Genomic DNA, 144,179 nt, shown 5'->3' with positions numbered 1-144,179 from the left:
TTTAGATGATAGCATTCAAAAAATTATCTCTTAAGAAAGGACTAGGCCGCCTGCCGATGCAGGGGACACGGGTTCGTGCCCCAGTCCGGGAAGATCCCACATGCCGGGGAGTGGCTGGGCCCGTGAGCCATGGCCGCTGAGCCTGCGCGTCCAGAGCCTGTGCTCCGCAGCAGAAGAGACCACAACAGTGAGAGGCCCGCGTACCGCAAAAGAAAAAAAAAGGACTAGGGGCTTCCCTGGTGGCGAATCCACCTGCCAATGGATTAAGAATCCGCCTGCCAATGCAGGAGACACAGGTTCGAGCCCTGGCCTGGGAAGATCCCACATGCCGCAGAGCAACTAAGCCCGTGGCCACAACTACTGAGCCTGCGCTCTAGAGCCCGTGCACCACAACTACTGAGCCTGCGCTCTAGAGCCCGCGAGTCACAACTACTGAGCCCACATGCCACAACTATTGAGCCTATGTGCCTCAACTACTGAAGCCTGCCCACCTAGAGCCCATGCTCCACGACAAAAGAAGCCACAGCAATAAGCCCGTGCACCACAACGAAGAGTAGCCCCTGCTTGCCACAACTAGAGAAGAGCCTGCGTGCAGCAGTGAAGACCCAGTGCAGCCAAATATAAATAAAATAAATTTTTTTAAAAAAATGGTGATTTAGTACTAATGAACATGTAAATTCAGGAAAAATATTCCAACATATAAATTATAAATATTTCCTTTGGTAAATACCAGTTTTGGATAATAAGAGGGCTTCATGTGATTGAAGGTCAGGGTTTTGGGGGCTGATCAAATTTGGAGACATTAATTTGATAGATCTATACATTACAGGAAAAAAAAATTTTTTATTTCAGCTTTCATCAGGTTTTTAGAATTTTAGAAACCTATTTTTAAAGACAAAAGCACCAGAAAATTCATATTTGCATATTTATTTTTGTTTTAATTCAAGCCATTTTTTTTCTTTTAAGGTACTTTGTTTGCAAGAAGTGCAAGAAGATCATTATGGAACAGAGATCAGGCCAAGTTTGGAATCATTGGGTACAGTGTAACTTTTACTTTAGCCAGATTTACTTAATGGGTTGTTAAAGTATAACTTGCTAATAACAAAGATGTGTGGTGTATTTGGACCTAAAATCTTAATTTTGAAAAAACTTAATATGCATTTCAAAAGGTCAGGAAAAGATTGAGGTATATCAAATGGGACCTTTTGTGTTAATACATAATTTTAATTCGGATGGAAAGGTATGCAAGAGTCCCTTAATAGCTTCCTCTCCAGGAGTTGCTTTGCCTACTCCCAGAGCCCTAAGATTCTGAGTTCCATGAGATCAGGGACCATCGTGTCTAGTTCATCATCATATAATACCAGTGTCCACCGTGTGTAATGGATAGAAGCTGAAAATCTGGTGAGTGAATACCTCTAGAAACAGGTTGTCTGTTTGAGAAATGCTGCCTACTTCGCATTCATCCATGCAGCAAATATTGATATTTTTTGAGTGCCTACTGTACACCATGCACTGTTCTAGGCAGTGGGAATACAGCAGTGAGCAAAACAGGCAACAATCTCTGCCCTTGGGGAGCATACATTCTAGTGGAGAAAGGCCAAGAATAAACTGAACAAACAAGTAAATAGTGCCTTAGGTAATGGTAGTTTTCTGGAGAAAAGCAAATGGGTCAGGTTTCAGTTTTAAACAAAATGATCAGAGAAGGTAACATTTGAGTAAAGACACAGGAGGTGAAGGAACAAGCCATGGCTAGAGTTTTCCAGGTAGTGGAGATAGCAAAGGAAAGGCGCTGAAGTTGGAGTGCCTTAAGGCAGGTGAAGCTGCTGTGTGTGGAGTGGAGCAAGCGGGGAAGAATTAGAGGCAAAAAGGTGAGAGATATGGGGTTGGGGGCGGTGAGGGGGCAGATTACTATAAGGCCTCACTGTCTTTGTCATGACTCTGACTTTTGTTAGGATGGAAATGAGAATGGTGATAATGTACACGTATGTAACCCTGAAGTCTGCCAGTAAAAAAATCTATTTGACCCAGTCTCAGACTTTTTTGATTCTAACACTTATTAACATCCTACATTACTAATGTTTTGCAGAATATACTTTGGTAAACATTGTTCAAAAAATTAGGAGAACTGTGTTTTGCCATATATATAATTTTGTGTGTGTGTGGCAAAACAGTTCTTCTAATACTTACATATATAAAAAACCAGCCATCTTCGTTTAAAATTTTTTTCTTTCCTCTAGGTTATCACTGTGAATACAAGATGCGGACAGGAAGGAAACCTGATGGCTGTGCCATTTGCTTCAAACATTCCAAATTTTCCCTCTTATCAGTGAACCCAGTGGAATTCTACCGCCGTGATGTTCCTCTATTGGACAGAGACAATGTTGGATTAGTGTTACTCTTGCAGCCCAAAATCCCAAGTGCTGCCTCCCCTGCAATCTGTGTGGCTAACACACATCTGTTGTATAACCCAAGGCGAGGTGATATTAAACTGACCCAACTGGCAATGCTTCTGGCAGAGATTTCCAGTGTTGCCCATCAGAAAGATGGCAGCTTCTGCCCCATTGTTATGTGTGGTGACTTTAATTCTGTTCCTGGTTCTCCACTGTATAGTTTTATAAAGGAAGGGAAATTGAATTATGAAGGACTTGCCATAGGAAAGGTACGTGCTTGCTTCCTCATTATTAGGAGGTGGACTTAGTCTCTCTCTTCATTGTAAAGTGAGGGTAGTCATCACAGGGCTATTTGAAAACCTTGATGAGTCAGTACCCTCACTTTACCAACCTGTGATGATGAGCTACAGCTACTGATAAGTAATTATATTTACTTGAGTGAATTTCACCTATTGAATTTCCATCTATTTGTGGCAACATTTTGCTTGGAGGAATTGACAGGCAGTAAAAAATTCAGAATGGGGGAGGAGAAGAAAAATGAAAGCGTTGACAGACATGAGTACTGCTTAAGTAAGGAACTACTTACAAGGTGGCAGAATAGAATTTTGAATGCTGGATGTGGCCAATATAGTTGGCAAAACAGTAATTTAGTATTTATTTATTATATAAGCTTCCCTTTATACAGTGATAAATATTTTAATTCTTTAGCTGAGTGTAATTTATCCCATGTTTTTATTTTAATTGTACTTTCTTTTGCTTACTTGAGATTATTTCATCTTCGGTATATTTAACCAAAATAAACTCTCCACCACTGAGTTTTGAATGATAGTTTAAAATTTTATAAGAGTTGATCTCTCTTAGTATTTTATGTAGCAGGAAATATATTGCAGGTAGTAAAAAAGGAGGAGCAGTATTAGTCCAAAACTATAGATCGTTTAGATTTCCAAATTAGACAAAAACATGCATAGGAAAAGATTTCCATTTACATGTAAATAATAAGTGCTTTCTGAACTCTATTTGAACAAGATTTTATAAGCACAAATAATTAATGTAATGAATAAAGGGTAATATTTACCATTCTTGGATTCCCTTTTATCTAAGAAATAAACTTTTCAGTACACAAACTATTTAAAATCTATTCACCTAAGATACCTGTTGAAATTTTGTTTAGGTATCTGGCCAGGAACAGTCTTCACGGGGACAAAGAATTTTATCTATTCCAATTTGGCCCCCAAACCTAGGTATCTCACAGAACTGTGTGTATGAGGTACAGCAGGTACCAAAAGTAGAAAAGACAGGTAAGTGTTTGCAATACATTTTGGCAGTCTTCTTGATAATAGTGTTCCATTTGAAGACATAAAACTAAATTTTTTAAAGGGATAACATCTCAGTGATGAATATTCATATATAAAAGCATATAGTTGTTTGCTTATTCCTTTTTTTTAAGAGCTCTAAATTTACCTTTTTAAAATTCAGCTTCCAAAATTATCTTTGCGTGAATTACTTGCATGTTGCTTTGGAAATGTTTGTGTTTTATTTTTGCTAATTCTGGAGATCATCAAAACATAGATACCAGAATGAACCATTTTACTAGGCATCTATCTAAACTAGATATGTCTTAAATATTGTTCCTAGAGTAAAAGGACTATACTAAGGCAAGCTAGAACAAAACAATACATTGATAGTATAAATATATTTCTCTTTGTTCTTCCAGACAGTGATCTGACACAAACACAGCTGGACAAAACAGAGGTCCTAGTAACAGCTGAAAAGTGAGTTTTGGAAAGCAACAATAGACATTTGCTGACTTTAGTTGAGTAAAGAAATCACTTGGATGAAAAATGAAGTTGATGATATTTTATGCTGGTGAAGAATGCTGGCTCTTAAGTCAAATAGACCTGAGTTCCAACCTTGACTTTGCTACTTTTCAGCTGTGTGATTTTTGAGCAAGAAATTTAACATCTCTAAGGTTCAGTTTCTTTATCTATAATTTGGGTTGTTGTGAAGATTAGATGAGACAAAGCATGTAAAGCTCAGTGTTTGACATACAATAGTAAGTGCTTAAACCCTGCTGTTTATAGAAGCAGCTTGTCCATGAACCTGAACAGGCTAGTAAATTTATTATCTTTGAAATTTATTGCTATTACATATTTAAACAAAGGTCAAGATCACAGAAAAATATCTTTCAGATTTCAAGAGGACCTTTAGCCTCCTTTGACTTACTGGATCTTGAAACAAATCTAAAGAGAATTGACCCAAAAAAGAATATGTCTGTAGAAAAGACAATTACTTATACGTATCTCTTAAACTACAGGAAAAGGTCATCAGAGGTAGCTGGGTGAAGATGCCTGGATTTCTTTTTATTAAAGAATCATGAATGTTTAGGGCTGTGGTTGAGAAACAGATGTATATTAATACAACAGGATGGAGACTTAAATCTTGTCCCTTGGGAGATTCTTGAAATGTCTTGATTGTTTCATATTGTGCTCTTTTATAGCTTTGACTTTCGTTTAACATTTAAATTTTCTCATTCTTTTTATCTGCTTTCTCCTCAGTCTTATTTTATTTTGTATATCTTGTTTTGGGAAAATATCTCATCTATAAGAATTAGTAAGAAAGCAATTTTTTTGAATTTTTGAAAAAGAATATATAAAAATCTGTGATTAAAACTTTCAAAGTAAAAACTTCCCTGAGTAAGATTAATAAAAAGGTTACTCTTACTAACAACTACTTAGTTTTGAGTAATTCTAAAATCTTTTTATAACAAAATGGGGTATAAGAAAAGATACTTTTAAGTATCTATATAAATACAGTGTGTGTATACGCATAGCTTTTATCTGTAAACTGAAATGTTGGTAGTAAGATAACAGTTTGCAGGAGACCTATTTTACATTTAAAAATATTGTAAATATAAGTCCTTAGACATAAAAAGTTGCTAAAACTTGGAAGTAGAGCATCTTGAAGCAATTACCTTTGCTTATTGACATATGAGCTCTTTAAAAGCAGAGCAACATCTTTATTTGTGTATTCTCAGCGCATAAGATGAGATAGTGCCTGGGACTTAGTACGTGCTTGGTAAATGTTTGTTGGGTGAATTAAAAAAAAAGTTTTTTTAAATTTTGTTTTCTTTTGTGACATAAAAGATCCTTAAAATTCATGATGTGTTAGTAGGAAATGATTTTTAAACCTTTTACCCATAACATTATGTGTATTTGTAGTGTGGGGTAAATGTAAACCATTATAGAAGCTGTTTTAAGATACAGTATGAGGGAATTCCCTGGCGGTCCAGTGGTTAGGACTTCATGCTCTCAGAGGGCCCAGGTTCAATCCCTGGTCAGGGAACTAAGATCCCACAAGCCATGCAGTGCAGCCAAGAAAAAAAAAAAAGATGCAGTACAAAATTATCTCATATACCATACCAAGAACAGTAATGGTAAAATATAAGCCCTCTGACATCAGAAGTCTGTTAGTTCTAAATAGCATTCCTAAAGGCCACTTTAATTTTCCTTCTTAAAAACAACAAAAAACTTATAAATTGTTTAAGAATATGTGTTCATTCGCAAGTGAATCTCTCAAATATGTTATAATTAATTTTAAAAGTCACATTATTCAGTTAAGTATTGAGCTCCCCACTCACACCCCACCCCATGTATCACAGCTCTGTTAATGGGTTTTGGATATCACTGCATGAATAAAGGAATGCAAAATTGTGATATGGTCTATTTAAATAAAGATTGTCCTAATGTCTGATTTTGTCTGGAAATTAAGTGAAAAAGTGGTTTAAATAGGAGGAATTATAAAAATCATGAAGAACTTGATGCTAAATAATTTTTCTTTTCAATTTAGATTATCTTCAAAGTTACAGCACCATTTCAGCTTGTCATCTGTTTATTCACATTATTTTCCTGACACTGGAATTCCAGAAGTGACCACCTGTCATTCCCGAAGTGCCATAACTGTGGATTATATTTTCTATTCTGCTGAAAAGGAAGGTGTTGCTGGGCAGCCAGGTAAAGAATGCGTGTAATCTTAAATTCTGCTTGAGAACACAGTAACTAAAACTTCAGGGCTAAAGTTGAGAAAGCTAGCTAAACATCTAGATGTTTAGATTTAGAAATTAAAAATATTTTTAAATTGGTAATATATTTGGCAGATTGGTTATATATTTGAGTAAATCAGTTTATCACCTGCAAAAGTTGGAGGCAGTGGAACACCTCAAAGCAAATTATTACCCAAGAATTATATCCACAGCTCTACCCTCCAGTCCCAGTCGGCTTCTGAGGTAGAGTACAGATCTTTCATATTGCCCTTTGGTTTCACTCTCCATACATTTATGTTTTTCTTGTGACAGCAACATCATACAGTTTTGTACTTAAATTTTACTGAAGTATGCTGCCTTCATTGTAGGGCCTTGCTTGTACTGCCAACAATTGACAGTTTTGTCATGTTGAGCCTGGAATATTGGTTCTTCCTGGAAAGAGAAGTCTATAATATATGTGTTTTCAAAAAGCAAAGGTGATAACACACTCTTCCTTGTATGATTCAATGAAAACAAGATTTTTTTTTTTTTTGCGGTACACGGGCCTCACTGTTGCGGCGTCTCCCATTGCAGAGCACAGGCTCCGGGGCGCGGGCTCAGCGGCCATGGCTCATGGGCCTAGCCGCTCCGCGGCATGTGGGATCTTCCCGGACCGGGGCACAAACCCGTGTCCCCTGCATCGGCAGGCGGACTCTCAACCACTGCGCCACCAGGGAAGCCCAAGATTTTAAATACTAATCAGAGGACTTAACATGGAGAATAAAGTGCCATTAAAAGTAACTGGAAGTCAAAAATATATTCAGAAAACTGAAAATCCTAAATGTGGACAGCTATTTTGTTTTTCCTGATTTTCCCCTTTTTTCTTTTCCTTTTTCTTTTTTCAGTGCTACTTTTCTTTTCCCATCTGTTTGTTTGTTTTCTCCTTCACAAGGATAACCTTACTAGTAACATTCAGGAGGGGGTTTACTCCTCTCTGCTAGATCAACTCTGCAAAATAAACTTGCTTTGAATTTGTAATAAGGTTCTGGTAGTTGTCATACTGAAGAACACTCACTAGGTGGCGGAAGTGTGCCATGGACCAGCATCGCTACTGTTAACATTGAGAGCACATCCTCTTTTACTCTATTTCCATGGGTACTGAGTGTCTGGGACCAAACTATACTAATTTATTCTGCAGTCACCTCATAAACGTCCTACTCAGATGTGGCTTGGTCTGTCTGATTTTATACAACTACAGAAAGGTTGATGGGTGAATTTCTTAGGTAGTTGTCAATCTCAAATTATTCTTAACATCTTATGTGTTGCATTGATATTTTCTTCTAAAGATTATTTGCAGAAGTTGAAATGGAAAAAAAATCTGAAATAGAAAAAAACAAGCATCTGAAACGTCTGTTTGTTAGAGAATTATAATTAGGTTATATCGCAATAAAAATTTAACCATATTCTAAAAACTGTTTCATATTAGACTTCCAGAAGGGTGTCAAGCTATATATCGTTGTTTTAAAAGAAAAAAAAGATTTATATGATTTACAGTAACCTGTTGTTTCACTAAATATGTATATGTTTCTTTAATATAGGAGCCGAAGTTGCTTTGGTTGGTGGCTTGAAACTTCTAGCTAGACTGTCACTTCTTACAGAACAAGACTTATGGACTGTTAATGGACTTCCAAACGAAAATAACTCTTCGGATCATCTGCCTTTATTGGCTAAATTCAGACTTGAGCTCTGACTCCTTTGTTTTTTTTTTTTCGGTACGCGGGCCTCTCACTGTTGTGGCATCTCTCGTTGCAGAGCACAGGCTCCAGACGTGCAGGCCAGCAGCCATGGCTCACGGGCCTAGCCGCTCCACGGCATGTGGGCTCTTCCCGGGGCACGAACCCGTGTCCCCTGCATCGGCAGGTGGACTCTCAACCACTGCGCCACCTGGGAAGCCCCTTACTCTTCTTTGATTGCATATATACTGTGCTTTCCCATTTATGTTCTTTTTCAAAGAATGTAAAGTTGTTCTTAAGAGTTTGCATGTTACTTATTTTTATGCTATGGAATTTCTGAAGAGGTTATGTTAAATGCTTGAAACAGGTAGCAGAAGAAACAAGTTTACAACAATTTTCTTTTTTTGATAATGAAAAAATATTTTCCTGACAAGTGAGATCTAAACGCTCTTTATTGTAAAAGAGTTGTAAATATTTATTATAAAGTCCAGTAAAATTGACAGTGATTTTTAAATATAGTGCAGTTTCTTTAGTCCTCTTAGTAAAGAATTTCATGTTTTTGGCAAGCTTTACAGTGGATCCAAAATATCTGAGTTCTTACAAACCACAACTCATTTCCCTTGCAGAGGCCCGATTTCATCATGAGGATCATGTTTGTTGAGTCCTAAGTAGTTCATCTCAGAAATCATCGGGTTCACAAGTGTCCAGCCAACCATTGTAGTTTGTTTTTGAGGGGGCTCAGTAATGCTTTTCAAAATTGTACAGATTGCTTAATCCATCTTCTTACTATCCTGAGCCATGTAATATGCCTGCATTTTATTGGGGAAATATAGGTCACCATAACTAGTAGGATGAAGTGCTTTACACAAGCCCACTTTCCATCCTGTCATAGACCATTGCAGGATACCTAGGAGAGGCAGAGATTGGGGTTATGCCTTGTGTTTCCCTAGTAATTTTTTTTTTTTTAATATTCGGTTTCAAGAAAAGATCCCTGAATTGGGAAAGATATTTTATTTTACTTAACTAATCCTGTAGAAATTTATTTTATTAGGAAACATATTTGGAACAAAGTGGCAGCTATAAGGTTATTTTTATTTTGCCTTAGAAATAAGAGGAAGCCAGCAAAACTCTAGAGAGATATCAGCTTGGAGACCTAATACTCGTAAGTAGTAACTTTAACTGTTTTGTTTTGTTGTGGTTTAACTGTTGTGGTTTTGTTTCTAAAATGTTTTATCATGATGCAGCAGTGTGAGATGATGCTGATTTTTTTTATAAAGTGGTGAAGATCAGGCCTAAAAAATCCTGTAGTTGGCTCTGTATAAGTGTTTGAATCAAAAATTTTTAAACATAATTGAAAATTTCCTTTTTTAGACATTGGGATCAAAGAATTATGTACATTTTTACTAAGTAGTAATTTTATACTGAATTATACAATGGGTTTTACAGTGGGTTTTTTTTACAGTGGGTTTTCTTAATAGAATACTTCATCTTAAATTAGAAAGCAGCAGCTACTTTATAGTCTTGGACTTTAAAAGTTTTTCTACTAAAGTATTTACTACAATGTTTAAAAAATAAACCAGATAAATACCCCCAAAAGGCATGTGGGTTACAAGGATTTGCCTAGTAAAAATTATAGCGATAAGCAAGTACTTTTAACTGTTTAATGTCTTTCTCTCACAGTATTAACTATAGTTCTAGGATTTTTCATTTCGTAGTAAGTTTTCAGAAAATTGTATGTTCTAATTAGCAGATATTGTCATCATCAAATAATAACAGCACATAGTATATTTATCCCCTTTTAGTATTGGGGAAAGAAAAATGAAGATTCATTGATTACTACTTTGTGTTGTGTGAATTTATTAACTAACTTTATATATAGGTATTGTTGATAAACATCCCTGAAAACCTCTATGAAAACTTAATTTTTTGTATCCTGATTAATATATTGTGATTTTAGGCCCTTTTCATGTGTTTCACTTCAATAGAGTTAATCCATAAAATTGCTTTCTACTTTAGCTTATAGAATGAAGTATTATTTTGTGTACTGGAGGCCAAAGGGTCCATGTAACATCATAGCTTTTTAAAGCTCCACTAGGGACTTCTCTGGTGGTACAGTGGTTAAGAATCCACCTGCCAATGCAGGCGACATGGGTTCAGTCCCTGGTCCGGGAAGAACACGCATGCCGCGGAGCACCTAAGCCTGTGTTCCACAACTACTGAGCGTGCAAGCCACAACTACTGAAGCCTGTGCGCCTAGAGCCCGTGCTCTGCAACGAGAAGCCACTGCAGTGAGAAGCCTGCGCACTGCAACGAAGAGTAGCCCCCACTTGCTGCAACTAGAGAAAGCCTGTGCACAGCAATGAAGACCCAGTGCAGCCAAAAATAAATTTATATATAAAAAAAAAGCTCCACTAAAATTAACGTCCATTTTCTTTACTTTTTTTGGTCCAAAGAGTTAATAACTCTGTTGGATCCTTGTATTTATCTGCCAAAATTAAATTAATTTAAATTTGGTTAATTGCTGAAACCAAATCTCCCAGTCCCAAGGGCTATGCTATCCAAGTGTGTGGGGGGCGGGGGTTTTTTTTTTTTCTTTGGCTGCACCCTGCGACTTGTGGGATCTTAGTTCCCTGACCAGGGATTGAACCTGGGCCATGGCAGTGAAAGCAGAGTCCTAACCCCTGGACCTCCAGGGAATTCCCTATGCTATTTAAGTTTTAAATGGAAAGGGATATATTATGGAGTAGTGAAATGCTTTACTGTATGTAGCCTTTGCTATCAGTATGCGTGTTTGAAATCATCTTTTTTGGAATTTAGCAGCGGTCTGCTTTTAACCCTTTGCTTTCATAAAAAAACTAAGATCCAGAGAATTCAAGGGGTTGGAGAAACATTCACGTCAAGTCATTTGCACTTTTTCCCTGTAAGTTACCTAATATATTATTGTACTAGTACATCTGTGCCTGAAGATTTTGTGGTAGATGTACTAAGCTGTGTAACTGACTTGTTGCCTCTTCTGAATTGTTTCATTACCCTTTTCAGCCTTTATTACTTAGGGTGATACCAAAATATAAGTGAATTAAGATACACCAAAATAGAGTGATGTTTAACACAGAGTCTGAAAATTGTGGATGACAACAAGGGTGAGAGAGTGATAAATTAGTTTACCAACAAGGGTGACAGAGTGATAAATTAGTTTACTAGGACAAGTATGTAATAAGAGGAATAAGAAAAAAAATCACACCATTTATATTTTTAGAAGGAAAACAATCCTTGAGTTTCCAGGATGGTTTTATTAAAGTCCCATGCTGTGTATAAACATACAAGTGATGAGAAAAACATTAACTTGAAACATGCACTTATCTGGCATTCTCTAAAATACCATTATACAAGTTTTCATTTACTTAGAAAAATACCCACTAAAACAATCACAGTTTTTCTTAAAAGATTTTAAAAAAATGTGTTGGCCAGAACAAAGTCCAGAGAATAAACAAGATTCTGAATTGCATGTCAAAAAAACTGTACAAGGTTGTACATAAAACTATAGCTTACAAAAGCCTCGGGTATAGTAAGAATACTGAATTAAGATTTCCAAAGTTCTATTTACCAATATCTATTAATAAAATCCTTATGAAATAATTGACTTAGAAAAAGTGAAATGCTCATGATTTCAGAGTGTATAGAAAACACTAAATACCACTTTCTGAAATAAAGTGTACTCAAAACAGCACAACATGTAGTCTAGAATCAAAATTTGTCATTCATTTAAACTTTGCATGTATTACCATAATGGCTTAAGCATAAAATTTCTCTTGCATTAATAACTTTAAAAACTAGATTTCAGATCACTTCATAGTTTTGTTTTTTATCTTTTGAATTATAGCCAGTTTTAAAATCAGTTCTAGGGGGTAAATCATGTCTTTTTTTTTTTCTTGCCTTATCAATTAAATTACTTCACTAGAATGTAGGAGTTTGTTGCCTTTCTCGTATCTTTTAGAAATTAACATACTCCATAGGCAATAAAAATAGAATAACAACCAAGAACATTTTAAATTAATTTTCACATTTCTGTGACTAACTCTTGCTTTGGGGAAATGAATCTTAAAATCAAGAAATGAGTGTGGAATAAATCAGGTTACTAATTGAATCATCAAGCCAGTTGGCAGTTTTAAGGCTTATACATCAGCATATTAGAAACAGGCTGTATTCCTATTCTTTTCCCCTTTTCTGTGGGAAACAAGAGGCTATGCATTCAAGAGGCATTGACATTCCATATTTTAGATTGGACAGTACTTAATACTTGGAAAATCCTATTCCAAGCTCTTAGAATGATTGCAATGTTTTAAGTAGTCTACTTATTGGATATAGTATTTTCAGATTGATAAACAGATGATGGTATTTCATCTAGAGAGAGAGCTAGGTCAGTATTGTTTTAGAATGAGAATGAAATGATTCACTGGCGACTGCAAACATCTAAATACAAGTGGCCATGAGGCTGCAAATGGGTTCATCTTGTGAAGATTAAGGATAACTCATTTTAAATTCTGCTAACTGATAGTACTATTCTTGAGGAAAGTGGTTTAAGTTCCGAATTTTTAACTTATGCTGTATTTTAATCTAACTGAGATGTACACTTCAGTCAAAGAAAACCAGAGGGGGAAGTACTGAGACTGAAATAACACTTTTGTTGACTAGCAGACTTCACTTAAATATGCCTTTTGGTCTCATGAGTTGGCATGGTTGCTAAGATCAAACAAATGAAACGGAAGCTGTACTCTTGATAACATACAGACTTGGTATGCTGTTAGAGTTATTCTGTGTGGTCTGCAGCCAGAAGTTACACTGTAACTACCATATGCAGGCCGGATATTCATACTGTGCTCCGTGGACTAAATCACACTATAAGGTGTAACACTGCACCTGAAGACTTTTCCATTAAAACTAAGGTTCTGCTTCTCTAATTCATTGTATTTTCCAATACCAGTTCCTAAGCATCCTGAAGTGGTACCTAAAAGCAATGTACTGGAAAATAATCACATCGTGTTGTATTTGGTCTTAATATAAGACATCAGAACACATCTCTAACAGCAGTGAGTCCTTCAGAATCGAGGCCTGACTTAGAGTTTCGAAATCAGGTGAAATGGGATCAGCAAGGTTAGCTGGTTCTCAAGACCTACTGATTCACTCCTGGCCTGTGCCTTTGAGTGTGTTACTGTCAGAGGTAATTGCAATACTGCTAAATGTGTGTAACAGTTCATGACCCTGTGTGCTTTTTGCTGGACTCTGCAAAGTTTAAATGTTAGTGACAGAACATAGACTAGCTTCTGAATGTGCTTTTCTTTTGTTTTGAAAGAACAAAAACTGCTGTCAGTGAATGCTTTAAGAAAGGTTTAAGAAAGAAGTAACTCCAAGGTCCTGAAAATGGTTTCCCGTATTGCCAGAAGAATTTCAGTGCTTTTCTAGTAAAACACTTGCATATATAATACCTTAAATTTCATCGCATGTGTGCACCAGGAAAAAAATTCCAGACCTTGTGGAGATCCCCATGGAAAATATTGGGGAAACAATACAAATAGAATATAAAAAAACAAAACACCATTAAATTTGCATATCTGATGTCAAGATGCTGAGGTAATATTGACTGCTTACAAAAAGACCCCACCAATCTTTGCCGCTGTTATTGCTGAAAAAGACATTAATACTGATTGAGTTTACCTTACTATATCAAAAGTGGGAGGGAGGGTTTCATGAACATTTACTACTGCTGTTTAAAACAAGTAAAAGAATGTAGGTAAATGGGAAAATATAAAACTACAGTTATGGTCTTATCCTTTCTATCTGGAGTGAGGGAGACAGTCTGACTGCAGTGGGATTTATTACTTAGCCTTTTCATGGTTGTCCCTTCGTGAATTTTTTTAAAGTTCATTGTTACCACCCACTCAGAGTCTATTCCAAGTGAACCCTTACAAATAAAATTCACAAGTTCTTAATAAATAGTTGCAGTTCCTCCTGAAGATGCTGGGTAAAGTGCAGACAGAAGCACCATAGAAGCCCTGTTGCTGGCTGTATTGCTGGCCTAAATTCGGATTTGATAGCCCACTTCATTCAGAGTGCTGAGATCAGCCACCTTCTTTTCAGGCAATGCAGGCCTAAGGGTAAAAGAAAGATGGTAGGCGAGAGGGGAAGGGACAGAAAGATCATTCAGTATTGTCAGGGACCTCCACCCTTTTGGTATTTGCCCCCCCTACACACACACACACACACACACACCAGCCTTAGCTCCCAACTCCACCTCTTGTTTCTCAAATCCACCTTTATAGGTTTTAAGGAACCTTTTAATAGGCTTTCATTGTAGAGTTCAAAAAAAATTTACAGGTTGCTGAATGAGTTTCTTCAACTTTAAGCCTGAACTTGGTCACACTAACTTCTGAAACCTAGTTTCTGTAAACCTTGCAAGGGTCTAAAAATGTTTGACTACAGTAGAACTGAACATCTGAACCAGATTCTCCTAGAAACCTTGGCCTCCTCGTGTCGCTGCCCTGGGGAAGCCCAGCACCTACAAGATGTCTCAGGTGACTGAGGTTCTTGTGAAGATTCTCAGTCACTATTCATTCCAGGCTTGAGGGTATAAAATCAGGATGAATCTTTTAGAATTCATCTGTAAAAGCAGGTCAGTGTGGAAAATCATTCAGTGGCAAATCACCTCTCTTCCCTAAATACATTTTCTCAAGCACTTTCCAATATGACAGTACACCCAAGCATTTATAGGAAGTCATAAGAAAGTACTTCAAGGTGGGGCAAGAAATCATTCAGTAGCACATCATCTGTCTTCATTGAAGATACTTCCTAGGTGACTTCCCAATATAAAATCATACCTAAGTGTTCTCATGATTTATCTCACAATTTTTTCCATTTCTAAAATGAGCCTCGGGGCTTCCCTGGTGGCGCAGTGGTTGAGAATCTGCCTGCCAATGCAGGGGACACGGGTTCGTGCCCTGGTCTGGGAAGATCCCACATGCCATGGAGCAACTAGGCCCGTGTGCCACAACTACTGAGCCTGCGCGTCTGGAGCCTGTGCTCTGCAACAAGAGAGGCTGCGACAGTGAGAGGCCCGCGCACCACAATGAGGAGTGGCCCCCGCTCGCCACAACTAGAGAAAGCCCTCGCACAGAAACGGAGACCCAACACAGCAAAAATAAATTAATTAAATTTTTTAAAAGGCAAAATTCCTTAAAAAAAAAAAAAAGCCTCCTCCTCACCTTCTTTGGTAAGACATAACCCAGATTGTAAATCAGTATGTCTGGGTTCTAATTGAAAAGTTTCACGTTTTTACAAGAAGATCGAAGACATTTTTAGGTTACACTTGAACCTTGTCTTAAGTGTTAAAAAAAGAGACCAAAATGAAAATATAATTGTTTAAAAGTTTCTTGGTTTATACCTTTGAAAGATTTCCTAGCAATAAATTTGTTTTTCCCTTGGCATGAATGTGGTCCAAGTCATTCAGCGTTGCTAGAACGAGAAATCAACAGCTAGCTTCTACTTAGGGTGCTGCTCGATAAAGGACACCAGGCTTAATTTCGGCAACAAATTCTACCACCCGTCACGTTCTCATTCTCATTCTCTCTCTCCTTGGCCCTCCCTCTCCCCTCTTCCTCCCTCTCTCCCTCCCTTTCTTGTTTTCAGAGATGTCCCATTTCTGAACAGTCATTAGCAGTCTATGATCATCCCCTCTGAAACTAGATTATCCAAAGTGGTACAAAAACCTTCCCTGACCTGCTACTTGGCACTACTAAAATAACTTGTAACCTTTCTTGTCTCCGTTGCACGGGGCTTACTTCTCAGCTGGACCATGCACGGGGCTTATTTCTCAGCTGGACCACATGCCCTGCTTGATTGGTCAGGAATCATGCCTCTCATTCCTTTGTGTATCTTCTCCTGGTGCCCAGGATACACAGATGATGCTGATAAATATGGTCGGCTGTGGGTAGAAATCCCAATGCTTCCTTGCCTACACCCTTCATTGTATCAAAGAGCCTAAGGCTTCTGACCTTCAGGGCAATGGTGTCCTCCAGCGCATACATGCCCTAGAGATTAGCCATTCCCTATAAACAGAGCCACTGCCTCAGGCCTGGTGGAGTGGCTCCCGGGGACAACTGCGAGAGCCATTCTTGAGTTGACGGCTAAAGGGAGCACGCTTTTGCTTGAGGATTCAAACTTAAACTTGTATTTCTGCCCTAGTCCTTGGCCAACTAATGTGGGGAGAACTAGGGATTTTGCAGACAAGCCAGGTTCACAGTCCATATGTATCAATATCTTGTTCATTTTGTCATAAAGCCTGAAAGAAGTCTGTTTTGTCTCCTTGCCTGGCGTGGTGCTGTCTTCACAAATAGCTAATATGAACTTTCTCCCTCAAGTGGACTCCCCTTAAGTTAGCATCAGCCTAAGGCAAATGTGGTTAGAAAGGTAAATTACTCCCCCCCCTCCGCAGTGTGCCCCACTTTTAGAAAATTCAGTAGTCAAAAATCCACTGGCCGGGCTTCCCTGGTGGCGCAGTGGTTAAGAATCCGCCTGCGAATGCGGGGGACACGGGTTCGAGCCCTGGTCCGGGAAGATCCCATATGCTGTGGAGCAGCTAAGCCCATGCACCAGAACTGCCAAGCCTGTGCTCTAGAGACCGCGAGCCACAACTACTGAACCCACGTGCTGCAACTACTGAAGCCCGCGCGCCTAGAGCCCGTGCTCCGCAACAAGAGAAGCCAGTGCAGTGAGAAGCCCACGCACTGCAACGAAGAGTAGCCCCCGCTCGCCGCAACTAGAGAAAAGCCCACACGCAGTAACGAAGACCCAATGCAGCCAAAAATAAATAAAATAAATTTATTTTAAAAAAATCCACTGGCCAAAGGATAAGCTTGAAGTACCCATGTGCATTCCTTGCTTTAGAAAAGTATTCAATAGGGATCATTCCCTATAGCAACTGGAATAATTTTCCACCATGGCAGCTCTTTAGATCTCCCGTTGCCTCTGAAAGTTTAGCAATCCCTTGTGCTTAACAAGAGAATCCCTTGCTCCACAGTCCTCACAGCACCTACCAATTAGCTCACCCCCGTTTCCGAACCTTTCTTGCACATGCTTTCTTCCTGGCCTGGCATCTTCCTCAACACCAAGTCACACCTCTCCTCCTCCTGAGACTCTAAAGGTGCTGCCCTTCCTATATGAGAATAATGCTAGTAAGACCCTAGCTTCATATCATTTCTCAGGTGTTGGGAGAAATCTGCACTGACCTATTTTCTCTCCCTCGGTCCTCTCACCAACAGCACCTGCTGGAAAGGCAGTGGCAGGACAGGCGACAGGGTAGGTCAAGGAGAGAACAAACCCTACCCACTCAGCCCTGTAACGAGGGCTTCCCTGGGGTCACTGCAGCGACAGGCCACAGGCACAAACCACACGCTTGCCACCTCCTCAGAAGCCACTTTTGGGCCACTCTCCTGGCTTCCTCCTTTTGGATCCCCTCAGCCCTGATGAACAGAATTTTCATATTTTTCGAACTTTCTGTGCCCTGAAAATTTCTCCCTTTACCTTTCCCATGTTCTGCTCTCAGCACCCTTGAAAACAGATGCACTTTAATGAGGGGCTCTTATGTGGGAATTCCCTGGCATCCCAGGGGTTAGGACTCAGCGCTCTCACTGCCAGGGGCCCGGGTTTGATCCCTGGTCAGGGAACTAAGATCCCATGAGCCGTGCGGTGTGACCAAAAATAAATAAATAATTGGGGGCTCTTTGGCCTCCTTTTTCTAAACCTTTCCTTATCACTTCCACCAGTTCCCCACACCTTCCAGGTGCTGAGAAATCACCGTTATAAATAGCTTTTATTTATTAGGCACTTACTCTGGGCCAGGCATTGTTCTAAGCAGTTTACATGGGTGAATTCATTCTCACCATAACGTTATGGCGCTGACAGTGTTACTACCCATTTTACAGAGGAAGAAAGGGAGGCACTAAAAGTTAGGAAACTTGCTCAAAGCAAAGTCGTGTGGTTATTAGCAAGTGGTGGAAACCAGAGTTCTTCCCCAGAATCTAGAGCCCATGCGCTTGACCAAGATGCAAACTGACCCCCATCCCCACGCAAAGTATCCTCCCAAGCATCTGAAGATGACATCAGGCCACTCCTGCCTCTGCACCTTGGCTTTTGGAATGCCTCCTGCTTGTCTTCTTGTCATCCTTTCAAGAACCAACCCAGATGCCACTTCTCCCCTGCAGTATTTTCTAACTTCCTCTCCCCACAGCACACTGCTCCTTGCTCTGTACGCACTGGTGTTTCCTTTTGTACATCTGCTAAAGAATCTCGAAGGCTCATAATCCTTGTGCCTGCCTCAGAGACTGCAAACAACTTCAGAGCAGGGATCAAGTGAATTCATCTGTGAATCCCCACTGTTGCACCTGTACCTCTGGATACATTTTTTGTCTAGTTCTGACTAACGTGTAAACGGCTGATAGGACTTCATTCTGTTACGTTTGTCATGGGATATTTTTATTTTAACAAAGTCCTAAGCCAGGAATTCAAGCCACCATGACACCATTCGAAGAATTAACAAGTAGGAAGAATTTTTTTTTTTTCTGCGTAAGAGAGGCTTTACCTTATCTCCGAAAGCTATTTGGGGAACCTGCCTACTTGTACAGCTGAATGTGGTTCTGCGATGACAGACAGCTTGGGGGCTTCCAATGGAAAGGGACTAAGCTGTCTCCTTCCTCTGTATCTCCACCCCTCCCACCTCCCCGCAAGAGCCCAGAACCCAGAAGAGGGAAAAAAAAAAAGGTTAACACTGGCAGAAAATGAGTTAAACTGAGATTCCTAGTGACCCATCCGTAAGGTGAAACCCTTTTCTTTCTCAGCAACACTGGTTACAATTTCCTGGCCTGGCGAAGGGCAGAAGTGGGTTATCACAGCATGCCACCTGCCCGTGGACCTAGCCAGAAATACTGTTCAGTCCTTGCCAGCTCATGTCAGGGCCAGAGCTGGGGGAGCTATTGAGTGTGGAGAGGCCTCTTCCAAGTACTCCCCTGGCTATAATTAGAATATTGCAAGGGGGGTTATTTTTAAGAAACACAAGCACCAGGATAATGATTCAGCCGGGTCTGCGCTTGCCCAGAACCTCGCATCAGATCCAGGGTTATTATTTTAGAACAATATATTTCTCCAAACCCCTCCCCAGTCCAAACAAGGAAAAGAAATCAAAGGATTCTCCTCTGGAAAGCTCTCGGGCACCTTCTACTTTAGGGGAAGCGGGGTAGGGACGTCAGGTTTCCTTTGATGCACTTTGTGGATGGAAAAGGGGGCGCTCCTCTCCGAGCACAAATGGAAAATCCCAGCCCCAACTGTATCCAGGGTGAACCAGGGTGACGGCTCGATGGCCTGGTCCCAGGTCCACCCTCAGCCCCACCCTCAGGCCTGCATCCCAGGAGTCAGCCGCAGCGGAGCTGTGCAGAGGGGGAGGTGGGCTGGGGAGGACAGGGCAACTGTTCCACGGAGAAGGTATTCTGTGAGACATGCCACTGCTATTCACCACACACCCTAGTGTTCGATAACTACACCTTGACAGTTCGGGCAGAGTGAACTGTCTCCAGGTGGCACATCGTGTCTTCCTCAGGGCCGAGGAAGAGCTCGGCTAGATTGGATGTTGGTGTTGAAGCCGCCAAGAAGCATCAGAACCAGAAAGTGATGGCAGCACGTTGGGGACAGAAGCGGGGACAACATCATATCCTGGGGCTGAATGAGTTGGCGTGCATCTGTGTGACACTGGCTTTCGGGAAAGAGGCAGTAAGTGGAGGAGAAGCCTACAGCGTTTTCCCTAAAACGACCCAGTCCCCTTTCTGTCCCTCCGACTAAGGGCTGTGTCTGGGGCATCTCCTCTCCTCACATCCCAACTCCCCAGCCCCCAAGCTGTCACTGGGTAGGATGGGTCAGAGGGCCTGAGTGGCAGCCGGACAGCAGGGCTCCTGAAACTTGCTTGCTACTTACTCATTCACAAGAATTTATTAAGCAGCACCTTGTGCCAAGCACCTTGCAAGTCTTGGGGTTACCAAGACAGATGGCAGCTCAGTGGAGCCACCATCCACTCCCCTTTCTTCCAATGGAAATTTACCTCTTGCTTCTCCCCTACGAGTGTGAGATACTGATTCAGGGACAGGGCCCAGCTCTGTCCAGTTCAGGGCCGCCTGATGGGGACGCACAGACCACCAGTCGGGCTGCTCATGCTTCTTGCTCCTGTTTCCCTTGAGGTCACAGCCCCTCAGGGTGGGGGTGCACGTGCCCGTGTTCACACGCACCGTCCTCACACACCACACGCTCGCAAGGACCAGCTGAGCTGTGATCCTTGTGGTCTCTGGCTTCCAGAAAGGGATACACGGTAAAGGAGCAACGTTAATCTCTCGGTCCTCAGCCTTAAGGGTGTGGAACGGACTAAATCAGGGATGGTGTTGGCCCCGCCTTCACAAGCTCAGGGAGACCCCAGGCCCTCCTCTCTGGTCTAGTCTGGCAGCAGTCAGGTCAGGCCAGGGCCCGATTTAGGACTCATGGCCCATGCGGGTACGCCTCAGGGACGAACACTGGGTGGTTCCCGCCCACCTGTCACCTTCATTCAAAGCCAGTCCTGCTCCTTGCTCACATTCCTTACTTCCCAGGACCGCAGGCACCACTGCTGGCAGCTGACAGGGCAGACAGCTGAGGCTGCTATGTGAACAGACAGGCTTGAGGCGAGAGAGATGTGGCTCTGAAAAGATCCTCCAGCCCTTTGCCCCTTCTTCCAAGCCCTCCCCAGCCAGGAGCTCTGGCCAGAGACCAAGCACCATGGGCCACTGAGATTCCAGGGCACAGCTTCCAGGCTCTGATCTCACCTCCCCTTTCCATGGCAGAGAACCCCTGTAGGAACCCCAACCGGGCATGACTGTTTCCATCGTCAGCTCTGGAGGCTCTTGACTCACTCTGCCAGAGACAGTCTTTCCTGATAAGGCCCATCGCTCCATCTTGGTTTCCTCAAGCATCCCCGGGGACCCTGGACCACATGAAATCCCCTGGGGAACGAAGCAGGGCGGGCCTCTGAGTTGGAGACTACCTCCTCCGGGCTCCTGGAAAGAAACCCCACATCATCGTGGAGGCTTTACTTCTCCCTCCATAACCTTCCTAGTTTTCTCTCCCTCTTTGTGCCCCTGCTACGTTCCATGTGAAGGCAATTTTCCCCTTTCCCCCCTTGGGGAGATTTTCTCATTTGGGGTCTATAGAGAATGACTTCTTGGGCCCCACTCAAAATATCTTCGATGTGATTAGATCATGGAATCAAACTGCTTCTCCTATGACTACATTATGACTTCATTTAGAAATGACTTGAGGGCCTCACTCAACCAGTTGCCTGGAGGCATCTTCATGAGCCTGGTGATAGAACAGAGAAGGAATTCCCTCATCCAGCTGTGGCCCAGCAGTGGAAGGAGAACTCTCACGGGGCTGAGTAACCTCTGCGACCCTGAGGGTCTCCAGCAGGGTGAGTAAAGCCCACTGGAGGCACGAAGTGCCCTCGAGACAGATGACAAAGAAGGGAAATCAAAGAGAAGGAAAAAAAACAATTGTGAACAGCAAAGAAGAGAGCAGAGACAGAGGGGAAGAAAGGAGTCAGAGCGGGGGAGAAGAGAAAGATGGTCTTGTGGGTCCTGAGGGACTCTTGCCCCAGTTCAGAAGAACGCTCCTCGGGGTCACTCCGGTTGGTAGGAGCTGCCTTCATGCGAACACAGGCAGCCCAGCCAGAAAACCACTGTCCACTCACCCCCACTCCCCCGGGTTCAGGCTACAGTCAGCAGGCCAAGAGCTGTGGACTGTCAGAGACGGGAAGGACCCCAGGGAGCATCTGGGGTTCTCAGTGGAAGCATTTTAGGTGGAATGGTTCTTTACGGGGGAGGACGGTCCATAGCTTTGTAGGGCATTTACCATCTTGGCTCCCAGGCCCTAATGGGAGCATTATCACTGTTGATAAGCAAAACCCTCCCCTCCCACTGCACTTCTAACCCTTTTCCCCTAGGGGGCGCCCTGGCTCCTGTTGAGAACCTCTGTGAACACCCCTCAGTGAAGAGCTAAGCGGGGACTGAGGCCCAGAGTTGTAGAGGAGTTGATTCAAGTTCGCAAAAGGCCTTTTACACCTAGATCTAACCTCCATCTCCCTGACTCTGTAAGAACTTCAGGAAACAACCTGGCTGTTCTGTGTGGACGCTTCTCTAAACACTCCTAGAGGAGCAGCGGGTACGAGAAAGGACTCGTGGGTGGAGGGGTGGAGGGGTCCCTGTTTCTCTCTTGAAACACTGTCTCAGCTGACACTAAGGTAGTCACTGCTACTTGCCCTCCTCCCACTCAGCTGACTCTCTGTCAACCCAGTGACATTGATCCTCCTTCCTAGAAGGATTATTCAGACATGTGCAAAAATGGAGAGGAATGCAGGGCTGGAAGTAGCTCCAGCTTCAGGGAGGTGGTGGCTGAGGACATAAAGTCACTAAAATGATCCACGCACAGACAGGGGCTGGGGCCCCACAGCTGATGGGCCTCTCGCCTGTTATGGTAATTTTCCACCCTTTGGGCCACTCCCCGGCTTCACTGTGGCACCCAACACATCTAGAAATGACTTGATGGCCGTAGGTGATGCTGAAATAATAACACAGTGAGAATCACCAAACCCTTGCTAATCCTGACCATGCTACAGTAGGATGCCCAGAGTTGGATGGAGTTATGGGGTCATAATCAAATTTATCACTTTCTCGTTTCCTAGCCAAAAGCAAGATTACCTGGAGAAAAGCCTGCTTCATGAAGGCCATGGGTAGAAGCTGAGAAGCTGCTTTTCTCCAGACACACCTCTAGGAACCAGGCTGTCCTGGATTCTAGTCTGTTGCAATGGCGGAGGCTGGGAGCCGGAGAGGGATGGAGGGGCCCGGTGCTCAGTTCTTCCCGTGGTCCCCACCTCTCACAGCCTTCATTTTACTCTCATCTCCTGCATCTCTCTTCCCTCTCTTCCAACACATGGTGGCCCCTGTCATCCCTCACCCAGCCCTGCAACCCACAAGTCAGGGTTTAGGAGGAACCGGGGAGAGACTCTTCCCTCGTAACTCCTCCATCCACTGTGAAACTTCAGCCAAGATATTTGCCCTCTAGATTCCTCTCCTGACCTCCAAACACTAGGAGAAAAGAAGCGGCAGGGGCTTCCACCACCAAGAATAACCGTGGTCTTACTGGATTTGCTCACATCAAATTGTCCACAGGAACCCACAAGCCACCTGGGTTCCCTTGATGGGCAAACAACCAAGGCCACCTGGCCCTAACTGGGAAAGAAAAGATCCCCATATTCTGACCTTGGGAGGAGTTTATGAAGGAAGACTCCTGGGAACCAGTGCTCTGCCCAGAAGAAGGGGCTGCGGAGAAGGGTCATGAGTCCAAGGGATTCAGAGGCTGCTTGCAGCCACTCTTCACCTTTTTGGGAAAGTCTACATTTTCACTGAACCATGAGCCGCCACCTGTGTGCTCCTGGGGCCTGCTCGGCTACAGCTGGGACCAATTCAGGGCATGAAGGAGGCTGGTGGAATTGAATCTCAAGTCCCTGCACGTCTTTCTTCCTGACCCCTTCCCAGGCCCACTCCCACGCCTCAGGAGGGTGGGCCCTGACACTAGAGGGTGGCTTTGCACTCACATCCTAGGCAGTCTAACAGCCGTCCTCTGCAGGCACCGGTGTGCTTGCGTGCCTTGGCTGCACGACAGAGTAGCCGCAGGTCAGAGCAGGGGCATGGCCTGGGGGATGACTGAGAACAAGATTTCTCTATCTGGCCCACAGGAGTGACTTCAGTGGGGCCCAACCGTGGGTCCAGGCCCCGGTCACACCCTCTAACCTCACCCCAGCAACCTCATTATCCGGAGGCCCAGGCAGGACCAGGCAGGGCTGAGCCCCTGAACCACACTCAATGGCCTCATCCGCCCCTCTCAGCAGACGTAAGACCTTCATCTTGACGTTCTGGGTTTTTTTTTTTTTTAAGTCAAGCTCCAAATCAGTTCTCCCACATTGATTGATCACACGGTGGCTCTCCAGGTGTGGTCCCTGGACCGGAGCATCAGTATCACCAGGGAACTTGTGAGAAGGGCACCTTCTCAGGCCCCACCCAGATCTGCTGAATCAGGAAGGCTGGGGGCAGGGCCTGGAAACCTGTTTGAACAAGCCCTCCGGGTGGTTCTAGGTTTGCTCAAGCTTGAGAACCGGGTTATAGGATCCTTCTGTCTCTCCTCAGATGGGCCCCGTGTGCAGCCCTTTCTTCACCCTGTACTGATAACCCACCTCCTCACTCCCACCAGAAGAGTCGGCCTCCTGCCCCAGCAGGATCAAAGCCGTCCGACGTAAAGTCGTCAACTTCTACTTCCTCATCCCCCGTTTAAACCCTCCCTCTTCCCCACTGTTTTCTGCGGGCACAGGCGTACGCCTCCACGCTCCTGACCCTTTCTCTCGCCCTCTGTTTCTTCCACATCTACTACGCTGGGTCTTCTTCCTCTGGCCCACTCAGGACCTTGACATCACTTCTTTTTTCTCTTTTCTCTCCCTTCTTTCCTTGCAAATGTATCCAGCTGTTGTTTCAGCTGTCACTTCTGAGGGGATGGCTCTAAAAGCATGATCTCTCTTTCCCAACATCCTCCAACTCCAGATCTGCATTTTCAGCAACTTCTACAACAAACACCCCGCTCCCTGGGTGCCTAAGAAGTACCTCAAAGCCCACAGTCCAAACTCAAATTCACCTTCTTACCCCACTCAAACCACCGCCAATACCACCACCATCACCAGCAGCTTGTCATCCTGACTTTTGTCTCTACAATCAGTTTCTAAGATCTTATTGGCTTTACCATCCCTGGGCGATCACAGTAACTTTTTCTGGTTAAAAACTTAGTATATTTTGGACCGCAAAGTTCCTGTGGACCCAAGTGAAATGACTTGTACAGGAATCGCCTTAGAAACCAACGGCTGCCATTCTGTGCATAAATCCGTCAGGTAGAATGCCTAGGGTTTCATGTACCCTGAACGCCAGGGTCTCAAGGGGAGAGAAAGACTTTATGGACTGCTCAACGTTTGCTGAAGAGTGGGAGCCCCTCAGGAAAGGACTCAGGCCTCCACGGGCAGAAAGGATAATCTATCAGATTAAAGGGCCCCCTTCCCTGCTTCAGGAGCCACCAGATTCCCATTTCTGGGTCACTCACTCTATGCCAAATGACCCTCTCGGAAGGGCTTACATGTCCATAGTCCTGTGAGACAACTGCTACTTTGTTCAGGGACAGCAATGAATGGATGTTAGAATCAGAGAGGAGGAGACACAGGGTTAGGGCCAGGGTCAAGGGTACTCGTCAGTATCAGGGTCAGAGGCCATGTATGAAAGGCTTGAAGCCATCTTGCTCCCTGAAAGGACACACCTATGTTGAAACCACCCTGACTGACCTTCAGCTACAGGAGGAGCACCTGACCCTCCTGCTTTGTCCTTCCTCCCCTTTCAAACCCTGGGTTGCAGTCATTTTGCCCAAGGCCTTCCTGGCTGTGGATGCTGAAGCCTGGGATTGGCAGTGGGAGGTGGAGGGGAGATGAACAGGAAACCTTCCTCAGAACTGACAATACGTGGTCCTGTCCTATTCTTCCAAAAACAGAACCGATGCTCCCTCCCCCGCCACCTTCCCAGAGTCAAGAGACCTGGGTTCTAGCCCCAGTGCCATCACTGGCCAGCTACACGACACAGCAAAAGATGACAAACCTTTTTTGTGCTCTGGTTTCTTCATCTAAAAAGGAAAACCGTGAAACTCTCCCTTCTCCCTCTACAGAACTGATGTGACAGTAACATGCTTGCGTACAGCAGTTCACCATTAACAAATCGCTCTCATTACGTCTTCTAACTTGATCCTTACAGTACCTTGTGATATAGGCAAGAAAAGCATTTTTATCCTCTTTGACGGATGAGGAAACTCAGGCTCCCGAAGGATTTGCCCGGGCTGCAAGGTTAATAGGCAGCAGAGCCGGGGCCCAAGCTTGACCTCTGTGCCCTGTGCCACTCGGTCCCCTGCACGGTGAGAACCCATGTGACAGACACAGCATGCTGCTGCTATTAATCAAAGTAGTCGTTTTTCCCAGTGTAATTATGACCCACATATTTGCCAGTGGACTATCGCTGGTTACTTTGGGTAGCCTCAGCATCTCCAATCCATCACTTAAGTGGGTCCTTTTGAACTAAGATGCAGGTGTGAAATCACTAGCTTCAGGGCTAAACCAGGGGAGGATACAGTCAACCAGGGAAGAGGATGAGCCTAGTGGTATTTCTGATGCCACCATCCATGGAGGGCGATCACGCTTTCTGCTGGGCACAGAAGGCTAAGGTTTTAGGCAAGTTCATCACTTCTAACAATCTCATTTTTGGGGTGAGAGAACTTGAGCCCAGAAAGGCTGCATGACATGCCTAAGGCCCCATAGCTCCTTAAGCAGCTGAGCTGGCTCCAGACATGGGTTTCCTAACTCTAAGGCCAATGCTCCTTCCATGCTGCCGGGATTTCGCACTGTTTCTCCATCTCACACCAGCTGGGGCTTATCCCTCCAACTGTGTCTCCATCTGACAGCCAGGAGGGTAAGAGCACTGTGGGTGATGTGCATAGTGGATCCTTTTCCATAAGAGATGTCCACCGAAGGAGGGGCAGATCTCTTGGAGATCACCATTTGGTTCAAATGCCGAGCCCAGGACACAACTTCATCCCCAAGGGCCAGGACAACCTCCCAAACGTGTGTGTTGGGCCTTAATTTGGGGAAGAGGAAATACTACTCACGACTTGTCTCGCCTGCCGAGCCGTCTTGGGGGGCTCGCCTGCCTCCGTCGGGGGGACAGTGATTTTCCCCGGCTTCTCGCTTGGGTTGGAGAGTGGGCACTTGCAGGTTTCAGGAGCTGGCGGAGATACGAGGAGTTACCACGCTGCTTCCTAACAGCCCCGCCCTCGCGCCTTCCTACAGCCCAGCATCTCAACCCCTGCCCATTCATGATCCCGGGGTTTAGAAAGCCCTGAGCTGGAGGCCTCCTCCTGACACACAGATGTGCTTCTCTCATGCTGCACTGACAAGAAGCAGAGGTACCACTTCCCAGAGGATGACGGGATTACACTTGTGCCCCTTTCCCCATGGCAGAGAGAGGAGCAGAGCCCAACGTCTCAGCCTCCTGGGGCTGTTTGGTTGCTCAGAAAATTCCCCTCTCGCGAAGGCAAAGTCCCATCCATGTTGCCCCAGAAGCCAGCTTGTTCCTTTTCTGACCCGCCCACCCCGCACGCATGCGCAGAGTGGGTCCGGCCGATCCAGGCTCTCCATTACAGGTGCTGCCAAGTGAAGTCCCCAGGTGCTAAACACAACCAAGCCTGAATTCGGCATAATCCCTTGCCCCTGCGGGTCTCAGCATACACACAGGCTTTCTCTCTCAGTGATTCCACGAGCTCTGGAGGAGCAGGGACAAACAGGCATCCTGTCACCTTGGAAGTGACATGGTAGAAGGAAGAAGGGCTTATGAGTGTAGTTTATATAAAGCCAGCAGAGCGCATGCTCCTTTGTTTGCTTTTGTGACTCCAGGTCAGAATTTTATGCCAAAGGGCTTTGCAACTTACAAAGCAAAGCAGAGATAAAACACGACTCTGAAATAGATTATACAGCAAGGTGACCCACTCATCCTGGCTTGCCTGAGCTGAAAATCTCATTTCCTCAGAAACCCCTCAGTTTCAGGGAAACTGAGATGACTGGCCACTCCTACTATAAAGACAAAACAGAATAAAACAAAACTAGAGCCTTAGTATAAAATGACTAACATTTTAGATTGGCTCATAGAAGGAACTGCAGGCCAAGACTCTGCTTCAGCTACAACACCTAAATTGAGCTTAGCTCTAGTTTTTAAAGTAGTAAATGCAAAGAGACTTAAATTGTCCATGTCAAAAATTGAATGATATTTTTTTAACAGGGTGCCTACTAAGCAAGATAACCTCAAGAAACTTTTGACCATCTCAGAAACACAGGGCACGTGGCAATAGAGAAAGAGAGAGGGAGGGAGGGAGAGAGAGGGAGAGAACGAGGAAAGAACTCTCTTACATTGCTCATTTGCCTCCCCTGCACCTACCTTCATTCTCATGTCCCTGGCATATTTCTCCAGCTCCTTCCTTATGTCAGCCCTCAACATCTTTGAGACATTGAGGACCAGCTGCTTCCACTCGATGGGCTGGAAGCTATGAGGCTCATGGGGGACATACAACCCAATCTTGACCTTCTTGACTGTGTGCAGATATTTCTTGTAGGAGTCTTCAAAGTCAAAGATGAGGTCACTCAGAGTCCGAAAGGTCAATGGCTTGTCCATCAGCTCAGCCCTCCGGCTCATGCCCAGTGAGCCGTAGCGGCCATTGCAGTAAATCCCCAGCACAACGTGGTGAAAGTAGTTTCCTGAGAAGTAGGTTTTAAAGCTGATGGGGAATCGCTCGATGGAAGGCTGTCCATTGGTTAAGTATCTTAGAGAATCTGAGTCAAGGAAGAGAAAGGAGGCTTGAAGACACCAGAACTTGGACTCCCAGGAAAGGAAGGAAGCCCATACGGTCAGTGGGTTCACCCCTCTGCCTCTGAGCAGGCCCAGGCCTGACCTTTCCAGACCGATCCTCATATAAAGGATTCACTGGATATCTTTGAGTACCCGCTACATGGTGCATACCAAACCAAATTAATATGGGACAAAAAGGGAAGACTTGCCATCTTCTTTAGTAAATAAATAAATGCAAACAAAACCATTAACAACGTACTTTATCCTCCCTTGGTGCTCTACAGGGGATGATAAGCTATTAAAAGTCGGTTTCTGCCATTGGAATGATGTTCTCAGTCGTTAATTCTGGCTGGAGTATGTGGGACAGACCAGGAATTGAAGGCCTCTGCAATGGTGCTGGGAGAAATGACAACCAGAGCCCAGGCAAGGCAGTGGAGATGTAAGACACAGACCAACTGACAGGATGGGAAGGGACAGAATGGTGTCAGAATGGGTCACATCTGCGCCTTGTCTGCTCCTCTCATTGGCCCCAGCATACCCATGCCGGTAGCCTTGGGTACCACAGAGAGCTGCCTGCAGCATCCGAACCTCAGGCTTCCTTCAGCCCCCAACCCAGCTGGTGTCACAGCTCGGCTCTCTCCACGTGTTGGCCCGTCTGGATTGAGCCACCCAGCCTCTTACCATTAACTCGGTTTGGGCCCAGCAACCCCACCTGGTGCAGCTTCAAGTAACTACCCCCACTGACTCCACACGCTGCAGCGACGGACAGGAGGCACCACAACCTCAAGTCCACCTCAAAGTTTCTGCACAGCCCTGGCGTGGCCGTGGAGACTCAAAGACCCAACTCCTCTGGAAGTTCAAACATACCCTGCTGAAGACCGTTGGTGTCTCCGGACCTTTTCTAAGGGAAATAACAATCCAGGCTCTTAACATGGTGGCTCGTGCATGGTGAGTGCTCAGTAAGTGGGTACCATTCTCCACTCTGTGAGAACTTGTCTTCACCATTTCTTGCCCCTGCTCCAATTTACCTTCCACACAGTGGCCAGAATGATCTATTGAAGCTAAAATTTGGTACATGTCACTCTTCTGCCTAAGTTTTCAGTGTCTCTCATCTTCTCCAGGACTTGGTCCAAATCCCTCAGCAAAGTCCTGCCATGATTCAGCCCCTGCTCGTCATCCCTTTGTACCGTCTCATCTCCCCCACACTCTGGGCTCACACACTGACCTACAGTTGACCCATAACTTTTTTTTTTTTTTTTTTGCCTGCAGTGCCGCTTGCAGGATCTTAGTTCCCCACCCAGGAATTGAACCCGCACCCTCAGCAGTGAAAGCGCGGAGTCCTAACCACTAGACCTCCAGGGAACTCCCGACCTGTGACATTTTTGAAGGATACACCCTGAGACCATGAAGAACCCAAAGATCTGTGCCCACTGCCCTCAGCACATACTCCCTCAGAATATGAAGTCAAATATAACTGAATATTTTAAATGACCTTTACATTACAAGGCCACGAGACCAAAGTGACCTATGAAACTTTCAAAAACAAGCTACTAAACCCACTGTATATGACCTCATGTCTCCATCGTCGTATAACTTCTTTTATGGCTTCACTCACACATCAGTCTTATATTGTGGGGGATTTAAACCTGGCAGAGATCTTTGGGGTCTCCTAAGAATCATGAGCGATAAGGATGCTATTGGGGGTTTCCCTGGTGGTGCAGTGGTTAAGAATCCGCCTGCCAATGCAGGGGACAGGGGTTCAAGCCCTGGTCCCGGAAGATCCCACATGCCGCAGAGCAACTAAACCCGTGCGTCACAACTACTGAGCCTGTGTGTCACAACTACTGAAGCCCGCGCGCCTAAAGCCCGTGCTCCGCAATGAGAAGCCACCACAGTGAGAAGCCCACGCACCACAACGAAGAGTAGCCCCTGCTCGCCGCAACTAGAGAAAGCCCGCGCACAGCAACGAAGACCCAACACAGCCAAAAATAATTAAATAAATTTATTTTTTAAAAAAGGATGTTATTGGGCTTACTCTCTTTACACAGGCTGCGCTCTGACTGGAACAGCCTCACTTCCTGGGTGTGATACCTTCCCTGACCTTCCTCAGTGTGGGTTAAGTCTCCCACACCCCCTGCAAGAACTCCCACAGCACTTGGTGCTTATTCATCCTGCTTCGTGTGTGTGTGAAGGCGCGCGCACGTGTGTGCGTTTGTATCTTGTAATGGCAGGAATTGTGCTTGCATCCTGGTAGCCCCAGGCACCGCACAGGCCTGGCACACAGAAGTACCTGGTTAGTGCTTGCTGAAAGGATGAATCTTAGATTGTGAGGATACATTTCCTTATGTTTAAAAAGACTGTACTCGACGGAGAAAGACAAACACTGTATGATACCACTTACATGTAGCATCTAAAAAAATACAACAAACTAGTGAATATAACAAAAAGGAAGCAGACTCACAGATATAGAGAAGAAACTAGTGGTTATGAGTGGGGCGGAGGGGCAACATAGGGATGGGGGAGTGGGAGGTACAAACTGTTGGGTGTAAGACAGGCTCAAGGATGTATTGTACAACGTGGGGAATATAGCTGATATTGTGTAATAACTGTAAATGGAAAGTAACCTTTAAAAATTATATTAAAATTTCTTTTCAAATAATTTTTTTTAAAAAAGGTCTGCACTAGGTGTGGGGCTAATCCAGTACCCTTAAAAGAAAGAAGCCTTGTCCTCTACCCTCAATTGAATCACAGATGGCTCCTCTCTATAAAAATGGTTACCTGCTTTCTCTTCACTTTATCATGTGAGATAAACTGGCAGTAAGGGAGTGAAATCACATCCTTCTAAGTCCTCTTACATAAATTCTTACTTGCTTTCTGGGGCGAGTTCTCTGGGGCTGGAACAAGGGCATTCCTCAGTTAAGTCAGTGTAATAAACACTGGGTGAGTGTTTCCTGTGCCCGACAGACTGCTAGGTAGGGCTGCAGAGCCAAAGATGAAGACTCCCTGGAAGTCTGATAGGGAGACAGACTCAAAGTGGACACAATACCATCAGTGTGGCAGTTTCTCAAGCAAACTAAACATAGAATTACCATGTGACCCAGCAATTGTACTTCAGGTATATACCCAAGAGAACTGAAAGCAAAGACTCAAACAGATACTTGCACACCAATGTTCACAGCAGCATTATTCACAATTGCCAAAAGGTGGAAATAACCAAAGGGTCCATCAAGGGATGAATGGATAAGCACTGTGTGGTATATACAGACAATGGAATATTATTGTCATAAAAAAGGAAGGAAATTCTGCAATATGCTACAACATGAATGAACCTTGAGGATATTACACTAAGTGAAATGAGCCAGTCACATGGACAAATACTGTTATGATTCAACTTTATGAGGTACCTGGAGTGGTCGAATTCATAGAAACAGAAAGTAGAATGGTGGTTGCCAGGGACTGGGGACCCTGTGTTTAACGGGTTTAGCATTTCAGTTGGGAAAGAGGAAGGTTAGAGATGAATGGTGGTGATGGTCGCACAACTGCGTGAATGTCCTCAATGCCACTCCATCGTACACTTAAAAATAGTTAAAATGGTAAATTTGTGTTATGAATATTTTACAATTCTTAGAAACCCCGCATTCGCAATATATGTGTCAAGTCATTATGCTGTACACCTTAAACTTACACGGTGCCCTAAATCAATTTTATCTCAAACTGAAAAAAAACCCATCCCAACGTGACGTGTGTTGTGAGAGAGGCATCCCTGCCGCCTCAGGAAGAGCAGAGAAGAGCCCTCGGGACCAGAGTGAGTCCCACAGGACAGGTAGAGTCAGCCAAGGGGAGAAGAGTGGGGAGGGGACTGCAGGGACCACCAGTCCATCCTGTGACAAGTCACCAATCACTTGGATTTGCTCCATCACTACAGCAATCAGTAAAGCCTTGGGACCTGGAGCCTCTGTGAACGGAGAGGGAGGGGACTAAGAGGTATGGATGAGGGCTGGGAAGTAGCCTGAGCTTTTCTAGGGAAAAGGGAGCAGCAGTGCCCCAAGCTTGGGGAAGATCTGCCCAGTACCCAGCCTGCTGGGGCTATGCCTCCCCTGCCTCTAATTACACACCTGTTGTTGAATAAACCATAGCACTTCAGCACCATGATGAAGCCCCACCAGGGCTAGTGAGGCCCCCTAAAGAGCTGCCATGATGCAGAAAATAATTTGGAACTGAAAGTCTATCTCTCCAGCATGATCAAAAAAGCAAGATCAAAAGAAGTGGCCCTTCGCGAATGAATCCTGAACTCGGAGCTCACGTCCAACAACAGAAAACAAGGACAAGCCCATGGACACAGCTTCCAATCAGCAGGCAAGCCAACCTGTTTCAGAGCTGTCAACACACCGCTTGTCCCCTAGGACCTGTGGAAGGGCCCAGGGGAGGCCGACCGATGACCCAAGTCCATCCTTCACTGTGCCTGGGAGCAAAGCAGACCACCGGGCTGCTGACACAGAGCAAAGACAAAGAGGCCATAACTTTTAGAATTCAGCTGTGTTTCTTGTCTGTGCAAGAGTCACATTTCCCTGAGTTCAGCTGTATTTCTCCACCCTCCCTCCACTTTTCTGAAATGACACACCAGTTAGAACAAAGGAGAGCCGAGAGCACGCTACCCTCTGATTCGGACAGGCCCGGAGGCTGGCCACAGGTCCATCCCCCCAACCGCAAAGGTTTTATTGGTAACTCCGGTAACCTAAGCTAATTTCGGCTTGGACTGATATAATTGCTCGGGGACAAGACAACTGTGTACGGGACTGCCGTGTGAAGCAAGATGACCTCCATCCAGGGGCCCTGCGACCTCTGTCAGCACAGGGTCTGAAGGCAGCTGGTGCCCGTGGTGATGGGCTCCGTCACCCATCACCAGCAAATCCCCGACAATTGTTCACCCCATTAAACTTGCAGGAGGCTCTGCCCAACAGCTGTGCTGACTCCTGCCTCCAAAGGGTGGGGCCCGGAGCCATCTGCTGCCCCCCCCCCCGCCCCCATCCTGCCCTCCTGCTGGGCTCCCAGATGCGGTCCATCCCCTTGGTGAACAGGGAGGAGGTATGACTGGAGGGCTGGGCAAAGGCCTCCACAAAGCTCAAGTTTCCATTTTTCAGACGTCAGCCTGGGCACCTGCGGACAGTCCTGTTTCAGATCCAGCCAGCCAGTGCTCTGCAGACTAGAGGGGCGGAAATTCCCCTCCCCACGAAGATGTCCAGGCCGGGAGAACAGACCAGACCCAGCCTACTGTCCCCAGTCCGATTCTGAGTCACCAGTCCTCCCACTGACTTCTGTATCTGCTCTCTCTCCTGGTTTTCCTTCTACCTCTCTGGCCTCCAAGTCCTGTAAATTCTATCTCCTCGGGATCTCGTGAAACGGTCCCCTCAAATCGATTCCCATTGCCAAAAACATGGCATCCCAAGCATCCCATTGCCCTCATGTAGCAGCTCCTAACTGGCCTTGCAGATGCAGCCCCCCCCCCCTTCTCCGGCTGCCCTTCAACTGGCCCCAAGAACTACCTCTCTAAAGTGCACACCTCATCATGTCCTGTCTCTGCTCCAGAGATTTCGGCTGGGCTGCCCATTGCCTTTGGAAAAAGTTACCCTTCTCAGAATGGCATTCAAGGACCTACCTGTCCTAACCTGGGATCACCTCTCGAGCTCATATCTTACTGTGTTCCCTTGGCCGGTTCACCCCAGCCATCCGCCCCAGGACTGGGAGTTTCTTTGCTTTTCTACCAGATCATATTCTACTGCCACCACCACTAATAAGTCCATGCCATCACAGTTATTCTGGACCATATTCCCCCTCAGGCTGAGGATCCAGGAGTCTGGTGCAAAGCGGAGCAGAAAGTGTGGAGAGACCAGACCCTTGTTTCAGCTTTACGTCCTGTAGCGTCAGGACACTACGCCATTGGTCTCTTCCACAATCCACTCATAGAACTTTCCCTGGAGATGGCTTTGGATAATCCCATTTTCCCTGGAGGGTCTTTCCTGTTGCAATGCCAGATTAATGCAAAAAATAAAGATACACACTCTCTCACTAGTCCCTTGAAGCTGTAATTCTCCTCGTGACTAATGCGTCTGGCCTGGGAGCTGGCCGTGATGCAGGCTTCAGCTCACAAGTTACACTGATGATGGTCCAAGCTCTGATCTGGTTCAACTCCAGATGGTGAAAGTTCGAGAGAAGCACCAGGAGGGCTTGACACTTTCCTCCAAGGAGACAACAGGCATCTTCTCTGTGGATCTAGGATGTTAAAGGCACAAGCAAAAAAAAAAAAAAAAAAAAAAAAAGGCACAAGCAGCCCCACAGTGAAGCCATCATCTATGGAGTAAATTTAAGCTTACATCACTTAAAGGATACATGCCCAGGATGACAGCTTCAAGGCATTTGATAGGCAAGGACTCCCGAGTCATTTCTTTCGCTGTTTCCATTAACCTGTAGGGTAGAGCACAGCAAAGGATCTCAGACTTATTTAATTATGCAGTCGGTCTGTGTGCCCATCCACCAGGCATGCCCATCGCCACACTAGGCAGCGTGCAGGAGTACAGAGAGAAAGGGCAGAACTTGCCTCGGAGGAGACTCGCAAAGCACACCCGCACCTGGTGGAACTAAATTCCTCAATTCTGCACTCCTCTCTGCAAGACGCAGTTCCGGGAGATCAGTGCTCTTACTCCACAGCACCCTCCCACTAACCCAGGACACAGGTGTCACCACGGAGCAAGTGAAAAAGGCCACATAAAACGAATTTCACAGGTCTGTCCCACCCCTGAGTTAGTCTCCACCACTGAGCTTAGCTCAGCCCCACCTCCAACCCGGCCCGGGGCACCCCTACCCCTTACAGGCCAGAATATTTGAGCACCGGGATGAAGGAGAGAGAGTGGGAGAGAAAGATGACAGCTCTCAGATAGGAGCATGGTCACCTGGCCCACAGATCATGCACCACTTACCCACTCAGCGGTCTCATTTTCCTAATTTCAAAGAACTGGGTCCCTGTATGATTGTATCTGTGTGAAGTATGTAAAGGGAAAGTGAGAGAAAACTCCAAAGGTCCCAGTAATCCAATTTCTCAAAGGGATGAGGAAGTGGGGGCTTTCCAGAAGGTGGCCTGTAGCCAGAAGATTGCCAACAGTATCTTCCTCCTCTCTGTCCTGCCCCAGAAATCTACTTTCTAACTTAGGCCCCAAAGCACCCTGGATCTATACAATAGCTATTTTCAATCTGCTCTGTATTTTGTTTAGTTAACTACATGTCTTAATTCACCTACTAGACTACAAGCCCTTTGAGAGTTGGGACCATTTATCATCTTTATCTCACCCATAAAGCCTGGCACAAGCCCAACATATTCCATTTAGCAAATATTATTAAATAAATGAAGAATAAGTGAATGGATGGGTGGATAGAAGGAAGGAAGGAAGGATGGAATTGATAGAAGAGTAGATGCATGGATTAATGGAAAGCTGGTTGGGTGGCTGGACAGACAGAAAGGTAGGTTGATGGATGGGTGAAAGGAAGGATGGAAGGTGGGTAGATGGTAGTAGGGTTTCTCAAGAGTGCAGACTCTGCAGCAGAGCCTACTGTGGAGATAGCACTTTCATTTCATGCCTGGACTGCTATTTGACATTGATGACTAGATCTGAGAAGACGACAGCACTAACCACAAACTGGGATTTAGCTGGTTGCCCACAAGGTCTCAGGGACTGGCAAGCCCGCACCAGCTCATTCTGAAGGAGACTGGAGATTCTCAGATACCGGGCTCTCTGAGACTGGATCTTGATTTTTTTCTGAGCCTGAAGAAAAGTTGTTTTATATGTTTCTTTTTCCTGCCTCAAACAAAATCCTACAGAAAAAGTGCACATTGGGAAGGTGCTAATGAAGCATGAACCTGTAGCCCAGGCAGGAAGTATGAGGTTAGATGTGTGCCCCTACAGTGGTATGGGCAGCTGCAGAAAAGTGGCAATGATCACCTCAGTGCACTACACACCCTCCCGACAAGGGTTTGGATTCCTCTCCGGGCAAAGACGTGCTTGGCTGCTAAGACACAAACATATGTAACGATCACCTGGAGGGTTTGTTAGAAGCAGATTCTGGGCTCCATCCTTAAGAGATTCTGATTTCAGGCCATGGTCTTAGCCCCTGATGTCAGAGTCGCCCCACCTGGGACTGTCGAATTGGAGGTTCTAGGGTGAGGGCCAGGGGATGACTTTAACAAGCTCACCGTTTAGAAATTACCAGCATGAGCCATAAGAATAACCAATAACAATACAGGCTTGCCCAGATTTTTTAAAATACAATATACAAAACCCTAGAGATAAGAGAGAAAAATGAAGGGCTATGTAGCCTCACTGTGAAATGATTTTTCACTTTACCAAAGATTTCATTCAAATAGTGAGATTCCTTGTATATTTAAAGTAGCATGCAATTGGCAAAAGTTCTATTTATATGCCCAATTTTCCCCCTGTTCCTATATCTAGTTTATACATCTAGTGCATGGAGTGAGACAAACCCCTAATAAAATAATAAAAAACTACCTGACCATTCTTTCTCCGTTCCTTACAGTTATGGGCCCCTGAAAGTGAGGTGGGGAGGACAGCCTCCTGTAAACGCTGCCTGAAGAGAGAGACTTCACCCTCTGCTCCCTACACAGCAGGGCTCGGGGGTGGGGACTTCTCTTTCCAGAACCCAGTGCAAGGTCAGCGCACTCCAGTTGGCCAACGCTGTGAGGCTGTCAGAAGGGAAGGCAGGATTTGTCCTTTCCTGTCCCCAGCTGAGGACATCTGTGGTCAGGGCTGGCCCCAATCGGTCCCCATACCCTAGCATCAGTCACTGTATCCAGGACAAAGCAGTAGGAAGGCCCAAGGAACTAAATAAAAGGCTGGTCAGGAGGTAGAGCAAAGAGGTTACTCCAATGGCCAGGTGACCTGGAGCCTGATCCCAGTAGCATGGTGGTGCTTTCCCTTCTCCAGCCCTCTCTGCAGTCACTGAACCAGCTCAGTGAACATCACAGTGGGTCAGCGAAGGGAAAAATGAAAACGCAGATCCTTCAGGACTGAGAATGGGCTGCAGCCTTTCCGGCAGAATGAGCCAATGATACGTAAAGCACATGCAAATTTGCCCCATCAGTGTATTCCCAGCGGCCAGGCTCGTCCTCTTTAATCTCCAGCCAGATGATCCTTGTGAAGACCATGTCCTAAATAGAAGGGGGGAGCCATGCTAATTTCTGTCACCTTCTGGAACGTTCTGTGAGGAGTCTATCACATCCAGGAAGGCTCAGCTTTTAGGGTCCAAGGTTGACTCTGGCAGGAGTTTATGTTTCTGGGCCACATGGAACTCCCCACGTGCGGTCCCAGTTCAGCGATCGGCACCGACCTCAGCCTTCCATGGGCTAGAACTGTCCGCCTGACCCCTGGAGGCTGGTGTTATCTTCTCTAATATCGCTTCAGGATTCTACGAGGAAGATGCCATGCAGGGGAGTTCACAGTCCGTGAAGTGGGAACTGAGAGGCTAATCAAGTAATCTGCCCACCCAAACGAGCTGCAGTTCTCATCTGGTAGGACCCTTCCCTTCAGGGAAAACACAGAAGTCCACAGGAAAGCTTCTTGCCTATGGCACAGAGAGGGGAGGCCTCTTCCCAGGCACGTGGGACATGTGTGCAGTGCCCCGTGAAATCCTTTCTGCTAAGCTCTATGCCTTTAGGGAGGAAGGGCAGAGGTCAGCAGACCTCCTGAACAATGTGCTGGGGGCTAGGATGGCGGCAGCTGCCTCGGCAGGGAGTCCGACGCTGGCTTAGCTGAGATGCTCACTGACTCGCTTGGGCAAACGGCCTGTCCCACTCACATACACCTCCCTCTGTTGGCCCGGCTCCCGTCTGAGTCCCATCCCTGATAAAGCACCGGCCGTGGCGAGGGGAACATCTGACCCTGCCCCTTGGTTCTTACAACGTAGCTCAAACGGGCGCTCAGAACAGATGTACTCCTGACTGCGAACACTGGGGGAGAAAAGGGGCCACAGACTCGCTGGTCTGCACCCAGCCTGGACCCACAGGACTTCTCAGCTCTTCTTCAAACTCACATGAGGGGAGAGGGCCCCCAGCCCAGGGCCCCATTCATTCATGCAGAATGGACCAAGGGCCCCAGCCGCCAAAGGCAACGCCAGGTGGGCTTCTTGTAGAGGATGAGTGGTCAGGATCAGGGCAAAAAGTGAAAGGAAAGAAAAGAAACAGAAGACTAGGAGGGGGGCTTCCCTGGCGGTCCAGTGGTTGAGAATCCGCCTTCCAGCGCAGGGGACTCGGGTTCGAGCCCTGGTCTGGGAACTGAGATCCCACATGCCACGGAGCAACTGAGCCTGCATGCCACAACTACTGAGCCCATGCGCCCTGGAGCCCGTGCACCACAACTAGAGAGGGAAAACCTGCGCGCCACAACAAAGAGCACACACTGCAACAAAAGATCCCGCACACCTCAACGAAGACCCCGTGTGCCGCAACTAAGACCCGACGCAGCCATAAATAAATAAATAAACAGATATACTAAAAAAAAAAAGGCTAGGAAGGAACAGGGAGAAAGAAAGCTGGTACAGGAAGAGAGATGGAGGGAGCCAAGGATAACCAAGGAGGAGGAGGTGGAGAAAGAGTAGGTGGAAGGAAGTGGGGCGTGTGCTGCCCACCGTCGCTCCGCTGCCCTTTGCCGTCCCGGCCCACACCCTGCTTAAACGGAGAGGGTCTGATCATTGCAGTGACGTCCTCCAGTGTCACTTCTTCTAGACTCTCACATCGAGGCATCCCTCCGTGCCCGGCCTCGCCAACCTCAGACAGCATTTGCTGACCAGGTGGGGACAGAGCCGCCACCAGGCTTGCGCTCATCACGCCTGTCCCCGGGCTGGGTCTGCTCAGACCCTGGTCGGAAGGATACTGTAGTGTCTTCATGTAGTTCTGGATTGCCTGGAGCCACTCTGGGATCGTCATCGACAGCCTGTAGTTGGGAACCTGGGGTACCGAAGGCTGCAGGGAAGTAGAGAGAGATCATTTTATCAAGGAGATGCAGAGCTACTCCTGAAGGCAGATGGCCACACTGGCCTGGGTACCTGTTCAACTGGTGCCTCCTGGACAAGGTCTCCCCAGACCGGCCAGTCCTCTCTCTGCGTTCCCTTGGCACATACTCCGCCCTGGGTCGCAGCGGCTCTCTATGACCCTTTATGTGTTGTGGTATGAACACCGCCTGCCTCCCCATGGGAGCCTCAGCCCTTCTTGAGGCCAAGGACCATGTCCTATAGTGTCTCCCGCCTCCCCAGGCCTGGTCCAGGAGGGTTCAGAGGTGCTCCATTAGTCCTCACACTTCTACTGCACGACTACACTTTTGCTGCATGGCTGGTGTCACCATTGCATGTGTCCACTCCAGGGCACCACTGAATACAAGATGAATGGCGCCCCGAAGGAATGCAACATGGTGCTACACATGCCATTTCTCTTCAACAGCACCCCGTGCAATGCCCATCACATCCATTGCCTGAGTCCAGCCCCGAGTGCACTAGGAAAGATTCCCTTCTTGCCTCGAATATTCCCAGCTAAGTGCAGCTCCTCTCACTCATGAGCCATCTTACCCTTTGACCCCACCCGGCCGCCCAGTCTGCCTGGGCATCTCCTAGTCTGCCTCTTGGTCAACATTCACCAGCTGAGAGTATGAAGTTCTAACCCCCGCTGGGAAGGGAAGGGAGCAACGGCGGGCCAGGACTGAAAAGGGGGAGGTAAGTCCCTCTTCTCGGGAATTTAGAGCTGAGACACCACCCAGCTCTGAGCAACCCTGCCGACCAGGCTAAGAGCGAGAGGAAGCAGGGGCTTCCAATCCAGTCACTCCTGGGAAGCAAGGGAGCAGTTTCTGCTTTATTTCTTCTCTGTGTTACCCAGTCCCTTAACCTCGGCCTGTCTGATGGGCGGGGGGGAGGGGCGCTGGTGACAGAGACACTCAGCCCATGTGGGTCTGTAGCTCCGGCAGGAAGGAGGACTAAGCCGCTTAGGGAGGGGCAGAAGGGGCCCGCAGGACAGATTAGTTCCTCCGTCTAAGAAAACAGGGAAAGGGAGGCCCTGGGGATTTAGTACTTAGCTGATGGAAGGTGAAGCCACTGGTGAACAGACTGAGGGACAGCACTGGGCAGCCGGGCTGGGCACCAGCGCCAGACGCTGCCCACGGACGGTCCTCACTTCTGTCCCCAGCTCTGCAAGCTCAGGCCCCACAGACAAGCTGGAGGGCGAGGGGGTCCCCCAGGCCTGAAGCAGGAGGCTCCTCATACTTCTACACCTTCTGCTGCTTTTACTTAAAATAGAAGGGAACTAGTCACACATCCTATTTCACAGCCAAGGTGCAGAGTGTGTGTGTGTGTGTGTGTGTGTGTGTGTGTGTGTTCATGACTGCATGTGTGAAAGAGAGAGAATGTGAGACTGTGTGCACACACTCACACAGCTGTTCTGCAAACATTTTGTTTACAACATATCAACTCAAATCACATTCCTGTCTTGAAGAGTCATTTTTGGGAGCAAAATGTTCCCATCTGAACATCTGCTTATGCGGCCATTCCCACAACACCCCCGCCCAGCCCAGCGTCAAAATACAAAGCGCGTCCTGGTGTTTCCGACCTAGCAAACATGAGGACGCTCGTCCCTGCTTTGGGCAGTAACGTCCACCGAGTTACCCACACCTGGAATTCTGCATAAGAATGCGCCAGAGCTTTCACAGAGAAGTAAGGAAGCAGGGGAGACTGAGGACAACCGTTGCTTTCGCACCTCCAGTGTTCCCAGCTCTAGGCCAGGTACAAGAGGGAGGTGGCGAACGACAGTTTATGAAGGCAGGAGCACACCTCTACCCTGGCATGCATGGGACGACACCCCGGAGAATCGCCAGCCACCTGAAGGATCCCCAGAGGGAGGTCCCTTGGCCAAAGCCCTGAGGAAGCCGGAGTGACCTGGCTCTGAGTCAGCTTTGGGGGCCGACCACCAAGTTATTGCAACTCCCCCAAGCCCAGCGGAACCCACAAGAGCCAAATGATGGGGGGAGTCAGGCGGCAGCCGGTCCTCAGAATAGCAGCCCAGTGGCGCCCGAGGGCTTTTCAAAACAGCTGCCTGGTTACCTCAGCCCCGGGCTAAGAGTGAGTGCAGGAGCTGCAGTCACATTCCCCAAACCCCAGCTGGGGAGCCGGGCTGTGGTGGGAGAAAAGCCGAGACTGCTGAGGGGATGATGTCATCTGGCTACAGCCCACCCTGCCGTCTGGGACAGCTGGCGGGGGCTCAGGCTGGGGCTCGGGCTGGGGCAGCTCCCAACCAGCACCTCGGGCTGCCAAGGCCCCACAGGATGATGGACTATAAACCAGGCAGGCTCCTTGGGGTATAATTATGAGTCCTTGCTTTGTCACCTACTGCTGTGGACCCTGGGCAAGCTGCATGGCCTCTCTAAGCCTCCAGTTCCTTCCTGATAAAATAGGAGAGGAGATCACCTACTTCAAACCTTCTGAGCTGGTTGTGAGGATTCTATGACCTAATGTATAAAGCGGACAACTTGGGGCTTGGCACTCGGTGTTTTTTAAGTGTTAGCTGTGTTATCATGATTCATCAACAGTGTGTTTTCAGAGGTCTAGATGGGGGAGCCTGAATGGCCTCCACTTTTCAGTAACTGGAAAACAGAATCAGCGGGGCCTGAGCCCCCAGACACTCAACTGAGGAGCATCACCAAGATGCCTTCTCAGTCTGATGGAAGAGGATGAAAACATCCACTTCCCCTGTGGACACGTGGTGACCATGAGTTAATATCCTTAATTCATGAAGAGTTCATACAAAGTGATAAGAAAGCTCTCTAGGCCTCAATGAAAAGAAAATGGCCCCAGAAAGTGGAAGCAACCCAAGTGTCCATCAACAGATAAATGGATAAACAAAATGTAGCATATAGGCAATGGGATATTATTCAGCCTTAAAAAGGAGGGACATTCTGACAGGTGCTATACGTGCCCGAACTTTGAAGACCTTATGCTAAGTGAAATAATCCAGTCACAAAAGGACAAATATTGGATGATTTCTCTTATGTGAGATTCCTATAGTAGTCAAGTTCACAGAGACAGAAAGTAGAAGGGTGGTTGCCAGGGGATGAGAGGAGGGAGAGATGGGAACTCAGTGTTTAATGGGTACAAAGTTTTAGTCAGGGAAGAAGAAAAATTTCTGGAGATGGAAGGTGGTGATGGTTGCACAACAATGTGAATATATTTAATTCACAGAACTGTACACTTCAAATGGTTAAAATGGTAAATTATACGTTACCACAATTTTTTAAATGGCCTTGAAAAGACAATTCACAAAAGAAGAAATGCAAATAAATATTTTTTTTAAATGTTCCAGCACACTAACAATTTAAGAACTGCAAATTAAAGCCACTGCAAAATGTCATTGTTGTCCTCTCCAATTAGCAGAGATATTCTGAAATGTGGATACTCAGTGCTGGTGACGATGCTCTCATACGGCATGATGGGAAAATTAATTGGTACAACTTTTTATGAGAAGACCAGGGCACACTCCTTTTTTTTCTCCTCCTCCCTGACTGGGGTCCTGAGAGTCTCTCCTGTTATTTTCCCGCCCCGTTTCAGCCGAGACTCCAACCTAGAATTCCCCTGGCCCTGGCCCTCTAGATTCCCTCCTGCCACTTGCATCCAGCCATCTCAAACCACAGCCCAGCTGATGATGGCAGAATCTAGGGGGCACACATCAAAACCACCCTCTCCACACAGGCACTGTGCCTACAGTTAGGGGGTGGGGTCCCTGAGGGTAGGGAATAGGGGGGGAAGGAGGGGAGTGGACAGGAATACGGTTGTTCAAGAAGAAAAATGAAACAAACCACAGGCAAGCTTTTGTGGACAGGCTCTCTTTCACTCCATTCTTGCCAAATGCAATGCCCTGTCAGAAGAATGCAAGAAGGGATGTGGAAGGACACGAGTGTGTATCATCACCATGCATCACCATGTGGAAAGAAGGGAGAAGCCAGGAAAGGAGCCAGGGAGGCATCGAGAGCCCCAGCCACCAGGAGTCTTTAACAAGAAAGTACAAGGAGAAAGCGAAGCCTTTTGCCGTCCCTGCTCTGAATATGCATTATATATACTGTGCAGGTGCCAGGCAGAAGAATTTTCTCTGGCAACCTTGGGCGGGGGGCGAGCATGGAACATCACTCTTGGGCCAAGGATGGGCCCCAGGCCCCTGCATCAGGAGCAGCCAGGAATCTGTTGATGGTGACCTGGTCCAGCGGTCACAACCTTGGGCTGAGCAGGAAGGTCGGACATATGGATGGTTTTGAACGCAGGACAGGAGAGAAAGTGCACTGCCTGTGTGAGCCAGCAGGGGGCAGGAGTGGAGCCCTGACCGCAGCAAAGTCTGGCCCCAAAGCCCTCACTCTTCTTCACTCACGCAAAGCTGAGTCCTCTAAATGTGAATTATTTCCCAATTTGGGATCAGCGTGAGAATGAGCCACAAAAACGTGGCGTCTGCGAGAAACGGCCTGGCGTTTCCTGCTCAATCCATCTGGCTGTCTGCCCCAGGAGAGTCGGGCTCCAGCCAGTAGAGAAGCAGGAGGTGCTGTCTCCTAGTCGGCCCAGCTGTTTTTTCTGGGCCAGCCATCCTCTCTGCCCCTCCCTTCCCAACCTCTACTATCCTCCAACTGACCCGTGCTGCTTTCTTGCACTATCCCTGAAAAACCCTGGCTTTCACCTAGTCAATTGTTAACTTCAGACTCAGTAACCACCAGGGGAGAAGGCTGCAGTCACAAATTTAGGATTGCAGAGCAGGTGACACCTGTCCCGCTTTCCCCAGTGGGGGCACCTGGATCTTTGGGCAGAAATTACCACGGCTGCTAACAAAATGTCCTGTGGTCAAAGAAAGTGTCATTCAGTCCTCCTCTTAGGCCTTTGACACCTTCCCCTGGCCACGTCTTTTGCTTCTCAGTCCACAATTCAATTGCCAAAAAAGGTTCACCTCCCTGAAACACTCCAACCCTTCCACCACCACTCCACCACCCCCCTTCTGTACAAATTCCTCAGCAAGACACTGATCTGATTAAAGGAGAAAAGGACTTGGCCCCAGAGGAAAAAGTCTGCTGAGCTGAGTGCAGGAATAGCCCTCAAATCAGAGAGGAGTGGCTCCTGGAAACAGGAACTTCCAAAGCTCTCCCCATCCCCGGGCCTGCATAGGGGTCATGGTTTGGGGAATGCCAGGACCAGGGAGAAAGGGGATGCTGTGATGGGCGCTGAGGATGGAGAACCAAGCATTATGATGCAGTGTAAGACAGAAATGTGAAGCTCTTTATTTAGGTTCAAAAAGCCAATGCCCATGTTCAGCCCGGGGATGCCCTGGCTTGGCAGTTTTCATGTGACCTTCCAGTTACTATGAAAGTACAATATGATATGGCCGCTATATTAAAAAAAAAAGAAAGAAAGAAAGAAAGAAAGCTCATTTTTTAAGAACCCAGAATTCAGCCACAATAACGGACGTATCAAGTATGAGTCTCAGGAAGCAGCTCAGGCAACATTTAGAACATTGTGCTTCTTACTGTGCTCATGTTTTCGGGGACTGACTGATGACAAACTAGCAACTGTCCTAGAAAGAGGAGGAGGAAAGTGAGCTGATCTGGGAACTATGACACATAAGAAAAGGTGAAAGGAACTACCTGTGGACAAAGACGATTAAAGGAAGATGCAGAATAATCCAGTGCACGTGTCACACAGATGACTAGAACCTGAAGACTAATGGGTCACAACACCACGGGATTTGAGAGTTGGAAAGAACTTCACATGAAATCTGATCTACTCACATTTTATAGGTCAGAAAACTAAGGCCGGAGATTTTAAGTGAGTGACCTAGGCCACAAAGCTAGAGGTAGCACAACCAGAATTCAGTCCCTTGCTTTTTCACTCCAGGTCCTTTCCTGACTCCAAGAGAACCATCTCGTAACATTCGAGGGAGCTGTGAGTAGCACAGGAAGTCGACGTGTGCCGCCCTTTGGTTCTTGAGCACAAGAATCAGTGGTGGCATGTGACCGAGGAGGAGCTCTGTTCAGTTTCAGAGAAGAGTTTCCCAGTGACCCAATCTGGCCAGGCCTGGGAGCTGCCCTGTGAGGCGACAAGCCCCCCATTCCCAGGAGGCCTTCAGAAAGAGGAAGGGATTCTGCTGAGAGGTACAGGATTGGTCCCTACCAACCCTGACATTGTCTGATTCCCACAGAGAGGGAGTCCCCACCCACAATGTTGGGAGAAAGATGAAGCCACAATTAGAAGTCACAATCAGGTGCTAAGCGTGCTAAATGAGAAAGGCTCACTTAAGTGAGGACAGACTCCGAAGTCAGAGCTGCACTCCAGTATCAGAGTTGTTCTCAGGCTCTGAGTCCTCAAGGAGGACTCAGCAAGGGTCATCATAGCTGACATAAAAGCAGGCAAGATTCTCGCTGGGCATAACGAAGATCTCATTGACCAGCAGGGTAATAAAACACCGTACCCAACTACAGCAGGAAGCTTACAGGCTCTGTCACTTTTCCCAAGGGCACACACAGCTTTCTGGCCTGCAGGCTCAGATGCTCAGGTCACCAGATGCTCCAGGTTGGGGGCTCGACCAGATGGCCTTCCAGGTCTCAGGTCTGGCATTCTTAGACCTGTCCAGGAATCTTCTTGGCCATACCAGTGTCCCCAGGATGGATGGGAAACCATCCGCCATGCTACAACCCCCAGGCTCTGCGGCGTTTCTCCTCCAGTTTGCATTTTCGTGCTTCGTACAGCGACCGCTGCACATCTTCCTCCATCTTACTAACATTATCTTTGGCCACCAAACCCAACTGGCTCACTGGCTTCTCTCCCAGGTAGAAAGAGTTTCACTCCTGAGCCTCTTTCTCTATCCAGTGAGATTCATTCATCATGTGTACTGGAAAGTCCCTTTTAAGCCACAGTTAAAACTCTTTTTTGTCAGAGCTCAGATAAGCTGGGAAAAGAGAGAGCTCACTGTTTTGCAAGTTTCAGAGGTGAAAGTCACTGTCATAAAAAAAAAATTGGCAAAAAGTCTAGGAATGATTCACGCTGAGAAGTCTGACTGGTTGGCTGTAAATTCATTCATAGCCTAATAAATCATTCGCGAAGGGGGGACAGAGGAGGACCAGGAGACTCCAAAGAGGATAAGCTGGTAGGATCCCTAGGGGGCCCTATGCGTTCTTGGCACCACTGGTGCTACTTGGTGGCTACAGTCTTCGTTGAAGCAGGATGTACACGGAGTTAAGTAAATGATAGAGTTTGGCTCCAGATTCAAAGAAACCTTGGCACAAGCCGACCACACAGTCCCAGGACAGCAAGCCCCCTTTCTCTCCCTTCCCCATTTCTAAGACGTCCAAGACAAACATCTCAATTAAGCAAAGGGGGTGGAGGCCGTTGCGAAAAATGAGGAGGGGAAGGGAGTCTGCAGCAGGACCAGGAAAATGGAAATTGCTACGTACAGGCAAAATGGTCCCATCACTGCCCACACCACCCCCTTCCTTCGGAGCCACTAACCTTTGCTAAGAAGGTGGCGTTCCTGATGGCGCCCACCATTTCTCCCCCCTTGGGGTGCACTTTGGCCACGTGCATCCACATGCGCTCCCAGGTGTGGCTGTCGATGGGGAAGCCGCTCTTGTTAACGTGAAACAGCACCCCGCCGTCTTTGTCCTCCTCCTCAGAGCCCCCGCTAGTAGCGAGGCTCACGGGCCGCGCGTGGCTGCTCCGGGACCGGGTGCCTTTGGCGCCTTTGGGGTGCGGGCAGCGGTGAGTGTCGGCCGCCGAGCCGGTCATGGTGGGGCAGGGGCGGGGAGGGCGGCGAGGGGCGTGTGCGCGCGGGCGCGGCACGGGGATCAGCGCCCCGCGGGGCCGGCCTTCTCCATGCTTCTGGCTGCTGCAGGACGCGCGAAGGGGCAGCGGCGGCTGGAACTCCGCTTACGGGCCGTGCCTGAAATCAGTGAGACCCAGCACATACCACGGGTAAGTAGACACCCGGAGGAACCAAGGAGGGGGCCGTGGCCAAGACGGGGGTGTGGGGGCTTCGACGTGTCCCCACTTCCCTGTCCGCTCCCCCCGCGAGCGGACAGGACGCCCCCCCACCCACCAGGGAATTGCACACGAGCTTCCAGCCCTGCCATTACCTAGAAAGGCGACTTGAATTTTGCCACAAAGCTTCACACCTACCTAAACCGCAGAAGGGAAAGACAAGGAGCGTGGAGGCTGCGGAGTGGACGGGGTAGGGAGAAGAAAGACAGCTCGTGCAGTGGGATGGAACAGGAGGTCCCCGCAAGGCTCCACACGTCCCTTGGTCGCCAGATGTGGCCGAGCGCCGAGCCGAGCCAGAACGTGCCGGCACGTGAGCGCCCGGGGCTGCCGCGAGAACCCAGCGACAGCCTCGGCTTGCAAAAGCGGCCGCGTTTCTTCCAAAAAGCCCTCCCGAAGCTGGGCGGACGAGGGGCGGCCCCGGCCCCCAGGCTCCAGTGGCAGTGGTTCCACCCGCCCCCTTCCCTGAGTTCCAGCGCCAGGCACCCCGGGGAAATGGCTGCAGGCGGGGCGCGGGAAGGGCGCACCGCAGCTCCCGGACCCTACCTCTGGACGGTCGGCCTCATGGCTGCACGGCTTCTCCGGGCGGCGGGGGTGGCGGGAGCTGCTGGGGCCGCTGCGGCCGTCGCCTCATTCCATGTTCCATCCTCTAATGTTATTCTGTGACATATAAGCGAGTCACCCGGGCAGCCGCCGATGTTCCGACTGCGTCCATTGGCCACCGCAACAAAGAGGGGCGGGTCCCGGGCGCGGGACTCTACAACCCGGAGCTCCGCGACGCTCTGATTGGCTCCCGGAGTTCCCGGGCGGGAGGGGTGAAGAGTAGGGGGAGCTGGGCCGCAGCGCGAAATCCGATCGCTGTCTTGTCCTGCGAGCCCCGCGGGGCTGGAGCGTTTGTCCCTGGGACTTAAGACAGAGTTTCCCCAGGGGTCGCGGCACTGCGGGGGAAGCAACTATGGGAAGCAGAGGAGAATTAAAGCCACCCAAGAAGTAACCCTGAGGTAGAGGAGGGCTTGTCATAGGACAGCATTCCCTGAAGAAAGCTGGGCACACAGTCACCTGCCGCTACCAGGCAGTGATGGATGGTTCGGGCAGGCATGTAAACGTGACGGCACAATATAAAATCTTTTTTTTTTAATCCTACATTACAAATTCCCCAAAACTAAGAAGGGACACAGCCATATATCCTCTGACATTAGTCATGATTAATAAAGTGCCTTTAAACCAAGCTGATATGCGACACTAAAGCCGGGGAGGTCAGTCAGGTCCCCACTGTTCTGTCACAGCTACTGAGTTATGAGAGGGTGGAGAGATGCTTCAGAGCCACTGTGAAGTGGAGACCCTCCCACACTCTCCAGGGAAACACCTTTTCCTTAAAGGCATCTTCTTCTTTTTTTTTTTTTCTTAAAAGAAGAGCAAGGTGAGGAGGAGCACCAGACTACTGACCTGAGATCTGGCCCTAAGTCCAGGTTTATCACTTGGCAAAGCTGTGTGATCCAGGACAAGCCATTTGCCTGTTCTGGGCCGTAGCCGCTTTATGAAAAGAGGAGAGCAGACCCTTCACTCTCCAAGGCCTGTTCTGGCTCTAAGATTCTGTGATCTTCTGACTTCCTCTTTTATGGACACTTGGGAACCTGGCCGTAATATGCTTTCTCTTTAAACTCCAGGCCAGCCTGCCAGGTTTGAGGGGAGTGAAGCAGCTGTGACAGCAATGCTAAGTTAACCTCGAATTAAGAATACAGTCATCAGGGCTTCCCTGGTGGCGCAGTGGTTGAGAGTCCGCCTGCCGATGCAGGGGACACAGGTTCGTGCCGCGGTCCGGGAAGATCCCACATGCCGCGGAGCGTCTGGGCCCGTGAGGCATGGCCGCTGAGCCTGCGCGTCCGGAGCCTGTGCTCCGCAACGGGAGAGGCCGCAACAGTGAGAGGCCCGCGGATCGCAAAAAAAAAAAAAAGAATGCGGTCATCAAAGACCGCTGATGACAGATCTCTATCTGGATGCTTAACCCTGGAACTTCTCTTTCAGAGGAGGGTGTGGTGAGAGGCGAGTGCTGGAGGGTAGCTGAGAGCCAGGTGTTGGGTGAGGAGACCTGGATTCTGGACCAGTCCTGCACAGCTACAGACAGAGCCCATGCCCAGGACTTTATAGATTCCATAAGGAGACTAACTTAGGTCTGGATAGACAGAGGAAATGGACCTAAGAATAATATTCAGGAAATTATCTGAATAATTCAAGTGGAACAAGCACACTTGAAGAAAACATTAGGGAATTGAAAGAGAATTATCCTCTCAATATATAATTGCCTCGGTTTTCATTTCCTGATTAGGAGAAAACATGCCTCAGAGGGTGAGCTGTTTTCTCATCTCGAACATTCTTCCTCCCTTCTTTTTTCACTCATCTCTCAAATCTGTCCCCTTCTCCTTGCTTCCCCAGGGGTTTCAAGTCCCAGGTGACTAGGATTTCAGGATGCAGATCTCTATACAGAGGATGAGTATATGGTTTAACCACCCCTCAGGAGAAAACTGAGTTCTCAAAGCTCAAGTGATCAGACCAGTTGGTGAACATCGAAGAATGTCTGGCATGTTTCACTGTCCTTGGCATCGATTCCCAGTGTCGCGACTCAGGCCAAATCCAAACAACTACAATGTCCCTGTCAAACCAGGGCCTGGTTCCTGCTTTACCTGAATCAAAATCCTAGGGACCAGAGAGGATTATCGGTTCATCTTCCCACCCCAGGCACCTCAGGACTCCTTGACAGTTGAGGGAAACGCTTTTGTTTTTCATCTCCAGTATCCCAACTATCTGTTCTCTTTTCCCTAGGAGATGGGGTGCAGTGGGGAGGCTAGTGAAATGGTCTAGGAAAAGAGTTGTGAGATTTGGCTAATTTTCCAAAGAGGTGGTAAGAAACCTTGTGAAGTGAGCTGCAGTGTCCCATTGAAAGGACTGGAAAGGAGAAGGGCCCTTTTGTTCAGAATTCTTTTGCATTTGAGAATTGTGCTAATTGTGTGGACCAGCCAACTCTGTTCTTCATTTCTTTGTGTATTTTGTGTTACATGACACTCAAGTGAACACAGGCCAGACAGATTATGGGTTTTGGGGTTTGGTTGTTGTTTTCTGCTTGTTTTTAATTTTTTTAATTGAACTATAGTTGATTTACAATGTTGTATTCGTTTCAGGTGTACAGCAAAGTGATTCAGTTATATATATATACATATACATTATTTATATATACAAATATATATATGTTCTTTTTCAGATTCTTTTCCCTTATAGATCGTGACAAAATATTGAGTCTAGGTCCTTGTTGGCTACCTATTTTATATATAGTGGTGTGTATATGCTAATCCCAAACTCCTAATTTATCCCCCCACCCTTTCCCTTTGGTAACCATAGCTCAGATGGTTCGTGAGAATGACATAGCACACAGTGGGGCAGGGCCTACTTGCAACTTGAACAGGGACACATGATGACTAGCTGCCCAACCTCTGAGAGCGTGGTCATGTCCATTCCCTGGCATAACAACTGCTATAGCAGAGACATGTAGTGGGAAGGTTTGGAACAAGAAAAAGTGGGTTCAGAGGGTATCTTATGATTCAAGTGCCAGTCGCTGGGATCTCAAAGATAAATAACACAAAATCCTAACCCGATGATCCTATTTCTAGCTCTACCACCTGTTGACGTTAATAGCCTATTGATGGATGTATCAGACGCACCTTATGAGCCTAATCGCACCGGCTAGACCTTGCCTTCCTCCTGCCTCCGCAGCTCCCTGCACAGCCGACCACATCTGTGTAGTTCAGCCACCTAGGACTGACAGTCACTGGCCCAGTCAGGTCCCTCTAGGCGGCTGCTGCACAGCCAGGCTGGCTGACCACATGTCCGGAGCCTGTGGCTCTTCCACCACTTCTGGATCGGAAAAAACGCCACACTGCAGGGTGTGGCTTCTAAGCAGCCATCAGAGGGGAATCAGAGGGAATTAATTCCCTCTGGGGAACATTCTGACCAGTGAGAAACAAGAGATGAGAGGGAGCTGGGCAAATAAACTCTCTTTCCTTCCTGCCCCCTGTGGACTGTTCCGAGTCATGATTTTCTAACACAGCCTGTCTGGAGATGTCCTGCATGGCTGAGCAGACATACCTCCTGAGTAACCTGCCAGGGCTCTTTGCGGTGGGTGGTGAAGCAGTTACCTGCGTGATAACACACCGTCTTCTCATCCTAGCCCACCTCATTCCCCTTTTCGCTCACTCTTACTGCCTTCTCTGTCAGATTTAGTCTTTGCTTCAGATACGTTTTGTAGAGAAACAGAGCTAAGACAGTTGGTTCCACAAGAGGTTCAAAAAGCAAGTCCTCAGGATGGATTTTGGGGTTGTATCTCCTAGGTGTCTGAAATCAATAGAGTCCTTTGCTGGTGATAAGAGAGATGGCAATAGCTTTGATATGCGATCGCACCCAAGCTTTCACTTGGTTAATTGGGGTGAACTGGGTGGAGAGCGAGACATTGGGAGAGCAAGTGGCTGTGGTAGTCAGTTTGGAAACAGTGCTAATGACAGGTACCAGAGACCTTGGAAACAGAAAAAGACAGGCTCAGAGCAGTTAACTACCAACTCATGGAATGCTCTGAAAACCAGAGAGCTGCTATGGCTTTAAGGGAAAGTCTTATTTCCTGAAACTGTGGGAGAGACTTATAAAATCAAGCCCAAGATCTGATCACAGGGTAGCAGAACTGCAAAAAAAAAGGACTAAACGCATGGCCTTGATAGGCAACCATGTCAAAGCAGAGCCCTGATAGGAAAAGACTGGAACCCTGAGACCTGGGATGGGCCTATCTCGGTGGATGAGCACCTTGACCCTTCAGATCCCCTGAATGTTCCTGCCCAAACCAGGTCCCCTTCTCCATGGCTGCTGCTTCTTCTCGAGACCCAGCCCCACCACTACTGCCTCTGCCAAAACCCAGAGTCAAGTTGCAGCACAGCCCACACTGGCAGGAAAAAGTCCTCTTCCAGGGAGAAAAAGCATACCTGCCAAAGATCTTGCGGGACTTGGCTAACATGTACTGGCAGGAACTGTAGAAATATGTGTGGGAGTGGATCTGGAAGATGTTATATTTGGGGGTTCAACAGGAAGCTCAACTGGGAGGATCCACTGACTTGGAGATACTCACACAGAACTCGAGATTTAATGTTTCCGCAAGGATGCTCGGAGTTTGTCCCGATAGTTTGCTGGGATGGCTCTTTGGGGCCTGGTCTCATTGATGGCCTATAGTAAGCAAAGTGGAGAGCCAGACTTCCTTGTGTAGTGTCGAGGAACGGGTCAGAAGACTCAGGAAGGAAGGAATATTAGAAGCATTTATTATACGTGGCTCAAGAACCCACCACCTGACTAGTTCCCTGGGCCAGCCCAGAGGACGCTCCCTTCGCTAAAGCAATAAAGAGCGTACTAGCAAGGAGGTTTTTTGAGCACCTGGTAGTGGCTATCCTTGTAGTCCAGGGTCGATGGGAGGGAGAAAGCTGGAACTGAGCTCCATACTTTCCATGGAGATGATAAAAATCACAGAATTGCAAAGCACTTAATCATAAAGGACAAGGTGGAATACTTACCACAATGGACAGCAAGGAGGAGGGAAGATCAGGGTGACTATATCTGCAGGGACTCCTGGTGTTTGGATAATAAGTCATGGTGTTCCTAGGGGGAGGGTATCCATAGAATTTGTTGTCTAAATTGAGCCACTTTTAAGAGTTAAAAGGGTCCTAGTAATAATTACATGGGGAGCATAGGTATACACCAGAACCATCCCAGTCAGACTGATACCCATGGCCACCCTGCCAGAGGTGAGATAGATGAGCAGCCAATTCGAGTGTTGCACGATTTGTATCATCAGACAGAACAGAGATCTGTGAGCAGAAGGCCAACTTTAGGCACCATAGTGAAAAATCACAGACCCTTCCTCCTTTCCAAACCTAAACGAGATCTGGCCCAAAGCGACTGCTGTTGCTGAGGAGCCCAACTGGCCAACAGAAAAGACTGTTGCTGAGCCCTCAATATAGCAGCATTCCTCAACGAAGCCATATAGCCACCTGGTGGCAGGTAAATTTACATTGGACCTTACACCTTGGAAGCTGGCTTGAAGGGGCTCCCATTAGTCAAATCTGGGACAATCTGAGCACAAAAAAATTAACTACAATAATGAAATACAAAGCACTGGAAAAATAGGAATCCATGAGTCTATATTGATTATAAATAGATAAGTAAGTGGGGGAGAAAGGGAAGACTTGCTTAGAGAAGAATATAAATATGAAAGGAGTACTACAGTTAGAAAATCATCATTCTGGGGCTTCCCTGGTGGCGCAGTGGTTGAGAGTCCGCCTGCCGATGCAGGGGACACGGGTTCGTGCCCCGGTCCGGGAGGATCCCACATGCCGCGGAGCGGCTGGGCCCGTGAGCCATGGCCGCTGAGCCTGCGCATCTGGAGCCTGTGCTCCACAACGGGAGAGGCCACAACAGTGAGAGGCCCGCGTATTGCAAAAAAAAAAAAAAAAAAAATTATGTTTAAAACTGTCAGTGTAATAAAAGACAATCTGTGGAAATGTTCCAGATTAAGGAAGACTAAAAAACCATGATGATTGGGACTTCCCTGGTGGTCCAGTGGTTAAGTCTCCATGCTTCCACTGCAAGGGGCACGGGTTCGATCCCTGGTCGGGGAATTAACATCCCACATGCTGCACGGCCAAAAGAAAGAAAAAAGAATGATGACTAAATGTGATATCTGATTATAAACTAGATCTTGACCTATAGGGGAAAAAATGGTGTAAGTGATATTATTGGGTCAATTGACAAAATTGGAATCTAGGTGTTCAATTAGGTAAAAGTATTGTGTCTATGTTAACTTTACAGAAGTTAATAACTGTACTACTGTGATGTGAGAGAATATCCTGATTCCTTTTCTTAGAAAATATACATTGAGGTATACAGGGCAAAGGGCCATTATATGTGTAACTTACTCTCAAGTTGTTCAGAAAAACACCCCACTGTGTGTGTGTGTGTGTGTGTACAGAGAAGAGAAAATGATAAAAGAAATAAGGTAAAATGTTAACGGTTGATAAATCTGGGTAAAGAGTATGTGGATATTTTTTGCACTATTTTTATTCTTACCACTGTTCTGTGACTTTGAAAGTATTTCAAAGTAAAAGGTTAAAACAGGGGGGCAGACTGAATAATCCCTGAAAACATAATAACTGTCTATTTTACTAGCCCTGTGAGGCAGGTATTATTATTTTCATTTTACAAAGGAAGTAACTGAGGTTTAATAGGTTAGGTAACTTGCATTAGGTGATACAATTAGTGAGTGTCAGAACTAGAAATTAAGGACTTCCCTGGTGGTCCAGTGGTAAAGAATCCGACTTCCAATGCAGGGAACGCAGGTTCGATCCCTGGTCGGGGAACGAAGATCCCACATGCTGCTGGGCAACTGAGCCCCCACGCACCACAACTAGAGAGCCTGGGTGCCGCAAACTACAGAGCCCACATGCTCTGGAGCCCGCGCCCTGGAGCCCACGTGCCACAACTAGAGAGAAAACCCGCACGCCACAACTAGAGAGAAGCCCACATGCCACGACAAAAGGTCCCGCATGCACAACTAAGACCCGATGCAGCCAAAATAAATAAATAAATAAATAAATAAATAAATAAATAAATAAATAAAAGAACTAGATTCTCTTAATCCAACTCTTTTTTTTTTTTAATAGTAAGAAGAGCATGGATGTAAATGCTCATCACAGATAAGTCCCAGGCGTCTTTATGATCAAAAAGTTTTACTGTCCTGATGCTTCAAACTTTTGCCTCCTAGGGAAGTCCCTTGAATTTCAGGTTCATTAATTTTTCTAACCTATCCCCTGGAGAGGGGAGGCCAGAGAAGGGGGAGCACAGAGGAGAATTAGAAACAAAATTACTAAGACCAGGGGAGCCGCCAGGGAAAGAACCACACTGGAATGACCCACTGGCAGCAACGGGCCCTGGACAATGGTCCTCCCTGCCAGGTTTAGAGTGCTAAGGTGCTTTGAGGACATTTGGCTAGAGGGAGCAGAAATTTAAGACTTTCTTGGATTACAGCTACTTTTTGTCCAGAGAGGAAGAGGATCATCTGCTGTAAATTTACAGTGGCAGCCGTCAGAGGAGAAACCTGGTGTCTCTTCCGGACACTGCAGTCAGAGGCTCTGTGCTCGCCCCTTCACAAAAAGACCATAGACTGCAGGACATAAACAGCGAACATTAATTTCTCACAGTTCCAGAGGCTGGGAAGTCCAAGATCAAGGTGCTGGCAGATTCGAGGCTCTGGTGAGGACCCACTTCCTGGTTCATACACAGCCGGCTTCTCACTGTGTCCTCACTTGGTGGAAGGGACAAGGGAGCTCTCCAGGGCCTCTTTTACAAGGACACTAATCCCATTCATGAAGACTCCATCCTCAATGCCCAGAGGTCCCATCTCCTAATACCACTGCATTGGGGATTAGGATTTAACATATGAATTTTGGAGGGACACAAAAATTCAGTCTCTAATAGCAACCATCTCGCAAAAACTTGTATTTGGCCTTTGTGGGCTTCCTGAGATTCACGCAGAGAGGAGCCGTTGCTCAGATGCCTTGGGACAGCTGGGGTTACGTGAGGAAGCTCCCCTTTTGGCTCTCTGGCACTTTAGGAAGACTAAAATGAAGCAAGTTAACAAGATAGCATCTGTTTCCCAAAGGAAAATGGGAACACAGTGACCCAGGCCTGCCCCGTCTGATGAATGAGACCTAAGGCAGTTGCTATGGAGACATATGATTGGGGTCCATATAGGAGCTACAGTTGAGAGTTTCTGAAGGTCCAGGAACCCATGTGATATGAAGGGCACGCCATCTACCAAGCTTAGCTCTGCCTGCAACATCCCGGCTGAGGCAGGTAGCCATCTCTAGGTATTTGGTGACTGCAACAGAATGTGTATTTGGAATATTCATGGAAATTGGAGTAGGACAGTCATCCCTGAGCAGGATGAGTGTGTGACCCATCACCCCAGCCACTGAGAAGTTTTTCTGGGTTCAGATCTCTCTACTGTCCCGTTAAAATCTATGTACAGGGCTTCCCTGGCGGCACAGTGGTTGAGAGTCCGCCTGCCGATGCAGGGGACAAAGGTTCGTGCCCCGGTCTGGGAAGATCCCACGTGCCGCAGAGCGGCTGGGCCCGTGAGCCACGGCCACTGAGCCTGCACGTCCGGAGCCTGTGCTCCACAACGGGAGAGGCCACAACAGTGAGAGGCCCGCATACCGCAAAAAAAAAAAAAAAAATCTATGTACAGATCAGTTTCCTTCTATATGAGTCAGGAGTCAAGCACAAAACAGGTGGGACTCTCAAAAAAGGTTTAAGTGAAAGATATTTTTTGAAGGCCTTGTTGACAGAGGCATAGGCGGGATGAAGGGGACCACCAGGGATGGTGCGGAACCCAGAAGCTGTTACCTGCCTGAGGCCTGAGCAGGTGAGGGCAGGAGACAGGAGCCCAGTCCACCGAGGGTGGCCTCCTGCACAGAGAGCAGAGCAGAAAGTGGGCTGGGGGGCAAACAAAGATGACTAGTACACCTTGATCTTCAGGGCATGGGCGCAGGCCCAGTGCCTTCCAGGGACTCTTACATACCTGGAGATGAAAGGGAAAGACAGATAAGATGGAACGAGCACTTAACACAGGAGGGAAAACAAGGCATTCGTGTATCCAGACCACGAGCTAAGAACATTCAGAGGCTGACTGTCTTCCGGGGGATACTGAATAGGGAATGTGAGCCCAAGTTACGTAGGGAGGTGTTCAACCTTCCCTGAGGAGAGGACCAAGGGGCCTCTTGTTGACAGTCTCCCTGGATGCTCCCTGAATGTCCAATTTGAGGAAAGAGTCAGCATTAGAAATGTGCCAACATGTGTTCCTTTTTTAATTTTAACATTTTCCTCGACCTTATCAAAAACAACAGCTGTTTGGGGAGCAGGCGGGTACGCATGACAAACATCTCTTTCGGTAGAGGAAGCGCTACGAAAAGCTTAAGAGGAAGTCCACACTCTGAATGTTATCATCACACGTTACTGCTAACATTTACTGAGAACATATGACGTGCCAGACACTGAGTGCTCTTCCTGCATGGACTCAGTCCAGCCTCACACAGCAACCCTAGGAAATGGGCGCCATTGTGGACTGAATTGTGTCCCCCTGTCCCGATTTGTATGTTGAAGCCCTAACCCCACAGTGTGGCTATATTTGGAGATGGGGACCCCAAGGAAAGAATTCAGGTTAAATGAGGTCATAGGGTAGGGCCCTGACCCAATAGGGTTAGTGTCCTTATAAGAAGAGACACCAGATAGCTTGCCCTTTCCCCGAGCACATGCAGTGAGGAAAGGCCACATGAGGACATAGCAAGAAGGTGGCCGTCTACAAGCCAGGAAGAGAGCTCTCACCAGAAACCAAATTTACCGGCACCTTGATCATGGACTTTCCAGCCTCCACATCTGTAAGCAAATAAATGTCTGTTGTTTAAGCTATCCAATCTGTGGTATTTTGTTACATCAGCCCGAGCCAAGACAAGCGCTATCAATATTTCCATCTTATAGATGAGGAAACTGCAGCATAGGGAAGGGGAGTGGTTTTCTTAGGTCATCCCGTTTGCCTTCGAATTTGATCTTGTCACCTCGCAGGGTCCTGCTTTTCTTATAGGAAGGGGGTAGGAGGAAATAAGTCAGGGGCCATAAACTCAATTGTCAACAGAGGTCATGCAGGTAACAGAAACAGGTGAAGCTGGCAGAGTGGGGACCCTGGCACGCTGGAGACCACTGCCCTCTCTAAAGAGGAGGGAGGCCCTAGTCTGCTTCCACCAATCGTTGGCCAAGTGGTTACAGGTTTTCAAGACAAACTTAGAAGTCTGGATCTTTTGGGGAAATGTTCTGGTTTTTCAAATACTGGCAACAAATTACATCATAAAAGAGCGTGCAGGCCAATTAAAACACGTCTACAGGCCCTGTCTGGTGTACAATGTCCCCTCTGGACTAGGTGATTTTTTTACCCTGCCTTCTCTTCCTTCCTCTCCATTATTGGCCATGATTCTCTGCCTTTGGAGATATTCCTGTGGTGTCTCTAAGTCCCTTGTCTTCAGGAAAATAATCACCAACGTGATCCAGAAGTGTTTCCAAGCACAGTCCATGCAAAGAACGATGTGCGGACTTGGCTGAGCCATGAAACCTGAGCCCATTTCCTCTTCTGAAAACTGGTCCAATGATACCCACCTTGCAAGAGTTGTGGTAGGATTAAATAAGACGCTGCAGGAGGAAGCCACTGGCAGATGATAAGTTAGCTGTGTGGGGAGCCCCTGCTGGGTTCAGAGGCACTGTGCTCAGCCTTCCCATACATCATCAGGCGTCTCAGTGTTGTGTGTGAGCTCCTTACCCACAGGATACTGTTGGCTGTAACATGCTCGAAAGAGAAACCATCGGCCAAGTTCTACAACTCAGCAGAGGGTGACCTGGAGAGCCCAGGGGCCTGGCTGGGAGGTGGAGAAATTGTCAGGAATGAGAGAGCAGTGATTCCACCCCCGGAAGACAGGAACCAAGCAGCCTCCTCTGCTCGGGAGGGCTTGGGAGAATTAGTAACAGTGTTTGCAATAATGCACTGAAAGTTCTACTTGTGCTTAATAGCTGCCTGTAAAAATTCCAGTGGGTCCATTTTGAGTTGGGGCTAATAAGGGTTAAAAACTCTCCAGGCTGCTCAAAATAGTCTCAGACAGGCTCCCCTAGGAAGGGAGTATTTACTAAGCTGCTGATTAAGGAACAGTTTATCTACTTTGTATCATCTTTCAGCAAAGCCTCTGTCAGTGTGTGTTTTTGGCTGCTGGTGGGGGGTTTTTTGTTTGTTTGTTTTGTTTTTTTAACAAATGAGAGCCATTATGTGTGTTCCAGGGCCATGACTCAAGTTAGCTGTTTGCCAGTTGGGAGGGAGACAGAGTTGGTTTTCTGGGGCCAGCTCTCCCTTTGCAGAGCTGGAGGGGAGTCACCAAGGAGGAGAAATGCAAAAGAAGGAGGCCAAACTCACTCTCTGCCAGGTCTTGCTGGTGACAGGTTGGGACTGGGGGTGGGGGGAACGCTCTGGCGAGGACTTTGACCTGGAGAAGAATGAGTGGGTTAAAGGCAGGAGGAAAGAAGGCCAGAAAGGAGCTGGGCAGCGGAGGCTAGTGGAGCAGACCCTCCCGGAGAGGCATACAGGGAGACCTCCCCCAGAAACGGAAGAACCTGCAAGTGGTCATAAAGGGAGGACCTCACAGAGCAGGAAGGAGGACCTAGGTGAAGCTGCGTTGGGGGCTGCACTGAAACTCTGTATTAAAGCTAAATCCACTCTGGGCAGATCAAGGAAAGGCTTAAAGTTCCTCACCTTGGGAAGAACTTTCGGCCACAAAAACCGGGAGATCGAAAAATGCATTTTCAGAAGAGATGATGGGGAGGCCTTTGAAGCAGAGAAGAGAGCTCACTGGATTTGGGGCTCATCCCTGCCACGAACTGGCTGAGTAATCCTGGGCACCCCCCCCTTCCCCTCTCTGACGCTTGGTCTATAAAACGAAGGGATTGTATTAGATCCCTAGTTCTAAACCTCAGCTGCACATTAAAAGTACCCAGGGAGCTACTAAAACTTCTGATACCTGGCGACAGCCCAGACCAACTAAATCAGAATCTTTCCAAGAGCAGGTCCAGGCATCAGTATCCCATAAACTAAAATCCTGTATGGATCCAAGTTTGAGATCCACAGGGCTACATGGTCTCTCAAGGTCTCAATCAGCCCTGCTGCCATATATTACGTCTTTAAGGAAAGGAGAGAGGGGATGATTGGCAGGCAGTCCTCAGTGGAAGCAAGGCATGGACCAGATGGCCCCTTGAGGGTTCCACTGCCCATAGCATTCAATAATTTGAAGCTCCAAGTGGACAGGCTCTTGCTGCCAAGTTCCAGCCAGCTGTTTCTCCTTATCAATTCATTCCACAAATACTTATTGAGCACCTACTGTATGCCTAGCACCATTCTAGGGGCTGGAATGAGACAGACCCTCTTCTGTGTTCAACTCTTGGGACAGACCTGAAATCACAAAGCTAAAGAGGAGGGTGTAGGATGGTACACAGAGTGGGAAGGAAATTTTGGGAATGTGTTGATTCATACAGAGTTCCCAAACTTACACATTATTTCATCAAACTCCTAAGGTTATCAGGGGTCTGTCCCTGTTGTATTAATCCCATCTTCCTTTACTCCCTACCTCCTCCTACAACTGTGGGATCATCATATCTGCAGTTAGCAAGCAACCTTAGGGCCAGAAAAATTCTTTTCCATGAGCCCAAATCCATACTCCCAAGTACACACCATGTCTTCCCAACTCAGCTTAAGCCCCTCACAGCCGAGGACCGGGGCTTGAGTCTTTGGCGGGCTTGGTGTAGTTTGGAGTGTGTGGGCTACAGACAGGCAGTCTGGATTCAGATCTTGCCTCTGCCCTCCTACCAGAGGTTATCACTACATGACCTTGGGCACATACTTAGCATCCCAACCACCCACCTCAGAAGTGCATCTGCAGAATGGGTGTTATCATAGCACTGCCTTTCGCATTGTTACAAGGAACAAATGAATTCATGAAGAGAAAGCAGTGTCTGGCCCATGAGCACACTCACTAGGTGGTGACTGTTACTATCCTAGAGCAGGAGATGTTAAATGTGCTTGTTCCGATCAGACTGATGGAGCGACCAGCAAGGTTGTAGGTTGTATGTGGTGGCATCTGCTGTCTTTCTCCCTTCCCATGTCTGACACATTGGTTGGGGAATGCTACATCCTGTTGCAGGTAGAGCCTGAGATCTCAGCAGCTTAATTCCGTGGGAGTTCATTCTTCTCTCATAAAGTCTAATGGTAGTGGGGAAGGGGGTGCTCTGCCCCATGTAGTCATTAAGGATGTTAGAGGCTCCATCCTCTTCAAGGTGTGGCCCCCAAGGCAGCCCAGGGCTTTGACAACCACATGGCACACAAGCTAAGAGAGAGAGAAAGACTATCTTGGGAGCTTTTGTGGGCCATGTGGGAATGGCGTCACTTCCACGGGCATTCCACTGGCCAGAACCCAGTCATGCCACAGGGAGCCTGGGAAAGGTGCTGCAAAGAAGGGCTGGAGGGCTTCCCTGGTTGCACGGTGGTTAAGAATCCGCCTGCCAATGCAGGGGACACGGGTTCGAGCCCTGGTCCGGGAAGATCCCACATGCCACAGAGCAAATAAGCCCGTGCGCCACAACTACTGAGCCTGCACTCTAGAGGCCGTGAGCCACAACTACTGAGCCAGTGCTCCTAGAGCCCGTGCTCCACAACAAGAGAAGCCACGTCAGTGAGAAACCTGCTCACGGCAACAAAAAGTAGCCCCTGCTCTCAACAACTAGAGAAAGCATGTGCGCAGCAACAAAGACCCAACACAGCCAAAAATAATTAATTAATTTAAAAAAAAAAAAAAAAAAAGAAAGGCTGGAGGGAGCCAATAGGATTGCCTCCCATCTCAAGCCCTAGCACAGGTAGTGGTTATCCCGTCTGGGGCAGCACGGGGACCACTGCGCATGTGCAGGGCTCGTCTTCTCTCTCTTTTCTCTCTGACCTTCTCCAGTTACTTTCCTCCAATTCCTGTTCTCTCTCCAATGGCGCCTACCCTCTGTTGGGGTTCTGTGGTTGCAGAAAGGTTGATTGTTTGCCCACTGAGGGCTTCAGTGGAGACATGCTCTAGGGACAATGACAAAGGATGTTGGGAGGGGGATAGGGCGAGAAATGCCGGCACAGGAGCCTTACAGGAAGGACAGCCGTGGCCACCTCCACCCACCTCCTGTGAAATCAGAGAGTTTGATCCCACGGGGATCAAAGGCGCTGGGCTCCCAGGGGCCTGGAAGGGGTTCTTAGCCCCTGACATTGTCCCCTGACCAGCAGCCGCCATATCACCTGGGAACTTGGTAGAAATGCAAATTCTCAGCCCCACCTCAGACCTGCTGAATCAGAAAATCGGCTCAGAAAGATTAGTAACCTGCCAAAGTCACACAGCTAGTAAGAGGCAGGACAAAAGCAACTGAACAAGCCCTTGGGTGATTCTGGTGCACACAAGTCTGAGAATCCCTGCTGTAGTGGTGGAGCCCCAGGTGGAGGGCGCCGACAGGACAGTGCTTCACTCTGCCACCCAGTGGCCGCGGCGTGAACAACAACCCAGCTTCCAGCGCAGGACAAACTTGGGGTTGAGGAGGCAGCATTGCTAATACACAGATTAGGAAGCAAGTTCTGGAAAGCACTGGGGAATCCACAGGCTCCGCAGGGGATTCACCCAAGGCTGCCTCACAGACACTTTTTAAGACTTAGAGAGTCCAGCCCAGAGACAAACCCAAAGTCTGTTTCTAGAAGGGCAAACTCACCTGGGGCTTTCATGGGGAGTGGGCACAGCTGGCTGGAAGAGGCCTTTATGTTCAGACTGATGACCCCATTAGGGGTCAGGGTCCAAAAGTCGCTGTCAAGTTCAGGGGGTGCCAGGAGAAGCAGAGCCCCTTCTTCCCTGGGAGAGCACACAACTTCAGCCGGATCCTGTGAATTAGGCCCCCAAGGTCCCAGGGCTCACCTGGTTTGGCCCTCCCTGGGTCTCTGACAGGAGCCTGGGGGGAAGAGAACAAGAGATGATCCCTCAGGGCGCAGCCCCCTCCAGCCTCTGTGACCAGCACTGCAGAGGTGGGGTTCGCCACCTGAGCTCAACCAGGAGGAAATGTCCAGAGACAAAGGCCTCTTGCTGCTTCCCTTGACCCCACCCACCCACCTCAGACTCAGCAGGGCAGGAGGCTTAGTGCTTGGGGGACTGGCTCTGATTTTGCATTTTTATGGCAGGAGCTGGCAGCTGTGGTGTTCTGGAGGGAGGTGCCCAGCTTGCTGAGTAGGCTGTTCATTGGGTCCTGACACATCTGGCTTGTCCTGACTGCTCTGGAGACTCTGAGGGAGGGGGAAGGGCACGAGAACCAGTGTCTGTAGGGCATCCTGTGCTGTGTGGGGAACCCGTGATCACTGTCTCATTTAACCCACTCACACCAAATTCCCAGCAAGACTCAGCTCAGAGAAGTTAGTAACCTGCCCAAAGTCACACAGCTAGTAAGCCCCCAGCTAGTAAGATCGAACACCAAAGCCTTTGTATTCTCTGTCCATCTCTCCCTGCTGCCCACTTCCCCACCGCAGAACCCTTCTGGGCTGGCTATCATGCCAGGCAGTTCTCACACCCAGAAACCTGTGGGATCCAACAGCAAGAGAGCATCCTTGCTTAGCTGCCCTGCCCTCGGCTCCCAGGGCCCTCTTTGGTGGCTCAACAGCAGCTCTGACAAGGGAAGATGCTCCAACCAACTCAGAATCAGGAACACTGGCCTGTGTTCCCAGGTCAGAGGGAAAGCCTTCTCACCAGGGCAAAGCTACATGCGGAGGGTGCCCGTCTCCACCCTCAGGGCTCCCAGCGGGGGCTGCAGAGCAGAGCCCAAGTTGGAAAGGGTGGAGAATGAGGAAAAGCAATAGCTCAGCTCTTCCAGAGGAGGGACAGATGAGGCCCCTGGTGCAGCACGGAGCAGCCTGGCCACCATGAGCCCCAGGTGCAGGTGCCCAGCCAAGCCGAGCTGAGCCTGGGATGGTGACGTGATGCCCAGATGCCCCACTGTTCTCCTGGGTCCATCAGGTGGGCCACAGCCACCTCATGCTACAGGTCACTTGAAACCAAGGTAGCTTTTTAAGATACATTTTCTGCTGCAGACTCCAAACTACATAACCATCACTAAAATAAACACATGAAAAAACACAGGAAAAGCATGAATGGATTTATACTTTAAGCTTTATTCAACATATGGATGTCATCAAAGAGCTTAACATATATGAACCTCCTGCCCCCTCAGGGTGTCTGACTCAGGAGCAGGTGGGTGTGGCTTGTTGGACCCCCAGGATCCCCAAGGGAATCGCCAGCGTGGCTTACAATCACTGACATAATTCGCAGCTCAGAGTGTCCACCGCCATATGCCTGACTTCGAGGCCCAGAGGATGGAGCGGGCATAGAAAGGGGACGGCCTTGAGGGTGCCAGCAGTGGCTGCCCCAGACAGGTCGGGTGTGGGAGACCTTCCTAGAGAGTCTGCACGGGACCGATGCCGGGGAGCAATCCAGGCAGCTGTCCCGTGGGTGTTGGAAGGCAGGAGTGCCAGCAGCAGATTCGTTCCAGGGCTAAGAAAGCCAGCCCCTGATGCCCCCCAGGCCTGACGAGCAGCGCTGACTTCTCCTTAGAGACGTGCATCCCTCTGGGTCACCGGGGTGGGCTGGTGCCCGCCTGAGGCGGGGGCAGCTGCCAGCATCTCCCAGCTTGGGTTTTCTGACCCTTCTTTTCCCAAGGAGGCAGCATGGAGCAAGGGAAAGGCCTGCCTTGCAAATCTTTCCTCGTCCCAGCTCCATTCTTTTCTAGCCCTGCAACTTTTCGCAAGGCTGCGTCTGAGTTTACTCTCCTGCAAAACGGTTGAAATCAGGGAGGCTCCAGAGTTCTCTATAGGAGGCACTTATGGGCCCTAAGGAAGGAGGTGTGGGAAATTGTCGACAAGCACATGTACATTTTGCTTAGCTTACAGGCTTGTTGGGGATGGGCTGGGGAACGGGGAGCCAGGGCGATGCTGAAGCCTCCTCCAGCCATCTTTTAGCGCTGCCATGGTTATAGGAATCAAAACCTGCCTCCCACACGTGGTGATTGTAATGGTCACATGAGATCATGCAGGGAAGCCCTCTGGGAATTGTAATGCTCTCAACAGATGGAGTATGTTATTGCCTCCTCCTAAAGAAGGACCTTAGCCCTTCACCAGGAGCCTGATCAGCGTTGCTTGCTAATGGATCAGTGATGTTGCTGTGGACCCTCCTGCAGCGAGGCCTCCAATAAGCACTTTTCCCAGCTGTGGACGATGCCCCAAGTGGTTATCTGGCTCCTTCTTACGCCAGGGACTTGGTTGGATCCTCCCAACCCCGCCAAAGCATTGTTTTCTGGAGGAATCTCCCTACTCATCAGCAGCCCAAGTAGTCCTCCAAATAGGTGGTAAGAACCTTCAGAGGCAAAGGTGGCCAATTGCTTCCGGGACCAGTGCTATGCTTGTGAAAAATTCCACAGCCGCACCCTTGGTGTAAGGAATTAATTTCTGGGAGTGGGCTGGAACAATCTGTAAGGTTTTTTTTTTTGGTTTGGTTTGGTTTTTCATCACAAGCATCCCTGGTTATTGTTGTACAAACTGAATTTGAGTTTTGGAAAGGATTTTGCATGGGATCTGGTGCCCTGCCCAGACAGAGTTCCTGCAAACGGTTCAAATTCAGGAGACTCTCCCAATTTTAAAGTACTCGCTTAGTCCCTGGGAGGTGATGAAGTGACAGGAACACACTACATATACCAGCCACGTGTTCCTTTTGGAAAAGTCAGTTGAAATAGTGTAGAAGGAAACTCGAGAATAAAAACAGAACTAGGGAGATAGGGTTTTAAATGCATTAGGAACTTTTGCTAAGGGCAGAAGCTCCTGACTGGAAAAGATAGAAAACTAGGGGAGGTCTCACAGGGGGCTAGGGGATGCTCCTGGAAGACTCAGCTCAAACAGCAGCTCTACCCCGAAGCCTTCCCTCCCCAACTCCCTGCCCACCGCACCGGCACCTCCGCCCACAGAGTTCATCCTTGCTAATGTGCTTCAGCACGCGGCACAGATCCCCTCCTTAGCACTTTCTCACCATTAAAATTCTCCATACCAGACTATGAAAACTGGCCTCAGGTCTTGCTTGGCTCTGCAACCCATCCACTGGCCCAACGTACTGTTTAATGTTTGTTGAACGAATAAACAAACAAATCCCATAATTAACCTGTGAGACAGAAACCCAGAGAAGATCTTGAATTTTAAGAGAGAATTTAAAGAAGAAGAAAAAAATGGAAGTCTAATCATACAATTCATTATCCTTATAAATAATAGAGGGAAAACATAAACAGGCAGAGGAAGGGTTAGGCAAACCTATACTTGAGAGTTCTAGAAGTGAATATGTAATTCAGGGAAGTGGTTGTCTTGTGTGGGTCTGACCCAGTGTGGCCATCCCAGATCACTATGTGACTCCTAGACATTAAAAATCAAGACCACAAGCATCGCTTTCCCTCCTCTAGTCTCTCGGAAAGAGACTGTAGCATCAAGCCTAGGAGGTTGCCCTGTTGCGAGTGGTGGATTTTGCACGCAGTTTCTGGGGCAGAGCCTCTTCTCTCCTTTGCTATCTTTTCTTCAAACCAGGTAAGGGTGATTCTTTTCTTTTTTTTAAATTTGTTTATATTTGGCTGCACCAGGTCTTCCTTGTGGCATTCGGGATCTTTAGTTGTGGCACGCAGACTTCTTGGTTGCGGTACGCATGCGGATCTAGTTCCCCGACCAGGGATCGAACCCGGGCCCCCTGCATTGGGAGCGCGGAGTCTTACCCACTTGACCACCAGGGAAGTCCCGGTAAAGGTGTTTCGTGCCTCCCTCCCTTAGTGGCTGCGGGAACAGGGTGTGTGTTCGTGCTGTCTTCACCAGGGAGAAAGCAGCTTTCCTGGAAGCTGGTTTTTCCAACCCTCCTTTCCTTGAAGCAGAGTCCTTCGCTCGCATCTCAAATCCACCCTGTTCTCTGAATTGGTCCAAAAGCAAGGGGAGGGGAGGAAGATAAACGTCTGATTGGGAAGAGCGCCAGCCGACGCTCTCCAGGGACCAGCCTGGCCCTCCCCGTGTCTCCCGTAGGTGCTCGGCTTGTTTCTGCACAGAAGCAGGTGCCTGGCGGTGGCTTGTGTCCCGGGCAGGCTGGAGATGGGCCCCCTGCGCCATCTGCGTGCCTTCCCTCCGCAACCACAGATGCACCCGCCCGCCTTGGAACTGTCCAGGTGGCTAAGAAACCCAGTCTCTACCTTGTTCCTCTTCACCTTGTTCCTTTCTTTCAGGGGAAAGAAAAAAGCCTCCCATCCGGATCATGAAAGAAACAGCCGGGGCCTGTTTCCAGTGAGGCTGGAGGAAGCATTTCGGGGGCAGCCAAGAGGCGCATGCGTGGGGAGGGAGTGCTGAGCCAGGGGATGCCCCCCTGAAGAGGTGATGTGCGCTCAGCCCACCCAGGGACGCGAGGCCAGAGGCAGCTACTGTAGGGTGGGAGTTCTCAAAGAGTGGCCCCCAGTCCTGGAACCAGCATCTACATAACCTGGAACTTGTTAGGAACACCAATTCTTGGGCCCCACCACAGACGGGCAGAATCACAACCTCTGCGGTGGGGCGCAGCACGCTGTGATTTAACAAGCCTTCCAGGGGATTCTGAGGCAGGCCCGGATTGCCGGGCCCCCGGGGAAGGTCTGCCAGGATAGGGAGCCCTGAGCCCTGGTGAGGGAGGCAGGGTCCAGGGGCTGGGGGGTCCCCCCAGGGGGCCTCCAGTCAGAGCAGTCTCAACCATCTGCCCCAGTGTGTTGTACAAAGAGTATCCTTTTCTAGGTGTGCTGGCAGGTGAAAAGCATTTGAGAGCCCGCTGAGAAGCACATGACAGGGAGAAACGCTGAGGAAAGTCACCTACTGAAGGATGCCTTCCCTCTTCCAGGTGCAGATGACCGTTTATCCCAACTTGGAGAATGTGTTTCCACAGATTCCCTGGTAACCTGGCTTGGAGACTAACAGTGTGTGCAGATCCTTTTGCCCAACATAAAGCTGTCGTGTTTCATTCAGCACAGGCCCGCTACTTCTTGATATTTGGTCAGCAGGTGTGGAGAAGGGAGAAAGCCCACGGCCAAGCTGAGGGGTGTCAGTGGAAGGAAGCCCACCATTGGGCTAGCGGGCTGGGTCTGGAGCAGTGTGGCCAGAGGTACCCCGAGGGCCACTGGAGCAGCCTCCAGTGAGAAAACACTGTGGTCTTCCCAATCTTAAAGAAATTGTGCAGGACAATTAAGAGAAGTCAGCACGTTCACCAACCATCCCATTATTTGGCTTGGAAGCGTCACTGGAAGTATGAGAGATTGTTGTTGCCCCGTGATGTGATGTGTATGTGTGTGTGTGTGTCTGTGTGTGTGTGTCTGTGTGTGTGTGTCTGTGTGTGTGTGTTTGGGTTAAGTGACTCCTGCTGGCCTGGATATGGTTGAAATGAACCCGCACATCCTATCCCCCACTCCCCAAACAGCGAAATTTCTGCATTGCCTGAAACGGTTTGTGAGACCACCCAGTAGAGGGCGTGCTCGCCCCAGTTTGGGGCGGACCCGGCTCTCCGGGCCCTGAGCCCGCTATGGGTCTAGCAGGCAGGCTTTCAGTGCTAAGGAAAACCCAGATTGACTCAGAGGTCAAAGAGGTACCAGCCTAACGCAGAGTGACTTCAGGGACAAAGGCTCGCATAGTCTGTCTTCCCAGACAATTGAGACTGTCTGAGGTTTATCCATTTAAAATGCAAATATAATCCAAGATTACACTTCATGGCTTCCTGTCTCCTTGAGATGGAGGGAGCTGAGTGGGTTTTGACAAACTAGAAAGTGAGGGTGAGTGAGTGCTGGGGTGCGCAGAGAGGCGTGCGGGGCATAAAACAATGAGATTGGGGCCTTGCAAGCATCACAATCCTCTTCTGTTCCAGAGAAAAGAAAAGCCTTGTGTGATTCCCAGGGTGAGAGCTGAGTCTGCCTGAGCGTCTGCGTCCCTCAGGAGGGACGCCGCCTCCTTGCGGGTCCGTTATTATTTGCACGTGGACAGTCTCTGATCAAGTGCTGTGGATCCTGATGATTTATTTTCCTGCCTTTGAGCGTTATGAGAACGGGACACTGCTTTGTATTTCCAGCTCCTGTCATAAACCCTGACACAATTGTAAATGGTCAATAAAAGTTGACCTAATGAACAAATGAATGGCCACGAGTAGGGAACTGTTAAGTAAATTATGGTGTATCAGCCTTATTGGAATATTATTCAGTGATTTAAAATAATGGTTGTTTCAGGGACTTCCCTGGTGGTCCAGCGGTTAAGACTCCGCGCTCCCAATGCAGAGGGCCGGAGTTTGATCCCTGGTCAGTGACCTAGATCCCCCATGCCGCAACTAAAAGATCCTGCATGCTGCAACTAAGACAGGCACAGACAAATAAATAAATAAATGTTTAAATAAATGAATAAAATAATGGTCATTTGAGAATTGCTAAAAGAGTAGCTCTTACAAGAAAAAAAAATTGTAACCATGTGAGGTGATGGATATTAACTAAACTTACTGTGGTGATCATTTCACTATATATATAAATCAAATCATTATGTTGCACACCTTAAACTAATACAGTGTTATATGTCAATTATCTCTCAATAAAACTGGAAAAAAATAAAATAAAATATTGGTTACAAAGGCCATGTAGCAACGTGGGAAATGCTTATGATATTATGTTAAGTATACAAATTGCTTTATATCTACGGAAGATTACACATTCATGTGAACAAAAAGAGAACAAGGAGAAATGGAGAGTTGTGGCAGGGCAGTGGACTTGTGGGTAGCTTCCTTCCTAGCTTGTGATTTAATCTCCTTTGTTGTGGGTTGTGCAATAAACATAAAAACCTTTTTTTCCTGCTCACAAGAGCGTCTCAGTTTTGTTCTTTGGTGCCAAAGTACCTTGACTCCCATCCTGTTTGCTCAGATCTCTGTCTCTTCAGAATTCATTTGTTCCATGTGCTGGTCACAATGCCCGGGGCTGCACCCACATGCACACAGAAGTATCTAAATCCTTTGGATGTTAATGATTTTATGGCAGCTGCTGTGAATAACATCGAGTTCAAACACTTAAACTGAAGTTCTCCCAAATCAGTCAACTGCTTCTCAAGTGTTATCTGTAGCAAGTCCCTATATGCACCATTTCTCAATGAGAATAATAATGGATCTGAGTTTTTCAGAAGCTACCGTGTGGCTTCTACATAAATTTAATCCTCACCACAAACCTGCAAGCAAGGAAATATTATCCCATTTCATAAAGGAAGAAACAGAAATTCAGAGGGTTTCAATTACTTCCCCAAGACCATAGGCAGTTGGGTTTCATACCTCAGGCTAGGCTCCCAAAGGCTGTGCATGTTTTTACCCACCATACCATGACGGATGCTTTCAAAGGGCTCACAATGCAGCAGCGGCAATAAAATAACACATATGAATAATACAGCCTAACTATACAAGAAAACTGTCATGAATAATAGTACCGAAAAAAATAATAATAATAGTACTGAGCACTGCATAGGTTTGGAGGCAATGAGTCTATGCCTATGGGTAATGTCTCCAAGGACCCCTTCTTTAATACTGAGCTGCTGATTGTGTAACAGGAAGCTCCGTCCACCCATAAATCGCGCCCTAGCTGATGATCTGGAGCTTACCTCTCTTGGTTTTCGGTCAAAATATGTTTTGAAGGATTAGGCTTTTCACTGAAAAAGAAATCACTGTCACTCTTTTTATTTATTTATTTTTGGCTGTGTTGGGTCTTCACTGCTGCCTGCGGGCTTTCTCTAGTTGTGGTGAGCAGGGGCTACTCTCTTCATTGCGGTGCATGGCTTCTCATTGCGGTGGCTTCTCTTGCTGCGGAGCACAGGCTCTAGGCGCACGGGCTTCAGTAGTTGTGGCACTCAGGCTCAGTAGTTGTGGCTCTTGGGCTCTAGAGCACAAGTAGTTGTGGTGGACAGGCTTAGTTGCTCTGTGGCATGTGGGATCTTCCTGGACCAGGGCTCAAACCCGTGTCCTCTGCATTGGCAGGCGGATTCTTAACCACTGCGCCACCAGGGAAGTGCCCACTGTTACTCTTATTTCAGCTTCACTCTTTTGCATTCTGAAGCGTTATGAAAATTTATTCTATCCATTCATCTCAGGGGGTTAGGGGTCACTTCAATCCCTGGAGGAATCAGATGTTTCCCTGAGAAAGGTGTACTCAAGCAGCATGTGTCAACCGAAACCTGGAGGCTGCAACCAGAAATCAAGGGTCTACTGGTTTCTGACATTTCTCTTTAGAGTGACCATTTCACCATGGGCTTAAAATAATAGGAATGAAGGGAAAAGTGCAAATGAATACATGGAACAGAACTAGGCAGAAGCCTGATCTGTCATTTGTCTAAATAGGAAATGAAGCTCATATACGTTACCTTATGAGTCGTTTTTTCCTCTCTCCTGAATCCCATTCTCCTCTTTTCTCAAGGCTCTAGGGCCTCCAGACCCATGTCCTCCTTCCTCCAATTCAAACCTGCTCACAGGACATCTATAGATCTTAGTACAGATTTAAGATAAGGTATTCTTCCTTGATGGTCAGTGCACTTTGACACCTTATCTCTCTTTAGGAACCCAAAGGTATTTTATCTCCTGTGAGATATTAAGAATCTGCCTTCCAATGCAGGGGATGCGGGTTTGATCCCTGGTCGGGGAACTAAGATCCCACATGCCACAGGGCAATTAAGCCCGCATGCCGCAACTACTGAGCCACAACTAGAGAGAGGCCCGTGCACCGCAACGAAAGATCCCGCATGCCGCAACTAAGACCCGCCGCAGCCCAAAATAAATAAATAAATAAAAATGTTTAACTCTAAAAAATATTAATTTTTAATTGGCCTTGGCCTGTTTCAGCTCCGCAACGCTGGGTAGGGACGGAGGTGACGGGACCCGAAGAGGTGCGAGAGGAGGGGCTGTCCCTGCGGCATCGAGGCGGGCCTGAGGTTCGGCGACGCCGCTCAGGGTGCCCCGCGCCAGGCCCGGGAAAGGGACCGCCGTGTCCGCGTCCCGCCTCCTCTCCTGCCACTACCGGCCCCGCTCCGCCCACAGAGTCCGATGACGGCGGCGGCGCTGAGGGACCCGCCTGAGGGCGGTGTGACTTTTGCAGATGTGGCCGTCAACTTTTCCTTGGAGGAATGGGGTCTCCTTGACGAGGCTCAGAGATGCCGGTACCATGATGTGATGCTGGAGGACTTGGCACTTACAACTCCCCTGGGTTGTTGGCGTGCAGAAGAGGATGCGAGGCACTATCTGAGCAGAGTGTCTCTGATCAAGGAAGCTCACAGATCAGAATTGTTAAGGCGGGTCAGTCTCCCCAGAAGGCCAACCTCTATGAGATGTGTGGCCCGATCTTGAGTGACATTTTTCACTTGGCTGAGTGCCAGGTAGCACGCTGTGGGCAGAAATTACTTGCGTGGGGCGTGTGAGAAACCATTCTATTTCAGAGCAAACCTCCATCACCAAAAGCAGCACACGGTAGACAAGCCATTGAGAAGTGATGTGAGGAGAGCATTGTTTGTGAACAGCTGCAAATTCTATGTATCAAGGAAGCCCTTTACCTTTGGGGATGTCAGGAAGGACTTCCTGGGCAACTCAGGATTTCTTCACCAACAGGCCACATGCACCTGGGAGAGAAGTCGAATAGTGGAACTGGGGCTTCCCTGGTGGCGCAGTGGTTGAGAGTCCGCCTGCCGATGCAGAGAACACGGGTTCGTGCCCCGGTCCGGGAAGATCCCACGTGCCGCGGAGCGGCTGGGCCCGTGAGCCATGGCCGTTGAGCCTGCGCGTCCGGAGCCTGTGCTCCGCAATGAGAGAGGCCACAACAGTGAGAGGCCCGTGTACCGCAAAAAAACAAACAAACAAAAATAGTGGAACTGAGCGTGAGGCTCCAAGGGGAAAAAAATCATTATAAATGGGGAGTCTGCCCAGAAACTTTCAGTGGCAAACACACTTGTTCAGCACCAGAGAGTCCTCACTAGAGGAAGATGTTACACGTGCAGCGAATATGGGAAATCATTTAGCAAAAGCTCCCATCTCATTAGACATGAGAGAGTTCACACTGGAGAAAGGCCTTATGAGTGCAGTGAATGTGGGAAATCCTTTAGCCAAAGCTCTAACCTCATCACACATCGGAGAGTTCACACTGAGAAAAGGCCTTCCAATTTGGGGAATATGCTGACTTCTTTACCTACAGTTCCAGTCTCTTCAACCACTAGACTGTTTGCACAGGATCCAGGCCTTGTTAATGCAATGAATATGATAAGGCCATTAGCCCAAGGTTTTGACTCTGGAACCGCAGATTTCAGAAGGAAAAAAACATCTTACATGTGCAGGGATGTACAATTTCCTTTTTCAGTATGTCAGCACTTGAGATCCCTCCTTGTGGTACCATCCGAATTGAACCTCATACATCCAAACATCTGCAGACATCCCAGGCATGTGGGAGCTGCACTGCACTTTTTAACCTGCCCAGGCCCCTTGCCAGAGTTCTGTCACTGACAGCTTCTGTGGCCAAGCCATTTCACCTCTCCCACCTGGCAGGTACTCACAGTGTACAGCATTCACCCACCACAGTGTGTTCAGGGAAAGAAACCTTGGTTTTTCCCATTCACAGGAGGGACTGTGAGAATCCTGAGCGCTCACTCCCTTCTCATGTTTTTGATGAGCTAAGTCACTGACCTGACCCATTTTTGGCCCAAAGGACTCTGCTTGTGACTTGCAAAAATGGACGACCTTATTCAGGGATATTGTTGGCCTCACATTAACTCCTATGATAGGATTTTCTAGCCATCAAGTCACCAATCCAGGAGTAGCTTCCCTCCCATTGCTCTGGTTTGTGCAATTATAAAGGTCTCACTGTTTAAGCCACATTAAATCTTGAGGTTCCATTCACTGTATGGGATGATTTGAAAACAGTTGGGTTCTGCTAACATAAAGGAGCGATCAGCTTTTGTTGGGAATCCCATGCTTTGTGTGCCTCAAGGGCACAGTATGATAGCAGATATACCTCTCTCCATTTTGGCCTTGTTTGCATTATTGCCCAAGGCTTCCAAGGGAAGACTACAGAGCTTCCTGGTCCTAATTTGTGGCCCGAGTGCCATATTTTCTTGGTTCAGAGGTCAGCCTGGGGAAGGAGCAATTGTTGTGACAACCTTCGTTGCTTCTGAGAGTAACATAAAATTGTTGTCTTGTTCACAGGGGATATTGCCTTGAGCTCAGCATTAGTGAGGAAAATATTCTCCCGGGTCCTTCAGTAGAGTCCGGGTCCTTATGTGCAGAATTCTGTAGCATAGCATCACTGGTTGTAAGATTATAGGGGGAATGATAATTGTTACAGAAAACATTGGATTCATAGTGGGAGGAGGACACTATTACAAGCTGGCTGGAATGTGCCTCATTTAAAGGGGCATCCACAATGACAATGTTCCAGTCATTGTGGCTGTGAAGGATGGGCATGTACAGAAATTCTCAGATCTCCTGAATTGTGAAGCTTGTATAGCAGAGGACATTACAAGAGAAAATAATCCGAAGGTTTTGTGGATTTCTGTAGCCTCTGTGGGCTATCCTCCTCAAGGCCATTTCTGTGCAGACAGAAAAATGAGAATAGAGAGAAGGGATATCTTTTCATCGAGTAATGGACTTTGTGACCCAGACAATATTCTTGTTGAATCAGGTGGGAACAGTCTTCATTGCTTATATATATATATATATATATATATATGTTTTTGCTTATATATATATATATATATATGTTTTTGTTTGTTTGTTTTGTTTTTGCGGTACGCGGTCCTCTCACTGTTGTGGCCTCTCCCGCTGCGGAGCACAGGCTCCGGACATGCAGGCTCAGCGGCCATGGCTCACGGGCCCAGCCGCTCCGCGGCACGTGGGATCTTCCCGGACAGGGGCACGAACCCGTGTACCCTGCATCGGCAGGCGGACTCTCAACCACTGTGCCACCAGGGAAGTCCTGCTTATTTATATTTTTGACCACTGAGGCAAGGTGACCCTCCCAGGGGGTGTGGCACAAAGTGGTGAAGTCAATATAGGGGATTTTACAAAAACAGTAAGAAATCCAGATTTTTATTTTGGATAATATTTTTAAGCTTTAATAAGGTATAAATACATGCAATAAAATGCACATGGTTAAAATAAAAAAATATGTTAAAAAAGAAAAGAAAAGAAATGTGCTACTTACCTATATATCTTTGCCTGCTGTGGAAAATGAGAATGGTATTTTTTTTCTGAAAGGAAGTCTTTTTTTCCACTGAAAATCTAAATGTAATTTTAGCGCTTTTCAATAGGATCTAAGAAAGGGCTTAGATTTTGAAGTCTCTGTTTATTATAGGGTAACTAATAAAACTACCCAGTTCTGCCTTCCTTTCTCACAGACTCTTCTGTCTCCAATGATTCTTTCTTCTGTCTCCTTATTAGACACCTTTGATCCTTGACCCCCTCTTACTCTCCATTCTTCCTTTTTTCTCACACTGTCAATCATTGATTGAAAACCAATCTCTTTTCTAGAACAGTGGTTCTCAAAGTGCGGTTGGCAGAACCTTGGGAGTCCCCAAGACCCTTTACAGGGAATCCATGTCAAAATTCTTGTAATAATAATAATACAAAGAAGTTACTTGCATTTTTTACTGGGTGACATTTGCAAAAAGCGGTAACTGGTAAAACTGCTGGCATCTTAGCCCGAATAGGGCTGTGGCACCAAACTATACTACTGGTGGTCATTGGATCCTTCACCACCACGCATTTGCAGTTTAAAAAAAGTCAGTTTCGCCTAAGAATATCCTCAGTGAAGGAGTAAGAGCTATTGAATCCCGATCCTTGGGTATATGACTTTTTAATATTTTGTGATGACATGGAAAGTATGCATAACACACCCTGCCACACACCAGCGTATGAAGGTTGTTTCGCAGAAAAGCACTTGTACAGTTAGTTGAGTTGCAAGCTGAACTAGAGCCTTATTTTCACAGAAAATCATTTTCACTTGAAAGAACGATTGACATAAATTACGGTTACCTAGACTTGGGCATTTAGTAGATATTTTCTCAAGAGACAATGAAGCGAGTCACTTCAAGAAACAACTGACAGAATTTTTTTGCCAATGATAAGAATCAAGTTTTCAAACTAAAGTTAGTGTTTTGGAAATCCTGCCTCTGCCAAAACAAGGTTCAGAAGACTTGTATGAGCTTGACTGCTTCCCAATACGCGAAAGACTTTCTGACGAGATCAGAGGTGATCTGTCTGGCATCATATAATGAAATATATCAGTATTTGGAAGAGCTGCATAATTCAGTGAAATCCTATTTTCCAAATGTCAATGCATAATATTACAAAATCATGCATGGTTATAGATCTCTTTAAACAAGAAGACAGACCATTAGATTTTAATGTAACAAAGTTTCAGATTCCACATAGCAACTAACTTTTAAGACACTACCAGTTCGAATTTTGGTATAGTATTAAAGAATATCCACAAGTACCTGAAAAGACTAGTACGTTTCCCTTTCCAGCTCCAGATACCTGCAAAGCTTTCCTTCAAACACGTCAAAATAGCGTATCTTTACAGATTGAACCCAGGATCTAAGAACCCAGCTGTCTTCTATAAAGCCAGACATTAAAGAGTTTTGCATTCTTTAAACATTTAAAAGAGTCACTCTTCTCACCATCTTTATTTTGGGAAATAGTTATTTTCATAAAGATGTAATTCATGTTAAGATATAATGAAGTTATTTTTAAATGAATAAAGTAGTTTTGTTTTAGTTTCTAATATGATACATATTGATTTTTAAGTGTAAAAGAATGTTGAGATCAAAACCTTTGGGAGTCACTGCCCTAGACCAATCTTTCATCTGGCCTCCAGTCTCTATTACAGTTTCCTTAATAGACACTAACCCATTTATTAGTACACAAGACTAGGCTTCGGGAGGATTTGGAGTGGGCAGCACCCTGCCCAGTTTGATTTGAATGGTGCAGGCCATCACTTCTCTTCTCCCCAAATATCTTCTCTGTTGACCCTCCACAGGACTTCAGATTTTCCTCATTGGTATTCTTTTGATATGTCACTTGAACGTCTCTCTTCAAATTTAAATATGTGTAAGTGGTAGTCGTTGCTAGTTACCAGTCATTAATGTATTAGAATAATGCCCCTTTTTAAAAAAGAAAAATCTTTTGGCTGCACTGCGTGGCATGTGGGATCTTATTCCCCAACCAGGGATTGAAACTGTACCCCCTGCATTGGAAGTGTGGAGTCTTAACCACTAGACTGCCAGGGAGGTCCCAATACCCAACTTTTGAGTGTTGACTATGTCAAGCTTAATTCTAAACACTTTTCATGTATTATCTCACTTAATCTTATGAAGAATGAACATTTATCCTACCCTATTTTCAACGAATAAACTTGTAGATTGATATTATTACATTAATCAGCAAGGCCTTGAGGAACAGTGACACATACTCTAGGATATAAGGTCCCATACAGGCACATGCTACCAGGAGAAAAAGGCAGAGAACAGTCTGGAGCTTAGATGTAGTGTCCATGATGGCTCATGGCAGGCCACCCATCTGGCCAATGAGAGGCAGGCACCAAAGTAAGGGGAAGAGATTGAGCCCTGGCTACTTTGCTGGTTCAGCCCTGAACCTGATCTGGACCCTGACCCTGGTGGGCTTTGTTACCTTGTACAGTTAAGTCCCCTACATACAAACCTTCAAGTTGCGAACTTTCAAAGATGCGAACGTGCATTTGCATGTCCAATCACGTGCTTTTGTGTACCTTACTGTACAGTACTATATACAGTACAGTAGTATAGCATATTTATTTCAAGCCTAGGATGTCTGGAAGCAAGCGTGAAAGCAGCAGGGATGTAGCTGGTACTACTGCTAAGAAGCGCCAAGCAATAACAATAGAAACAAAAGTGAAAATAACTTTGTTGGACTTACAAACAAATTGGACTTAGGGATGAGCTCTGGGAAGAGAACTCGTTCATATGTAGGGGACTTACTGTATTCCACAAACCACCTCTCTCCCTTGGCCCATTCTGAAATGATATAATCCCTTTCCATTCCCCATGTGTACTAAAACATCATAACTTAAAAAGAAAAAAGCCACACAAAATTAGCCTTAAAAAAATAAATTTATCTCAAGTCTGAAATAACTGAAGAACAAGAATACAGCTAAATAGTATAAAAAGCAAAAATCAGAACATGAAAAATGACTTAAGACAGACAGGCATTCTTCTGGCAATACTCTATGTTCACACATATTTTTAAAACACATTTTTAAAGACATTTCTCCAACATTCACAAAAGGCAAAAGCTATATTTGCAACATTTATAAATACAAGAGCTTTTGAAAGCATCCAGTTTCTTTCTAAAATCACTTGATTAAAATTTACACAAGTGATAGTTACCAACTCCATATTCCAAAGATACGACATAGAATTACATGACATTCTTGTTTGATGTACTACAGACAAATTTAATTCAAAATACAGAAAAATTATCAATTCATTTTGTGTTTTGTCACATCATATTTCATTCTTTTTCTAATCAACAAGGAAAAATACATATGACATATATGTATATATGCTTTTTAGAAATAAAATATTCCAACTTTTATCTGTAATTTGTTCAAACCTCAGGAACTTGACAAGTATATGATTATTTGAAATAACATTGACTGTTTAAAAGTAAAAACAATTATTTAGAGGACGTACCTTAAAATATATTTTTGGCCATAAAATCTGCGACGTAAATATCTAAGGAAGTTAATGATTCAGCATATTGTGCCTGAGCTATCACCAACTGAACAAAAAGGCTAAAAACAGATTTGATTTTATTTTTTAAAAATTTTGTCATGCATATTTTTTAAATTAATTTATTTTTGGCTGTGTTAGGTCTCGTTGCTGCGTGAGGGCTTTCTCTAGTTGTGGTGAGCAGGGGCTACTCTTCGTTGTGGTGCACAGGCTTCTCATTGTGGTGGCTTCTCTTGTTGCAGACACAGGCTCTAGGTGCATGGGTTTCAGTAGTTGTGGCTCGCGGGCTCAGTAGTTGCAGCTCGCGGGCTCTAGAGCACAGGCTCAGTATTTGTGGTGCACGGGCTTAGACGCTCCACAGGATGTGGGATCTTCCCGGACCAGGGCTTGAACCCATGTCCCCTGCCTTGGCAGGTGGATTCTTAAACACTGTGCCACCAGGGGAGTTCTAAAAACAGATTTTAAGTTCCCTGTATCTACAAGGTAACAACCACAGTTGTTTATTCAACTGTCCAGGGAATTTTTCTACAGCTAGATTTAAGTTCCTGTGGTACAATGATTTGGTCTATCCCCCGATGAGTACATTTAAAATTCAAAAAAGATCTCTGAGATCAAATTTTACACATTCATTATACGGATGAGGAAAGTGCTGCCTGATTTACAGGGAAACTAGAAACAGATCCAGGACATAGACCTGAAGTTCCTGATTCCCAGCTAAGTTCTTCTGGTAACACGTTCTCCAGGGTAAGATTCCACATAATTTACAGTCGTTTGGTTACAGAGAATGTTATAATTTCAGTATAAAGCGATGCATATAGTACACCCAAATCAGAATTGCTAATTCACTTCAAGGATATTCAAGGGAATACCTGATTGGCTTTTTGTGTTTCTGTGGACATAATATAAATATTATGGCTGTTTAAATGCCATTACTCTAAAGATATTCCCTATCAGCTTAGAGAGCCAGGACATGAACAACATTGAGATTCTCACTGTAAACAAAACGCAGTGGTAGGCACTGTGGAAATGCATTTGGTCCTATTCTCCTTACCCTGAGCATGTAAAAGAGCAGATGTTCCAACAGTTTGGAGCCTATGCACATTCTGTGGTGAAGAAAAGAATCCACTCCCCCAACACACTGAGGGAGCACAGACCTGGGCACAGGATTCCTCAAAGAATGATAAAGCTTCCATAAAGAATGATTTTCTGAATTAGAACAGACAGCATTTCAAGAGGTCTCCACTAAATGGGAATACCTAGGCTACCTGAAGTTATTACAGAGTTCCTTATCTCAGGAATCTTCAAGGCAAAAGTATAAGGTGTGATACAAAAAATCATGAGAAAGCCAGTAACACATAGGATGAAATTTTCTTACTAGAAAGTTATATATTGAAGAAAAAAAGAGTAAAAAAAGGTAGTGGATACAAAACTACTCTATATCAAGTTGGAGTGGAAAAATACAGTGTTAGCATTCTTACGATGAATGGGAAGGCAGCACAAAGAAGAACTCAAGGTAATGAGTCTGTCTGAGCTACTTCGCTTAATGAGAACATATGTCTAAGACCAAAGTTATGGGTTCCATCTGCACACAGAAAAGTTTTTATGGTCACTGACAGTACCTGTTACAAAGTATTTTCTAACAAGAATGTAAGAAATGGGAAAAATCTTAAGAGGTCATCTGGAAGTCTCATCCCAATAGTGTCATTAGGTGGGTTAGAAGTGTCATATTCGTAGACTGTATTCACACTGAGGGGGCTTGGACAGCTGGTCTGAACAATGGAAAGGGAGATAATTAGGAATACGTTGTACACTTGGTTTCACTGGATAGTTTTATATAAACAAATTGCATGTACTCCTATGTGACTTGAAGGGAATGGACCTCCATATGATCATTTTAGAAAGCCTTCTAAGCTTCCATTTTCTACAAAAAGAACATCTACTTTTAAAAACCAAATGTCAAGAAGCTTACTTTTAGGTCAATAATATAAGATGGGACACTCATTAGATAAATGGTAGTGTTAAAGTGAGGTAAACAAAAGTATTTTAAGCAAAATATTGCTTAAATTAACAAATAAGAACAGTAACTGCATACAGGAGTCATACAATAATTTTCAAGTAAGTGTCCATTCCCCACAACCTATAAACTAAGCATTATTACTCAATTATCACATGATATTAACTTTTCCTTTCACCTCAAATTGCTGATTCTGATTGCTTGGACATCAGAATAGTTTTTGATTCTTCATCTGTGGGGCTATCAACTGGTACCTGTAGAAAGAATAAGAGGATAAAAAATTTACAGTACGTATCTGGCAGATGCCATTATGACAGAGCCACAGGAATAAAAAGAACAGCTGATGGGGCAGACGGGTTTATACTCACTCTAGACACACATTTCCCAATAGTATAATCATAAAAATATTCACTACTTACAGCTTTAATATCGCCATTTGTAATTCCTTTATTTATATTGTGTCTTTTCAGATCGGACTTGATTAATGCTGCAAACAGAGAGGCATCAATGGAGTTACCGTAGAGTATGTATAAATATACTTTTTTCTAAGCAGTACAAAATCTTTTTTGATGCAGTCAAATTTAGCACTCTACAGCACCATAATATGCCATAACATTCTTGTAGCCTGAAAAAATAACAGTATCTCTCTAAGCCATTAACTTAATTAGCAAGTCATTCATTAGTGAACAAATACAGGATGCTAAGAACCAAGACACAAAGATGAAAAGCACCGTTCTTTCCCTAAAGGACACTCCAGTCTAGGGAAGCACTGACATGCAAACAATTATAACACTGTATAACAACTCCAATAATGCAGGCATGCACAGTGTAGCAGAAGTGTGGGGAAAAAAATGCCTATGTCAGAAGGAAATCAGGAAAGGCTTACCAGAGGAGATATGTTTGAACTGAAACTTGAAAAATGAGTTGGAACTTGTCAAGCAGATAAAAGGAGAGGGGAAGGCATTCTAAGCAGGCGGAAACCAGTACATGCCAAGAGACCAGGACAGGAAGAGTACAGCCTATTCTTGGCACTAGAGGTAGTTTGGGATCATTGGAACATCAAGTACAAGAGGCAGGTGGCAAGATGGGAGGCTGGGTTGGCAGGATGACATTGCGTCTGAGTAGGGGAGGACATGATCAGGTCTGTGCGTTAGGGAACTCAGTCTGGCAGCTGTGCGGGGGATGTCATCAGCAACAAGGCTAGAGGCAGGAAGGCAAGTCAAGAGGCTTTCATCCTGCCGAGAGGTGGGAAAGCCTGCATGTGTGAGAAATGGTGATATAGGGACAGGTTTCAGAGATATTTTAGAATCAAACCAATAAGACTCAGTGGTTTGAGGGACTTCCCTGGTGGTCCAGTGGTAAAGAACCGCCTTCCAATGCAGGCTCCAGAGCATGTGGGTTCTGTAGTTTGCGGCACGCGGGCTACTAGAGAAGAGAAAACCCGCACGCCACAACTAGAGAGAAGCCCAGCGCCGCAACGAAGAGCCCGCTCGCCTCAGCAAAAGCCCCGTGTGCCTCAAATAAGACCCAACGCAGCCAAAAAATAAATAAGTAAATAATATTTTTTAAAAAAGACTCAGTGGTTTGATAGGATATGAAAAATGGGGATTAGGGAGGGGGAAGTGGGTGACTTGCTTGGGCAATTGAATGGATGGAGGTCCTAGTTATTGAAACTGAAAATACAAGATGAACTGGTGTGCTTGGGAAGGTGGTGAGTTCAGTTTTGCACAGGTTGAGTATAAAATCCCATGGGACATCCAGGTCCAGAGATAAATAGATGATTAGACATATTGGTCTGAAGTGTAAAAGCGATCAGGGTCTGGAGGTACAGATTAATGTGGTAGTTAAGGCCACAGACTGCACAAAGAGAGTGTAAAACAAGAAAAGATAAAAGTTTGTGGGTAGTTAACTAATCTAATCAGTCATAAAGCAAAGTCTGAAAGGTGAAAGTAAAATCAGTCTTAAAAATTAGACTAATGCTTCTTTAGAAATCCACACTGCCCCTTAGAATTCTGTTCCATTACTGATACCAATATTTTAGAAATTCAGATATTTATGCTGAACTAATTGGACATATGTAAAATGGCCTTTCTGAATGCATTTAAATGATTTTAAAGTGATGTTGTATAACAAGCTCATATTTACAAGCAGCTTGATATTAAAACGTCATGCTTTAAATTGCAGCAATGATCGATATCAGCTGATCCGCTCGACACTGTTGTACAATCCACCAAATCAAAGAGGCTACTCATTTTTTATAGGGGGAAACTGTGGATTTCTTTACCATTAATATTAATCATAGAATTTAGAAACACTGTGAAGTGTTTAGAAACACTTTTTTCAATGGACATAAATGGGCTAAGGAGCCTATATAATAGACTTTACAGAGAGCTGTCAATACTGGAAAAGCAGAATGCACTGCATTTAAATGGTAACTCCCCTGTCAAAACAAGACCTGCCAACAATTCTCAAAAAAATGTAAAAAGAAAAGGTACCACCTTCACCACACCTCAGGAATTTCCCAGCCTTCTTTCCTCTGTCTAAACAAATAACTACTGGATATAAATCCATCATCTCTCTCCAGCAAAACATTCAACATATGAGAGACATTAATTAGCATTTTTAGGTGGCAAAAGTATCAATGTAAAACTAATTTTAAAGATTTTTTTTCACTTCTTAATTAATTTCTGTACTTCACCTGTTTGAATGAACATTTATGAATCTTACTATAAGATAATGTGAAAAGAGAACACAAAACTGGTCCCTTTTTTGGTGCAACAGAAACACTCTATTTGATAGCTAGGTGTTACTTCCCTGGAAATTAAGAACAAATATGGAATTATTTATGACAGATCAGTAGTTAAGACAGTTAATGTATTAAATTACATACATTCAGTTACAGAACATTCAGTTTTGTACGCTTTGTTTTACGAACTGAAGAGAATAAGAAGAAAACACTTCCGTGGTAGGATGTTTTTCTTTGAGGAAATGGTACATTTAGTCCCTTTGAGTGTAATGAATGAATGATAGTGACCTTAGGTGGTTGTGTATTTCCAAAATAAGTGCTTATCACTGGTAAGCATTTATCATATTGGGGGTTTCAAAAAGAATGATCAGGTATTCAAACGAATATAAAAAGAAGCCTTGATTCATATCTTTCTGCTAGATTCTATCCTTGAATCAAGTTATAGCAGATCAAAAAAATAATCCCTCTTCAAGTCTCCATGGCTTCTGTCTCTCATGTTGACAAGGGGACTCTGAAAGAAATTAACAAAGTGAAATAACAGTTGAGGCCAACATGGGCCTGGAAGCACTACTGGATATAAATCTTGCTTTTTTTTTTTGGCCACGCCCCACAGCTTGTGGGATCTGTGCTCCCTAACCAGAGATCGAACCTGGGCCCCGGCAGTGAAAGCTCAGAGTCCTAACCACTGGACTGCAAGGGAATTCCCTATAAATCTTGCTCCGAAATTCATCCTTACACCCGTGTGCCTGGACAAACTATGGATAAAAGTTCTTTTACATGCTCTTTTTCTGGAGATCGGGCACTCTATTCTCTTTCCTGCCCATGTCTATTCTGACTAAACCTAAGAATAACTGGCAAATAATTCCACACGCTATTTCCACCATCACCATTTGACTTCGTCCCATGGTTACCACATTATAACAGCCTGGGACTTCCCTGGCGATCCAGTGGTTAAGACTTCGCCTTCCAATGCAAGGGGTGTGGGTTCGATCCCTGGTTGGGGAGCTAAGATCCCACATGCCTCGCAGCCAAAAAAACAAAACATAAAACAGAAGCAAAAATTCCATAAAGACTTTAAAAATGCTCCACATCAAAAAAATCTTAAGGGGACTTCCCTGGAAGTCCAGTGGTTGAGAATCTGCCTTCTAATGCAGGGGACATGAGTTTGATCCCTGGTCAGGGAACTAAGATCCCACATGCCACAGGGCAACTAGGTCCATGTGCCGCAACTACTGAGCACACAAGCCACGGGCCACAACTAGAGAGAAGCCAGTGTGCTGCAACAAAGAGCCTGCACGCCACAGCGGAGGATCCCACATGCCACACAACTAAGACCCGACGCAGCCAAAAAAAAAAAAAAATCTTAAGAAAAAAAAAAGCAGGGTTTCCCTGGTGGCGCTGTGGTTGAGAGTCCGCCTGCCGACACAGGGGACACGGGTTCGTGCCCCCGTCTGGGAGGATCCCACATGCCGCGGAGCGGCTATGCCCGTGAGGCGTGGCCGCTGAGCCTGCGCGGAGCCTGTAGTCCGCAATGGGAGAGGCCACAACAGCGAACGGCCCGCGTACCGCAAAAAAAAAAAAAAAAAAAAAAAAAAAAAAAAAAAAAGCAGCCTATGTGATACATGATCAGGCATGTCCTAGGTGCCAGACACTATACTAGGAGCTCTTCATCAACCATCTCAGTTAATCCTCACAGCAACCCCCTAAGGCAGCCTTTTTTTGTTATTGATTATTTTTTATTCGTTGCTCTAGGGAGTACACTGTGCATCTTTAATTTATCACAATCTTCTTAGACTTTATATAGAATTACTTCAAGAAAGATGTAGAAATCTTGCAATAGTATAGTTGCATTTCCCCCTTTCTTTTTGCTATTTTTACCATATTTATATTACATCTATATACATTTTTTTGAGATACAATTCACATATCATAACATTTACCACTTTAATGTATACAATACAGTGTTTTTAAAATTATATTCAAAAAATTGTATAACCATCATAAAGCAGGCTTTTAATACCCTATTATATAAATGAGAAAGGGAGGATGTGAGAGGTTGAGTAACTTTTCAAAGTCACACAGCTAGTGAGCAGCAGAATCACAACTTGAGGCCAGGTCTGTCCATTCCAGGCCTTTACTGACACTTGTTACAATGGTTTTATTTTCTATGCATAGTAATTGCATTGAATTTGAAACCCGAAAAATGAATTCATAGATTCATCTCCTTGAAGGGAAACAATAATATCCTGCTTTTTATCTCATTTTTTTCTTGAGTTCTGTCAAGCCTTGAGAAGCAATATAAATGAAAATTAAATATAAAGACAACATGACACGAATACTTTGGCAGGCAAATTCCCTAATTTACCTGTTAAAATGATGCCTACAAACATCCAAACACAGAGGAAGATGTTCCCTCCCGTAGGACTATAGTCTGATGTGAGCTTTCCTTGCGCCAATGTGAATAAAATTCCAAATATCTAAAATAAAGTAAGAGAAATATTTTTATTGTTTGCTTCTTTAAAACAAATATAATGTTTTCCCCAGAACTTTTCTTAACTATTTTATTCAAATGATTTGGCTTCTAGAAACATGCATTGAAAGGTGGAATTTTTAAAACAAAAACTATGGTCAAACTCATTATCCACTAGACTATTTGGTAAACTAATGGTTTCAGATTTAAGAGAAATCAGAGGTTTACCTGTGCAGCAGCATTAAGAAGACCAGATGAAGTACCTTCAGACTCAGGGTAAGTGATTTCAACAGCAAATTCAAAACCCAAGGGGAGGTAACCAGTCATGAAGAAACTAAGAAAATAAATCCAAAATCACAGAAAGAATCATTAAAAGGACAATATCACATATTGATGCAATTGCTTAACTTCTCAGACCTATTCTAATTATCAAGTAAGTGAATGTTTTGAGGTTGGTATGTGAAAGGAAGGCACTATTATGATTCACCAATTAACCCAAGGACATGAGAACTGAGAAGCAAAACCATGAACTAGGAAGCAAAATAGTTTCTAATTTTTTTTCCTGAGAAAAATTTACCCCTAGTTTTCTAAGTCAGTTGTCTTTCTAGCCAAGTAAAGTTACTTGGATTAAGTAAGGCTTATCCATTTTTCACCTACAGTATAGCAAAAAAAAAAATTTTAAGCTAATTTTTTATAGTTGTAAAGAACTACACATTGACGTGCACAAGACAGATTTTTAAAGTTTAAAATATTAAAGAACTTTTGAGCAATTATACTCCAATAAAGACGTTAAACAAATAAAAATAAAAAAATAAAATATTAAATAACTTTTGGATGAACTTAAAAAAGTTAAAAACCACCATAGTGGTACTTCAGAATTATAACAGCATGCTATCATTCCTCCTAAATACATGTGATGCTTACCCAAGCAACCCTCCAGTGACAAATACGATGATAATGTGTCCAAGGTTTAGTGTGAAAGTAAATATAACCATTCCAACAAAAGACAAAATGTAAACTGTCAAAGTAGTATGTCTAAAACAAAAACAACAAAATTGTTAGTATTTTGTCCGATTTTCTTAGGCATATAAAAATCATGTCTAGCTATGCTCTGTCCATACGGTAATAAATTCTTCAGATTTCAAGATTAACCCCTTCTTATCTATGGAAAATGTTTCCACCAAGGCATGGACTTGAAAGATTAAATTTAAGTTTCAACAGCAACAGACAACAAAACTCACATCATATCCAATGCTCAGACAAGAAGGAAAACTCATAAGGATAAAATCATTTTTGTGCCACCAAATGGGATAGTTCCCTATCCGTATTTCAAGATACAGATCAAATTCCGCCTCTTCCAAAATGCTTTTCCTAACCACTGCAGCTTACAAGATTCTCCTTTCTTCCAAACTCCCTAATCATTTTCTATCTACATAATTGGCACTTGACATCTATTTTAGTCTGTTATATTATTATTTAACTTTACATATGTGAACACCTTATCAGGAACACCTGATCCTAAGGACAGGGATCAAATATTACTTCCCATTGGGCTTCCCTGGTGGCGCAGTGGTTGAGAGTCTGCCTGCCGATGCAGGGGACGCGGGTTTGCGCCCCAGTCCGGGAGGATCCCGCGTGCTGCGGAGCGGCTGGGCCCGTGGGCCGTGGCCGCTGGGTCTGCGCGTCCGGGGCCTGTGCTCCACAACGGGAGAGGCCACAGCAGTGAGAGGCCCGCGTACCACAAAAATAACCAAACCAAACCAAAAAAAAAAACCAGGAACTTGGTGAATGAATGGCAGTTATCCTGAGAAGAAAGCCAGGGCAACAAAGAAAATTTCTATGCCAATCCAGTTTCCTAATTATAAAATGGACCAAAGACTTTAATAAATATAAATCCTTTACATATGCTCCCTTCATCTACAAATTTAATGGGTCTTACTCTAAGCTACCATTACGTAATAATGAAGCCACAGTAAGTGCTGTCTTAAATTACACGAGAACTATCTTGGAGAATTTCAAGATCAGCAGTACGTTGAAAGGGTTTAGATAATGGTATCAAATATATCTTAGGCCTTGAAAGGCGCAGAGGACATAGTTCCATTACTTCATTCATTCATAGTTCCATTCATTCATTTCTCCCAAACAGATGGGAAGTTTCTGTCTGTTAAGAAATGTAGCTATTCTTCTTCTTCTTTTTTTTGAAATATAGCTATTCTTTTAAGGCCCAGTGCAAAAGATGCTGCCTCTGAAACCCCTTTCTCAGTCTCCTAGTTGGTATTACTCACTTTTTCTTTTGTATTAGCATTTTTCTGGTTCCACATAGATGTACAATTAATATAGCATCTTCATATTATGTATTACAGTATAATAGTTAAGTGGAACTACAGTTTGGGGGCATTTTAGCCAAACAATTTTTACCAAAAAGTCTTCTGATAGGAAAGAACAACTTTTTGTTTGTTTTTAAGTTCATAACATGAGAAAAGAGCAATATAAAGTCTCTGTCAGAAGTCAAATGTTTCTCAGAAAGGGCCCTTTTTAGAATAGAAATGATCCATTCTGAAGAGGTATATGTGAGTATTATTAGAGGGGAGGAGAGTTCATAAGGTATCCAAGTTCTCAAAGTTGAAATAAACAAGACCGATAAGATAATACAGAGACTACTGTATTCAGAAGTTAAGGGAACCTAAGAGTGTCTAGAATCCAAGTCTTTTAGTAATAATAACTGTTTGTAAATTTCTTAAAATAAAAAGTAAAGGTTCCTTCAAAACCAAAATACCTTAGGTTGTACACCATACATTTGCCTACTTTCACTTACTTGTATGTTTTGGTATAATCCAGCCATAAACCACAAAGAATAGAGCCCACCATTCCAGCTAACACTAGCGTCAGCCCAATCCTTCCAGCATTCACTTCTTCTCCCTTAAAATGTTTTTCAAAAGAAGTTGATCAGATACTTCTAATTCAAACAGATCCTTCACATTCCAATACCTTCTCAAAGTCAACGGAAATAGCAGATAAAATTAAGCATACAATATAACATGAAGAATTCAGTACATGTGTTAAGGTGAATGGGGTAGAGGAAGGTAAAGCACATGTTAAAGGACATTCTACATTAAAACAGAAAAAAAACCCTGATATATGGGAGAAATCAAAAAGGGAATTTTTCTTGATCTTTCATGGTTAGAAAGTACAGTAATTTTTGTTAGAATTCTTAAGTAATTCACAGATGTCTGAAAAGGAAGTTAAGCTGATAGCTTTTACATACTACAACTGCATTCTCCTTTCAAAAGCAAAGAGAGATCAGAGCTTGATATTTACATCTTTATATTTGTGTTGGTTTCTTTTAAAGTTTGTTCTTTGTCTTTTTTCATATAACCAGTCACACTACCTCTTTAAAAAAAAATTTTTTAAAAGACTGAGGTATTGTCAAAGCAATAATGACTTCTGCTTTCCATGTTGTTTTATAAACTGGATTAAATGTATTCTCAGTGAAAACAAATATAAATCTTTTACAGCAACAAGGTCATAAATCTTTAGCCTTATGATCATGCTAACAGGAATTATATTGCTAAAGAAAAATTCTTGGCCAGGCATGCAACACAATATAGGCAGAAGCTTACCTTATAGTATGTCAGTATAATTTGATTTAATAATGTTGAGACTGAATAAAATGCTCCAGTCATGATACCTACAATAAATAAAGAGAAAACTATCAATGTACCATGTACTAGTTCATAAAGTAATATGGAACACTCTGTGACAGCTGTGAAAATATAATGTCTTCTTAGACAGTTGACAGAAAAAATTAAGACCTCTTGCTATTCCCTTTCAGGATGTGGACTGATCAACGTAACACCTAAACTTACTAGAGATTGTGATTGTAAAATTCTGTCATTACATCATTTACTATTATTTAGATTCAGACAATATGGACCAGAAATCACAGTCCCATGCATAACATTGTATACAGCAATCTAGCAACGGATTGCTTCCTGAGCGCCTACACAAGCTAATGAATGTTTAAGCATTAAGACAGAATCCCTCTTTCAGAGATCTCACCCCTGCATCTAAGACTTATAAGGCAATTAGTAAGACAATGTTAATTAAAGAATACTTAAAAAGGAAAAATAAAAACAGCTGGTTATCAGGAATCATATGACTAGGTTTGAATCATGGAGTTTCTTCACATATGTTGTATAACTTTAGGTCTAAGTCTTTTAACCTAGCTGAAATTTAAGTTTATTGTTTTTCTATTATTAAATATTTCAAGCATACAAAATAGTACAGAGACTAATTTAACAAATACCCTTACTCATCACCCTCTTGCTAAACATTAACATTTTGCCATCTTTGCTGTAGATTCATTTTTTTAGACCTTCCTTAATCCTATTCTTCCTCAGAGGTAATCCCCATCCTGATCTTGGTAAGTCCCCTACATATGAACGAGTTCCGTTCCGAGAGTGGGTTTGTAAGTCCAATTTGTTCGTGAGTCCAACAAAGTTAGCCTAGGTACCCAAGTAACACAATCAGCTATATAGTACTGTACTGTAATGGGTTTATAATACTTTTCACACAAATAATACATAAAAAACAAACAAAAAATAAAGAAAACATTTTTAATCTTACAGTACAGTACCTTGAAAAGTAGAGTAGTACAGTACAACAGCTGCCATACAGGGGCTGGCATCGAGTGAACAGACTAGAAGAGTTACTGACTGGAGGAGGGAGAGGAGGTGGGAGATGGTAGAGCTGAAGGATCGTCAGCAATAGGAGACAGGGGATAAGCTGCAACTTCACTCACACCTGACATTGATGGAATGCACATTTGCATCTTTGAAAGTTCACAACTTGAAGGTTCATATGTAGGGGACTTGCTGTACTACCAACAGAGTTCCTTTACTCTACCAAATTTGTTTGCATCAGATTAAAAAAAATTTTTTTTTTGCCAATTTGAATGTGTGGGATATTGTATCTTACTTTGGTTTTGATTCGGATTTCCTCAATTACTAGTAAGGTTGAGCATCATACATGAGCAATATACACACACACAAACATATAAATGCCTTCTGATTTCCCCAGACTGTTTGCTCTTTTCTTAGTGATTAATAGGGGTCACTTTTATATTGTGAGTACGAAGCCTTTGTTGCTTATATGCATTGCAGACATTTTCTCATAGCCTATGTCATGTCCTTTTAGAAAATATCATTAGTTTAATGTATATATTTATCAATCTTTTTATTTAGGGTTTATGTTTTTTGCATTAGGAAATTCTTTTAAGAATACTAAAGATGGTTCCCTTCCCTTCCCTTTATTGCTTCTAAAACATTAAAGTTCTGGGGACTTCCCTGGAGGTCCAGTGGTTAAGACTCCACGCTTCCACTGCAGGAGGCACGGGTTCAATCCCTGCCCTGGTCAGGGAACTAAGAGCCTGCATGCTGTGCTGCGTGGCCAAAAAAAAAAAAAATTAAAGCTCTGATTTTTACCCTTTGATCTTTAATCCACAATTCATTTTCTAATTTCACCTTATTTTTCCTCTATGGCTAATTGATTGTCCCAGGACAATTTACTATGTAGATTCTCTTCTACAAATATCAAGTTTTCATATATGCATAATGTTCTAGTCATCACAGCTGTCTGCAAATATTCTAGTTTTTCTCTATACAGGCACTTAGTGGCATGGCCATATGACTTTAAAGGTGAGTAAAAGTGATACTTCTCATTTCCTACCTGAGTAATCATGGAGACATGTGCCTGGATCCCTGAGTAATTTGCTGCCTACTCACAGTGAACAGGTAGCATTGGCAAGAAATAAACTTTTGATGTGTTTGGCCACTAAGATTTTTTTTGGTGGGGTTTCATTGCTATAATACAACCTAGCCTATGCCAAGTGATACACAGGGCTAGGTCCCTGGGTGCTCTATTCTGTTCCAGTGATCTAATTGCCTATCCCTTACTAATACATGACATCTTGATTACCACTGCTCTATAAATCTTGATATCTGAGAATTAGTTCCTTACCTTGTTCATTATCAAAAATACCATTGTTGTTCTTGGCCCTTACTTATCTCACAGTAATTTCAGAATTAGCCAAGTTTTATTACAAACCCTGTTTAAGTTGGAGATTGCAAGATGAGGCCTAGGTCTAAAGATGTTATCAAAAACCCCTGGGTAACTAGCCTTTGTTACTCTCTTCCCACTGAGCTCAGGAATGCACAGGGACCCAGCGAGGTTAGCCTGAGGAGGCCAAGGAAAATAAAGGAGGCCTGTGCTGAGGCTTGAGTGTACTCTACTGCACTGTACCCTACGGTGATCTCAAATCTATTCCAGACCTCAGTGAGGATAGCCAGAATCTGGAGAAAGAATTATAATAGCAAAGAATACTGTTAGCTGAATCTAGAGTATGGTATTTGTCTGAGTTTCAGATAGCAAGTAGCTACAGATGGGAACAGTGAGGGATCATGCTTTCTCCAAATAGCCCTAACTCAAAAAAAAAAAAAAGTTTCTTGGTTTATTTGGTTCCTGAGTTTTAGACACTAAAATATCCTGAAAACCTGTCCTAGGAGTGTAGTGCCTATCCAGACTATCCCATGTACAAGTCTGCTCCAATCTTTTGTATATAATACTAGGCATGGAGGGGGACAGGTACAATTCCAAAAGGTGTGATATGACTCTCACTCATTCAGACATTATGATCCCTAACTATGCACCCCTTCGGTGACGAATAAGTCAAGAAACTTCTCCAACTGTCCTGGGGAATATTATTGAACTCTCCACAGGGTTTCCCAACTCCCTCTTTCTAATTCCTTCAACAAGTAAACTCTGTTCAGTTTCTGAAGACTGTGTCTGTGTCTGGCCTTTCCATCAGTCCAAATCCATAATTGACATTTGTTAATACAGTGGTCCTGTAAGGTTAACTGACATTATTACAATCTTGAGTCTTCCAAAAACATGGTATATCCCTCCACTTAATTGAGGTCTTCTCTTATGTCTTTCAATGTTTTATAATTTATAAAGTTATTTTTTAACATTTAAGTATAGCTGATTTACATTAAGTTCTTTTTGGTAGATTTATTCCTACACATCTTATACTTTTGGTTGCTATTATAAAATGTATCTTTTTATAAGAATGCAATTGATATTTTCACATTGTTAGGTATCTCATAATCTTTCTGAACCCATCCTTATTAGTTCTAATACAGTCTGTAGGTTCTCTTGAATTATTTTGTAGACCATGGGGTTAGCAAAAACATTTTCTGTAAAAGACCAGACAGTAAATATTTTAGCTTTGCAGGCTATATGGTCTCTGATGTGGCTACTCTGCTGCTCTTGTAGTTCAAAAGCAGCCATAGACAATATGTAAGCGAACACAACTTTATAAAAACCAGCAATGGCCAGATTTGGCTCCTAAGACAGTTTGCTGACCTCTGGTATACATAATCATATTATCTGCGAATAATAGCCTCTTTTTTCTTTCCAATTCATATACTTTTCATTTTTCCTGTATTAGTGCGCCAGCCAGGACTTTCAGTTGGATGTTGAATAGAAGTGGTGACAATAGGCATCCTTGTTTTAAGGGATACTTCTTACTGATTTTTTTTTTTTTTTTTTTGCAGTACGCGGGCCTCTCACTGTTGTGGCCTCTCCCGTTACGGAGCACAGGCTCCGGACGCGCAGGCTCAGCGGCCATGGCTCACGGGCCCAGCTGCTCCGCGGCATGTGGGATCCTCCCGGACCGGGGCACGAACCCGTGTCCCCTGCATCGGCAGGTGGACTCTCAACCACTGCGCCACCAGGGAAGCCCTTCTTATTGATTTTTAAGGGTAATGTTCCTAAGGTTCTGCCTTTGGAATGATGTTTGCTATAGGGTTTTTGTAGATAAACTTTATCAGGTTCAGAAAGTTCATTTTTCTCACAATTGGCTAAGAGTCTTTAACCAATGGGTATTGTATTCTATCAAATGCTTTTTCCTCAGCCATTGGGTAAGTTTTCCTCTTTGATCTCTTACTGTGGTCAATTATATGCATACATTTCTAGTACTAAATCATTTCTCACTCCTGAGATAAACCAAACTTCGTCAGGATGCACTATCATTTTTATAAATAGCTGGGTTAGGTTTTCTAATATTTTATTTTGGATTTTTACATCTAGGTTCATAGGTAAAACTGGCCTATAATTTTTCTCTTACACTGTCCCTGTCTGATTTTGATATCAAGGTTATACTAGCCTCACAAATAAATTGCAGATGATAACAAATAAGTTGCAGGTGGTAACAGTGATTCCTTCCAGGGAGTGGATGACCTGGGGATAGAGATGGGAGAAGACTGACTTTTCATTGTATGTCCTTTGTACCTTTTAAATCCTATACAAATAAAATTTAGAATTAAGAAATGAGAACTCAGGGGACTTCCCTGGTGGTCCGGTGGTTAAGACTCCATGCTCCCAATGTAGGGGGCCCTGGTTCGATCCGTGGTCAGGGAACCAGATCCCACATGCCACAACTAAGAGCCCTCATGCCGCAACTAAAAGATTCCCGCATGCCACAACTAAAGATCCCTCATGCTGCAATGAAAATCCCGTATGCGGCAACAAAGATCCCACGTGCCACAACTAAAACCTGACACAGGGACTTCCTTGGCGTCACAGTGGTTAAGAGTCCGCCTGCCAATGCAAGGGACATGGGTTCAGTCCCTGGTCTGGGAAGATCCCACATGCAATGGAGCAACTAAGCTTGTGCGCCACAACAGCTGAGCCTGCGTGCTGCAACTACTGAAGCCTGCACGCCTAGAGCCCATGCTCCGCAACAAGAGAAGCCACCACAATGAGAAGCCTGCACTGAGCAATGAAGACCCAATGCAGCCAAAAAAAAAAAAAAGACCTGGCACAGCCAAATAAATAAATATTTAAATATTTTTTTTTTAAAAAAGAAAAAGAAATGAGAACTCAGAGTCTTTATTTTATTTTATTTTATTTTTCGGTATGTGGGCCTCTCACTGTTGTGGCCTCTCCCGTTGCGGAGCACAGGCTCCGGACGTGCAGGCTCAGCGGCCATGGCTCACAGGCCCAGCTGCTCTGCGGCATGTGGGATCTTCCCGGACCGGGGCACGAACCCGTGTCCCCTGTATCGGCAGGCGGACTCTCAACCACTGCGCCACCAGGGAAGCCCCAGAGTCTTTATTTTTAAAACAAGTATAATAATCTTTCTATCTCAAAAATTTAGCTGAAATAATATATATGGAAGTCCTTTACAAATTTCAAACAACTAAACAAATTTTTACCTAATTAGTTATGCATAACCAGGTGCTAAATAATGTGCTATAAAACACATAAAAGCTCCACAGAAATCAGAATAGTCAGAGACGGTGCCATCTAAGGCCCTTGCTCATGCCATTACCCTCTTCCCCCTTGTCTATCCAAATCTAACCTGTCCTTCAAGGCCAGCCTCAACCACCATCTTTGCTGTGATGCCCTCCCTGCCACCCACACCCCTTCCTTTCTTGTATCTTGTCCCAATTATGTATTCTGAAGGCCTTTAGCATGCACTTGCCATACAACTTCTCTTATGTCGTTATCTTTCTGATAAATAACTTTTACACTATTGTTTACTTTTCAGAGGTTTACATAATCTCCTCAATTGAATTATAATTATTTCAGGGTGGAAATCACGTACCATGCTTCTTTCTAATCCACACAGCATCTAGGGCACTATTATACATTTAATAGATACTTGATAATTATGGGTAGGATAAATGAATAAATGAATGAATAATACAATGAACAATAAGTGAGGTAAACGTTAAGCTAGCTCTTATAGGACTGCTTAAGGAAAAAGAGGACACATTTCAGGTAGAAGAAATAATGGCACAAAATGTATTACAGAGATGAGAATTAACAGTGTATGTGCATGTGAAGGCATGTTTGTGTGTCTGTGTATGTGACACAGGGTTGGTTATAAATTTGGCTAAAAGAGAATTTTGTATTGGGAAACAATGAGGTATAAAAGAAGGAAAGAAGCCACCTTAAATGATAGGCTAAAGAAATGAATTTGCTCTACTAGATAACAGTGAGCCACTATATTTTCTCTACTTCCTAGTTATGAATTTTAGGTTTAAGCTAAGCAGTGGAGGTAACCAAAATTAAGAAAAGGAACTGAAGTATTTAAATATGAGATGATATAACATCTGGTATTTGCTTTAAAATATTCCAGGGAATCCCATGGCTGTCCAGTGGTTAGGACTCTGCGCTTTCACTGCCAAGGGCCCGGGTTCGATCCCTGGTTAGGGAACTAAGATACCACAAGATGCAGCGTGGCCAAAGCCAAAAAAAAAAAAAAATTAAAAAGGTAAAATATTCCAGGAAAAATGCAGAGGAAATAAAAGCAAGATTGGTGAACTGTTGGTAATTGTTGAAGCTGGGTGATGATGGGTACTTAGGAATTCATTAAATTAAATGTTCTACTTTTGTGTTTAATAATTTCCACTAAGAAAAGGGGTGGGGGGAAGTAATCCCAGTAAAAGGGTAAGAGTTTAGGTCACAGCATAACTTGTTACAACTTATAAAACAATTTTGTACTCTTGTGTGCACCGCCCCCCAAAAATATAAAGCAAAGAATAGCAGTGAGTGACTTCTGAAGGCAAGTAAGACAGAAATAGGGGGTATTGGTTAATAAACAGTGTTAATATAAGGACAAAAGAATACTGTGTCACAAAACTCTGAAGGGAACACAGTGTGTTGGTGCCTGCAGTCAAAGCTACAGTGTTAGGAGGAATATCTGTCTGCTATGCTGAAAGACCTAGAAGGAAGAGACGTTGATAGAGTAGTCAAAATAGATGACAGTTTGCACGGGGTCAAAGAAAGGAATTATTGATGACACTTTCCATATGCTTATGGTGGTCACAACTATAATTTATAAAGGACCTAAAGCACCCTGGGAGAACTCACAAAAGAAGACAGCGCTGGCAGACAGCAGAAACAAGAACTACAATCCTGCAGCCTCTGGAACGAAAACCACATTCACAGAAAGATAGACAAAATGAAAAGGCAGAGTACTTTGTACCAGATGAAGGAACAAGATAAAACCCCAGAAAAACAATTACATGAACTGAAGGTAGGCAACCTTCCAGAAAAAGAATTCAGAATAATGGTAGTGAAGATGATTCAGGACCTCGGAAAAAGAATGGAGATCAAGAAGATGCAAGAAATGTTTAACAAGGACCTAGAAGAGTTAAAGAACAAACACCTAGAAGAATTAAAGAACAAACAGAGGTGACAATACAATAATTGAAATGAAAAATACACTAGAAGGAATCAATAGCAGAATAATTGAGGCAGAAGAACAGATAAGTGAACTGGAAGACAGAATGGTGGAATTCACTGCCGCGCAACAGAATAAAGAAAAAAAAATGAAAACAAATGAAGACAGCCTAAGAGACCTGTGAGACAACATTAAACGCACCAACATTCTCATTATAGGGGTCCCAGAAGGAGAAGAGAGAAAGAAAGGACCTGAGAAAATACTTGAAGAGATTATAGTTGAAAACATCCCTAACATGGGAAAGGAAATAGCCACCCAAGTCCAGGAAGCACAGAGAGTCCCAGGCAGGATAAACCCAAAGAGAAACACGCCAAGACACATAGTAATCAAACTGACAAAAATTAAAGACAAAGAAAAATTATTAAAAGCAACAAGGGAAAAATGACAAATAATATACAAGAGAACCCCCATAAGGTTAACAATTGATTTCTCAGCAGAAACTCTACAAGCCAGAACGGAGTGGCACGATATATTTAAAGTGATGAAAGGAAAGAACCTACAACCAAGATTACTCTACCCGGCAAGGATCTCATTCAGATTTGACGGAGGAATCAAAAGCTTTACAGACAAGGAAAGGCTCAGAGAATTCAGCACCACCAAACCAGCTCTACAACAAATGCTAAAGGAAATTCTTTAAGTGGAAAACACAAAAGACAAAAAGTACCTACAAAAACAAACACAAAACAATTAAGAAAATGGTAATAGGAACAAACATATCGATAATTACCTTAAACGTGAATGGATTAAGTGCTCCAACCAAAAGGCACAGGCTCACTGAATGGATACAAAAATAAGACCCATATATATGCTATCTACAAGAGACCCACTTCAGACCTAGGGACACATACAGACTGAAAGTGAGGGAATGGAAAAAGATATTCCAAGCAAATGGAAATCAAAAGAAAGCTGGAGTAGCAATACTCATATCAGATAAAATAGACTTTAAAATAAAGAATGTTACAAGAGACAAGGAAGGGGCTTCCCTGGTGGCGCAGTGGTTGAGAGTCTGCCTGCCGATGCAGGGGACACAGGTTCGTGCCCCGGTCTGGGAAGATCCCACATGCCGCGCAGCGGCTGGGCCCATGAGCCATGGCCGCTGAGCCTGTGTGTCCGGAGCCTGGCTCTGCAATGGGAGAGGCCACAACAGTGACAGGCCCACGTACCGCTAAAAAAAAAAAAAAAAGAGAGACAAGGAAGGACACTACATGATGATCAAGGGACCAATCCAAGAAGAAGACATTACAATTATAAATATATATGCACCCAAAGAGGAGTACCTCAATACATAAGGCAAATGCTAACAGCTATAAAAGAGGAAATCGAGAGTAACACAATAAAAGTGTGGGACTTTAATAACACCTCACTTACACCAATGGACACATCATCCAGACAGAAAATTAATAAGGAAACACAAACTTTAAATTACACAATAGACCAGATAGATTTAATTGATATTTATAGGACATTCCATCCAAAAACTGCAAATTACACTTCCTTCTCAAGTGCACACAGAACATTCTCCAGGATAGATCACATCTTGGGTCACAAATCAAGCCTTAATAAATTTAAGAAAATAGAAATCATATCAAGCATCTTTTCTGACCACAATGCTATGAGATTAGAAACCAATTACAGGGGAAAAAACATAAAAAATACAAACACATGGAGGCTAACTAATACACTACTTAATAACCAAGAGATCACTGAAGAAATCAAAGAGGAAATAAAAAAATACCTACAAACAAATGACAATAAAAACACAATGACTCAAAACCTATGGGATGCAGCAAAAGCAGTTCTAAGAGGGAAGTTTATAGCAATATAAGTCTACCTCAAGAAGCAAGAAAAATCTCAAATAAACAATTTAACCTTACACCTAAAGGAATTAGAGAAAGAAGAACAAACAAAACCCAAAGTTAGTAGAAGGAAAGAAATCATAAAGATCAGAGCAGAAATAAATGAAATAGAAACAAAGAAAACAATAGCAAAGATCAATAAAATTAAAATATGGTTCATTGAGAAGATAAACAAAATTGATAAACTTTTAGCCAGACTCATCAAGAAAAAGAGGGAGAGGACTCAATCAATAAAATTAGACATGAAAAAGGAGAAGTTACAATGGACACTGCAGAAATACAAAGCAGCCTAAGAGACTACTACAAGCAACTCTATGCCAATAAAATGGAGAACCTGGAAGAAATGGACAAATTCTTAGAAAGGTATAACCTTCCAAGACTGAACCAGGAAGAAATACAAAATATGAACAGACCAATCACAAGTAATAAAATTGAAACTGTGGGGCTTCCCTGGTGGCGCAGTGGTTGAGAGTCCACCTGCCGATGCAGGGGACACGGGTTCATGCCCTGGTCCGGGAAGATCCCACATGCCACGGAGTGGCTAGGCCCGTGAGCCATGGCCGCTGAGCCTGCGTGTCCGGAGTCTGTGCCCCGCAACAGGAGAGGCCACGACAGTGAGAAGCCCACATACCGCAAAAACAAAACAAAACAAAAAATTGAAACTGTGATTAAAAATCTTCCAACAAACAAAAGTCCAGGACCAGATGGCTTCACAGGTGAATTCTATCAAACATTTAGAGAAGAGCTAACACTTATCCTTCTCAAACTCTTCCAAAAAATTGCAGAGAAAGGAACACTCCCAAACTCATTCTATGAGGCCACCATAACCCTGATACCAAAATCAGACAATGATACTACAAAAAAAGAAAATTACAGACCAATATCACTAATGAATATACATGCAAAAATCCTCAACAAAATACTAGCAAACAGAATCCAACAACACATTAAAAGACTCATACATCATGATCAAGTGGGATTTATCCCAGGGATGCAAGGATTCTTCACTATATGCAAAGCAATCAATGTGATACACTGTATTAACAAATTGAAGAATAAAAACCATATGATCATCTCAATAGATGCAGAAAAAGCTTTTGACAAAATTCAACACCTATTTATGATAAAAACTCTCCAGAAAGTGCGAATAGAGGGAACCTACCTCAACATAATAAACGCCATATAGGACAAACCCACAGCAAACATCATTTTCAATGGTGTAAAACTGAAAGCATTTCCTCTAAGATCAGGAAGAAGACAAGGATGTCCACTCTCGCCACGATTATTCAACATAGTTTTGGAAGTCCTAGCCATGGCAATCAGAGAAGAAAAAGAAATAAAAGGAATACAAATTGGAAAAGAAGAAGTCAAACTGTCACTGTTTGCAGATGACATGATACTATACATAGAGAATCCTAAAGATGCCACCAGAAAACTACTAGAGCTAATCAATGAATTTGGTAAAGTTGCAGGATACAAAACTGATGCACAGAAATCTCTTGCAGTCCTACACACTAACAACGAAAGATCAGAAAAAGAAATTAAGAGAACAATCGCATTCACCACTGCAACAAAAAGTATAAAATACCTAGGAATAAACATACCTAAGAAGGTAAAAGAGCTATATTCAGAAAACTATAAGACACTGATGAAAGAAGTCAAAGATGACACAAACAGATGGAGAGATATACCACGTTCTTGGATTGGAAGAATCAATATTGTGAAAATGACTATACTACCCAAAGTAATCTACAGATTCAATGCAGTCCTTATCAAATTACCAGTGATATTTTTTACAGAACTAGAACAAAAATCTTAAAATGTGTATAGAGACACAAACGACCCCAAATAGCCAAAGCAGTCTTGAGGGAAAAAACGGAGATGGAGGAATCAGACTCCCCAACTTCAGATATACTACAAAGCTACAGTAATCAAGACAATATGGTACTGGCACAAAAACAGAAACATAGATCAATGGAACAGGATAGAAAGCCCAGAGGTAAACCCACGCACCTATGGTCGACTAATCCATGACAAAGGAGGCAAGGATATAAAATGGAGAAAAGACAGTCTCTTCAATAAGTGGTGCTGGGAGAACTGGACAGCTACATGTAAAAGAATGAAATAGAACACTCCCTAACACCATACACAAAAATAAATTCAATATGGATTAGAGACCTAAATGTAAGGCTGGACACTATAAAACTATTAGAGGAAAACACAGGAAGAAAACTCTTTGACATAAATCACAGCAAGAGCTTTTTTGATCCACCTCCTAGAGTAATGGAAATAAAAATAAACAAATGGAACCTAATGAAACTTAAAAGCTTTTGCACAGCAAAAACGAAACTATAAAAAAGACAAAAAGACAACTCTCAGAATGGGAGGAAATATTTGCAAATGAATCAATGGAGAAAGGATTAATCTCCAAAATATATAAACAGCTCATGCAGCTCAATATTAAAAAAAAAAACCCAATCAAAAAATGGGCAGAAGACCGAAATAGACATTTCTCCAAAGAAGACATACAGATGGCCAAGAAGCACATGAAAGGCTGCTCAACTTCACTAATTATTAGAGAAATGCAAATCAAAACTACAATAAGGTATTACCTCACACTGGTTAGAATGGGCATCATCAGAAAATCTACAAACAAATGCTGGAGAGGGTGTGGAGAAAAGGGAACCCTCTTGCATTGCTGGTGGGAATGTAAATTGATACAGCCACTATGGAGAACAGTATGGACGTTCCTTAAAAGACTAAAAACAGAATTACCATATGATCCAGCAATTCCAGTACTGGCCACATACCCAGAGAAAAGCAGAATTCAAAAAGACACATGCACCCCAATGTTCACTGCAGCACTATTTACAATAGCCAGGTCATGGAAGCAACCTAAATGCCCACAGACAGACGAATGGATAAAGAAGATGTAGTACACATATACAATGGAATATTACTCAGCCATTAAAAGGAATGCAATTGGGTCATTTGTAGAGACGTGGATGGATCTAGAGACTGTCATACAGAGTGAAGTAAGTCAGAAAGAGAAAAACAAATATCGTATATTAACGCATATATGTGGAACCTAGAAAAATGGTACAGATGAACCGGTTTCAGGGCAGAAATAGAGACACAGATGTAGAGAACAAACGTATGTACACCAAGGGGGGAAGTGGCGGGGGAGGGTGGTGGTGTGATGAATTGAGAGATTGGGATTGACATATATACAGTAATATGTATAAAATGGATGACTAATAAGAACTGCTGTATAAAAAAACTTTTTTTAATTAAATAAAATTTTTTAAAAACGAGTGCTTCGGGCTTCCCTGGTGGCGCAGTGGTTGGGAGTCCACCTGCCGATGCAGGGGACACGGGCTCGTGCCCCGGTCCGGGAAGATCCCATATGCCACGGAGCGGCTGGGCCCGTGAGCCATGGCCGATGAGCCTGCGCGTCCGGAGCCTGTGCTTTGCAGCAGGAGAGGCCACAACAGTGAGAGGCCCGCGTACCGCAAAAAAAAACCAAAAAAAACCGAGTGCTTCTCTAATATCCACCCATTTTTTTTGTTCTAAAAACATGTAAGGAAATCCATTCTGAAGTTTTTGCTTTTGGTTAAAAATTTAAGTTTATGACTATGCTATTATTATAGAGTTAATAAACCTATCTCATTATCTCATTAATTAAAGCTCAAACCACTAGATTATAAGAAAATAATAATATATTATACATTAATGATATATTATTATTAATATATTATATATTAATAATATTATATAATATTATATAATAATAATAATAATCTAGCTCAAACCACTAGATTATAAGAAAATAATCTGTAATGCTCAAAGGTTTACACAGACATCAACAAAAATAAAACCACTTACCATAAGTGATCAATAGAAGGACAAAAGGAATATTTTTAAATAGGTTCCTTATTGATTTCCCATAGGAATACTCTCCAGGGGGACTGTCTTGGAGAACTGCTTGAGCCTGGCTTGGTGGATACTGAGGTTTTTCTTTGAATGCTGGAAACATACATGAAAAGATAATTCAATATACAAGTCTTCTTTAGTGAGCAGACTAAATTCAGTTTAAGTTTAAAGAGGTAGTAAAAGTCTTTTATACTGAGGCTTTTCATTTTCACTAATTTCTAAGTGAAGAATAATTTGATATTATCATCTCAACCCTCTGAGATGGACTAAAACTCAGAGATTTGGCCAATTCACGGAACTGAACTGTAAGACCATCCATACTATGTCACAACTTTGCCCAGTGATTATTCTGTTTTTAGTTAAGCAAGATTAATTTTTATTATATTAATTATTCAACAATTCTATTTCTAAATTTGGTTCAATCCGTAATTAGAGGTAATATCAGATATGAGCAAGCCAGTATCTTATTGAACTTTTAGAGGGCTGTCTTAAGTTAGTACCTATTTTCTTCTGAAATTTGATAGAAAGTTTATCATCTGATGCAATTACCCCTCTAGAACTGAAAAGGTCCAGGTGGATTCATGGGAGCAGAGCTAGGTCCTGCTTGCTGACTCACTTCAGCTGCATATGGAAAATCTAGGGGTAGAGCTGGGAGACATAAAAGTGTGATACATAGTTTCTGATACTGTAAGTTCTAGCACTGCCCATTACTATGTAGTTAGAGAAAGATCGCACAGCCTTCTCAGCCAGATATTTAGAGACTGCCCTTTTGCTGGGCAGGGAAGGATCTACTAATTTCCTACAACAGATGGCTAGGCAGAGATTTCTGTAGGGTATGGCTAGCCAGGAGTCAAGACTTTCTGATAGAAGAGCTGACCTGCTAAGAGTGGTACATCAGAAATTAAAATCTAGTTTTAGTACTGACTCAAAATTTTAATCTCAAATACATACAGGAAAAATGCTGTATTTCGCTGAATCTAAAATGGTCTGAGGCTGGCACTTAATGATCTTGGCAGGCATCAACAGAAGGTTTTCACATAACCATACCTCAATTGACACCAGTGTTACATGCCATTGATATTTTTTTATTGTGATAAGAACATTTAACTTGAAATCTACCCTCTTAACAAACTTTTAAGTGTACAATAAGTATTATTAACTATAGGCATAATGTTATACAGCATATCTCTAGAACTTATTCATCTTAGACGCCATTGATTGATTACTAAAGGCACCTCAATTTCAGAGACGCCATGAAAAAAATGTACACTTTAGAATCAATAAAGTAGAGTAAATTCAAAAGCCAAAAAGAAGGTAAATGGATTCAGAAGAAAGTAATATTTTCTAAAATATTAGAATTTCCTCCTTCTCTTTCTCTCTCTCTCTTTTTAAATAGTGGCTATTTCTTTCTTCCAACAAAGAAGCCTGCTTTGTAGTTTGAAAGTGGTCTAGATCTGATGGACCTGACTGTCAACTGTAATCATGTAGAAATTTTTTAAAAATACAGATTTGGGGATTCTAGAGAAGGCTCAGTGAATCAGAACCTCCAGAACAGAACCTTAGAACTGTATTACACAAAACTCAACGCTCAGCCAGGTTTGAAAATCACTGCAAAAGAAAGAAATGATTCTTAAAACTTGCACACAATATTGTAATTCTCTTAATTCTCCTGTTTGCTGCTAAAAATAAAAAATTACAGCTCTTTGCTCACCAAAACATGGATTAATTATGATATAAATAAAACAACAACTAGACTTCTATTTTTATAGGTCTTACAACTAATTGAAGCGGAGACATAACTCATATTTACTTTTTAATATCCTTACATTGGAGGACTGGTAGACATAAAACGTTTTAAGTGGTTGCAATCCCTCCCCTTCCTTTCACCCTATCTGCTCCTTGCACTGTTGAGGACGCCTGTTGTCCTCTCCTGAAAGTCTCTTTGCATCCTAGTTAAGATAGGCGATATCTCTCTTTATTAATATTGGTAAAACAGAACTCACATGTTGTAAAACAAAGTTTCAGAATGTAAAAACTATGCTTACAACGTAGTCATGGGTATTGAATGAGTCCTAAGTCTCTTACTTAGATTTTTATTTACTACAATAAAATAAGTCTAAATGGCTCAGATCTGAACTCAAATGCAAAATAAAAACAAGTTCTGGTAGTCTTTAATTCCATTAGACTTGTTTTCTGAATACAAGTTATGTCTTAGTTTCAGGAAGTTAACTGCTTTCTTGGACAAAATCAAGATTTTATCTACCAGCTACACAATATAGTAAAGTCAGGCTTAAGTCTATAAAGAAAAAAAAAAAAAAGAGGAACAAAAAAACCATTGGTCTATGACCCTGTTTACGCCTCATTGCTCCTTTCAAAGGATGAAATATGGCTTTTTCTTTCTCCTTTGAAACCGAAAAATAGACTTCTAACTTCTCTTCTCCCCACCAAAAAGTTGTGCAAATAAAATAATTAACTAATAAAATAATTAATTAATAAAAGTTATTCTCCACCCTTAGCAATAGGAATGGAAAGTAGCCAAAGGATTTTGGGCACCACATTCAAACTTTTTCTCTCATGATGAATAAATAACAAATCTATTGTGTTTAGGACCACTTCTGTTTTTTGAAATCAGGTTATAATATTATCTTTTGATTTCATTATTTGTGCCTTTGTGATTCAAGCGGACATTACACATATTAATTTATTATAAGACAAACACAGGTTTGAATCCTGGCTCTGCCTCATCTCACTATATGACTCGAAGAAATCAATTCCTGCTTCTCAGCTATTGCTTTCTCATTCATAAAATGGAGATAATAACAACAAGCTGGTATGAGGACTATATGATATGTGTAAAAGAATTTTGTAATTATTGAGTACTACACAAAATACATTGTCTTTTTGAGGAATATTTATTTTTAAAAATCAGAGACTTTTCAGGGAATTCCCTGGCAGTCCAGTGGTTAGGACTTGGCTTCCACCGCAGGGGGTACAGGTTGGATCCCTGGGTCAGGGAACTAAGATTCCACATGCTGTGCAGTGCAGCCAAACATAAATAAATAAATAAATATTTAAAAATAAAATAAAATCAGAGACTTTTCTCAGGGCTTGAAATTCTTATACACTAAGTAAAACGTACTTCTATTAACAATTTATAATAGGAGCCAATATATAAATATCCTGAATATAAGAATCAAAAATAAAATTATACATGCATGTTTTATACTCATGTATTTAAATACCTTAATATTAAATATTTGGACTGCCATTACTTTTGGTTTCTGTCATCCACTCATTTTAGTGAATCAGGATGATAAGGATTTTAACTGACATACTTAAGTGATATAGTTTACTGCTCTGCATAAGAAGAACAGCTTTCAAATACAACGGCATTACCACTTATACAAGAGGAATTGAAACAAATAATCAGACTAAGTAAAAATTAAAATGATATATTTATATATGTAACATTTTATTAATGGAGTTAGATTGCCCAGGCTCAAATTTCATCTTTAGCATTTATATACTAACTGTGACCATGGGTAAGTTAAATTTACTTAAATTCTGTGCCCAGTTTCCTCATTTATAAAATGGGAATGATAATAATAGTACCGCCCTTATAGGGCTTTGAGGATTAAATGAAATATAGCATGCAGTTGTGCTTTTAAACATGTTTGGTACATATCAATCAAATGTTAGAGACTGTAATAGTATTCTCCCAATAAGAATGGGGTATTAGCGTGAAATTCAGTGGAAGGTTGGGCTTAATTCCTAGAAATGTTAGATGCATTACACTTAGGGAGGGTAATAGGATTACATGACATGAACCCTCCTCAAGTTAGTATTTTATGAAGACTTCTGAATACCAGTTTGGTATATGTCACATTGCTGAAAAGCATCAGCACAAAACTAAATTATTTTATAAGATTTGATTGGGCTTCCAAAATATGTATGGGTAGAATTTAGAAGGAAGTAGCATTGTCTCTTAGTAATTAAGGAACTATAAGAAAGTTAGGATTTTTAAAATAATCCATATTTTCCTTAATAGCAAATATTTAGGTATAAGGAAAACAGGTAAATTTTTAATTTAAACGTCACAATTTTCAACCTAGACTTTCATATCACAACTGTATATTATCTTGCTTTTATACTATGCTTAGTATCATAAGATTAAGTTTATAGGTCACCAAGCAAAACTTGACAATGAGCTTTTTTTTTTCCTATTCTATTTCCATTCCATTCACCCCCCATTTCCATTTCCACTGTCTACTCATAAGCCATGAGTACGTAAATAATTATGTACATGAATAGCTCTCTTTTAATTTCTTAAATAATACAGGGTGATACGCCAATGGTCATACCTATGTTTTTTGTCCCACTCCTTTGACAAATAAAAATCTTATATTTGTAGCATCTCATATATATATATATGTTTAAATACATGTGTCTTATATATAATTTTGTATCTATAGATATCTTATATACAGTCTATTACTCTCACTTCTTCCAAAGAGACAAGCAATTGAAGACGATAAAAAAAGGAAAACCAGAATTTATGCAAAGATACATAGCAATCAAAGGAAAGAGAATTATATATATATATATTTCTTTTTTTTTTTTTTTTTTTTTTGCAGTACGCGGGCCTCTCACTGTTGTGGCCTCTCCCGCTGCGGAGCACAGGCTCCGGACACGCAGGCTCAGCAGCCATGGCTCACGGGCCCAGCTGCTCCACGGGATCTTTCCAGACCAGGGCACGAACCCGTGTCCCCTGCATCGGCAGGCAGACTCTCAACCACTGCGCCACCAGGGAAGCCCGAGAATTTTATATTTTAATAATCCCTATTGCTAATGGAAGATCCATTTATGCAAAATGTATATAAACTATATCTCATACTTCATCTAGCACATCAAATATGGCTACCAGAAAAGTAGATATAGGAATTTGTTTTTTAAAAATATAGATTTCTTTTAAAACCTTGTTAAACTGACAAAATAGTACAAGGGATAATTTATCCTTTTTCAGTAGTCAGCACACAGCAAATATGCCACTCCCTAACAGAAACATAAAAACCAATCATAGGTAGATTGGACATGTCAGAATATTTTAAATGCTACCATGAGAATATTTTGTTCATTATCTTAAGGAAAATTAAAAATATGTGGGCTGAGTTTCCTATCCCTGGGTCCAGCAGTTCATCTCTAAAGGCATCTGTGGTGGTGCAGTGGTTAAGAATCCACCTGCCAATGCAGGGGACACCAGTTCGAGCCCTGGTCCGGGAAGATCCCACATGCCACCGAGCAACTAAGCCCGTGCGCCACAACTACTGAGCCTGTGCTCTAGAGTCCACGAGCCACAACTAGTGAGCCCACGTGCCACAACTACTGAAGCCTGCACGCCTAGAGCCTGTGCTCCACAACAAGAGAAGCCACCACGATGAGAAGCCTGCGTACCACAACGAAGAGTAGCCCCCGCTCGCCACAACTAGAGAAAGCCCGCGTGCAGCAACGAAGACACAAATCAGCCAAAAATAAAATAAAATAATTAAATAAGTAAAATTTAAAAAAATAAAGGCATCTCTATCAAAACACTCCATAGTCTTTAACATACATTTTCTTTGAAAACTGAGGATTTTATATCTGGTGATCATAAAAAAAAAATTGCATTTTTCATTACTGTTATAACCATGGTAAAAATTAACATATAAAATTTAAAACTCCAGCTATAATGAAATTTAATTATAAATTTTAATGATTGAAAGATGGCCTTTCAACTTTAAAGTTCCTTTCTTCTTCAAATCAATTTAAGATATACTGAGTGCCCACAAGGCAATATTATAGTTATGTTAGCAGCTCTATTACTTAAATAAGCCTCACCTATTCTTTTCCCTGAAATCAAAATTGTTTCCCATTAAAAATAAACTTTAAAAAGCAGACCTTCCCAAACCTTCTTCCAAACTGATGATGGCTGCTTGCAGCTGATTTTGACTGACTGCTTCAAGAGACAGGCCCGGACGAGAGGACTCGGGGACGAGTGGTGGCAGCAGTGCTTTGCTGGAGTGGCCTAACAAGCAGATAGTTGCCACAGTTTGAAATTCTGCTGAACAGCTTGCTGCTGCCCAGGATCATTCACTGGTCAACATTTTCAGATCCAGTTAACTGTTAAATTGGGGATCCCTAGAAGGATTTATCATTTAAAGGAAGGTTGTAGCCTATTCGCATCATTTCAAAGCACGACAAGAACTTGTTCCTGGCGAGGTTAGTGTAAGATGCAGACACATAGACGGATAGGCAAAGAGGAGGCAGGTAATATGTTTGAAACCAACAGTTATCAGGAAAGAAAAGTTAGTAGGGAGACAAATGAGGTGAATTAGTCTTCAAACCCTTTACAATATTAAAACGGATGTAGCGGACCATAACATATCCTTAGGCGGTAGCATTCATTACCTAAACAAGAAAGTGAACAGCAAGAATGAAACAAGCAAATAGCACTTGAGATATTACCAGTACAAATTTTCAGGGTTGGTTATTTTTATTTTCATATGTTTGTCATGCACTTATCTATATAAGCTTTAGGGAAAATAATTCACTTACCAATTACCGTTAAAATAAATAAAAGTGTGGAGACAGCTGAAGTTCCATAAAACATGGTACTGATATTACAAGCCAGCAGTTGTGTGTTATTCTGTGTGTTCGGCACCAAAACTGGTGGCAGCAAAAAGCCAACTGCAGTTCCAAGCTGTAAAATAAACAGTCCTGTTAATTCTTTCTTCTTATTATAAGAGAAAAAAAAGTAATCAACATAAAGACAACCACTATTGCAAGGTCCTTTCGTAAGCTCTAAAGCACCATGTTCTAATGTCTTTTTACCATACCATTAAAGGAAAATTGTTGTCAAATGTCTTCCCTAGTTAATAAACATTTACTAAGCTCCAACCATCCAAATGATGCTGCTATAAAGTTGTGTAAGACACACTCCTTACCCTTTGGCTACTTACAATAAAAAAGGAGAATAAGGGCTTCCCTGGTGGCGCAGTGGTTGAGAGTCCGCCTGCCGATGCAGGGGACACAGGTTCGTGCCCCGGTCCGGGAGGATCCCACATGCCGCGGAGCGGCTGGGCCCGTGAGCCATGGCTGCTGAGCCTGCGCATCCGGAGCCTGTGCTCCGCAGCGGGAGAGGCCACAGCGGTGAGAGGCCCGCGTACCGCCAAAAAAAAAAAAAAAAAAAAAAAAAAAGGAGAACAAAAATACACACATATACACAAAAAAATGCTGAGAAAAGACAACATACAAAATGGGAGAAAATATTTGCAAATCATATATTTGATAAAGATCTACCATCCAGAATATATAGAGAACTCTTACAACTCTACAACAAAAAGACAAATATCCCAATTCAAAAATGGGCAAAAGACCTGAATAGACATTGCTCCAAAGAATATGTATAAATGTTCAACAAGTACATGAAAAAATGCTCAATATCATTAGTTATTGGGGAAATGCAAATCAAAACCATACCCGCTAGAATGGCTATAATTTTTAAAAAAAAACAGAAAGTAACAAATGTTGTCATGATGTGGAGAAATTGGAACCCTTGTACACTGCTAGTAAGACTGTAAAACAGTGCAGTCACCATGGAAAACAATTTGGCAGTTCCTTAAAAAGTTAAACATAGAATTACTGTATGACCTAGCAATTCCTCTCTTGGGTATATACCCCCAAACTGAAAACAGGTATTGAATATTGTGCATGAATATCCGTAGCAGCCTGATTTGCAATAGCCAAAAGGTGGAAAACAGCAAATTGTCTATCAATGAATGAATGGATAAACAAAACGTGGTATATCCATTCAATGAAATATTATTTAGAAAGAATGAAATACTGATAGATGCTGTAACATGGATGACCTTTGAAAACTTGCTAAATGAAAGAAGCCAGACACAAAAGGTCACATACTGTATGATTCTATTTATATGAAATATCTAGACTAGGGAAATCCATAGTGAAAAAACAAATTAGTGGTTGCCAGCGGCTAGAGAGCGGGCAATGAGGAGTGACTGCTTAGTGGGAACTGGGTCTTCTCTGAGGGTAGATGAAAATGTTTGGGAACCAGATATAGGTGATGGCTGCACAACATCGTGAAGGTACTAAATGCCACTGAGCTGTACACTTTAAAATGATTAATTTTTTATGTGAATTCTACCTCAGGGAAAAAAAAATTAGGCCGACTATGATCATCACAACAAGAGAAATAAAATCAAAGTATTAAAGGAGGATCAGTGGAGGGAGATTTCAGATTCTTTGGGGGACGGAGGTGAGACAGAAGGGCCCAAGATAGGTTTCAAAGAGGACGCTGAGGCAGAGAAGTAACATTTACCAAATATTGCATTTGCTCCCTATAAAAAGCTGGATAGAGACAGTTAAACGGGTAATTACAAGTGTAGTAAGAGCAGTCCTGTGATGAGAGGTAGAGTGCCATGACTGGGAAGATCATGTAATTGATCATTCAAGCAAGAACACTAGTCAGAGTGAAAGGGACCCCATGAGCAGTTGTACTGGACAACAGATGTACACCTGGACTATTCTAGGCCAGTTGGAGCATATGGTCACCTTAGCTAAGAGAGTACTTTAGAGGATCACCTTGTATAGACGTGGGGTTCAGGAAAAATTTCTGAAGGCACAAAGATCTGAATAAGAAATTAGAGTTAGCCAAGTGAAATAGAAATGTTCCCAGTCAAGTAAGTCAGAAAGAGAAAAATACCGTATATTAACACATATATGTGGAACCTAGAAAAATGGTACAGATGAACCGGTTTGCAGGGCAGAAATTGAGACACAGATGTAGAGAACAAACGTATGGACACCAAGGGGGGAAAGCGGGGGTGGGGGTGGTGGGATGAATTGGGCGATTGGGATTGACATGTATACACTGATGTGTATAAAATTGATGACTAATAAGAACCTGCTGTATAAAAAATAAATAAAATAAAATTCAAAAAATATATATATGTTCCCAGTCAAGGGGACATCATGTACAAAGGAAGGAGAGAGCACGGCCTTGTGAGAAACTGTAAGTAGTGCACAAGTCCCCTCAGAGCAGAGCAAGTCTGTATATGAGGAATGGAGGCTGTGCAGAGAGGTGATGCTGAGGAATTGGCAGGAGGCAGAACTGTAAGGTCTCACTTGACACTTAAGAGAGTTTGAATTTTTTCCTAAGGGCAATGGAAGACACTGCAGAGGGCAAGGGAGTGTCCAGGACAGATGTGCACATTAGAAAGACCACAATGGACGAATGTGGAGAATAGAGGGAAGAGAGCAAGAACTGCAGATAGGAAAATCAGTTAGCAAGCTCTAGGTGAGAGCTACGGGTGGCCAAGGCTAAGATGGTGGCAGTGGAAATGAAGAGTAATGAGCTGGGAGACAAGGTAAATTTTGATTGGTGGGGTCATATGGGATAGTCAAGTGGAAATATCCAGCTGACCAGTATCTACATAAGTCTGAAGCTCGTTAATTTATTGAATAAATTTTTATGGAGAATCTACAACGTGCCAGGCACTCTAATGAATGCTGTACATTCAGACGATGTGCCTATTTCATGAAACTTACAACCTAATGGTGGGGATCGGAGAAGAGTAATAATTAACAATTAATATATAAACATAAATATATCAGACAGTGATAAGCACTACATAGAGGATTAAAGTGCAATGATGTAATAAGACAGTGACTGGGCAACTCTAAATGGGATCCTCAAGAAATGCCACTGAATGATATTTAAAATGAATTTAAACTGAGAGCTGAATGATAATAAAGATATAACAGTGTGATCTTAGGAGGAAGAACATTCCAGACAGAGAGAATGTTTTTGCCAAGGCCCTTATGAAAAATGCAAGCTTAGTGTTGTTTAAGGAAACAAAAACATATTAGTAAGGTTTTGTAATCCACAGTAAGGAATTTAGATTTTATTTTAATTACTATGGGAAATCACTGGAGAGTTCAAAGCCGAGCTATGACATGATCTGATCTATGTTTTAAAAGGTTCTCTCAGGAATTCCCTGGCAGTCCAGTGGTTAGGACTTGGTGCTTTCACTGCTGGGGCCTGGGTTCAATCCCTGGCTGGGGAACTAACATCCTGCAAGCCGTGCGGCATGGCTAAAAAATTAAAAAAAAATTTTTTTTTAGAAGGTTCTCTCAGGTTAGAGACTTGGCACAGTAGATGGGTAGTTAAAAGATAGGATTCAGGAATCAGACAGACCTAAGTGTGAATTCTGCTGCTAATTACCCGTGTGACTTTTGGAAAATAATTTTATCCCTTCGAGTCTCAGCTTCTGTATATATAAAATGAGGAGACTAATAGTTCCTACCTTACATAATGAAATTAAATGAAACAATGTGTGTAAAGTACTTAGCAGGGTGCCAGGTTTAGTGAATGCTCAATAATGTTGAATATTACTATGAATGACCACTCCATAATCTAGGCTAAAGATGCATACTTGGGGGTCGTGAGCAAGTGCAGAGCTACTAGAGTCAAGGAAGGATTCGAACACTTAGGGAGAATGTGGGAGGAAGGCCCAGAGGTGTGCCAAGTGTTAGAGGGATATCTGCCTATGAGAAAACATTTCCATTTATTATCCATGAAATAGATAATCCATAGATATGGAGTTGATAATATTTCCATCATGCTCAATGAAGTATTAATCTTGCATATAATTTCGTAAATGAAAAAATAGTTGAAGGAAACAGTTCCTATCCAAACATGCGGAAGCAACCAACTAAAATATCAGTCACAAATTATTTTGGATATACAACTATATTTCAAGCTATCCCTTCTTCTGTACTTTTAAAGGAAATAAATATAAAGCAATAAGCCCACATGTAGAGTTAGTCTTTACATGGAATTTAAATAGATCTTACTGTGATCTTGAAACAAGTGTTAGACCAGAAGTAAAAGAGTAACATTCTTTTGTTACATAGCTACATGATATATGTATAGAGAGAGGTAACATTTTTGTTATACAGGTCTTTTTTTTTTTAAGCAATTTCTTTTAAAAAGTCTTTATTGAATTTGTTACAATATTGCTTCTGTTTTATGTTTTGCTTTTTTTGGCCCCAAGGCATGTGGGATCTTAGCTCCCTGACCAGGGATCGAACCTGCACCCCCTGCATTGGAAGGGGAAGTCTTAACCATGGGACCGGCAGGAAAGTCCCTTGTTATACAGGTTTTTAACTTGATTCTCCTCGAGCTGAATGAACACTCGATATAATTTACATAAAGTATCATAGGATTCCATATGCAAAATTTAAATTACAGTAAAAGGACCATTCTTCAATTAAAACACACACACACACACACAAATTCTACCTAATAATGCTACTGGAACGCTAATGAATTTGAACCTATGGTGTTGGCAAGTCTAGGAAACAGTTTAATGGAGACTTGGCAAAATAAGCCACGCTTTTGCAATGGATTCTATGATCTATGATTTGTCTTGCATTTTCTTACCGTTAAAATTTGGTAATAGGACTCAGTAATGCTGCGAAGTCTTTATCACTAGATTTATTTAGCGATCATTTACAAATGTCTGTTATGTACCAGGCACTCTGCTGACTGCTAATATATAAAATTAAACAGAAGCTGTTTACATGGACCACTCAAAATAAGAACAAACTTCCCAGAACACAGCTCCTTCCTTTTGCAAAGAATACACTGATGACAAAAATAATACCTACTTTAGACTCATTCATTATTGCACTGACAAGTTTTCTATGATGTTAGGCCTAGATATGGGCCTGTACAGTTAATTACTTTACAGGTAATTCTCAAAGATGACCAGGTAGTCATTTTAAACTGGTTTTGAAAGGTCTGTCTTTACAAATAAATCAAAACCCCTCTTTAATCCAAGACTGCTTCCTATTTTATGACTGCTCACCTCCTCCCCTTCATTTATAGAATGCCTCCTAAGGGTCCATCCATATACCTAGCTCACATGGCCTATGACGTTTTATCTGGTCCTTCGGGATCCGATTTTCATCTATTACCCTAGTCCTTACCTGATTACCTAGCACGGCGGTGGCGCAAGCTGTGGACACCTCCTTGGGCCCAAACCACACTGAAGCGATGTGGGAGGGCAAGCCGAGGATGAACACCTGAGCCACAGAGCACAGGCACTGGCCCAACATGGTGACCCAGAAGAGATGCTGCTGCACGCTGCCGCACTTGATCCAGGCGCCCAGGCAGTTGAGGCCGGAACCCAGCAGGGCGGTGAGCCGCAGGCCTCTGGTATCCAGCAGCCAGGTGGCCGGGAAGATGAGGGGCACGTAGGCCAGCATGTATACCATGGACAGCCAGTCAATGTGCAGCGAGGAGACGTTGTAGAAGCCCTCGAAAACGTTGCTGATGATGCTGTATTGGATCCACTGAAACGCGTTCACCATCGAGTACAGGCTGAAGATCAGTAGCACCAAAAAGCGCCGCGCGGAGAGCGCAGTCCGGGGCACCAGGGTGCCCTCGACCGCCGGCGTCTGCTCGCCGGGGTCCTTGGGCAACAACCGGGCCTGGGTCTCCTCCTCCGGGGCCAGCGGAGTCTTCGGCCTGTCCAGAGCTCCCGAGGCGGCCTTGGGGCTGTCCCGAGAGACCCCATTCAGGGCCAGGCAGCCGGCTTTGGGCCCGTTCTGCGTCTCCGCGCTCACCTTTCCAGCGGGCGCGTCCCCCGGGACCGGGAGGTATCCGTTCGCGGGCGGGTGCCCGTTCGCCACCGTTGTCCCCTCCTCATCGTCGGGCAGTGCCATGTCCCTGGGCTCCCCGGAGCCGCCTGGCGCCCCCGCCCTCCTCCCAGCCCTGCACCCCCAGCCCAAGACCCGAGGCCCTCCCTGCACCCCAAGCCCTACCCCTCGGCCCACTGCTCCTGCGACCCTCTCCCCGGCCGAGTAAGCCTCGGTCTGAGCCGGGAGCTGCAACCCGCGCTGCCTGAGTCCGCAGGCGAAGTCCTCGTTCCCGTGCGCTGCCCGGCGGGCGGTCACTCAGGGCCAGGCCGGGCCGGGAGAAAGCAGCGTCACTGCGCGGTGAAGGCCCGCTGGCCAATCAGCGGCACCCTCGCCCGCCGGAGCCAATCGGGGAGCTTCCGGAGGGGCGGGGCGGGAGTGAGTGTGCGGGGCGGTAGAGGAGGAAGGCCAAGCTGGAGGTCTACGCTAGGTGTTCTCCTTCTGGATGGATGCTGTGGCCAGAAGTCCTCCGACCTGGGCGTGGGCGGGCGGGAGGCGAGCTTTGGATTGGGCAACTCGGGACTGGGAACGAGGGGCTAGGAGAAACGGGGGAGACAAAGAGGCAGACATGAGTCTCTCCACCTAGGGGGGCTCCTCTAGGGACAGGTCTAACACTGGCAGAGGACAAACTTGGCCTCTCGGCCCAACGCAGCTGTCAACATCGGACGCTGCCTTTAGAGCAGACAGGAGCACGTTTCATAAATTCGTGCTGTCTCGGCAGAGGGAGAGCACCGGAAAGCATTTTGATCCAAATAAAGAGATTTCTTCAGAAATCTGCCCTTGTGAAGTTGGAATCTCTGGGACGTGCTGTGCCTGAGCAGGCCCTGTTGCTCAACATTCTCCCTTGCACCAACACTTGCAGTTAGTATTTACTGGACACACATTCAGTGGCTTCCAAGCACCACACTTGCTTTGAAAGGTATGTGCCCCACACTGTCATGGACTCTGGGGAATAAAAAATAAAAATGAGACATATTGCCTACTCTCAAGAGCACACGTAGCCTTGTAAGTGTTCCTGGACTACAGGAAAAGTCAGTCCTGCTACTTCTTGGGAAACTAAATTTGAAGGAAAAAAAAAAAAAGGCTCCAAGTATTCATTATTAAAGTGGAATTGAAACTAGGGGTATCTCACAATGGATTTAATCTTAAACGGTAGGGCTTCCCTGGTGGCGCAGTGGTTAAGAATCCGCCTGCCAATGCAGGGAACAGAGGTTCGAGCCCTGGTCCAGGGAAATCCCACATGCCGCAGACCAAGTAAGCCCGTGAGCCACAAATACTGAGCCTGCGCTCTGGAGGCGGGGCCCCGCAGCTACTGAAGCCCATGTGCCTAGAGCCGGTACGCCACAGGAAGAGAAGCCACTGTAATGAGATGCCCGTGCACCTCGACGAAGAGTAGTGCCCGCTCTCCACAACTAGAGAAAGGCTGCTCGCAGCAATGAAGACCCAATGCAGCCAAAAATAAATAAATAAGTTTATTTTTTTTAAAAAGTGTTGCTACCTAGAACTCTAAAACCCAGTACACTTTCTTTTTATTGCCTCTTAACATCATTATTTTGGTAGCATATAAAAATATATCAGATACGTCTCAGTGCAGGTGAAATACTACATAATCCTAAACCTGAAGAAATATGTGCATTTTATATCTTCCTTGGTCACCCTATATAAATTGCACATTCCACTCCTAATCCCCTTCATTTTTCTTCTTAATGCTTAGCACTCTAAAATGTCATTTTGTTGTTGTTGGTGGTGGTTATTTCCTCCTTCCCCACTAAAACGTCAGTTCTGTGAGGGCAGGGCTGAAAGTTGTTTTGCTTTGCTGCTGTTGCTGTATACTGAGAACCTGAAACAGTACTTAGCAGTAGGTGTTCAATAAATATTTACTGAATGACTGCAACTAACAAGCATTGGATATTTTAAATAATTACTTATTTTTAAAGTGAATCCATTTCTTTTTTTAAAAAATTGTAAAGTTCCTCTGCAAATATGATTTTCTAAACACTGATTTAGATATTATTTTAGATGACTGAGTGATGTCCTCTGAATGAACAAATAAATGTGGAATCCAAAGGACTTCATTCTTAGTTAAGATGTCTATTATATGGATTTCTGAAAAATGAACTAATTGCATTGCTTAATATTCAGTACAACTCACTATTCATTATTCTGAGGCTTTTTTTTTTTAATACCTTCACGAACCATGAAACCTTCTACATAGCTCACACACACACAACAAAAACCTGTTCAGAAAGGGAATCAGGGACTTCCCTGATGGCGCAGTGGTTAAGAATCCACCTGCCAGTGCAGGGGACACGGGTTCAAGTCCTGGTCCGGGAAGATCCCGCATGCCACGGAACAACTAAGCCCGTGCACCACAACTACTGAGCCCGCGTGCCACAACTACTGAAGCCTGTGCGCCTAGAGCCCGTGCTCCACAACAAGAGAAGCCACTGCAATGAGAAGCCCGTGCACATCGGTGAAGAGTAGCCCTCACTCGCTGCAGCTAGAGAAAGCCCGAGCGCAACAACGAAGACCTAACACAGCCAAAAATAAATAAATAATAAAATAAATAATTTTTTTAAAAAAGTAATCCAATGGATAGAATTTTATTTTATTTTTGATTCTTTTTTTTTTGATGCATTATTGACGTACAACACATGTTAGTTCCAGGTGTACAACATAGTGATTTGATATTTCTACACATCTCAAAATGATCATCACCAATGAGTAGAATTTTAAACGGACCTTTCTTTACTTGCCCCAGTAGTACCTCCAATCCACATGTTCACAGTAAACATTCAGGTATCTGCAAACTTCTCACTCCCTTCCTGAAACCAAAAAGTGGCAAATTATATTAGGCTTCATTTCCCCATTATCCAGTGAAGATTGGAGATTGTCTTCTACCAGACTGGAAAGATAACTTTCCTTTCTGCACAGAGGCAGCTTCCTGAATGTACTCCTGCAGGGAGGCCATTCTTTCTGATTCTTTAGGCTCCATCTGTTCAGAGATAATTTGTCTTCTCTATGTCCTTAGCAAGAATGATTGGGGTTGGGAGTTGGGAGTCCTCTGAGTGTCCCGGATACCAGTTAGCATCTAACTTCCCTCCATGGTGGACTTCCCTGGCGGTCAAGTGGTTAAGACTCTGTGCTTCCACTGTAGGGGGCACAGGTTCGATCCCTGGTGGGTGAACTAAGATCCCTGCATGCTGCTCGGCGCCACCAAAAAAAAAAAAAAAAAAAAAAAAATTTCCCTCCAGGCTTTTACCAGCTGGTGCCTATCTTATTCTTTTCCACCTTGTCATTTGTCTTCCCTGCACTTAACAAAGTTCTGTATCTGACACCATCATCATCTACATGGAGCATACCACCAAGAGGATCTAGAATAGTGGAGAAGAGTATCAGATCTAGAGCCAGGCTACCTGGAGTTGAATTCCAACTTCAGTACTCACAAGCTGTGAGAACTTGGGCAATTTACTTAGCTATTCTTTAATAGTACATGCCTCGTTAGATTGTTGTTGTGAGGATTAAGTGAGTAAATAACACCTCGCACATGGTTTAGGCATTCTTTTTTTTTTTTTTTTTTTTTTGCGGTACAGGGGCCTCTCACTGTTGTGGCCTCTCCCGTTGCGGAGCACAGGCTCCGGACGCGCAGGCTCAGCGGCCATGGCTCACGGGCCCAGCCACTCCGTGGCATGTGGGATCTTCCCGGACCGGGGCACGAACCCGTGTCCCCTGCATCGACAGGCGGACCCTCAACCACTGCGCCACCAGGGAAGCCCGGTTTACGCATCCTTAGTTACAGTTATTGAGATAGTCTACTATAGTGGTTAAGGATCCAGGCTCCAGAGCCAAATGACCTGGATTCAAATCCTAGCTCTTTGACTTACTAGTTGCATGACTTTGGACTAGTTACTCTGTGCCTCAGTTCCAACAGAGAAAATGAGGACAATATTTTTCATGAGATGGTTGTAAGAAATAAATGGCTAATAAATATAAAGTACTTAAATAGTTCCTTGATCCCTGATGTACAGTAATACTCAGTAAAATATTATCTATAGCCATTATTATCAACTCATGTCTCCTCAAAGTCATATCACATTCTCGTGTTATCTTAGATTTGATCCCATCTTGTCTATTTAAACCTGCTTGGATTGTCCTGGAGCTACTCCAAGATCTTTTAGACGGAATTTATGGTGGCAAAGTCCCTCTCTGGAAGATGCGCTGAGGATGTCCCTAAAGGGCAGTACACAATGGCAAATGCTAATTACTCTTAGCCTCACAAGAGGGAGATTTCTTGTCATCGGAAGTGGCCAGGGCTTCCCTGGTGGCGCAGTGGTTGAGAGTCCGCCTGCCGATGCAGGGGACGCGGGTTCGTGCCCTGGTCCGGGAGGATCCCGCATGCCACGGAGCGGCTGGGTCCATGGGCCGTGGCCGCTGGGCCTGCGCGTCCGGATCCTGTGCTCCACAGCGGGAGAGGCCATGGCAGTGAGAGGCCCACATACTGCAAAATAAATAAATAAATAAAAGGAAGTGGTCAACTGTTGAATGCACCACCACGTGACATATCTAGACAAGAGTTAGATGAAATATCTGTGTTGGACTAGGTATGTTGTGGATAAGATTCCCAAACTCCATGGAAAAGTGAGCTATGTTAGATCTAAGATTTTTTCTGACTTTAAGTTTCTATGATTTATGAAAAGTAAGATATTTCCAATGAAAGGATTTGACAAAATTTGTATGCCTCTTTCAACAAAGTTCCATAAAGGAACAAATGGAGTACAGAAAGGGGAAAGTTCAGCAGTATCTCTTTGTATTATCATTTTAATCTCTTAACCTTGCCTCCTCTCTCTTGAGGCTTCAGTGGTAGATACTTATGTTCCAGTTTAGGCATGAATCATACTTTATATCATGGATATATAACATAACACGAACCTTAACCTCCGCCATAGAGGACAGTACTGAGAACATCACTTGGCTGGGAGTCAAGATGAGTTTGAGCTACATTACGGATGTGAAAATGCCAAGTCAGACCAATTTGAATGAGTAATAGTTCAGTGATATGAGATCTGAATGACACCCAGGAGACAAGGTCCAAGATACTATTAACAGTGATGTGGCTATTCCTGAGCAAAGGTTTCCTGAAGTCTAAGAGGGTAAGATACAAACCAGAACAAGGTCCCTAGATGTAAAATCCAGGTTTCATGGAGAGAGGTAAATTTTAGCAACATTGTTTTCAGTTGGCACCACTATTACCATGTCTGTTCACCTGAGTGGCCAAGGCAATGCTGTTCTATGCTGTGGAAAGGTTAAGTTGGAATAGAGGCATGGAGGAAGCTGGAAATCAGAATCCTCCCATGGTGTATTTTTCCCCCCATTGAAGTGATTTATCTGTATCTATACGTTATATTCCTAGAAAAAGAATCCTAAGGATTTTCCCTTATGTGTGTTTTTGTCCTGCTTCCTCTTGGTCCATGATGTCAGCTAAGTTCATCAGCACGATGAAACCAAACTGACAGGATAGGAGCAGATTATTCTGCCATTTTTCTAGATCTTTGAGTTACACACCTAATCTAGGGCTGATCACTGCACACTTTAACTGCCCAGGAGGTTCACAATTCTCCCAGCACTGTGATCATCAATGACTTCGAATTTACCAATGTCACCATGCTTCAACATCAGTTAGAAGCCAGGCAATGACTTTGAAGCAATGCCTACTAAGGATTTGACATTTGGGCCTCTTTTTGGCATTGTTGATGCTCCTGAGAGCATCAGCCAGGACATTCATGCCTACCATTGTAGTGGCACGGAAAGATGGTGGAAACCATGTGTACATTTTTGTGCAGATGTGCTAGCGATTTAATTCTGAAGTGGGAAGAGCGTTCTGCCCTAAAACATCTCCACAGATTTACTAAATTAGATCCTGCCTCTCTTAATCTGGCATATAATTTGCCTATTGAGTGATTTAAGTATAACCAATGTCAAATCACACTAAATTATCCATATTACATCTTGTTCCTATTCCCTTTACCTGAATGAATTTACCAGATTTGGCATGTTGGTTTTAAAGGTGGTGAGATTCGGGCTTCCCTGGTGGCGCAGTGGTTGAGAGTCCGCCTGCTGATGCAGGGGACACGGGTTCGTGCCCCGGTCCGGGCAGATCCCACATGCCGCGGAGAAGCTGGGCCCGTGAGCCATGGCTGCTGAGCCTGCACGTCCGGAGCCTGTGCTCCGCAGGGGGAGAGGCCACAACAGTGAGAGGCCCGCGTACCACAAAAAAAAAAAAAAAAAAAAAAAAAAGATGGTGAGATTCATAACAACAAATTTAAAGAAGAGATTTCCATTCACACATTTACCCCTGATGGCTCCCCTACCCCCAGCCATAGTCATTTGAGCTTATTTTGTTTGTTTTTTAATGTTAAGGGAGCGTTTTGTGCTCAGGAAAACAAAAGAAAACATGGTTACTTGTGTTTAAATCAATACAAAATTTATTAAAGTTGTTAATTTCAAATTTCAATCTCAGCTTCAGTGACATCATGTAGGTAGCGTGAAATTGACCATAATGGGAACATGTACACAGTGAAACTGGCAAATGCTACATCTACCAATGCACCACTGCTAAAAATCTAACAAAACAAATCATCCGAAGTATTTTAAACACTACTTACAAACTTAGTAAGTCCAAAATTTTTGATTAAAACAGATTTTCTTAAACAGTGAAATGCTGTTTGCAAAGAAACTCTTTTACAGCTGTGAGATAATAGAAATATATATATATATCGGTCTCTGTCACCGCCCCTCACCCCATTCCTGGCACAGATCTCCTAAAACCCTTGTAATTTCCTAGTTGATAAGAGCACTAGGAGCATCTTTTGTTTTAATATTTGGTCTTTCTAGTTCCTAACACAGAGTTGATAAATCCCTTGGAATTTCCCGGGTGATAGCAGTGTCATTAGTCACTTTTAATGAGGTACTCTTGGTGGGCTGCTGGATGGGGACTGGCCACCAGAAAGACCAAGCCATGATTAGAAGCTTGGACTTTTCAGCCTCACTTCCCATTCTCCAGAGAGGAAAGAGGGGCTGGAAATGAAATTAATGATCAATCATGCCTACACGATGAAGCATCCATAAAAATCCCAAAAGTACTGGATTAGGAGAGTTTCTCTAACACCCAGTGAACACCTGCAGGTATGGAAGAGTGGTGCTCCTGGAGAAAACATGGAAGCTCCACATCCTTTCCCACATACCTTGCCCTCTGCATCTCTTCCATCTTGATGTTCATCTTACTCTTTTATAATAAACCAGTAAACAGTAAGTAAACTGCTTTCCTCAGTTCTGTGAGCTGCTCCAGCAAATTAATCGAAACCAAGGATGGGGTCATGGGAACCTTGATTTAGAGTCAATCAATTGGTCAGAAGCACAGGCGACAACCTGGACTTGCATTTATTTGTCATCCGAAGTGGGGAGAGGAGCAGTTTTGTGGGACTGAGATCTTCACCTGTGGGATCTGATGCTATCTCCAGGTAGACAGTGTCAAAATTGAGTTGAATTGTTGGACACTCAGAGGGTGTCACAGAATTGCTTGACATGGAAAAAAATCCCACACATCTGGTGTCGGAAGCGTTGTCAGCGTGATAGTAGTGTCAGAGTAAAGAAGAAACACATGGGAGGAAGAGTTTTCCCCATGCAGAGCTTTCCAATAAAAATACTACAAGTGAGGCTTCCCTGGTGGCGCAGTGGTTGGGAGTCCGCCTGCCGATGCAGGGGATACGGGTTCGTGCCCTGGTCCGGGAGGATCCCGCGTGTCGCGGAGCAGCTGGCTCCGTGGGCCGTGGCCGCTGAGCCTGCGCGTCTGGAGCCTGTGCTCTGCAACGGGAGGGGCCGCAGCAGTGAGAGGCCCGTGTACCACCAAAAAAAAAAAAAAAAAAAAAAAAATACTACAAATGGGGCACTTTGCTGGCAGTCCAGTGTTTAAGACTCCATGCTTCCACTGCAGGGGGCACAGATTTGATTCCTGGTCAGGGAACTAAGATCCTGCATGCTGTGTGGATCAGCCAAAAATAAATACGTAAACAAACAAACAAAAGGACAAAAAAAACTACAAGTGGAATAGCAATTAAACAAATTAAAATCACAAGTCTAGTAAGTCAGATTCTCTAATATATCAGGGTCTCTTAGCCATTCATACATTTAAACTAACAAAATTCATACTGATTATTACGATTACAAAAACATTACCAAAAATATTATATTATGATTTCTTCATTTTCTTGTAAAGTAAGCAAAAAAATTAATAAACAGAAACCGCAATTAAATAGAGTTGGGAGACCAGCAGGGGGCGCTCTCACACCCTGCAGCAACAGCAGAACGCAACAGGAAGAAGAAAGTCTCCTTTCCTGAAAAGGACTCAGCCAATGAAAAGCCACGGACTCTTTGTCTACTATAGCCCTCCCAACTTCTTTCTCCCCTCAGTAAAAGCATTCTCCTTTCCTTACTGTACAGGGAACTTGCATGTGGCTCGCCATGGTTGCAGACCCTGAATTGCGATTCTCTACTGATCTGAATAATCCCACCTTTGCTGGAAAAATATCTAGCAGTCTATTTGTTTCAGGCCAACAAGTCATGCAAACAAAGCTCAATTCAGTCCACTTTGTGAGACCAATACCATCTGGGTCCTCTTCCTTGCTTGCCTCTGGCTAAACTTACCAAGGTCAATAGGAGACAATCTCCGGATCCAACCCCATCATCTGAGAAAATTCCCACACTATCAGTTTTTGATAAATCAGTCATTTATGGGAAATCAGTCTCTTAGTCCTTAATTTTGTCTTCCTGAGGGCACACGCGAAAGATTCTCCATTTTATCTCCTCCAGTTCTATTTTGGATTGCAATTCTTTCACACTACCATAGCAAGTCAAATTCCTCATGTCCAGGCTTGGGAGGGTGAGGTCGCTAAGACAGTGCCCCTTTGGTCAGGAGTGGTGAAGGAGCTGGGTATGGCTGAATGTACAGAGTGGAGACAATAACTAGAGCAGAGGAGGACTGGCAGAGCAGAAAATAAATCACACCACATTAATACTCGCAGTGCAGCCAGGATGCCATGTGCATGTTTATCATGCAATCGAACTCATGATCTGCTAAAATTTGCTCTCCATATTCTCTCAGTTAGGCCTAACTACCCATCCTTTAGGGTCCAAGTCAGCTCAGCTCCCACCTCCTTCCTTAGTCTTTCTCCATGACTGGAGCCCCTACAGACCTCTCTCTCTTCTGACCTTGTAGCACTATTAGAGCCACTAGCCGAACTCTTCCTGGCGATGTTACTTAGCTTCCCTTTGCATATTTTATCCCTTTTCTGGATTTGAGCTTGCTAAAGCCAGGGACTGTATTATATAGTATCTTATTTTATAACTCCCTCAGTACTTAAAAAGGCTTTTTACTTGGCAGTTCATGCTGTATGGAATCACTTGCACGTAACTTGGTAAATGCTTTTAGATGGCAGTGACTAACATTAGGAAGATAGCCTGCTCCATTATTGTAAAATTTTAATCTATATTACACATTAAATCATGCCTCTGTCCTTCTGAAATGTAACTAAACACAGTTTAACTTTAATTTTACATAGCTGGCCACAACTGTGCATGCCTAGTGTTGTATCCTATAACCTTAGAGTGGGGATGAAGTAAGACCTTGGTAAGGTTTGGTGAAATGTGAAATAAAATAGATTCACTTATGTCAAGGGGTTTTAAAATGGAGCCAGGAACCCATTAAGGAGGTGAACCTCACACACGGATGGAACCATGGACTTCTGAATTGGGCCAAACCACAAATATTCCAAGGACTCTACAAGAACACCTGAAACTTGTCACAGTTATGGACCAGACTTTCCCCTCCCTTTAGTGTTAGCCTTATCAAACCTGTTTAGTCAACACTAGCTTCTGCCTCCAACTACAATTAAAATTCTTTGTAATACAAATCTCCCGTCTTTGCCTTTAAAAGCTCCTTTTACTCCCCAGCACGACGCTGTTTAGGTTGCTACCAGAATCTCTGTGACCTGAATTACAATTCTTTGATCCTCAAATCAGTTCCTTCCAAGACACAAATTCTAAACTTTCTGAAAAAGATTTCTCAGTTACAAAAGACTGGTAACTCTTCTGTCACCCCCTCCAGCTCCTCAAGTCTGTCCTCCACACTTCCCCCCATCTCCCTCCTTCTTTTCCTCTTCCCTTGCTGAACTCCCTTTTTACTCCCCAAACCCTGAGGCCTCCCTTGATCCTCCACCCCCAACCTCTTTCATTCAACCAATTCAAACTCACAGGTTTAGGGAATTCCCTGATGGTCCAATGGTTAGGACTCCGCACTTCCACTACAGGGGTCACGGGTTCGATCCCTGGTCAGAGAACTAAGATCCTGCAAGCTGTGCAGTGCAGCCAAAAAATAAATACATAAATAAATAGACAAAATCAGACGTTTAAATTGAAACCTAATAATGAGGGCACCCTTTTAAATCTAATTTACATACTTGGGACTAAGGCAGAATTGCTAGCTGTAGCCAAAGGGATTTCCAAGCTTACTGAGAACCCTCACCATTTTGCAAAGGAATTTAACATTGTCATTCAAATCTATGAGCTTGTGTTTCCTGATCGCCCAATTTTGGATGGCTAAAGCTGGTTGGAATAATCCTTTAGAGGATCTTCAATGTTTCATGCCAGCTGACAGCTCTGAAGCCAAAGAAATAGCAAAAACTTTACATGAAGCTATTCCTGGGCCTTCCCAAAACCTGTTGATTGGAATAAAATCAAAGCATGCACTCAAGGACTAACAAACTTGTGCATGACTATTACAACAGACTTGAAATTGTTTTCAAGGAAAATCCTGGAATTGTAACGGAGCAGGACCTTATGGGGCCTTCCCAGGACAGGCCTTCCCCCATATCCTCTGTTTTAGCTTCTCTCTGAAGTACCTAGATAATAGTATTTTTTTTTTTCTTCGAGTTCATCTCCATTTATTTCAACATTACATGTTTAATGATGACTTCAACATTATATTTGCAGTTTTAATATAAACTTAAGTAGGCTTTAATTTTTTTAAATAATTATCTATAGAACTACTTTTAGGCAGGCAAAACATGTTCAGTGATTTTTTTTATCCTCAGCCATTGTCTTATTGCTCATTTTATCAAATTAATCCTTCCTGTCCCAAAGAAAATTAAGAGATCACTATTATCTATAAATTGGGGGATGAGTTATAAAGTTTTTGTATATTATATGTTACATACATATATACAATATACATATGCATTTTATATATGTGTGTATATATGTAAAGTATACTCCAGTTTTACAAATTTTTAGTTACAAGTCCTAAGAGGGATAGAATATATAGAGACTACTTATTAAATCTTATTTGGGAATTACTGAAATAGAATGTTACCATATTTGCCTCCTAATAACAAACACCATAAAACATAACTCCGTCAATAAATGGAATTCAATGAAAAATTTAAATATTCTTACAAACCACAGAGACTACAAATGCCAAAGAAAATCTGATGTCTATTTAGGTCACTAAATAAACATTTTCCAGTAAAATCTACAGATAAAGAAGATTTCAGACTGAATAAAAAAAAAAAAGCATTTGGAGGAAATTTATCTTTAAGTTCAAAAGTCACAAAATTAATCAACTGTGTCAAAAATTAAGTTCAACACATTTCTTAACAAACACAAAGAATTCCATACAAGAAACTGATTATAAAATTCTGATAGGACTTCCCTGGTGGTCCAGTGGTTAGGACTCTGGGCTCTGAATGCAGGGGGTCACGGGTTCGACCCCTGGTTGGGGAAGATCCCACATGCCACATGGCAAAGCCCCCCAAAATAAATAATTTACAAAATTTTTTAAATACAGAGAGAGTAAGGAAAAGAGAAATGAAAAATAGTAAGGTCTAATGAATAGTAAATATTATATAAATGAAAGCAAATAAATCATTTATTGCAAGAATTGTTGTTTTTTTTTTGCGGAACGCGGGTCTCTCACTGTTGTGATCTCTCCCGTTGCGGAGCACGGGCTCCGGACGCGCAGGCTCAGCGGCCATGGCTCACGGGCGCAGCCGCTCCGCGGCATGTGGGATCTTCCCGGACCGGGGCACGAACCCCTGCATCGGCAGGCGGACTCTCAACCACTGCGCCACCAGGGAAGCCCTGCATGTCTTTTTGAATTATGGTTTTCTCTGGGTATATGCCCAGTAGTGGGATTGCTGGGTCATATGGTAGTTCTATTTTTAGTTTTTTAAGGAACCTCCATACTGTTCTCCATAGTGACTGTATCAATTTACATTCCCACCAACAATGCAAGAGGGTTCCCTTTTCTCCACACCCTCTCCAGCATCTACTGGATGTCCAGGATGGACATCTTTAGATGGTTATTAAGAAATGGAATAAATAAAAATGACATTAATGGAATTAAAACAAAGGATTTAATACAACACCACCTGTAACAGGGAAGAGCCAATTTTGACTCTTCGGATCTGTTTCTTCGACTTTAACCTTTGCTTTTCGTTGCTTTTGTTATTAATAATCATACATAGTGGCCTGCCTCAGGGAACCCTGCCCCTCTGCCAGAATGTTAAACTAAAGTGCCTTTGTTCAGCTCACAGGGAGGCAATCTGACCCTGCCCACCTGTGAATGGCTGCAGAAAAGAAGGAATTAACACACTCCCTCCCCAGCGCTGGCCAAGCCAGGCAAAACTAATGGCCTTTTTACTTTACTTCCTCATCTCCTCCCCCTCTCTGTTCTATAAAAGAAACTGGCATCCAGACCCCATAAGATGGTTATTTTGAGACATTAGTCTGCTATCTTCTTGGTCTGCTGGCTTTCTGAAGAATAAAGTCTTTTCCTTGCCTCAACGCCTCCTGTCCGATTTATTGGCCTGTGTGGTGAGCAGAGTGAGCTTGGACTCGGTAACACACCTAGGATTGGATGGAACAAAGAGATCCCCTGCTGGTTCCCCCAACATTAAAGGGCCTGGAACAAGTCTGCTCTATTTCCCACAATTAAAAAAACTTTTTAAAAGCCTGCAAGAAAATTACACTGAGATACCTGACCAGTAATTGCTTGGGGACAGTTAGGATAATAAATCAAGTTAAATACTGACAAAAGGGCCTGAGTCCCTTGGCTCAGTCCCTCAATGGGGATCTCAGAGCCTTTTATACAAAAATGGGTAAAATGGCTGGGGATAAAACGTACATTTCTGAGACTTCTTGTTTCAGAAGATTTGTTGCTGGGATCCTAATCAAGGCTAAAATTAAAGGTATAAGAGTTGATAGAATTGAGGTGACAGTTTATAAAAATTGGTATATTTGAATGGACTTTATACAAGATGGTTAGATCTCTTTTGCCTAATTAGATTGTGGGATTGAAACTGTGCACCTCAGGTTGGGACTTGAACCCGTGTCGGGACTCGAATCCAGCCAAAACCCTGATTGGGACTTGGACCCATGGTCTTTTAATTAGAATCACTCACCTAGTGTCTGGACTTACTGAAGCTCTGGTTCTTTGTGTCTCAGCACAGAAGGAATTCAGCAAGAGGCAAAGCGATAGGCAAGAAGTAGATTTATTAATATAGGACACTTGTAAGAGATGCAAGCGGGCAGGCGAGGGAGCTCTGCCCTGAGGATTAAGTGGGCTACAATTTTATAGTCAAAGGAAAGGGAAAGTGTTGGAAGCCATCCTGGAGTCCCTGCGCTGTGACAAAGTCATGATGCAATCAAAGGCAGGACTGCAAAGCAGCACTGTGCCAGGTCGGTGGACTACATCTCTATTGATGTTAAGTCTGCTTGTGTTAAGGAAACAGCACAAGGGGGATTTGTGCCCAGGGTTAGGAAAATGAGAAAAACTACTACCCCCCCCACTATTATTACCACAAAATGGGAAGTACCTATTCCGGCCTCAGGAAACTGGGAACGCAATACACAATCTGGAAATATAGGGATGTTCCTATGGAAAACACCCCCAATAGAACAACAGTGGCCCTACAAAGGGGTTGTTGATGATTTTGCTTTCATATGGGTCCACTATAACGAAAGGTTAATACTCTGGCAACAATTGCCAGGTGATAAACAGGAGCGTAGGAGGTATTGTAAGTGCTACTAGTGGAGTCAGGTACACAGGAACTGTAGGATAAATTGTAAATATTTTCAAGGCACTATTCAAAAAACTTGCCCATGCAGAAAGAACACGAAGATTGCACTTCTGTAATAAAAACTTACATAATAGCTTGGCTTAACTACTAGAAAATAACCTGCAACTAATGAAAACTTAGAAAATTATCTTGTTAGTACATCTAAAAACTGGGGACATTTTCAAAACACTGATAAAAACATTTTGAGGTTAGAACATGTTAAGATTTTAAAATTTTGTACATGATGATGAAACCTGCCTACATATAAATACCTGCTCTAAAAAATAAATTTAGCTTAATGTGCTGACATCTACAAGGGTGTCAGGTCTCATTTCCTTCGCCGATGCCGTCCATCCCTCAGGTTTCCCTGGACTCGTTGGAGCTGGACTCCGACATGAAAGGGGAAAAGATCCCCTTCTTCGAGTAGACATGAGGCTTACATCACTAGTTCCTCCTTCGTATCAGGCTGGAGAGTGTCTGACCCTATGAGAGCAAACTAGGATTATCAGTAGAAAGGTGGTAACATTTTTCTTCCACCTAATGGCCTGGGGCATATCTCCAGAAATGTTTTCTTTAGGGAGTTCCCTGGTTGCCTAGTGGTTGGGATTTGGTGTTTTTATTTATGGCTTTATAGTTAAGCTAGGCTGCTTCGTTCCACAAGTTCCAATAGCTTTCTTGAGTGATCATTAACTTACAGTGGTCTCCCAAAGTTTTCCTAGGTTTCCCTCTCTATGTATAGTCCCCTATTGGGACTTCTACAACTACGTGTATAACTATCCTATTCTATCCCTATCAGGAAAGGCATTATGTCTCACTAGGGAATGCTTCCTCTGCCTGGTATAAGACAGGCACATAAATCTGCTGCTCAGGCAATATTAATTAAACATACTAAAGGAAACCAATAGGGTTACCTGAGCCCACACAGTATAAAATAAAAACTGGGGGCTAATATTCAGGGGCTAATATAAGCAATAATGGAGGGTATTATTTTTTTTCTTTTTTTGCCCCTAGGGTAAATGGCTAGACCCATCCAGAAAGAGGGCCTCTGTTGTATGCCTTGCGCAAACTTTTGAAAGCATGATAAATTGAACCCTAAAGTTCTAAAACATAGAAGTCTTGATATCCAGCTTAGTTGGAAATCTTCTCTCTCTCTCTTTTTTTCTGATATAAAAAAAAGAAAATTAAAGAAAATGTAGTTGGGACTTCCCTGGTGGTGCAGTGGTTAAGAATCCTCCTGCTGATGCAGGGGACACAGGTTCGATTCCTGGTCCAGGAAGATCCCATATGCAACAAAGCCCATGCGCCGCAACTACTGAGCCTGTGAGCCTAGAGCCTGTGCTCCGCAACAAGAGAAGCCACCGCTATGAGAAGCCCGTGCACCACAACAAAGAGTAGCCCCTGCTCGCCATAACTAGAGAAAGCCTGTCTGCAGCAACAAAGACCCAACACAGCCAAAAAAAAAAAAAAAAGGAAGGATGCTATCCTATCTGATTCTTACTATAATAAAAAAAAGATGAGAGCTGGAATAAGAAATGTTTTCTTTAGGGAGTTCCCTGGTTGCCTAGTGGTTGGGATTTGGTGCTATCAGTGCGGAGGCCTGGGTTCGACCCCTGGTTGGGGAACCATCCTGCATGCCGCGCAGGACAGCCAAATCACAAAAACAAATAAGTTAATACAAATTAAAAGAAAAAATATAGAAATTAAGAAAAAACGGTTTAAAAAAGCTTAAAAAAATTGTTTCCTTTAGTATGGCAGGTCACCATATGCATAGAGGGGAGAAGCTCTTTTTGCCTTTCAGCTGGGGAACAGCTCCTAGAGAATGCAAAAAGAGTTGCTTTTCCAGACCAATTGAGTTTATTCCTATTTTTCAATAGGTTTAATGTTAGAAAATACTTGAGTAGTATTTAATACGTTTATAGGTTAGAGGAGAAAAATATGCATCTAAAAACAAATAATAAACCCAGTGAAGACATACATATTATCCAATATCCATTTCAAAGAGTAGTTTGAATGATGAAATACTGGACTTCTCAACTGCAATCAGTTGGACTTACTGTCTCCATTCCCTTATTTATTTATTCACGAATTTTTCTTCCAGTTTTGTTGAGATATCATTGACATACAGCACTGAAAACGTTTAAGGTGTACAGCATAATGATTTGACTTACATACATCATGAAGTGATTATCACAGTAAGTTTAGTGAACGTCTATCGTCTCATACAGATACAAAATTAAATAGAAAAAAATTTTTTCTTGTGATGAGAACTTTTAGGATTTACTCTTAAAAACTAACATGTAGGGGCGGAGTCAAGATGGCGTACTAGGAGGACGTGGAATTTGGGTCTCTGCACAACTAGGGCACCTACCAGGCACTGGAGGGGGACCATGGACACCTAAGGGGACGGGAGGAACCCCCAGCGACTGGGTAGAATGTGGGGCATGGTGGGGAGTGAAGGTGGAGGAGAAGTGGAGGCAGGACGGGACTGGCGTCCCTGAGGGGTGGCTGGGGGAGGGGAAGGGATCCCACGTCCGAAGGGGGAAATTGGAGAACCATTGGGAGGGCAGAAGATCAAATGGGAGCACGGACAAGTTTCCCGTGCCCACTTGGGCCCCCAGGAACCTGCTGAGATCCCTGGCCTGATCCTCTGCCCACCTAGGCCCCCTCCAGCCATGCGGGTCCTGAGGGAGTGGGAGGGAGGGAAGGGGGAGCAAAAGTAAAGGCCGGACCTCCAGGACCAGCACCCCTGAGGGGTGGCTGGGGAAGGGGATGTGTTCTCACACCCAGCAGGATCCACCCACGGTTAGGGGGCCAAAGGGGATGGGGGAGACCCTAGGGGAGACCATGGTGGGGGGGCACGGAGGAATGGAAGGGAACGCGGCCAACGCTTTCCCTGTCCAGTTAGGCACCAGGGAGTCTGTTGGGCTCCCGGGCCTAATTCTCTGTCCTCGGAGCCTCCCTCCTGTCGCCCAGAGCCCGAGCCCCACCCCTACACCCGCACCCAGGGCCCTACCTCTACACTCAGAGACCCCCTCTGAGACCCCCTCCAACTGCACTGGGCCTAAAACACACCCACACACCCTCACCCAGGGCCCTACCTCCAAACTCGGGAACTCCACACTCCAGAGGCCCTCCTTTGGACGTGCTGCCTCTCTCCTTCAGCCCAGGTGCTAAGCAGAGGCACTGCCTAGGCCCCGCCCAGGCCCCGCCCCCAAGGTCTTTTCCTGCCGCGTGGGTCCTGAACCTAGGTCCCGCCCCACACTCAAACGTCACCCCCCCACTCGCCTAGGTTCCACCCAACCCTAAACCTTGCCCTTGCCTAAGTTCCACCCCCACCCCTAAACTCCACCCCCAAATCCAAGGGTTTTTCTTTTTTTCCTCTTTTAGATTGGGGTTTTGTTTTACCTTGTTGATTCACTGTTGTTGATTCATTTATATTTTTATTTTTCCTAATAAATCCTTTATTTTTCTAATTTTATTTTATTCTTTACACTTTGTTATTGTTCTCTCCTTTTGGCTTGTTCCCCCTGTCCCCCCCTCCCCCCTTTTTTTCTTTTATCTGTTGTGGTTTTATTTTACCTTGTTGTAGTTGTTTCAATTATAGTTTTATTTTTCCTAATATATTTTTGATCTTTCCAATTTTATTTTGTTTTTTAATTCTTTGATATTGTACTACTCCTTTTTTTCTTTTTTTCTGCTGCTCCACGCAGGTTGCAGGATCTTGGTTCCCAAGCTGGAGGTCAGACCTGAGCTCCTGCAGTGGGAGCTCCGAGTCCAAACTGCTGGACTAACAGAGAACCTCAGACCCCAGGGAATATTAATCAGAGCGAGGCCTCCCAGAGGTCCTCATCTCAGCACCAAGACCCGGCTCTATCCAAGTGGCTGAAAACTCCAGTGCTGGAGGCCTCAGGCCAAACAACCAGTAAGATAGGAATAGAGCCCCAGCCACCAAAAAAAACAAAAAAACAAAACACGACAAAAAAATACGTTACAGACGAAGGAACAAGGTAAAAACCTACAAGATCAAATAAATGAAGACGAAATAGGCAAACTACCTGAAAAAGGATTCAGAGCAATGATAGTAAAGATGATCCAAAATTTTGGAAACAGAATGGAGAAAATACAAGAAACATTTAACAAGGATCTAGAAGAAATAAAGAGCAAACAAACAGTGATGAACAACACAATAACTGAAATTAAAAATACTCAAGAAGAAATCAATAGCAGAATAACTGAGGCAGAAGAACGGATAAGTGAGCTAGAATATAAAATGCTGGAAATAACTGTCAGTGAGCAGAATAAAGAAAAAAGAATGAAAAGAAGTGAGGATAGTCTCAGAGAACTCTGGGACAACATTAAATGCACCAACATTTGAACTGTAGGGGTCCCAGAAGAAGAAGAGAAAAAGAAAGGGTCTGAGAAAATATTAGAAGAGATGATAGTGCAAAACTTCCCTAACATGGGAAAGGAAATAGTGAATCAAGTCCAGGAAGTGAAGAGAGACTCATACAGGATAAACCCAAAGAGAAACACGCTGAGACACATATTAATCAAACTACCAAAAATTAAATACAAAGAAAAAATATTAAAAGCAGCAAGGGAAAAGCAACAAATAACATACAAGGGAATCCCCATAAGGTTAACAGCTGATCTTTCAGCAGAAACTCTGCAAGCCAGAAGAGAGTGGCAGGACATATTTAAACTGATGAAAGGGAAAACCCTACAACCAAGATTAGTCTACCCAGCAAGGGTCTCATTCAGATTCAGCGGAGAAATTAAAACCTTTACAGAGAAGCAAAAGTTAAGAGAATTCAGCACCACCAAAGCAGCTTTACAGCAAATGCTAAAGGAACTTCTCTAGGCAAGAAACACAAGAGAAGGAAAAGACCTACAATAACAAACCCAAAACGATTAAGAAAATGGTAATAGGTACATACATATCGATAATTACCTTAAATGTAAATGGATTAAATGCTCCCACCAAAAGACAGACTGGCTGAATGGACACAAAAACAAGACCTATATATATGCTATCTATAAGAGACCCACTTCAGACCTAGGGACACATACAGACTAAAAGTGAGGGGATGGAAAAAGACATTCCATGCAAATGGAAATCAAAAGAAAGCTGGAGTAGCAATTCTCATATAAGACAAAATGACTTTAAAATAAAGACTATTACAAGAGACAAAGAAGGACACTACATAATGATCAAGGAGTCAATCCAAGAAGAAGATATAACAATTGTAAATATTTATACACCCAACATAGGAGCACCCCAATACATAAGGCAAATGCTAACAGCCATAAAAGGGGAAATCACAGTAACACAATCATAGTAGGGGACTTTAACACCACACTTTCACCAATGAACAGATCATTCAAAATGAAAATAAATAAGGAAACACAAGCTTTAAAAGACACATTAGACAAGAGGGACTTAATTGATATTTATAGGACATTCCATTCAAACACAACAGAATACACTTTCTTCTCTAGTGCTCATGGAACATTCTCCAGGCTAGACCAAATCTTGGGTCACAAATCAAGCCTTGGTAAATCTGAGAAAATTGAAATCGTATCAAGTATCTTTTCCGACCACAACACTATGAGACTAGATATCAATTACAGGAAAAACTGTAAAAATACAAACACATGGAGGCTAAACAATACACTACTAAATAACCAAGAGATCACTGAAGAAATCAAAGAGGAAATCAAAAAATACCTAGAGACAAATGACAATGAAAACATGACGATCCAAAACCTATGGGATGCAGCAAAAGCAGTTCTAAGAGGAAAGTTTATAGCAATACAATCCTACCTTAAGAAACAAGAAACATCTCAAATAAACAACCTAACCTTACACCTAAAGCAATTAGAGAAAGAAGAACAAAAAAAACCCAACGTTAGCAGAAGGAAAGAAATCATAAAAATCAGATCAGAAATAAATGAAAAAGAAATGAAGGAAACAATAGCAAAGATCAATAAAACTAAAAGCTGGTTCTTTGAGAAGATAAACAAAATTGATAAACCATTAGCCAGACTCATCAAGAAAAAAAGGGAGAAGACTCAAATCAATAGAATTAGAAATGAAAAAGGAGAAGTAACAACTGACACTGCAGGAATACAAAAGATCATGAGAGATTACTACAAGCAACACTATGCCAATAAAATGGACAGCCTGGAAGAAATGGACAAATTCCTAGAAAAGTACAACCTTCTGAGACTGAACTTGAAAGAGATAGAAAATATAAACAGACCAGTCACAAGCACTGAAATTGAAACTGTGATTAAAAATCTTCCAACAAAACCCCATGACCAGATGGCTTCACAGGTGAATTCTATCAAACATTTAGAGAAGAGCTAACACCTATCCTTCTCAAACTCTTCCAAAATATAGCAGAGGGAGGAACAACCCCAAACTCATTCTACAAGGCCACCGTCACCCTGATACCAAAACCAGACAAAGGTGTCACAAAAAAGAAAACTACAAGCCAATATCACTGATGAACACAGATGCAAAAATCCTCAACAAGACACTAGCAAACAGAATCCAACAGCACATTAAAAGGATCATATACCATGATCAAGTGGGGTTTATCCCAGGGATGCAAAGATTCTTCAATATATGCAAATCAATCAATGTGATACACCATATTAACAATTTGAAGGATAAAAACCATATGATCATCTCAATAGATGAAGAAAAAGTTTTTGACAAAATTCAACACCCACTTATGATAAAAACTCTCCAGAAAGTAGGCATAGAGGGAACCTACCTGAACATAATAAAGGTCATATACAACAAAGCCACAGCCAAGATCATTCTCAATGGTGAAGAAATGAAACGACTTCCTCTAAGATCAGGTACAAGACAAGGTTGCCCACTCTCACCACTATTATTCAACATAGTTTTGGAAGTTTTAGCCACAGCAATCAGAGAAGAAAAACAAATAAAAGGAATCCAAATCAGAAAAGAAGAAGTAAAACTGCCACTGTTTGTAGATGACATGATACTATACATAGAGAATCCTAAAGATGCTACCAGAAAACTACTAGAGCTAATCAATGGATTTGGTAGAGTAGCAGGATACAAAATTAGTGTACAGAAATCTCTTGTATTCCTATACGCTAATGATGAAAAATGTGAAAGAGAAATTAAGGAAACACTCCCATTTACCATTGCAACAAAAAGAATAAAATACCTAGGAATAAACCTATCTAAGCAGACAAAAAACCTGTAAGCAGAAAACTATAAGACACTGATGAAAGAAATCAAAGATGACACAAACAGATGGAGAGATATATCATGTTCTTGGATTGGAGGAATCAACACTGTGAAATGACTATGCTACACAAAGCAATCTACAGATTCAGTGCAATCCCTATCAAACTACCAATGGCATTTTCCACAGAACTAGAAGAAAATATTTCACAACTTGTAGCCAAAGCAATCTTGAGAAAGTAAAACGGAGCTGGAGGAATCAGGCTCCCTGACTTCAGACTATATTAGAAAGCTACAGTAATCAAGACAATATGGTACTGGCACAAAAACAGAAATATAGGTGAAGGGAACAGGATAGAAAGCCCAGAGATAAACCCATGCACATATGGTCACCTTATCTTTGACAAAGGAGGCAAGAGTATACAATGCAGAAGAGACAGCCTCTTCATTAACTCATGTTGGGAAAACTGGACAGCTACATGTAGAAGAATGAAATTAGAACACTTTCTAACACCACACACAAAAATAAAGTCAAAATGGATTAAAGACCTAAATGTAAAGCCAGACAGTGTAAAACTCTTAGAGTGAAACACAGGCAGAACACTCTATGACCTAAATCACAGCAAGATCGTTTTTGACCCACTTCTAGAGAAATGGAAATAAAAACAAAAATAAACAAATGGGACCTAAGGGAAACCATAAACAAGAAGAAAAGACAACCCTCAGAATGGGAGAAAGTATTTGCAAACGAAGCAATTGACAAAGGATTAATCTCCAAAATATACAAGCAGCTCATGCAGCTCAATATCAAAAAACCTGGGCTTCTCTGGTGGCGCAGTGGTTGAGAGTCTGCCTGCTGATGCAGGGGACACGGGTTTGTGCCCCAGTCCGGGAAGATCCCACATGCTGTGGAGCGGCTGGGCCCGTGAACCATGGCCGCTGAGCCTGCGCGTCCGGAGCCTGTGCTCTGCAACGGGAGGGGCCGCAACAGTGAGAGGCCCGCGTACCGCAAAAAAAAAAAAAAAACCTAATCCAAAAAATGGGCAGAAGACCTAAATAGACATTTCTCCAAAGAAGATATACAGTTTGCCAACAAACACATGAAAGGACGCTCAACACCACTAATCATTAGAGAAATGCAAATCAGAACTACAATGAGGTATCACCTCATGCAGGTCAGAATGACCATCATCAAAAAATCTACAAACAATAAATGCTGGAGAGGGTGTGGAGAAAAGGAAACCCTCTTGCACTGTTGGTGGGAATGTAAATTGATACAGTCACTATGGAGAACAGCATGGAGGTTCCTTAAAAAACTAAAAATAGAAGTACTATACGACCTAGTAATCCCACTACTGGGCATATACCCTGAGAAAACCATAATTCAAAAAGAGTCATGTACCACAATGTTCACTGCAGCTCTATTTACAATAGCCAGTACATAGAAGCAACCTCAGTGTCCATCAACAGATCAATGGGTAAAGAAGATGTGGCACATATATATGATGGAATATTACTCAACCATAAAAAGAAACGATATTGAGTTATTTGTAGTGAGGTGGATGGACCTAGATTCTGTCATACAGAGTGAAGTAAGTCAGAAAGAGAAAAACAAATACTGTATGCTAACACATATATATGGAATCTAAAAAAAAAATGGTTCTGGTGAACCTAGGGGCAGGACAGGAATAAAGACGCAGACGTAGAGAATGGACTTGAGGACACGGGGAGGGGGAAGGGTAAACTGGGATGAAGTGAGAGAGTAGCATTGATATATATACACTACCAAATGTAATATAGATAGCTAGTGGGAAGCAACTGCATTGCACAGGGAAGAGATCAGCTCGGTGCTTTGTGACCACCTAGAGGGGTGGGATAGGGAGGGTGGGAGGGAGACGCAAGAGGGAGGAGATATGGGGATATATGTATGCATATAGCTGATTCAATTCAAGCAGAAACTAACACATCATTGCAAAGCAATTATACTCCAATAAAGATGTTAAAACAAAAAAAAACTAACATGTATAACATACAACAGTGTTCATTATATTTATCATGTTGTACATCACATCTCCAGTACTTATTTACCTTATAATTGGAAGTTTTTACTGTTTGACTGCCTTCATCCACTTCCCCCTCCTCGCACACCCAGCTCTTGCAACCACAAATACCGTTCCTTTTTTTATGAGTTTGTTTTTGAAGTATAATTGACCTACACCACTATGTTAGTTCCTGTTATGTTACACATCACAGTGATGTCTATACATTTCAAACTGATCACCACGGTGTCTAGTTATGATATGCCACAAAACAAAGATACTACATAGTTACTGACTATATTCCCCACACTGTTCAACTCATACCTGCGACTCATTTATTCTGCAATTGGAAGTTTTCACCTCTTAGTCCCCCTAACTTAGTTTTTTCCTCCCCCAACCCCCTCCCCTCAGGCTAACACTTGTTTGTTCTCTGTATCTATAATTGTTTCTCTTTTATGTTTGTTCATTTTTTTTTAAGATTCCACATATAAGTGAAATCATACAGTACTTGTCTTCCTTTGTGACTTGATGACTATCTTTAGTGTTATGTTTGGATTCCTTTCTCTTTTTTGTTTGTATATTATAGATTTTTGGTTTGTGGATACCATGAGGTTTATGTACATGTGACTCTACATGTGACTGTTTTAAGTTGCTGATTTCTTAAGTTCAACTGCATTTTAACAACTCTTCATTTTTACTCCACTCCCCCCCCAATGTTTACTATTTTTGACATGTATTTTTTTGTTTTGTATACCCCTTAAATATTGAGGATATAGATGAGTTTACTATTTTTGTCTTTTAATCTCCTTTCATACATGCTTGACTACCTTTACTGTATATTTGCCTTTACCAATGAGCTTTTTCCTTTTGTAACTTTCATGTTTCTAGCTGTGGCCTTTTCTTTTTCATTTAGAGAAGTCCCTGTAGCATTTCTTGTAAAGCTGGTTTGGTGGTGCTGAACTCTTTCAGCTTTTGCTTGTCTGCAAAACTTGATCTATCAAATCTGAATGAAAGCCTTGCCAGGTAGAGTATTTTTGGTTATAGGTTTTTCCCTTTCATTGTTTTGAATACATCATGCCATTCTGTTCTGGCCTGCAGAGTTTCTGCTGAAAAGTCAGCTGATAGCTTTATGGGAGTTCCCTTGTAGTATGTAACTTGTAGATTTTCCGTCGATGCTTTTTTTTTTTTTTTAAACAGATTCCTTCCTTCCTCCTTCCCTCCCTCCCTGCTATTTTTTTAGATGCGTCACACGGCATGAGGGATCAGATCCCTGACCAGGGATTGAACCCATGCCCCCTGCAGTGGAAGCATGGAGTCTTAAGCACTGGACTGCCAGGGAAGTCCCTCCCTAGATGTTTTTAATATTCTCTTTTTATCTTTAATTTTTGTCATTTTAATTACAATGTGTCTTAGTGTGGTTCTCTTTGGGTTGATCCTGTTTGAGACTCTCTGCTTCCTGGACCTGGATGTCTGTTTCCTTTCTCAAGTTAGGGAATTTTTTAGCTATTCTGTCTTCAAATATGATCTTTGCTCTTGTTCTCCCTTCTCCTTCTGGGACCCCTATAATGTGAATGTTAGTATGCCTGATGTTGTCCCAGAGGTCTCTTTAAACTGTCCTCATTTCTTTTTATTCTTTTTTCTGTTCAGCATCAGTGATTTCCACTCTGTTTTCCAGTTTGCTGACTCATTCCTCCATATCATTTAATCTTCTGTTGATTCCTTCTAGTGCACTTTTCATTTTAGTTACTGTATCCTTCATCTCTGTTTGGTTCTTCTTTATATTTTCTAACTCTGTGTTAAAAACTTCTAACTTCTCCTTCTGTTCATACAATCTCCTCCTGAGTTCTTTGAACATCTTTACGATCATTAACTTGAACGTTTTATCAGATATATTGCCTATCTCCACTTCACTTAGCTCTTCTGGGGTTTTATTTTGCTGCTTTGTTTGGAACATATTCCTGTGTTACCTCATCTTGCCTAACTTGCTGTTTTTATTTCTGTGTATGTGGTCGATTGGTTACATTTCCTGACTTTGGAGAGTTGGCCTTTCATAGGAGACATCCTATGCATCTCAGCAGCACACTCCCCTCTGGTCACCAGAGCTATATGCTCTAGGGGTGCCCCCTATGTGGGCTGTGTGGGTCCTCCTGTTGTGGCAGGCTGAGTACTGTGGGAGGTCTGGTAGTGTGGCTGGCCCCCGGTCTGGTTGGTTGCCAGGTGCTGGTTAGCAGGGCCAGGTCATGAAGTGCTTGCTGTCGAGTCCCAGGCATCACAGGGCTAGTGCTGGCCCACTGGTGGGTGGAACTAGGTTCTGGGATTGGTGGTTGTGGGGCTGAGGTTCCCAGATCTAGTGTCAGCCTCCTGGTGGGTGGGCTCGTTCTTGACATGGCTGGTTGTGGGTTCTGGGGTGTCCCAAAGCTGGTGCTGACTTGCTGGTGAGTTGGGCTAGATCCTAGAGCAGTTGGCTGAGGAGTCCAAGGTTTCTCTGAGCTGGTATCAGCCTGCTGGTGGGTAAGCTGGATCCTGGGGCTGCTGGACGAGGGGCCCAAGGTGTCACAGAGCTGGTGTTGGCCTGCTGGTAGGTGGGCTGGGTCCTGACATAGGTTGGGCTAAGGGGCTGCAGTGGTCCTGGGCTTGGTGTCTGCATGCTTGAGGGGGAAGCCGGGTCTTGGGGCTAGTGCTGGCCTGCTGCTGGGCAGAGCTGTGTCCCAGGATGTCTGGCTGCACGCCCTGGGGGTCCCAGGGTTGGTAAGATGGTCTGCTGGTGGACGGGGCCCAGGCTGCAGCCCAGGTGATCATGGGGCAGATGTATGTCCACTGGTGGATGAGGCTGTTCCAGGGTCTAGCACTGGTGGGCAGGGCCATGTCCCAGGGTGACTGTGGGCTCAATGTGTCTGAAGACAGCAGGCCATCTGGTGGATGGGGCAGCATCTTCCCCCAGCTGGTTTGGGCTGAGGTGTCCAGTACTGGTGCTGACAGGCTTGTGGGCAGGGCCAGGTCCCGGCGCTAATAAACTTGAAGAAGGATTCCAAAATGGCACTTGCCAGTACCAGTGTCCATGTGGTAGAAGCAGCTCCACAAAATTTTCTGCTGCAATTATTTATGTCCCCAGAGTGAGCTCCAGGTGCCTCCTGCCTCTTGGGGAGGCTCTCCAAGATCAGCAGGTGTGTCTGACCCAGGTTCCTTTCAAATCACTGCTTCTGCCCTGGGTCCTGGCACGTGTGAGATTTTGTGTGCGCCCTTTAAGGGTGGAGTCTCTATTTCCCGCAGTCCTCTGGGTCTCCAGAAAGTAAGCCCCCGTGGTCTTCAAAACCAAACATTCTGGGGGCTCATATTCTTGGTGTAGGACACCCGGACCTGGGGAGCTTGATGGGGGGCTCAGGCTCCTTACTCCTTGAGAAAAGCCTCTGCCGTTGTAATCATCCTTTCATTCATGAGTCACCTACCTGGGCATATGGGTCTTGACTATACCATGTCTCCGCCCTTCCTACCTGTCTCATTGCTGTTCCTTCTTTAGTTGCGGAAGTTCTTTTCTGCTTGTCTTCTGGTCTTTCTCATCAACAGTTACTCTGTAAATAGTTGTAATTTTGTGTGCCCATGAGAGGAGGTGAGCTCAGGGTCTTCCTACTCTGCCATCCTGGCCCCTCCTCAGAGACCTTCTCCATTATGTAAAAGATACATGACAGCATATGATATTGCAAACCTTGTTGCAAGACATGTAGAAGATGTCTTTTTCTATGATGCAAAAACAAAAAAAGTATTTGTCCTCAAAAGGTTTGCAATCTCTGGAGGTGAAAAACATAAAGTAACCCTAGTAAAAAGGAGTTATGTGTTATAATATCATTAGACTGGTTTTATAGTACTTCATTCTTCCTTTATTATGGTACTTCTCACATTGCTTTGAAATTTGTCCACTTGTCTATCTTCTTTAGTAAAGTATGAACTGAAGGCAAGAACCATATCTTATTCCTCTCTGTAGCCTACAGACCTAGATTAATGGGTAACCTAGAGGAGGAGCAATAACTATTTGTGTAAAATGAAAGAAACTGATGAATAAGTGAAGACAATGGCTATGCAATTTAGAGGGCAAGGATCATGTCTGGCTGGGGTGATCGCATAGGGTGAAGTCATTTAAGTTGGATCTTAAAGGATTTAAAGGTGAGAGTCTGAGAAAGGGAATGGGAGCTTAAGGAGGTAGAAAACAGGCAAAAGAAATATAGAGTTGAAAGAGAGATCAGAAGTCTAGTTTTAATATAACCTCCCATTAAATGTGGGCATTTCA

The 144,179-nt window shown here is 43.9% G+C and overlaps 3 protein-coding genes and 1 pseudogene across 7 annotated transcripts in view; 1 reads left to right on the top strand and 3 right to left on the bottom strand.

Annotated features, from left to right (window-relative positions):
* The window catches only part of ANGEL2 (angel homolog 2), a 19,881-nt gene extending 7,912 nt beyond the window's left edge, over positions 1 to 11,969 (top strand). For 2 of the 4 annotated variants that reach the window (XM_060131272.1, XM_060131285.1), the window contains exons 4-9: positions 967 to 1,036; positions 2,238 to 2,659; positions 3,562 to 3,688; positions 4,105 to 4,162; positions 6,237 to 6,400; positions 8,007 to 11,969. In XM_060131272.1, the coding sequence (XP_059987255.1) occupies positions 967 to 1,036; positions 2,238 to 2,659; positions 3,562 to 3,688; positions 4,105 to 4,162; positions 6,237 to 6,400; positions 8,007 to 8,158 (993 nt within the window). In that variant the 3' untranslated portion in view covers positions 8,159 to 11,969. Of the gene's footprint in view, positions 1 to 966; positions 1,037 to 2,237; positions 2,698 to 2,763; positions 3,689 to 4,104; positions 4,163 to 6,236; positions 6,401 to 8,006 lie in introns of those variants that run through there. The other 2 variants (XR_009537132.1, XR_009537134.1) reach the window with 2 other exon arrangements.
* VASH2 (vasohibin 2) lies at positions 11,425 to 48,457 on the bottom strand. Its single transcript, XM_060131302.1, has 8 exons — positions 48,365 to 48,457; positions 47,294 to 47,723; positions 39,658 to 39,746; positions 35,698 to 35,754; positions 35,111 to 35,185; positions 28,316 to 28,697; positions 26,994 to 27,109; positions 11,425 to 14,287 (listed from the first exon to the last, which is right to left on the bottom strand). Exons 2-8 carry the CDS (start codon positions 47,567 to 47,569, stop codon positions 14,215 to 14,217), a joined length of 1,068 nt encoding a protein of 355 aa, XP_059987285.1. The 5' UTR covers positions 47,570 to 47,723; positions 48,365 to 48,457; the 3' UTR covers positions 11,425 to 14,214.
* Positions 48,458 to 78,733: 30,276 nt separating this feature from the next.
* FLVCR1 (FLVCR choline and heme transporter 1) lies at positions 78,734 to 116,492 on the bottom strand. 2 transcript variants are annotated; one of them, XM_060142133.1, is made up of 11 exons: positions 115,752 to 116,492; positions 110,295 to 110,439; positions 103,656 to 103,796; positions 90,224 to 90,291; positions 89,419 to 89,522; positions 87,528 to 87,638; positions 86,832 to 86,937; positions 86,499 to 86,610; positions 81,807 to 81,874; positions 81,566 to 81,641; positions 78,734 to 81,142 (listed from the first exon to the last, which is right to left on the bottom strand). In XM_060142133.1, the coding sequence occupies exons 1-10, from the start codon at positions 116,487 to 116,489 to the stop codon at positions 81,567 to 81,569; spliced, it is 1,668 nt and encodes a 555-aa protein (XP_059998116.1). In that variant the 5' UTR covers positions 116,490 to 116,492; the 3' UTR covers positions 78,734 to 81,142; position 81,566. The 2 variants fall into 2 exon arrangements, with proteins under 2 accessions (XP_059998116.1, XP_059998115.1); XM_060142132.1 differs by lacking the exon at positions 87,528 to 87,638.
* Positions 116,493 to 121,860: 5,368 nt separating this feature from the next.
* On the bottom strand, positions 121,861 to 122,253 carry LOC132515396 (small ribosomal subunit protein uS8-like; annotated as a pseudogene).
* Positions 122,254 to 144,179: the final 21,926 nt, after the last annotated feature.

Source organism: Lagenorhynchus albirostris, chromosome 2 (assembly GCF_949774975.1).
Source record: "Lagenorhynchus albirostris chromosome 2, mLagAlb1.1, whole genome shotgun sequence".
Classification (NCBI taxonomy): Eukaryota; Metazoa; Chordata; class Mammalia; order Artiodactyla; family Delphinidae; genus Lagenorhynchus; species Lagenorhynchus albirostris.
This window is presented reverse-complemented; position numbering and strand designations above follow the sequence as displayed.

Coding starts and splice junctions, on each gene's coding strand:
- FLVCR1 (XM_060142133.1), bottom strand. CDS start 116,489: ATGGCACTGCCCGACGATGAGGAGGGGACAACGGTGGCGAACGGGCAC. Junction 103,797..110,294: donor ATTTATTTTAACGGTAATTG/GTAAGTGAATTA, acceptor GTATGTTTCCAG/CATTCAAAGAAAAACCTCAG. Junction 89,523..90,223: donor TTATACTGACATACTATAAG/GTAAGCTTCTGC, acceptor AAACATTTTAAG/GGAGAAGAAGTGAATGCTGG.
- VASH2 (XM_060131302.1), bottom strand. CDS start 47,569: ATGACCGGCTCGGCGGCCGACACTCACCGCTGCCCGCACCCCAAAGGC. Junction 39,747..47,293: donor ACGCCACCTTCTTAGCAAAG/GTTAGTGGCTCC, acceptor ACTTCCCTGCAG/CCTTCGGTACCCCAGGTTCC. Junction 35,755..39,657: donor AACTACATGAAGACACTACA/GTATCCTTCCGA, acceptor TACTTCACACAG/ATACAATCATACAGGGACCC.